This window comes from Stegodyphus dumicola, chromosome 3 (genome assembly GCF_044657685.1).
Source record: "Stegodyphus dumicola isolate Sdum_Otavi_A_Nest chromosome 3, ASM4465768v1".
Taxonomy (NCBI): domain Eukaryota; kingdom Metazoa; phylum Arthropoda; class Arachnida; order Araneae; family Eresidae; genus Stegodyphus; species Stegodyphus dumicola.
In genome coordinates, this window is record NC_140770.1 from 116,001,937 (window position 1) to 116,115,418 (window position 113,482).

General features: G+C 34.5%; 3 protein-coding genes across 3 annotated transcripts; 2 read left to right on the top strand and 1 right to left on the bottom strand.

The window, feature by feature from the left end:
- Positions 1-6,069: 6,069 nt before the first annotated feature.
- On the bottom strand, positions 6,070-67,217 carry LOC118185780 (sn-1-specific diacylglycerol lipase ABHD11-like). The gene is made up of 6 exons (XM_085812359.1): positions 66,778-67,217; positions 64,920-65,070; positions 58,792-58,965; positions 55,117-55,308; positions 54,791-54,993; positions 6,070-6,339 (listed from the first exon to the last, which is right to left on the bottom strand). Exons 1-6 carry the CDS (start codon positions 66,783-66,785, stop codon positions 6,177-6,179), a joined length of 891 nt encoding a protein of 296 aa, XP_085668485.1. The 5' UTR covers positions 66,786-67,217; the 3' UTR covers positions 6,070-6,176.
- A 2,905-nt stretch (positions 67,218-70,122) lies between these two features.
- Positions 70,123-82,192, top strand: LOC118185776 (sn-1-specific diacylglycerol lipase ABHD11-like). The gene is made up of 6 exons (XM_035355683.2): positions 70,123-70,277; positions 72,571-72,721; positions 73,489-73,662; positions 77,116-77,307; positions 77,410-77,612; positions 81,858-82,192. The coding sequence occupies exons 1-6, from the start codon at positions 70,270-70,272 to the stop codon at positions 81,994-81,996; spliced, it is 867 nt and encodes a 288-aa protein (XP_035211574.1). The 5' UTR covers positions 70,123-70,269; the 3' UTR covers positions 81,997-82,192.
- Positions 82,193-86,403: 4,211 nt separating this feature from the next.
- Positions 86,404-95,523, top strand: LOC118185777 (sn-1-specific diacylglycerol lipase ABHD11-like). The gene is made up of 6 exons (XM_035355684.2): positions 86,404-86,560; positions 88,977-89,127; positions 89,881-90,054; positions 92,904-93,095; positions 93,191-93,393; positions 95,235-95,523. Exons 1-6 carry the CDS (start codon positions 86,553-86,555, stop codon positions 95,371-95,373), a joined length of 867 nt encoding a protein of 288 aa, XP_035211575.1. The 5' UTR covers positions 86,404-86,552; the 3' UTR covers positions 95,374-95,523.
- The last annotated feature ends 17,959 nt before the right edge of the window (positions 95,524-113,482 follow it).

Sequence of the window (113,482 nt, forward strand, 5' to 3'; positions counted from 1 at the left end):
TGAAAGTTCTTGAAGAATTTCTTGGCAGTTTTAACCATGAAAGTTTTGAGTTGCATGATTTTAAATTCCTCGTGCATTGCAAAATTTCTGATGAACCACCTACATATTAAGATTTGCATGAGAGTTGTGTTTTGGAGAATTTGTAACTTATTCATATGAACCTTACTAGCAAAGTTGCATACAGGACAGCCATATGTTATTATGGATCGAAACATGATCTTATAAAGGAGTAGCTTATTATATATAGATAAAACGGATAAAGGGGTTGAGTTTGTTTCTAGCAGTTCGAAACTTATTAATTGTGTCGTGTGAGGCTTCCGTATTAACCTTTTATCTAACGTTACTCCTATGTACTACATGACTTGCTTAGCCCACGGGATAATAGTGCCATTCTTGATATTTTGGTCAATTTTCAACCTTCTTGTGAAAATGATGGCTTCAGACTTGTCAACATTGAAGCAGATCGGGCCAACTAACGAACCCTGAGGGACGCCAGAATAAATGCGTCTCTGTGTAGAATATGTGCTTTCTAGCGAACGACAAAGTTTCTGTCAAAAAAATAAGATTTTTTAATGTTTATGATGTATCCTGAGAATCCGACAGAGATAAGTCTATGGAGTAGCACGTCTAGTCAGACCTTATCGAACGCCTTCGATATATCGAGAAAAAGAGCTCCTGTACGTTTTCACGATATATCGCTTATTGGCGTTAACACGCTGCATAATTCTGTCGTATATCACTGCTTTTACTGAGCGTAGACAGAAGGCTCACAGTTCTGCAGGATGTTCGGTCATTTGCAGGCTTGGCAGGGTTTTGTATTGGTATAATCGCTGCAGTTTCCCATTTTTTTAAAAAGTAGTTAAGAGTGAGAATATGGTTTATGATATTGATGAACTTGAATATCATCACGTGATGCGTTTGACGAATCATTTTTTTACTCACTCCATCAATTTCAGGACTTTTCTTGATTTTCCTTTTCTCGATATATAGAATAACTTCAGACGGCTTAGCTGTGTCTTTGTTGTCTGTGTGTGGCTGTGAAAAGTATAGATTGTTTGTGAACATAACTGTGCGTTCAGTGTCTGAGTTAAAAATGTCGTTTGTCCAAAATAGAATAGCGTAGTTATCAGCTAGTGACTCAGCTTTCTCAGTTTCGGTGTAGGCGATCCGTTAGGGCCGTTAAGGACGGAATGTTGGTGTAGCAGTGTTATACTTGGAAACTGCTTTCCAAATAGATTAATCCTTACTGGAGAGAGATTCCAAATGTGTGGATCAGTTTCGTTGTGCTTGTAGACAAGACACGTAGCTGATAAGGACATTAAGTCGACATGACACTTAACCGACAGGGCATTTTAACCACAAAAGTAGAACGTTTAGCCAACAGGACACTTACCCGACTGAATATTCAGGGAACAGGGACAATAGCCTACAGGATAGTTAGCTTACAAGACAATTAGTCATTACGGCATTTAACTGACAACTCTTACATGTAAACAAAAAATCGTGTGATAATGTTTTAGTAAAATTTGTGCATATTTATACGATAACTGTTTTCAGAGGTATAGAACGAGAAGGTTTATGGACAACTACCCCACTTTTGCCTTTGTTTTATGCTAAAAAGACTGTAAAAGTTGAAACTGGACAGAAAAGCAACTTTATTTTGGCAAAGATTTCGAAATCAATTTCGAGAGCAATCAGACGTAGTAGGAGCCTGTAGATTTTATGTGAAAGAAATAGGGAGAGCCAAGTGAAAACCAATGTAACTTGATCTGTCGAGTAAAATAATAAAGAAATTTATGTGTATATAGAGGATATTAGAATTTTGAAAGTGAAAAACTAATGTAATTAACTAACGTAGAAAATGTTTTGTTAATGTGAAAGGGTTCAAAGAAAGCCAGTTTACTAACTGAAGAAGCTCTTCGGATAATTTTTGTAGACCGAAAACCAAAACTATGATTAAGTGTCCGATTGTGAGTAGCTATCAAAAATTTATTTATTTCTCCTCCCAAAAGTAAGATTCATGTTCTTCGCCGAGAAATTTCAACGCTGTTTCAGTTTGGGAGAAATATGTCAAATCAATTGATACGATAGATTGAAATTCAGCAAGAAATAAATCAAAGATGGGATCAAGAAATAAACAACGAATTTAACTGATAATAAGTGAGAAAATGACTTCAAAGCTAATGTCGAAATGATGAAGAGGAGTGCATTTTTAGTTGCTAATATGTACTGTTACACGCTATAATATTTTTCATTTTTTGTTATTTGTGATGCATTTTTAGTATAAATAACTCTCAATACGCATAATAAAACTTTGTTGTTTGCTAGATTCGTAATTATACATGCAAGTTTAGAATTTAAATTAATGTAATATTTATCATAACTGACCATTTCGAACAGATAAATCTAAAACTATGTAAATGCTTAATTTCTTTTTAATCAAGCTTTATTTTAAGAAAAAATGCATTAATCAAATTTGTTAAATTTATTACAAAAAGAATAAAATAAATTTATTAAAATTCTTGTAAAACCTGTAGGTTTTTTTAATTAATATACACTGCTGGCCATTAAAATTGAAACACTATGAAGAAAAGCATATGCAAAAAAGATATTTGTTGCATGTAAACAGTATGGCATGAAAACAAAATGATTAATTTTGTAAGCATTTTGGAGGTTTACAGGGGTGCGAAATTAGTAGAAACAGCTGCCACCTCTGGCAACTAAAACGGCACTTACCTCATTAGGCATGGAGTTAAACTGGGCTTGGATACCAGAAATTGGCAACTCATTCTACGCTGCTTCAAATCTATGCTGCAGTTCTTCAACCGTATTAGCTGGAGAGCGGTGGCGGGCCAATCTCTCTGCAACCCGTGACCAGATTTTTTAATTGGTGACAGATCTAGAGATCACACAGGACAGAGCCGCAGTCGAATACCCTGTATATAGAGGAAGGTCAGGACACGACGTGCAACATGTGGTCTTGCATTATCTTGTTGAAACATAACGTTTGGCAGGCCTCGAAGATGGGGCACAGCCACTGAACGTAAAATGTCAGAAATGTACCCATCTGCGTTCAAATTACCGGCGATCCGAACTAGAGATGTGCGTGTCGTGTACCCAATGTCTGCCCAAACCATCACACCAGGTGTAGAGCCCCTATGCCGATATCAAATGCAAGCAAACGACGTGCGGTCTACTCGGACACTCCAGACATTTATACGGCCATCAGAACTGGCACGTAGAGCCGAGATTCGTTTAAAAAGGCGTCATTGTGCCACTCCTGTACCCAGCTTTGTAATCTGGGCCCCAGGGTTGCCGTCTCTCTTCTTACTGCATTGTCAAGGGAAGCCGAAGTAATGGTCACCCTGGTGAAAGTCCAAGCTGCTGCAAACGTCGACGCACCTTACGAGCTGATACGGAGCTTGCTGCAAACATGCCCATTTCCTGACTAATGGTCCATGACGTGGTGGTACGGTTTTTCAGGGATGACCTCACAATATGTCTGTCCTCTCTGGCATTAGTGATGGAAGGGCATTGAGATCCTGCATGCCGTTCCGTATGACTCTCAGCAATCCATTGATTCCTTATTAGCATGACAATGGTTGGATGTCGACCAGTGCGACCGGCGATATCACGGAACGATAATCTGCACTTTCGATAGACAACGATCCTGCCTCTATCGAATTACGAAACTTGCTGGTAAGCATTTCCTCTTTTTGTTCGAGGCATAACACGATATTCTGAGCAAACTCCAACCTTATAAAGCATTTTGCGAATGAGAAATCCACTACACAACTTTTCCTTTATGCAGTGCATCAGGTGACGTTTCTCTCTCATGCGTCGTCTAAATGCGCTAAAATACTAATCATTCGCATATCCCAATTTCTTCTTCCTTTCATGTGACTTTGACATTCGTCAGATCATACTTTCCTGGTGTTGCAATTTTAAAGGCCAGCAATGTATTTCCGGTTTATTAGAGGGTTAGTAGCTGCAAAATGGAATTTTAGTTTAACGCGGTTTGTCCTGTCATTGTGATTTGACATTGACATAATCAAAAGAGAGTTGAAACTCTTCAGGGAACATCAAACGTATGTACAAAAAGCGGAAATAAACAAAATATTTTTAGCAAATCCAATTGGGCACTTAATCATTATTTTGACTTTCGGTCTACAAAAATAATCCGTACAGCTTCTTCAGTTAGTAAATTAGATTTATTTGAACCTTTCCACATTAACAAATTTTTTTTTTTAGTTGATGTCATTAATTTTCCAACCCTTTCAAATTTCTAATGTCTTAGCTTTTTTTTTACGCTTCATTGCTATTTTCCTCCTCAAATTGCATTTGCTTTGCTCAACTCATTTCTTTCCATATAAAATTGTTTCGTTCCTAAGTTTAACTGCTTTCGCGATTGATTTCAAAATCTTCTCCAAAATAAGGTTGCTTTTCTTCCCAGTTTAAAAATCTGCAGACTCTTTAGCATTAAATAAAGACCAAAATGTGTAACTTGCCCATAAATATTATCGTTGTGTACTCTGGAAATAGCTTTTTTTCAGATAAATATCGACTAATTTTACTAAAAGATTGTCGCATGTTTTTTATCTACACGTACGCGTTGTTAGCTAAACCTACTGTACGTTAAACGTGCTGTCGGCGAATTTAAAGTCGATTAAATATCCTATAGGTAGTAATAGAAGGTGAGTGGGGCACCAGAAACTTCTCCATGGATCACACAGGTAGAGTCCCTGCACACTAAATATCTTTAGAATTAACTTAACCATGGGGCCATTAGTTCACTGCTGAGTTAAATGAAAGAAGTGATGGACTATCCGATTAGTTTATGTAGTCGCCCTTGTGTCCGGACCCACTCTCACCTGTCACGTGTTGGTGTAGAGAATCCTTTGATATCACAGTTGGGTACTTGCTGTACGATGTGTTCAGTAGTACATATTTATCTGCACAAATTGTTAATTTATTTAAACGTACAGTTGTACAGTTTATCATATTGTTCAGTACATTGCGGATGCTGATTATATTCGGCTTTTCTTGCGTTATTCTGCCAGGCAGATTGCAAACCGATACTGGCTGAGTTTTTCCGTATTATTTAATTCATTAGAATGTGTCGCTGTGTTATTAACAGACGTCTAAATGGTATGCCAATGCTGGGGGGGGGAGTGCTTTTAAGAGCGGACATTTGGAAACTTAAATGTCCTATCTGCTAAATGTCTGTGTTAGCTAACTATCCTGTCGGGTAAATGTACCTGTTAACTAACTGTCCTTGTCGGCCAAAGGTCCTATCGGTCAAGTGTCTCGCCAACTAAATGGTCGTCAGTTAAGTATCCGTTACCGATTTGGGTTATTACATGATTCAAAAAAGAGGCAGCTGTTAGGCCGAATCATAGAGCTGCTATGAAATTCCCGTAAGCAGTTCTATATTTTATTATGAATTTGAAAACTAGATAAGAATATTTCTCGTCATTCCACTTCTTTTAAAATACACTATTTAATATACTGGTTTCTACAGCGACCTAGTTTAATGATACCATAGTAGTTCATGTGTTTCACCTATACTGATTTTTATGAGAATTTTGGCTACTTGATACTCAATCTCTTGCTTGTGAATTTGTAGGAGAATTTGGCATACTGGTTTATGAATTACGTCTACTGGGTTTCATGGGAATTTGGATTTTGATACCCGTATAGCTCTAATGGCATTATGAGCAGTTCTCCGCCTAACCGAATTATTGATCTGTAAGGGTCATTTTTAGTAAAACAGTTAGAAAAATTTTTAAACTTATTTCATCTGATGCCAAACTTAGTTTATTTTAGTATGCAGGCAGTAAACCAAGATATAAACATAAAAACGTCAGGTACAAAAGCAATAGAAAGAAAGTGTAGAAATGCAGAGAATGAAGATCTTATGAAACTCAAGGAACGGTGCACTTAACTGTCACTTGGTAGTGAATACTCCATATTTCATGCCTTATAATTTTCAACAAGTGTTGTAAATGAAAGACTTCCCTAAAAAAGGAAAGCTGCTTATATTTTTAAATTATATTAAAGAATTTAACGTCACATTAGAACATATTTATTGCATAAAGAAATCGGCTATACAAACTTCTACAAGGCAGTTCTGGGCACAGAAGCACAAGATAATGTTTCCTTTGTACAACAAAAGTTCAGCTTTCGATTCTTATTCCACTTTGAGTTCGGGAAAGGAATTTCAAAACAGCTTCTGTGAATTCCCGAGAACAATCTATATGTACACTATGAGCTGCGTCTTTGATCCCCTCGAATTCAGCATTTGGAAAAAACTGCCTTATATATGGTTCATCGGCTCCTCTGAAAAAGATAAAAAGTTATGTATTTGTATAATTTATTTGGCAAAACATTTACTTTCTAATTTACTTATTCTTAGTATCTTTTATAACCAAAGATTTGTTGGCTTCCTTAAAAGATAAATGAACTGTACTCAGGAGCTGGTTGACTTTGTATTTAATAACAAAGATTATCATCACAAAGATATTTACTTTATTATGTATCTATTAATCACTAGCAGCTTCGCTGCCAGCCTTCGTCTGGCTTTTAAATGTACCGGAAAAATGGCTGAAGAGAACACCAAACGTTAAATTTAAAAACTGCGTAGAATTTTACTCTGCAAAACAATTTCATAAAAAAAGTTATTACGTATAACAAAATTACAATGAAATAAGCAATATCCCTTAATACAAATATTCATTATCCTGATAAATAAATTAACCAACTTCCCTTTGCAAAGTCTTAAGAACTCAAATGGTATAAAGGAGGTTATAAACTTTGCTTCCTAAAGAAATCACTCAAAACTTTTCAATATCTTAAAAACAGTGAAATGAGCAATAAATAACATAAAAGAATAAAAAAAAAAATAATTCTGAAAAGCAAAATATAATTAATGATATTTTATCTTATATTTTCAAGAGAAAAAAATTACAATGAAATAAGCTATATCTCTTAATACAAATATTAATTATCCTAATAAAAAAATTAACCAACTTTCCATTGAAGATAAAAAATCATTCAAAACTTTTCAGTATTTTACAAACAGTGAAATAAGCAAAAAATAACATAAAAGAAACTCAAAAAAACTAAAATTTCCGCGCACAATTTTACTCTACAGAACAACTTTATAAAAAAAATCAACAAAAATGTATTATATATATAAAAAAATGACAATGAAATATGCCAATCTCTTAAAAACAGTGATATAAGAAATACGATGAAAAATTGTTGCCAAACCCATATTTCTAAAAGAATGAAACTATTCAAAATGATGCGATTTCATCAAAAATCTATCAACCACAATAAGAAAGGAAAATTGTTGCCAAAATCACATTTGTAAAGATGTGAGATGTGATAAGTGTACTCGGAAGCTTCATTTCAAAAATTTTTTTAAAATGCAAAATATTATCATTTTTCCAAAATTCTTTTTGTATAAGCAGTCGCAAGGATAAAAGTTTAACGTGTCCAAAAATCAAAGAAAAATAAAATGTACATTTTTAAACATAAACGGGATTTTTAGAAAAAATCCCGTTGAAAAGGTGTTAAGCTCCCTTTGTTAAATAAATTCGTATTTAATCGATTTATTGAAACACGAAATTTATTTTAAGTTCGTAAAATAGCTAAGTGCCTACGTTTCATGACGATGTGAAAATGGAGTGTGTAGAGTAAAATCTGGCTTTCCTATAGCCCATTATGTCTCAAAATGACGCGATTTCTTCACAAAACATAAAATAAAAAAAAATTGGAATTGGAATTTCGAAAAAATCGCTTCGAGGTGCATTGGCTCTTGTCTAGATGCATCTATTTACCAAATTTCGTAGCCGTGGGTCAATTAGCTTACGCACACCGCGAACGAAAGACACACACAAACACAGACATACTCTTTCTTTTATTACATGTAGAGCCCACCAGCGGCCGAGCGGTAAAGTCGCTGAACACTGGTAGTTTGGTCCGAGGTTCGAATCCCGCGAACGGGCTGGCTGCATGGTGTTTTCGTGGTTTTCCCCATGTGTAACGTGTATACGAGCCAGTTTCCCTTAGAAAGTCCTCCACGAAGGCATCCCTCCTCTTAGGCAGATAGCCCTCGAGGCTTTGCCGTAATTACATAACCTAACCTTTATTATATGTAGAGATAGAGATTTTGTTGTTGTAAAAGAGCGATCTGGCTACAAAACATTTTAAATTCTTAATCACAAATGTATAAGATCTGTTACAGCAAGTACACAAAAGGAAAGAATACTCAATTACGTAGGTCGAGAGTATAACGCGCTCGCAGCGCCTCCTGTCAGCACTCTTAATCACTACTGAACATACACCCGACCTTGAAACCTTACGGGTTTCAAAATAATATTACAATTAGTATAAACTGTTTTAAAGCACAATATAATATCAAACAATTGTAAGCAATAGCAATACAATGGTTAAATTTTAAAATACAACATTTAATAATAAATGCAATGTAAACACTATAAAGAAGCACATTACAATACATAAATCTAATTAAAATTCACAGGAAGAACACAAATGTCTCGGACATTTCTTTTTAACATTTTACAACCTGGTAATACTGTGTTAATCACTCGAACCTTTTTATCTTTTCCAAGAATTATTTCTGCAATTCTACCTGTTAACCGTTTTGTACTGGGCATATGCTCATCCTTAACTACGAGTAATACAAGCGAACCCACCTTAACATTATCTTTAGCAAATATCCATTTACTACGTTGTTGAAGGTTATTTAAATAGTCTCTCTTCCAAATTTGTTGACTATATTTTGTTATTTTTTGCCATTTTGAGAGCCTAGTTTCTAGTATCTCAATAAGTTGCGGTTCAGCTATTGAAGTTAAAGGCCTCCCTATGAGAAAATGTCCAGGGGACAAGGTTTCAAAATTATCAAACTATGATGATAAGGGAGTAAGGGGTCTAGAATTTAATACGCTTTCAATTTCTAGAATTACAGTGAGAAATTCTTCAAGAAACAGCTGAGCATTACAAATAATTCGTTTCAAATGAAACTTAAAAGATTTCACCCCGGCTTCCCAAAGGCCGCCGAAGTTTGGTGATTTAAGAGGGATAAACCTCCACTCAATGTTTTCACTTAGCAGGTATTTAGTCAGTGTTTCATCTGGGTGTTTAACCAATTTATGCAGTTTTTTGAGCTCAATGCTTGCACCCACATAATTCTTTGCATTGACTGAATAATTTTGCACATTTACCCCTGTGACTAAAAAATCGCTTCAAACAAGCTATAAAGGCATCTGAAGTAAGATCAGAGATAAAATCTAAATGGATGGCTTTGGTGCTTAAGCATACAAATATGCACACATACACTTTGTTCAGTTTTCCCTTACGCTGAGTTTTAAATTTAATGTGGAATGGTCCACAAAAATCAGTTCCAAGATTACTAAATGGGTAAGAAGGTGTTACTCGTTCTTTGGGCAGATCAACCATTATCTGGCTCTCAAAAACAGGTTTAATTTTAAAACAAGTTATACATTGAAAACCAACTTTACGACAAACATTTATGCCATTTAAGACCCAAAATTTACGTCGAACATGATGCAATAATGCATTTGAACCAACATGAAAATACTTTAAATGATAATATCTCATAATTATTAAAGTTAATGGATGCTTATCTAGCAGAAAAATTGGATTTTTTTCATATGTACAGAGGTCAGAATGTTTCAGTCTACCTCCAACCCTTAGAACATTGTCTTTATCTAAATAACAGTTTAAAGATTTTACTTTGCTGTTGCTGGGCACTGAGGCACTTATCTCAAGATGTTTTATTTCATCCACAAACTCACCTTGTTGGATTGACCTAAATAAATAGAGTTCCGCTCTTCTCAACTCGCTAAATGTAAGGTGACCTGGAAGCTTTTCATTTCTAACATTATTGATAAATCTAAATACATAGCACATAACATGAACAATAGTTAAATAACTATTACTCAAGGAAAGAATATCATCAACTATAGAACTATGATTTAAAACAGTAAAGGCAATAGGAGAATGATCATTAGAGTCATCAGTTTTCTTTAGTTCATCAGAAAAGCCATCTAATGAAATTAGAATGTCATTATTGTCTACCGAAACATCAGTCTTTTCTTTCAAAAATTGGGGTCCATACCACCAAACGTCACTGTTCAATAAACTGTCGGCACTGACTTCCCTGCTGAGGAGGTCAGCTGCATTTTCTTCCCAGGGCAGTGTGCCCAGGCAGTGGTATCACTTAAACTCTGTATTTCGTTAACTCTATTGCCAACAATGATTTCCATCATTTCATAGATCCTCTAATCCAATAGAGAGTTATTTTTGAATCCGTTTAAAAAAAGAACACTAAGGAGGGCTTTTTTAAATCCACTGTTTTCTTGACTTTACTCGCTAGTCGGGCGACAAGCAAAGCACCGAGTAATTCTAGTCTCGGAAGAGTGATTTTCCTTAGTGGCGTCACTCGACTCTTGCTAACCAATAAATTCACTTTGATGTTATTATCCTTCACAACTTTTGCATAAATAGCAGTACCGTAAAGTTTTTGGCTAGCATCGCAGAAGCAGTGTAGTTCTAAGATATCGGTTGGCTCTTGTGTATTTAAATTGAGCACGTTTCTAGGAACTCGTAACTCTGAATGTTCAAGAATCTCGGAGCACCAGTGAAGCCATATTTTTTTGTAGATCTACAGTTATTTTTTCATCTCAAGAAATTTTCTTCATCCATAAGACTTGTAGAATGAACTTTGCCCGAACAGTAAACGGTGAAAGCAACCCAAGCGGATCAAAAATTTTTCCAATTGTACTTAGCAGGAATTGTTTGGTACTTTCGTTTCTGCCTTCCCAATATCAGACAATCTTCAGCAGGATTCAACGACAGTCCCAAATCTTTAATAGCGTTGACTTGTGGCTGCGTATCGAAACCTTCACGTGTCCAAAACTGCATCAATGTATTGTCATTCGTAGTCCATTTTCGTAGCACCATCCTAGCTTGGCTCATAATTGATTTAGCTTGTGTGGAGGTCTCAAAAGCATCCGACAGCTCCAGAAATAAAATCATTCACATACAAACAGCGGTCTAAGCATTCTGTTGTAGTCGGGAATTCCCCAGAGTGCTTTCTCAGGTGAGTTTTTAAAGTAGCAGTCAAAAGAAATGGACTGCTCGTAACCACCAAAAAGAACACGATTAAATCTGTAAACTTTAATATTACCATTTTTTTCCCATAGAAAACGAACTGCATCTCTTCTTTTCGGCTTGTAATGTCGTGTGGCCCCAACTTGTCAGCAATTGTGGTAGTGACTGCTAGGAAGTTTGAATTTACACAGACACGTAAGAAGGGTTTAAATCCCTTTTTATTCAACTTTTAAAACAACAGCTGCGTCCACTTGACGCTCACAAACTACGCCGACCCGGCGGTTTAACTGAAACAGAATGTAAAACTAAAAAATAATGACTAGATGAATAAATAACGAGATCACTATCCACGAAGCTCTGAGATCTTAACACGTAACCGCGTTCTACAATACCGCTGAGATTCAGCGAGCTTACTAATTAAGCAGTTGAGAGATCCAACAAAAACTGCCGAGATAGGCACAAACGCCGACACGCGCGGTTCTAAAATTTCTACCTAGCAATTACCTCGGACATTTCTTTTTAACATTTTACAACCTGGTAATACTGTGTTAATCACTCGAACCTTTTTATCTTTTCCAAGAATTATTTCTGCAATTCTACCTGTTAACCGTTTTGTACTGGGCATATGCTCATCCTTAACTACGAGTAATACAAGCGAACCCACCTTAACATTATCTTTAGCAAATATCCATTTACTACGTTGTTGAAGGTTATTTAAATAGTCTCTCTTCCAAATTTGTTGACTATATTTTGTTATTTTTTGCCATTTTGAGAGCCTAGTTTCTAGTATCTCAATAAGTTGCGGTTCAGCTATTGAAGTTAAAGGCCTCCCTATGAGAAAATGTCCAGGGGACAAGGTTTCAAAATTATCAAACTATGATGATAAGGGAGTAAGGGGTCTAGAATTTAATACGCTTTCAATTTCTAGAATTACAGTGAGAAATTCTTCAAGAAACAGCTGAGCATTACAAATAATTCGTTTCAAATGAAACTTAAAAGATTTCACCCCGGCTTCCCAAAGGCCGCCGAAGTTTGGTGATTTAAGAGGGATAAACCTCCACTCAATGTTTTCACTTAGCAGGTATTTAGTCAGTGTTTCATCTGGGTGTTTAACCAATTTATGCAGTTTTTTGAGCTCAATGCTTGCACCCACATAATTCTTTGCATTGACTGAATAATTTTGCACATTTACCCCTGTGACTAAAAAATCGCTTCAAACAAGCTATAAAGGCATCTGAAGTAAGATCAGAGATAAAATCTAAATGGATGGCTTTGGTGCTTAAGCATACAAATATGCACACATACACTTTGTTCAGTTTTCCCTTACGCTGAGTTTTAAATTTAATGTGGAATGGTCCACAAAAATCAGTTCCAAGATTACTAAATGGGTAAGAAGGTGTTACTCGTTCTTTGGGCAGATCAACCATTATCTGGCTCTCAAAAACAGGTTTAATTTTAAAACAAGTTATACATTGAAAACCAACTTTACGACAAACATTTATGCCATTTAAGACCCAAAATTTACGTCGAACATGATGCAATAATGCATTTGAACCAACATGAAAATACTTTAAATGATAATATCTCATAATTATTAAAGTTAATGGATGCTTATCTAGCAGAAAAATTGGATTTTTTTCATATGTACAGAGGTCAGAATGTTTCAGTCTACCTCCAACCCTTAGAACATTGTCTTTATCTAAATAACAGTTTAAAGATTTTACTTTGCTGTTGCTGGGCACTGAGGCACTTATCTCAAGATGTTTTATTTCATCCACAAACTCACCTTGTTGGATTGACCTAAATAAATAGAGTTCCGCTCTTCTCAACTCGCTAAATGTAAGGTGACCTGGAAGCTTTTCATTTCTAACATTATTGATAAATCTAAATACATAGCACATAACATGAACAATAGTTAAATAACTATTACTCAAGGAAAGAATATCATCAACTATAGAACTATGATTTAAAACAGTAAAGGCAATAGGAGAATGATCATTAGAGTCATCAGTTTTCTTTAGTTCATCAGAAAAGCCATCTAATGAAATTAGAATGTCATTATTGTCTACCGAAACATCAGTCTTTTCTTTCAAAAATTGGGGTCCATACCACCAAACGTCACTGTTCAATAAACTGTCGGCACTGACTTCCCTGCTGAGGAGGTCAGCTGCATTTTCTTCCCAGGGCAGTGTGCCCAGGCAGTGGTATCACTTAAACTCTGTATTTCGTTAACTCTATTGCCAACAATGATTTCCATCATTTCATAGATCCTCTAATCCAATAGAGAGTTATTTTTGAATCCGTTTAAAAAAAGAACACTAAGGAGGGCTTTTTTAAATCCACTGTTTTCTTGACTTTACTCGCTAGTCGGGCGACAAGCAAAGCACCGAGTAATTCTAGTCTCGGAAGAGTGATTTTCCTTAGTGGCGTCACTCGACTCTTGCTAACCAATAAATTCACTTTGATGTTATTATCCTTCACAACTTTTGCATAAATAGCAGTACCGTAAAGTTTTTGGCTAGCATCGCAGAAGCAGTGTAGTTCTAAGATATCGGTTGGCTCTTGTGTATTTAAATTGAGCACGTTTCTAGGAACTCGTAACTCTGAATGTTCAAGAATCTCGGAGCACCAGTGAAGCCATATTTTTTTGTAGATCTACAGTTATTTTTTCATCTCAAGAAATTTTCTTCATCCATAAGACTTGTAGAATGAACTTTGCCCGAACAGTAAACGGTGAAAGCAACCCAAGCGGATCAAAAATTTTTCCAATTGTACTTAGCAGGAATTGTTTGGTACTTTCGTTTCTGCCTTCCCAATATCAGACAATCTTCAGCAGGATTCAACGACAGTCCCAAATCTTTAATAGCGTTGACTTGTGGCTGCGTATCGAAACCTTCACGTGTCCAAAACTGCATCAATGTATTGTCATTCGTAGTCCATTTTCGTAGCACCATCCTAGCTTGGCTCATAATTGATTTAGCTTGTGTGGAGGTCTCAAAAGCATCCGACAGCTCCAGAAATAAAATCATTCACATACAAACAGCGGTCTAAGCATTCTGTTGTAGTCGGGAATTCCCCAGAGTGCTTTCTCAGGTGAGTTTTTAAAGTAGCAGTCAAAAGAAATGGACTGCTCGTAACCACCAAAAAGAACACGATTAAATCTGTAAACTTTAATATTACCATTTTTTTCCCATAGAAAACGAACTGCATCTCTTCTTTTCGGCTTGTAATGTCGTGTGGCCCCAACTTGTCAGCAATTGTGGTAGTGACTGCTAGGAAGTTTGAATTTACACAGACACGTAAGAAGGGTTTAAATCCCTTTTTATTCAACTTTTAAAACAACAGCTGCGTCCACTTGACGCTCACAAACTACGCCGACCCGGCGGTTTAACTGAAACAGAATGTAAAACTAAAAAATAATGACTAGATGAATAAATAACGAGATCACTATCCACGAAGCTCTGAGATCTTAACACGTAACCGCGTTCTACAATACCGCTGAGATTCAGCGAGCTTACTAATTAAGCAGTTGAGAGATCCAACAAAAACTGCCGAGATAGGCACAAACGCCGACACGCGCGGTTCTAAAATTTCTACCTAGCAACCTTCACGTTCGAGATTCAAGAAGCACACTTACAATCTCGTTTCCCTTCTATTTAAACTCAACTTCCGCTAAATTTGAATATACTGCGCGCTCTACTAAAGTTTACATACTCTAGCATTGGCAATTCTAGGGGAAAGTAAAGGCTTGACAGGAAAGATAACTTAAAATAAATGTTAGTTAAAATAAATATAAACCCTACATTTGCCTCTGCCAGAATTTGGCAAACTTGGAAGCAGGTCCTAGAAACGACCTGTTGAAAAGTTTTCATATTCTAACCTAAGACTCAAGAGCCCCGTTTACGTAAAACAAACGTTTGTCTAACAAAATTTTACAATAGTTTTTGTAGACGATTAGAATACAATATCTTCTTTCAGGATCCTCTCTGCTGTTGCTCTTCATCAATCAATCTTTTTCTCTTCCTTCCAGCATCTGGAAGGAATCAGTATATTCCAAATACATTATGATTTACACTTTTTCTTAATACTCGGTAGTATTTTCGTTTTCGATCATTTTCTTTTCCTTATTTAACTGCTTAAATTCACATTCATTCAAATATTCAAACATGAATTTAACTTTACCCTGGTTCTCCACCATGTGTGGTTTCAAACGGGAATCTTCATGTTTTTGTATTTCAACACTTCCCCTAACCACAATGGTTTGTTAGACTTCATTCGACCAATTATGACACACCCTATTCAAAATTACTGAAACTCGATGAGCTATGTTTAACATTCTTAAATTCAAGTGTGGGTGGAGAAAACTACAAAAAAACTACATTCACTCTAATTTACCCCTCATTCATCTTTTCACAAGCAAGCTTTCGCTTGCATGTGAGCATGATTTTATCTACTGTTTAACACTTAGGTTTTAACTCGTTTGTTTTGAGCATTTACTTTTAGCCTCTAAAATTTTATGCTTCTAGACTAAATTCTACTTTTATATAACTTTCAAGTATTTAACTATATTTACAAAATTCTAATACATATGATTTTTACAATTTACAATAAGATGAATAAGAGAAAATAAAATTTTACTTCACACTTTCTTCGCCAAGCTGGCGGCACTGAAACTAAATCTTCCATTAATACAACAATACGAAGCTATTTTACCTTCGGCCAAATTTTGGCTTTAACACAACAGAACCAGTCTTTCGACCAACATGAACTGCTTGTTCTTAGATATTACACTTGAAGAAAATAATGGTTTGCTTTAGCTAAATACAGTAAAACAAAACTAAGTCTCAACCGAGAGAAATTGACTTCCGTCAACAAATAGAACTTCGTATTTACACATAACATTTCAGAACAAAAGAAAAATTTATAGAAGATGTTAACTTATCTTTGACTTTTCGATGCTTGGAATTCCGACATCCTCTTCTGGCAGAATTGATCCCAAGTTACAGAATTCATGGAAGTTAACCTCCTTTTTTGATTTCTTCCAATTTCCTCCATGGTCACTCTCCTCTTTCGCCCTCTGTACGCCGGCCCTTTGAGGAGGTTGTCTTCGGGTTCCTGTCTTTTCCGCTTGGCCCCTGGACGGCTGGTCTTGGCGGCGTCCGGTCTGGATTCTTGCTTGAATTTTTCTGCTGGTCCCAATCTTTTTGTTCCTCTTGCCGTCTCTTTCTTCTCATGAACGGCTGCCTTGTTTGTTTCTTACTATCTGGCCCTGGAAGTCGTTTCCTCGACGTAGATTTTCTGCTGTGGGATGTTGTACCTAGTCTTTTCCTGTTGTTGTCTACCAAAGATTCTTTAAGAGGCGGCGTTGATTTCCTGCACTTTTAAGGATTTCGAAATCATTTTGATTATAATATTTTTTCACCTGGTCGGGACTTGCTTTACAGGTTTCCCCTCTCTAGTTCTTAAGGTACAATACGGCTCCCTTGATTTCCTGTATTACATAGGTGCCTTCAAATTTCGGAACCAATTTTGCAGTGAAATTGTCTGGGGCACTTGATAAAGAAAATTTCCGCTTTAAGACTTTATCCCTTACTTTAAAATCTGCTTCACGGCGTTTTCGATCATAGTAAAGTTTCTGTCTATTTCTTGCCGTATCCGAGCTTTTAACCGCCTGATCAATAAGTTTCTGTACATCTTTTTGTTTGAATTCTTGTTCCCTTTTTTGCACAAAGAATAATTAATCTAATGGCGTAATTAACATACGTCCTAAAAATAATTCTGCTGGAGTATCACAATTTGCTGTTTTTAAAGCATAAGCTAACTCATTTATGTAGCCATCCTAGCGCTTGTGATGTGTGCTAACATAGCTTCGAATTATTTTTACAATATTTTTATTAACTCTTTCTGCGATGTTTGCCTGTGGTCTATACGGAACCATTTTGATATGGCGTATGCCAAGTCCAGAGCAAATGTTTTCAAAAATTTGGCTAACGAATTGTGTACCGTTATCGCTAATGACTTTTATCGGTGCACCGTATTTTAAAATGTACCTGTGTAAGAATGCATCTGCAACTGTTTTGGCTGACGCGCGTTTAAGTGCAACAATTTCTGTCCACTTTGAAAAATGATCTACAATTACTAAAAGAAAACGATTTTTATTTAACTCACTCTGGGGAAAAGGACCAAGAAGATCTATGCCTAAAATTTCATTCGGAAATGTTGCGCGACTGCCCAACTTGTCAGCAATTGTGGTAGTGACTGCTACGAAGTTTGAATTTACACAGACACGTAAGAAGGGTTTAAATCCCTTTTTATTCAACTTTTAAAACAACAGCTGCAACCAATTGACGCTTACAAACTAACCCGAACCGGCGGTTTAACTGAAACAGAATGTAAAACTAAAAAATAATGACTAGATGAATAAATAACGAGATCACTATCCACGAGGCTCTGAGATCTTAACTAACCTAACCGCGTTCTACAATACCGCTGAGATTCAGCGAGCTTATTAATTAAGCAGTTGAGAGATCCAACAAAAACTGCCGAGATAGGCACACAGGCCGACATGCGCGATTCTAAAATTTCTACCTAGCAACCTTCACGTTCGCGATTCAAGAAGCACACTTACAAACTCGTTTCCCTTCTATTTAAACGCAACTTACTTCCGCGAAATTTGAATATACTGCGCGCTCTACTACAATTTACATACTCTAGCATTGGCAATTCTAGGGGAAAGTAAAGGCTTGACAGGAAAGGTAACTTAAACTTAAAATAATTGTTAGTTAAAATAAATATAAACCCTACAGGCTAATAAAATTTGTAGGAACGCTTTCTCTATGTCTGAAGTAAAGGCGACTTTGTTTAATCTGAAATTAACAAGAATGTCGTATATGTTCGAATTTAGGCTTGGACCTGACCACAAGCAATCATTTAGACTTAAATGCTTAATGTTATGGCTGGAACTTGCATCAAATACTATTCTCATTTTTGTAGTTGCACTTTCCTCTCCAAAAACTGGTTGATGTGGCAAATAGAACACAGACTTATCAACAGGTTCCTTAGGACATCTAACTTTTTCTATAATTTCATAGTTCTTTAAAGTTTCAATATACTCCAAATAAAGATTTGAATCTTTTTGAAGTCTATGCATAAGTAAATTAAGTCGCTTTTTTGCAACGATGAAGTTATTATTGAGCTCTCCCTAATCTCTTTTCCATGGTAATTGAACCTCATACCGTTTATCTTTAAAACGAACAGTTTTTTCATATGTTTCTAAAGATTGATCTATCTCATTTTCACTGGGATCATCTTTAATTCCTATAGACTCAAGTTGCCAAAATTTCTTAATTTCATTTTCTATATCACTATAATTATTAATTAATCCACAGTGAACTGCTCGCGTATTTTCAGTCTCTGAACCTAAAATGCTTCCAGAGGCTATAAAGTCAAAAACATAATTTTGAAATCTTAGCTCTGAATTGGGTACTTCAACTTGAACGAATTTTAAGATCTGATAAAACACCTCTGCGCCTAATAATGCTTCAATTTTTCCTCTTTTATAAAAGTTTGGATGAGCATTTATTTAATGTTTGGAGGAAAATGTTCAGTCGGAACTTCTATATTATTTATTGGCATGGAGTCCGAGATTTTAGGCACTCACAAAAATTCTAAACTCATTTCAAAGTCAATACCGTTTGAAATAGAAGCACATACTTTAGAATTAATATTTATTCTCGTGTTATTTAATCCAGAAACCGTAACAGATATTTTTTCTCTTTTAATCCCTAACGAATTAGCACATTCAATCGTTAAGAATGACGTCATCGAACCTACATCACACAAAGCGCTGTAATTTATTTTGCAGTAATTTACAAAACAGACAATCTTCTTAGTAGAACATAAATTTTATTTTTATTTTACGGAAATAGATAATTTAAAGAAAATTCTTAAGTGGCAAAATTTCATACTACTCCTAGCTGCAAAATCTTCAGAATACTAATCTTTTTAAACAATATCTCTCGTTGCTGAGTAACGGTTTGATACAAATATGTCGTTACCACTTCAACAATAATTATACTTATTTATTAAATAACAAGATATTACAACCTCTTCCACCTCCAGATAAACTTTAATTTATATTTTTATAAATTAAAGTTTACGTTTTTTTTTAGTCCAAAGGGATTTGAATCCCGAAGGACTATTAGTTTGGTTTTGGCATTTTGCGTCGGACTCATAAATGTCGGTTCACTTTTCAAACTGTTGCCACAAAATGTTAGAGTCCTGCATTATATTTGAAGAAATTAAATAATGAAAAATCTGCATAAATGTATGTACATTTGTCGTATTGTGATAAAATAACGGTACATAGAGTCATCGAATTTTGAATAACGTAATCCTCCAACGAATATGAGCATGTGGAAGACCAAATTTGAAATTTGAAATTTGTTTTATGATCGATTTCCTATTTTTTAAAACTTTGACGAATTTTTGATTAACAAACTCAAGGATTTCAAAGCGAGCAATGGCAACGTTGTGCAGAAAAAACATTTTTATCTCCAGCGCGTGAGTCTCTGTATCGGAAATTCTAAAGATATGCTCGTTTTAAAATTTCGGTTTTATTGTTTTTCTCACATCTTCAAAATCTTCAATTTTTCTTAACTATTTCAGTAGGTGAAATGATGGTTGTCCATTGATCCATAAAATGTTCTTTGAAATCAGGAGAGGTACGCTTTTTTATTTGATCAACCAGCATGAGATCTTTTAGCTGTTCAAAAGTTTTAATGTTTAATCCGTTAAGCCATCCTTCTAAATAATTCTTTAATTCATAGTAGAAATCATACCAAGTACTTTCAGTAGATTTTTGGTGTTTATTAAATAGTTGTTGAAATTTTTCCCCACTTAATTTAAATCGTAATAGTAAAGGTTTTGCATATTCATACTTTTTCGGGTCCTCTTCTGGTTCTCTAGCAATAAGCTGAACAATGTCGGGAGGCAGCAATGAAATAAGTTGAGTCACTTGATTTTCAGCAGGTATATTCATTATTTTAGCTCGACGCTCAAATAACACCAGAAATAAACTTATTTCATCTTCTTTAGGGTTGAAACGTGGCATGACATCGTGAATTCTGATTTTTAAAGGCTGCTCAGGTAACTGCGTAGTTTCTACTGGCTGTGCTGTTGCAGCCATTGCTTCCAACTGAAGTTTCTGTAGCTCAAAGGCTCTAATTCGCTCTTCTCTCTCACGCTCTTCTTTTCTTTCCCTTTCTTCTCTTTCGCGTTCTTCTCTTCTTTCTCTTTCTTCCCTTTCGCGTTCTTCTCTTCTTTCTCTTTCTTCTCTTTCGCGTTCCTTTTCTCTTTCTTCTCTTTCGGGTTCTTCTCTTCTTTCTCTTTCTTCTCTTTCGCGTTCTTCTCTTCTTTCTCTTTCTTCTCTTTCGCGTTCCTTTTCTCTTTCTCTTTCTTCTCTTTCGCATTCTTCTTTTCGTTCCCTTTCTTCTCTAATTGCAGCCAGTAGTTCTCGAGTAAACTCCTCATCATAATCGGGACTTTCAGTAATCAGTTTATGCAACTGAGCAATCTTAAATTCAGGTTTCACGGTTAAACCTAACTCTTCTGCTAGTACTTTTAAATCCTGTTTTTTACTTCTAGCTAAAAATGACATGTTGACACAAGTTACTACTTTTAATAGGCTTCCTTTTGAAATTCAATCTAAAAGCTCGTACTTGTGTTAAAAATATATAATTTCTGGCGAGATTTAATTTCTCGAATACGAAATTCACACTAACCAATTGGAGAGAATTATTTAAACAACTTTGCCAGGTTGGCACAAAATAATTTAATACTACGTCGGGTTGACGTTTTAACTCACTATTCACAAGCCTCGTTAGCTATAACTATATAAACACCTTTGCCAGTTAGGCAATACAATGAAATTTTCCCAACGTCAGTTTGACGATTTTACTATCTATCTCCACGCCTGGTTGGCGATAACAAAAACAATTTTTGCCAGTTTGGCAATACAACTTTTAGAATATGCAATCTGTAATACGTCGGGATGACGTTACTATCTATCACACGCCTGGATGGCGAGAACTAAGAAAACATCTTTGCCAATTCAGCAGTATAATCAAATCACACTACGTCAGTTAGACGTTATTACTTATCTTCACGCGCCTGCTTGGCAACAAATTCAAAAACTCAGCTAGCAGTTCTTTGTTTTCTATAAATGCCGGGATGGCTTACACATATCAATTATCAACATAAAAATTCAATACAAATAAAAGTAAAGCATAAATAATAATTTCAAAATACTTCTTTACCACAAATACCAATTATAAATTTAAGCTGAATATTTTTAGCGTCAGTTATTTTAAACAAAATCTTACACGATAAACTATAATTCTGAAACAAAGTATTAAAATTCAATAAAAGCTTTTTTAAGAAAAAGTTAATCTTATCTTCAGAGATCAGCAATATCCTATTTTTGACAGTTTTTGCTCGGACTCAAGTTACAGAAGCACAGAAGATAACCTTTGAATGATCCGCTTCAAATCTGGCTTTAAAACGGCAAACTTCTTACATCCATTTCTCCTTGAAATAAACAAACTCGGCAATTGGCATTAGCAAACTTGTTCTAAAAAATTCAGCAAATTTCTGGGATTAGGAGACCAGCACCATCAAAATTGATAATTGCACTCCTAATTTCCAGTATCTCGGTGGAACCTCCAATTTATTATGACTGTAATGTATTTTGCAGTAATTTACAAAACAGACAATCTTCTTAGTAGAACATTAATTTTATTTTTATTTTACGGAGATAGATAATTTAATGAAAATTCTTAAGTGGCAAAATTTCATACTACTCCTAGCTGCAAAATCTTCAGAATACTAGTCTTTTTAAACAATATCTCTCGTTGCTGAGTAACGGTTTGATACAAATATGTCGTTGCCACTTCAACAATAATTATACTTATTGATTAAATAACAAGATATTACAGCACGAACTAATTTAATTCACCATAACTATCTCTGATTAAAATATTCGCAGTAGAAAGTAAAACATTTTTGGTCTGACGCATTCCGTTTATAGCTGTGCCGGCGAAAATAGTTTCGTTATTGGTAGAAGAAGAGTCATAAACAAATTTTTCAGTATTCAGATTAAGACTGACTGTCGTCTTCTCCCACCTACATCCGGCTTTGAAATATGAGCCCTTTCGGATTTATTTTGTTTTGCATTTTCGAAATGTAACAGCGTTGAACGCTTTTGTGAGCATTTTTGACATCGATAATTAGACGAACACGTTCGAACGGAATGGTTTTTCAAACAATTAAAGCAAAGCTTATTTCCTTTCACTAATTCACACCTGTCATTGACAGAAATATTTATAAATTCCGGACACTTATACAATGAATGCAATTCTTCACCACAGCACTTTATGCACTTGTAATTTATGTTTTTCGTATTAGAAGTGGATATCATACTCGTAAGTTTATGTGGAGAATTATTAATCCTTTTTACCTCCTTTATTTTACCATATTGAAGCGTTCTCGCTTGGCTTTGTAAAAACGAAAGTAATTGTTCAATAGTACCTAATTCTTCAGAGTTTTTTTAATTCCTTTTCCCACCAGTATCGAGTCGATTTATCAAACTTATCCACTATTAAATATACTATCATTATTTCCGATAAGTTTTCTACTTTGTAGTTTAAAGTGTTTAAAGTTCGAATACATTCGTTCGTTACATCAATTAAATTTAGAACAGAACTAGATGTCTCTGTTACATCTAAACTCCGGACTATCAGCGCCACCACATCTAAACTCCGAACTATCAGTACCATTACATCTAAGCTCGAGAATAATCCTACGTTAGAACTCTGAATTCGAACTCGAATGACTGTTAGCTGGAGAGCGCATAAATTTCATGTAACGTAATAATTGTATGTAAAATGTATAAATGTATCTAAATATAATATCTTTATTTATACAGAAGTGTCAGTCTTTATGCAAAAGCTTGGAATTATTTAGATATTTCATCGAATAAGAATTTGGAATGGAACAAGCTCGGCTCCCGGGTGAAAGAGAAGGTAAGAGATCTTTTTTTACCTTTTAGAATTCTATTGAGAGATACAACATTTTTTAGCATCCCTGCCCGGACGCCCGAGCTAAGAATAAGAATTTAAATTAGACAATAAAGATTAAGAATACAATTATTGATTACTTTTTTAATTTTTGAACTGTTAAGAACATACCTGAAGAGATCTTAAGTTAAAAAAGAAGCGCGCAGCTCTCCGAACATCAGTAACGAAATCGCTGAAAGATTTGGAATCGCAGCTTTCGGAAATTGATCCGAAAATTCATGATTTGGAAGAAAATTTAGAAATATTAAAGAATAATTTCGAATCGCTTAAAAGTGTCGTTACAGAATTAGAACCTCTTTTTAAAGTCGAAGAATTTGATGATGAATTCCAAAAATCTGAAGAATATCGTCAAAAGGTCGTTAAATGCAGTTTCCGTACCTCCAAAAGAATCGACGAATTAAAATGCAAATTTTCTGAAACGGTAGTAAATAACCAGTTCAGTACTGACAGTCAAAACGAAACAAAACATAACGAGTCTGTTCGAATTAAATTACCTAAGTTAACTTTAACGAAATTCTACGGAGATATAAACAACTGGCTAACCTTTTGGAACAGTTTCGAGTCTGCAATTCATAATAAAATGGCTCATTACATAAAATAGACAAATTTAATTATTTGAAAGCTCATTTAGGTGGTTCTGCTTTAAATACAGTCGAAGGATTACCGAGTACTGCTGCTAATTACGATTCCGCAATTGATCTTCTAAAAGAAAGATTTGCGAAAACAGATGTGCTCATTTACAATCACACAAATAACATTTTGAACACTAAACCGTTGAAAATCTCGAATGATGTTCGCGCGTTTAGAAAATTTTATGATAATATTTCTATCGAATTAAGATGTTTAGAAAATTTGGTTCAGTCTCTTGAGAATTTATCAAGTGTGTTATGTCCAATAATACTGAAATCACTTCCCCAAGATATTTTGCTTGAGATTAACAGAATGAGTAATGGAAGTGCGTATTGTAATATTATCAGCCTGTGCTTGATTATAGCTCAATGTTTAGATTCACACGAAAGGGCGGAAGTCATAAATAAGAATTTAGAGCGTACTACAGCGAATAGTGGGCGCCGTCAGTCTGCGTATGCAGTCCAGAAAGTAAACACTCGTCATTTCAGCAATGGAAAGAGCAATAAATTAGAAACGAAAGCTTCTTCTGCTTCTGATTTAGTGGCCACGGGTGTTAAAGATAATTGACTAAGGCATGCGTTTTTTGCGGAGATTTTTCCCATTCAAGCCATAAATGTCCTATTGCCCAGAAACTAACGAATGACGAAAAGGTTGAAATACTACGCAAAAATGGCACTTGTTTTAAGTGTTTACAAAATAAGGGTCACATCAGCAAATTTTGTGATTCTAACATTTTTTGCTCCCATTGTCACTCTAAGCATTCTACGATTATGTGTAATAGAATTAATTCCGAGAGTAAAAAGGGAACGATCAAAACTGTCCAGGAAGTTGAAAATAAAGTACTTTCGAATCAAAGTGACCGTTCTGAAGTTTATTTACAAACTTTGGTCGTAGGGGTAGCTGGGAAAACCTTAAAGGGTTATTTAAGACTGCTAATAGACACCGGAAGTCAGAACACATACATTAGTCAATATGCTGCTAAAACGTTGAAATTAGAAAAGATAGGAACTGAAAGAATTAAACATGGGTTATTTGGGGGTGTAGAAGTTTTGGAAGATTATAATCGTTATCAAATCGATTTAACTAATTTAGATGGAAAATACAGGTGTAAAATCGAAGCACTAGACCAGAATAAAATTTGTTCGTCACTACCTAAGATCAAAGACGAAGAGTTGATTAAAGTAATGGGTAAAAGGGGAATCCTTATCAACGACAATCATGAGAATGGAAATCTCTGTCTGTTTCAAGAAAATCCGGAAGAGATTCATATGCTGTTAGGAGCGGACACCGTAGCACATTTGTTCACTGAAAGAATTGAACATTTTGCGGGGAATTACGTAGCTTTTGAGACCAAGTTAGGCTGGACTGTAATGGGCAAGATTAAAGAGAATGCGAATACGTCGAGTCCCTTGTCCATTCTTTCTTTATCCTTACATGTTTCCGATACAAATTTGTCCAATCTTTGGCGTTTAGACACTTTGGGGATTTCAAGCGAGAAAAACAAAACGAAAAGTGTCTTGGAAGAAGAAAGCGGAAAACATTTCTTAAAAAGTGTAAAACGAGATAGCTCAGGGAGATATGAAGTAACCTTACCCTTTATTTTAGATAAATCCGTCTTATCCAGTAACCGTACTATGGCAGAAAGACACCTCGTCAAAACCGAAAGTAAACTAATTAGCACACGCAGAAGAAAAGATTACGAAGAAATATTTGATGAGTGGGAAGCGAAGAACATTATTGAGGTAGTAACTGAGGAAAAGGAGGAAGGAGTGCACTACTTTTCACACAGACCTGTAATAAAAGAGTCTAGTGAAACTACAAAGATACGGCCTGTTTTCAATTCATCTGCACGTTCTAAGAATTCACCCTCTCTCAATGATTGTTTGAGTAAAGGACCAAATTTAATAAAAATTATTTCACGTACGAGGGTTGGAACTTTAATAGTGGCAACACAGCTGAAAAAACGCTACGCAACAAAAATAAACCAAAGAATATCGCGTATACCACACGTAAACTACATACCTACCTTACCTCTCAGCAAAAAGAATCGTCCTGCCTACGTCACGCGCATGCGGAGTGACGCGAAGAACGGATCCTTGTATTAGCTCGCGGTCTAAAGTAAGTGTTGTCAGGATGTTTTCAAAACAAGAACAACGATAGACTAGAAGAGAAACACGCTAATGTGACAATCAAAACCGTAAAAAACAACCTTATATTTAGCGTAGGTATAATGAAACACTCAATCGATTTCGAGGGCAGCTAAAGGTCCCTCCTCATCAGGAGAAAGAAATACATAGAAAGAAGAAAATAGGAATCACAGAAACACGTGGTGCTTATCAGCACTGCACGCCGTTATAACTAGATTTTTAATCAGAGTTGCACTGGCCGCCTACTTTTACTGAGCCAGGCTGTCTGATCAAGCATAAAGAAATATTAGCGAAGTTAAAATAGGAAGCGAGGGGCAAATGCACATTACGCTCAAAATCTGAACTTCAAATAAAAAAAAAAATTTCAGATTTTGAGCGTAATGTGCATTTGCCCCTCGCTTCCTATTTTAACTTCGCTAATATTTCTTTATGCTTGATCAGACAGCCTGGCTCAGTAAAAGTAGGCGGCCAGTGCAACTCTGATTAAAAATCTAGTTATAACGGCGTGCAGTGCTGATAAGCACCACGTGTTTCTGTGATTCCTATTTTCTTCTTTCTATGTATTTCTTTCTCCTGATGAGGAGGGACCTTTAGCTGCCCTCGAAATCGATTGAGTGTTTCATTATACCTACGCTAAATATAAGGTTGTTTTTTACGGTTTTGATTAAGAACAACGATGTTGGATAAAAATTGAATGTGCCAGAGGTCGTACAGCACGACAGTGTCATCAAGGGCTTCAAGAGGCTTGTGGGGAATCTGCATTGCCTTACAGAACCGTAGCAAGATGGGTGAAATCATTCAATGAAGGACGCCAAAACGTGGCAGACATGCTGCGGCCAGGTCGTCCGAGTGTCAGTGATGCAGACGTGCAAGCTCTTGCCGCCCTAATGGACAGTGATCGCCACCAAACGATTCGTCAGCTGGCCGGACAAACAGGATTAGCGCATACGACTGTGCTGCACATTCTGAAGGAACACCTGTCCAGGAGAAAAATTGCTTCACCGATGGCTTCCCCATCATTTGACGGAAATGCAGAAATGGCTACGATACGATGATGCCCGAACCCACCTGGAGCGCTATGAGCGCGAAGGAGATGCTTTTTTACGCCGTATCATTACGCTGGATGAGACTTGGGCCCGATCGTACCAGCCAGAACTGAAACGCCAATCAAACGAATGGCGTCATCACGGGTCACCACGACGTTCGAAATTTCGTCAGAACTCCAGCAATGTGAAAGTTATGGTGATTCTCGTGTACGACTGTGATGATGTCATCCTAACGCATACCGTTCCCCCACAGCAGACCGTCACTGCGCAGTATTACTGCTCATTTTTGGAGCACAATCTCCGACCAGCTTTGAGAAAAAACGGCGACACTTTCTGCAGAACGCTCCTCTCATTTTGCATGACAATGCTCGGCCGCATGCAGCGCAAGCGGTGACTGATTTGTTCAAGCGATGAGGCTGGGAAGTGCTTTGCCATCCACCATACTCCCCAGATCTAAGCCCTTGTGACTATGACTTAATTCCTAAGATGAAGGAACAACTTCGTGGCACTCGCTTCCAAACTGTTCCTGAGATTCTTGCGGCAGTAGATCGGTCCATTCAAACTATCAACAAAACAGGCGCTGCTACAGGTATTCTGCGAATTTCACATCGTTGGAAACGAGTTGTACACAATGCTGGCGACTATATTGAAGGACTGTAAAACATGGTGACATGAATCACTTTTGTATTCCTTGTAAATAAATAGTTGCCACTATTAAAGTTCCAACCCTCGTATATTGAATCGTTTTCGAGAATATCGCATAGGAGTGTCATCTGACATCGAAAAGGCCTTTTGTCAAATCAAAATAGCAGAAAAGGATAGAGATTTTTTAAGGTTTCTATGGTTCGATAATCAACATAAGTTTAAAATTTACAGACATTACCGAGTTGTTTTTGGACTCACATCAAGTCCGTTTCTGCTAGCCGCTACACTTAGTCACCTTTAGACTACGGTCCCAGCAAAGTTTGTAGAAACTTCTAATATTTTGAAGGATTCATTTTTACCTCGATAATTCGTTAATTAGCTTAAATCACGTAGATGAAGCCGAAAATTTCGTTCAAGAAGCGAGATTGATTTTGGCTTCAGGGCATTTCAATTTGAGATGTTGGCGATCAAATTTTCGCATTGACATGATCGATGAGATAGAGGACAAAACGAAAGTTGTCCCAGTATTAGGCTTAGTATGGGATTTAGAAAAAGATAGTTTGAGTTGCCAGATCGAAGAAACATTTAACTTGAGGGAACCTATTACCAAAAGAAAAGTTTTGTCAATTACCCAGAAAATTTTTGATCCCATTGACTTTACTGCACCGATAACTGTAATTCCTAAACTAATTTTGCAAGAAACCTGAAACCAGAAGATTAAGTGGGATGAAGGTCTTCCTCTTCCCCTCAGTCAGCAGTTTGGAACTTGGTTGAACCAATTGACTCTGCTATCTCAGATTGAAATTCCTCGTTGGTTAAATATTGATTACGAAAACGAAGATACCGTAGTGCTCCACGTTTTTTCGGATGCTAGTAAAAGAGCCTATGCCACATGTACATTTTTAAGAGCTGAAACCATCGAAGGTGTAAAGGTTCAGTTAGTAAGCGCAAGAAGTCGAATAGCCCCTATTAAGGAACTTACGATTCCACGTCTTGAACTTCTCTTCTGTCTGATAGGTGCCAGGCTTGCCAAAACAATTCTGTCAGATTTGAAACTTGAGAACTGTAGAACAGTGTTCTGGAGTGATTCTTCTACAGCTTCGGGGTGGATAAGAAGAGATCAAGCATGGGGTACGTTTGTTCATAATCGAGTACAAGAAATAAGATCGCTTACCAGAATATCCGACTGGAGGCATGTACCTGGATGTTTAAATCTAGTGGATCTCCCATCCAGTGGATGTACTATTGAGCAATTACAGAAATCGGCATGGTGGGAGGGCCCATCGTGGCTTTACTTACCAGAAGACGATTGGCCCCATGTAGAAGAAAAGCTTGATGAAGAACTTATAAACAAAGAAAAAAGGAAAACGATTCTGACTCTTCTAGATTATGAAGACAATTTGGACTGGTACTACAAATACTTCTCTTCATATAGAAAAACCGTGAAAATGATCGCTTGGATTTTCAGGTTTTATCACAATTTAAAGAACAAAGATAAAAACCTCACTCCTGATGTCTCAGTTGATGAATTGGAGAATGCTGAAAAGGCACTTTGTAGATTGGTACAGAAAGAATCATTTACAGGCATAAAAGATCCCGCCATTCGTGCGCTGAGACAAATCGTAGACCGAAATGGAATTTTAAGAGCCAATACGAACGTCCTACAGCGTCAAGATAATGAAAATTTCCGCTATCCTATCATTTTACCTTCAAAACATATTCTTGTTGAGAGACTAATTTACGAGAAACATCTAGAACTCCAGCATGCTGGTGTCAGCACTTTAATGACAAATCTTAGAGAAAACTTTTGGATATTAAAATCCAGGAAAAGTATTCGAAATATTCTAAGAAAATGTGCAAGATGTAAAAGATTTGTTACACAAAGAGTGGAAGTCGAGCCAGGATTTCCACCCGAAGATCGAGTCAGAGAAGGGGCGACTTATGAAGTCGTCGGTGTAGATCTAGCAGGTCCCCTCTATCTCCGTGAGGGGTCTAAAGCGTAGATAGTCTTGTATACGTGTGCCATTTATAGAGCCGTTCACCCCGAACTAGTTACTTCTCTGTCTACAGAAACGTTCATCCAATCTTTACGCAGATTCATTGCCAGAAGAGGTAGACCTTATGTGATATATTCCGACAACGTAACTAATTTTTTAGGGACTAACAGTGTTCTTAAGAAAGTTAATTGGAACGCCATATGTTCAGCTGCTTCTATCCAAAGGATACGATGGAAGTTCAACCCTCCGACCGCCGCCTGGTGGGGAGGTTGGTGGGAGAGGCTTGTGCGAATGGTGAAAGAAAATTTAAGAAGAGTATTAGGTCGAACGTCCTTAAATTATGAAGAATTATATACTATATTATGTGACTGTGAAAAAGTGATTAATTCGCGACCTATCACATACGTATCAGAGGATAATCAAGATCCATCACCACTGACCCCTATAATGTTCCTGCAAGAATTGCCGACATCATGCGTTTCTGATATGGACTACGTAGATTCCAAAGAACTAAACCGCCGAGCCAAATACCGACAGAGAATAAGACATGATTTACGAAATAGATTTCGTAATGAATATCTTGGTCAGTTGAGACGGCAATAAAAAGGGAAAATTTCAACGGTTGCAAGTAGGCGATGTCGTTCTGTTGGAAGACAGCCAGAGACGACGCATACATTGGCCTTTAGCCAAGATAGTCGAGCTTTTCCCCAGTAAAGACGTGATAGTTAGACTAGCGAGGGTCAAGACAAGAAATGGAACTCTGCTTCGTCCAGTGCCCCGGCTTTTCCCGTTGGAGATCTCTACTTCCGAATCCGTTGGCCCTACGTTCCCCGACAGAGCACCTCGAGATAGAAACGACCATGCAACTGGCCAGGCTGATCAGGCTGCTAGTATTCCAGAATCTACTTCAAGTCCTCGAGTGATGACCAGAGCTGGACGAGTTGTTCGGCCTTCTCCTCGACTGAACCTATGTGTATTGAGTTCCTCCGCATCGTCGGATCTCAATGGTGGGAGGTGATGTTACATTTTAACTCCGGACTATCAGCGCCACCACATCTAAACTCCGAACTATCAGTACCTTTACATCTAAACTCGAGAATAATCCTATGTAAAACGTAGTTAGAACTCTGAATCCGAACTCGAATGACTGTTAGCTGAAGAGCGCGTAAATTTCATGTAACGTAATAATTGTATATAAAATGTATAAATGTATTTAAATATAATATCTTTATTTATACAGAAGTGTCAATCTTTATGCAAAATCTTGGAATTATTTAGATATTTCATCGAATAAGAATTTGGAATGGAACAAGCTCGGCTCCCGGGTGAAAGAAAAGGTAAGAGATCTTTTTTACCTTTTAGAATTCTATTGAGAGATACAACAGTCTCGCTAATATTCGGCTGATTCAAAAGCTTTTTATTATAGCATTTAAAAGCTCACGTTTATTCGAATACCTGTCTTCTAAAAGTTTCCATGCTATATCGAAATTGGTATCCGAAATAGAAATAGATTGTATTACTCTCAGAGCTTCGTCCTTACAACTAGCTTTTAAATATTGCAATCTCATTGCATTACTCGAAATAGATTTATTTTCTATTACACTAGCTTTAAACATATCTTTAAACATTATCCAATTCTCTATTTTACCATTGAATGTCGCTGCCGATAGCGTCGGTAACTTAACATCCGAAAACACATTTGAATTATTATTACTCGGCACAGAAGAAACAGAATGTTCAGAGTTCATCTTATATTTTACTACTATTAATTTACGTTTAATCATCAATAGAAACTCATCAGCGATATCATCTGTATCTTCTTTATCCTTAATAAAGTTATCCAATTCGTCGGGTTTACATGTTTCGAAAATTGAATAAAATACAGATTTAAGTTCGTTCGAATTTTCATTAGTTTTGGTTTCAAATAGCTGCAACGCAACTAAATCTGAAACATCTAATGACGAAACAACTTTATTTTATGCCGCGTCAGTGAACTTTTTAACACTCTTTTTCTAGTTTTTAGAACTTCCATATTTATTACAGTTATACTCTTCAAATTTAATAGAGATTAAAATGGGAGAGCTCACCTGCGATTCTCAACGGACCACTTGAACTGTACTCAGAAGCTGGTTGACTTTGTATTTAATAACAAAGATTATCTTCACAAAGATGTTTACTTTATTAAGTATTTATTAATCATTTTGTTGTTGTAGAGGAGCAATCTGACTCCAAAACATTTTAAATTCTCAATCACAAAGCTGTAAGTTCAGTTACAGCACGTACACAAAAGGAAAGAATACTCAATTCAAATTACGTAGGTCGAGAGTATAACGCGCTCGCAGCGCCTCCTGTCGGCAACTCTTAATCACTACTGAACAATAAGAGAGTAAATGTTTTAATAATTTATTAGGCGGAAAAAATATTTTTTAAAACTATTACTTAGCTTATCATTTTATAATTAAGAACTCAATACTTCGCTGTCAAGCATCTAAGAACATTCCCAGAAATCTTAATAAAATGATTAAATAATAATACTCGCAAATAAAAAAATATGATTTTCTAAAGGCAAAGAATGAAAAACATGGAATTAAAAAATTCTTTAAGATTTCAAAATATTATATAATTATGTGCAGTTTAAGAGAACCTGCACTTATTTCAATAACGCCGAAATTCTTTGAAGATTAAGGATAGGGCTCAGCACAGGTACCTAACAAAGATGAGATTAGTAGGGTTCAGCCGAATTGTATAGGGAAAACGTTTTATTCTGTAAGTTGTAGGGAATTTTATGTTAATTAAACAATTTTTATGATTTCATCTTTTAGTATAACTTCTTTCTGTATTCCTTACCAGAACTGGTAGTCAGTATTTAAGATGTCTTTTTACTGGTAGTCAGTATTTAAGATGACGTTTTTGAATTTTCAGACAGTGAGTGTTTCTGGCATTACGTACGAACCACATGGTTAGTTTTCTGACAGTTCGTTTCAACCTGCCATCAGGAACTTCATTGGAAGGCCTGGGGTTCATCTTACATATAATAGGAGTGTCGATGAAACCAGCAAATATTTTCGATGGTAGAAGTTCGGAAGTAATCTCCTTAGAACGCACTTTACTCGGTTGCAAAATTACAGAAAGTCACCACCCCGCTTCTAGGCACTGAGTTGGTACAAAGGCATTGGCAAAATTTTGTTGGCTGAATCAGGCAGTGAGAGTTACAGTTCAAAGAGTTTCACAAAACCGCCCTTGTGAAAACATTTCCAGTGGTGACAGATAGGGCGAAATTAGAAGCGGAATTGTTTAGTATATATTAAACTATGGCTGAAGGGTTGACTAAGTTTATACTGAGGAATTTACAAGTTGAGGACTTATTGTGCGGGATAAAACCCGATACGGAGGTTATTCAAATAATATTACTGAGCCTGTCGAATCAAATTCATATTCGCAAAACCGGATATTTTAGTAAATCCGTGGCGTTAATAAGCCCAAAGTTTGATTCATAACCGGAAGAATTTCTTCTTCTTAATAGTGGCCGCCAAAATAAATCCCAAAAGAGGAAACTGGAGAAAGACTTTAAACCTTTAAACTAGTCAGGGATATTAAAATATAGAGGATACAGTCAGCCCGGAGAGAAAGAATCCTTCTCAAATTCAATTAATATGGAGTTGATAAAACATTAGTCCTTCCAGAGATTCAAATTATGTTAAATAGCGTAACATCAGAAGTATTACCGAACACGGGCGCAAAGCAGTGGTTTTTTTTTTTTTTTCTTCAAAAATATAATTTAAGAGGAGTTTTACACTGTATACAGTGTAAGTTGTAGCAGGAAAAGAGTGGTAGTTGCCCAAGGTAAATAATGTGAATGGGTGGGGAAAGTAACTTTGTAGAGTCATTAGGTTAATTGGGAGCAAGACAGAGATGAAAAATGAACAAGGCCTGCTAAGAAGGCGGGAGAAATAATTTATATACTTCGCTTTTAAAGGGCGAGGGGAGCCACTCGCCAAATCCTGGGTGTGGAGAATCATCATCCACCAATTTTAATTCGGGCGCCACTATAGAGACATTAGGTATTTTTTGGAATGCAGGAAAGATGAAAAATGAGCAACGCCCTCGCCGGAAATTGAACCACGCACATCTGAAATACGCGCCTAGCGTGCTGCTCACTAAACTACGAAAGCCTGCTAAAAAGGCGGGAGAAATACCTTGTAACCTTAAATGTGAACGCGAAAATTAAAGATCAGGCGGTTGTTATCCTTGTAGAGAAAAGTCTACAGGCTAATTTTAGGATGAAAGACTGCGGGAATGAAAACTAATTATTAAAAAGGTATTGTAAAGTTGAAAATGAATAACCTGATGGAAATAGATGTCGTAGCCAACATAGCGTTGGATTTGAAAAAATTGGACACGGATGAGAGAGCGAGCTGAATCAGTTGGTAAGAAAAGTTTCAGATTTATTTGACGATGACCCAGGGTCAACTCAGGTGGTAAATCACATAATAAAAATTGGAAATATTACCCTCATGCCTAGCAAAGCCTACTACTATGATATGGTCAAGGAAGAAATAATCGAACAGCATATTCCATAAAGGCAAATGAATAAATTTAAATCCCCACAAGTAGCCTTGTAGTATTGTGGCAAAAGAAATTTAATCTCCTACCTACTGATTTTAAAGCATGCCGTTTTGCTATTAACTATAGAAAATGAAATAACATAATAAAATATCCTCCTTGCTAATCATAGAGGAAATCATTTGGAAAACACATCTACAAAATACATGAGAGCGCTAGACTGTCATGTCTAGATACTTTCAGATAATTGTGAAATTAGATAATGGGCCAAAAAGCTCATTTATTACCAAATCAGGCGTTTATGCCTTTCTTAGAATGCCGCTTGGCTTATGCGGAAGAGCCGACACGTTTCAAAGAGCTATGGATTATAATACTAAGACCTGTTCTGGGAAAAGACAAGACGAACAACCGAGTAAATATCTTATCAAAACTATTAACACAACTCAAAGGAATAACACCGCTACCAAAAGGAACATATTAGCAGTTATTTTGCGGTGCAGAAATTTCGAATGAATATTGGGAAGATCCCGTCTAGTATGTATACTTATCATGCAGCCGTCGTTCGTTTGTATGCCGGGAAAACTTTATCATCCACACTCAGACGATAGACTCTTAAATTGTAAGAATACAATTTAATATTTAAATATACTTCTGGGAAAGAAAATGTGGTAGCCGATGGATGCTCTAACAAGAATTAAATAAGATGGTGAGGGGAAAGAAGTGAAACGTGTAATGTCAGCTTCAAAAATCTTAGATTCTCGCGAAACAAATATCGCAAAACTTCCAACCAGACCAGAAATTAAAAAATATTTACATTATAAAGATCCCTACCACTTAGAGCATCATGTTATGAGGCTTACTAGAAACAGATTATCACATCATTGACAAGCTCTTGTTCTACTCCAAACAAATACTTATAAAGATTTAAGACCGGTTATCCCAGTTAATTTAAGATAAAATATTTAGCAGAAATTGCATGAAGCGCTAATTTCAGCTATTCACTTTTCACAGCTATGAAAATTTGTACCTGAATATGTTACGCCCTTTAATATTAGCTATAGCCCGGCCAGGTACCTAAATGGCATAAAAGCTACTTTTCCTCACGAAATCAGAAACTGACCTATTAGATCCCTTTCCACATAGTAAAATAAGAAAAATTTGTATTTGCTCGTAATCCGTGATCATTTCTCGAAGAGGTTAGAAATAATGCCCTCAAAAGAGCTTCCATTAAAATTGTCGTAGATACATTTTTAAATAAATTTATATTAAAGTATGGAGCTCTACTTGAAATAATACCCCCTCCCCCCTCCCGAAAAAAAAAAAAAAAAAAAAAGGAAAGCAATTCGTTAGCCATTTGTTTGAGGGTATATACTCAGGGCTTGGAATGCATTTTAAAATGGTTTCTTATTGACCACTGTCGATTACTGCAGAGCGAATGAACAGAAAAATAGTTCGAATTATCCGTAGCTGTATAAAACAATACCACAGACGTTGGGATTACTATGTCAATAAACTTGCATTTGCTTTGAGGACGGCTAAGCGACGTACATTTGAAAATACATTGGCTAAATTATTTCTTGGCAGAAAGTTAATTACCCCAATCGATATTTTTGTTGTTGTTGTTTTAAGAAGGTCTGCGGAATTTAAGATCGCAGATATTTAGAATTTAATGGCTGAGGCAATTAGAAATTCGTGTATAGTTCGGGCGAAACAAACGTTTAATCAAGACAATTTTAAGATGGAAGGTAAAGGCTTGCAAATTAAACACGCTCTTTCATGTGCATCAGAAGCAAAGGCTGGGAAGTTTTGTAATACGTTGAAAGGTCTATTTTGGATTGAAACAATAAGGAAAGCAGGAGCATTTCTGAAACGTAGAAATGATAAAATTGTCAGATTTCCCGTAGACCAGATAAAGTGCTATAATGAGCGCACTGATATGCTATTGCAATGAGGTGTTTTTCGGAAATCACCAAGTGTAAGTAACGAAGGGCCATACAGAAATTCGGCAAATACAGCGTCAACATTCGGAATACAAAGTCTGAAAAGAAAAAGAGAGAAGGCCGGAAATGGCGAAAACGAAAAGCTACGGAGAAAGAAAGGCCAGTAAAAAAATGAAAAGAAATTTAACCAGATGGCAAAGAGGAGTACAAAGATCTCTTAGATTCAGCGACTAGTCGAGTGATAAACAAAGAGTGTTGAGAAGACAAAGAATGAGTCTTAAGTCGAGCTAGGAACAGGCTTACATAGACGAAAAAAGATCAGGGCAACCAAGCATGAATTTACTCTACAAACGACCAAAGAAAACATCAGCATTCCTTTACATGTTTTGGAATGATTAGCAACATTAAGGAAAGGTGTCTTTTGGCACATATAGCCCGAGAGTTTGGAACTGATAAAAGTGTTGTTTCATGAGCTTAGGAAAACCTTGACAAGTACAGCTGTAAGAACGGTTGTTAGTAGTCGGCCGAGGAAAACAGTGGTGACTGATGACCGATATATCGTCCTGCAGGCGAAAAGCTCTGCAGTTGCGCACGGCAACTGGACGACTAAAAGGCATTCACACCTAAAAGGCATTCTTCATTGTGAAGTATTAATCCTCTGGTAGCAAGAATAGAATAACAGCAACACGGGATGTCGCACTTATTCCTTCATTCCAAAACGTGTCAACTGATCGCCACATTTCCATCCCTCAGCTCATGCGTTTTATCACCGCCATGGTTCTTTGCCGATTTATTTCAAAAGGCATAATATCGCCAATACTAGTGTAACGCTGATTTTTGTTGTTTGACTTCTGAATTAGTATTTATTCGGCGTGTTATTGTGTCTTAACATTGTGGAATGTTCATTCACGATCTTAATTCGTTCTCGCAGATAGTCATCTGAAATATTCGTAACCCAAAACAACTTTCCCCCTAGGAATTAATATTACATGCAGTTAATTCATTTCCGAATCCCAAATGATAGCTTAGAAAAGAATTCTTTGTATGCAAGTTGGAAATACAAAACCAATGGAATTTATTTAACCTAACACACATATAATATTAATATACACAATATTTAACACAATTCTAAACATATAAAAAATAGGAAAACCTCAATTGAATTTTACCGTATCACTTCGAAAGAAACTACTGACGGTGTAACTAGGAAAAGGTGAAGAAACCAAATGGTGTAAAATGTTATTGTTTGTAAGAAAAACTCAGTCTCGTAAAATTATTAATTAGCTGCTGGTTTTTTGAATGTTTTCTTTAATTTCTTAAAAATCGCTGAGTTTTGTCCCATTAAATGTTTATCCACTGAGATTTGTTTCTATCTATGTTTTATAAAATGTTCCTAAAGCAAGACATGATATAGTCATTGCATAAAATTTGTTCGTTCAACCGATTTGCCCGTGATCCAAGACGTTGTGAAACAAGGTTTTACTGTAGTGTTACAGAAATAATAAATAAAATTTGAAGTTGTATTGTCAATTAAAAAATGTAGTTCGTAAAATAAACAAGTCTTATTTAAAATGTTCTTATTTATAAATTTGTTTGCTTTTCATCTAACAGTATTTTAAACAGTTCCATGCAAACCACGAAAAGGAAGTTTCAGATTACAATATGTAAACTTATTTTTAGTATTAAATGTTATTTTTCTATTCTTAAACCAAAAAACATTTCTAAAACCAATTTTTCCAAGTTTGTAATAGTTTCTGACAGTAAATTAAAGCAGTCAATCTATTATTACGGATTTCGTATTTAACCCATCAACGAGCCCGCCTCTCGGAACGAAATGCTTCGAAAACGGTCGCGTTGTCACACAACAAACCCCTCCAAAAAAAATCGCTTTCGTTTTCTGAAATCTCTCTAAGATGGCCCAGCCTAAGGCAGTATGTTTGCTTCCCCTTAGTGTGATGGATAAGCCATAAAATTGCCTCCCCGCTATTGAATGCCAAGAAGAAGTTGTTCCGTTTAGTTTCGTCTCCCTCCTCTTTCTTTGTACTAGTAGCCTGTAGACTTGTTTCTTTTAACATGTGACTGCCGAATTTTCCGAAATCTTTTTAGAATTTTAGCTTCCAAGCTTGTGAACATTCAATTATTCGACATGTTTTATTGGGCAGTATTTTAAGAAAGATCATTATTTATTTTGTTACACAATTTTTTTACTATTTACTTATCTATTTTATTTAGTTTTAGTAAACCAATTTATTTTGGGAAATTAAATTTTAATCCATTCTTTTACCGACTCAGTTTTCATCACATTATAAGTACATACATATTTACGATGAGAGTACAATATTTATCAGAAATTTTTGGAAAATTTCGCATATGCATTTATATTTTAGCGTTGAATTTTTTCCACAGGTTGTTCGTTTACCGTCGAGCTCATCTTCGTCTTTTCAGCGTGGAATTGGCAAGCATAATCTTCCTAATATTTTTCGGGATTTTATAGCAATTTCTAGAATTTTGGCGGTTTTCTACAAATATTTTGGTAAGTTTAGCTATTATACAGTTGCTACTAATGTAGAATTTAAAGCCAAAAATGTATTCCTTCGTTGATTTGAGAGATCGCATTTCGAATTTAAACGGAAGTTTAAATGAATTTGATACAATCTTACCACAGACTAGAAAGAATTATTTCTCTGTGTTGGATGGATTTTTCTCACTTTTCTGCATTTGATACATTAAATGCATAAAGCAGACACTCACAAATAGAATTTACATAAATTTATTTAAATAAATTTCTATTTTCATTTAAAATTTGTCATTATTAGCACCTCCCGCAGTTTTATGCAATCATAGGATTTTCCGAATTCTATTAGGTCGTTAACGTAATTTCAAGGCCTAATAGAAAAGTGATAATATGGAAAGACTATGTCTTGAGTACCAATAGCCAAGTATTTGTAATTAAATAAAATAATATTGAATACCAGCCGCTTTTTTATTTATTTTTAGTCATATAACAAAAGATAAACAAGAATACTATTACATCTAAGAATTATTTAGTAAATTATTTTGCTAATGTTTTATGAATGAGGAAACACGGTAAAAATGTTAATGATTGAATTCACCGTTAAAAATCAAACAAACCCCAAAATTCCTCTTTCCCATAACTTCGTAAAATGTTTTGATTAAATATGATTTGAATGAGTTTTCCAATTCTGTTTCGAGTGATATAAATATTATTAAATTAGGATATAAATTATTATTAGTAATAATTTTTGTATTATAACTTAGCAGAATATCGTTTATCGTTAAAAATTATATCTAAAAGAATTAAATTTTGAAAAAGAATAAAAAATATAATTAACTTTTCCATTTTCTCCTCTATGCATCTATCTATATAAAAAAGGAATCTGGCTAGGGAATTTACGACTTGTATATGAACTAAAAATTGGTATCTTGACAAAACTTGTCAGAGCATAAAAAGCTTACATTCTGTGATATTAGTGTATTAATCATACTTCTGTATCCGTAAATGCAGTTTATAATTACCAGCATAAGTATCATAATGGATTTTATTAAACCGACGAAAACTGAATGCATGATCCTAGCATTATCAAAGTACGGCTTTTTATCCCGTTAAGAATTGCTTGGTTCGTAACCAACACGAGTTTTATTTTTGAAATGTTATTCCAAATAAAACAGGAAGCGTTAAACTATATGCATTTTAAACAGTTTTACTTTTTTTTTTGGAAGGGAACCTGACCTCCGCAGGCTAACTGACACTAAGGTCTCGAAAGACTATTTCTAGTCAATAGAGTTTTTTCATTCTAGAAATACTCATTATCTAGAGCTATCTTTTTTTCTAGCCATTGTAAACTACAGATATAGTGGGAAAAAATTCTCATTTTACATAATTTTCGGATAATTACATTTTACGTTAAATAATTTTAGATTTTGATTAACGCAATCGATGAATATGGCAGAATAATAGTTTGTTGTAAACATTGTAAATTTCAACGTTTTTTAAGTAAAGTTTTAAAGTAAACCAAACCAAAGATTATTAAATTAGTCTTATAATGTTTACTGTTTGGTTTTCAGTGGTCTGAATTTGCATTTTAAAAAACATAATTTAAATAATCTTTCTTTACGCTAGTCGCTTTTAAAATGTTGACCTATGTAAACACTTACTAATGTTTAATGTACAAACTTTGTATGTACTTAACGAAAGACTTAGAAGAATTTATAAAGAAAACTAGTTCACATGGAAAAAATCACGAAATCTTCCCTTACCTGGTTTTGGTTTCTGGTCAATACAGCCAACGTATTGACCAGAAACCAAAACCAGGTCAAAAAATACTTATGATCATCTCTTTTATCCAAATAGCCATTGGTAAACTTTTCAAACTTATACTTGTTCTTATTGCAGTTATAAACAGAAATGTGAACACTCAGATACTGCGCTTGTTAAAGTTAGTACAGTCTGCGGCTGATTCTGTATCTGCCGAGGTGTTTTCGAAAAAAACTTGAAAGATTATGTTACCTGCTGAGTCATCGAAATATTATATATTTGTTTATTGAAACTGAAAATTTTATAATTTTCTATAAAACTGCAATGGAATTATTGCATTGAGTAATCTTCAGTGTGATGTAATTAGTGTCCTAAATATAAAAGTATGCAAAAATCAAACTGGAAATTACAGCAAATCAATCAAATTACAGTCCCTAGAAATATGCTATGCCTGTATTAATCTAGTAGCAATCAATTATTCATGAACATTATAGTATGCATGCCATATAACAATTTGTCAGCAGTACAGGAAACAATTTCGATATGCGTGCCTTTTCTTTTAACATAGTTTTTCTCTCGTTACTTTTAAGATAAACATATAACTTGAAATAGTTTTTCTTCCTCCAGCTTTCACTTATTTATTTCTTAAAATATCTCCACTAAAATCAGAGTGATATTATTAACGATTTTTCTTTATTATATAAATATAAAATTTATCCTTTATTATATAAATAATTGAAATGCTTAAATTTGACATTCTAATAAATATTTTATAGTAACTCTCTGAAAAATTTAACTTCTTTTAAAATGTATGAAAATGAATTAAATCGTGTATTTTTTCCAGTCTTAATGATAATAGAATTTTAGAATCATCAGTTATATATCCGTAATGATTATGAGAAATTATCTCATTCTTCTTTGAGCTGGAAATTGCTCAATGGAGCTTCTTCCAGCTAGAATTTGAACTCGGGTTGTAAGTGATAGTAGATCGGACTATCAGTCGGAATGCCTGTGGTTCGTATTCCGCTGATAGGATAACGGATTTTTCGTGTTTTTTTCTTTTTTTTCTCATAAAAACGCTATGTCTCTTCAATGGCACCCCAACGAAAACATGTCAGACGATAATTCGTTAACACATGAATTATTCCGACAGTGCCTCGTGCTTCTTCTCTCTAGCCCTTTAAATGAAAACAAATAATAAGGAATTATGTCATTCTCACTATCTTGTTATAAATGGAAGTCCTTCCAGCTAGAATTCGGAAGACCTCCTTATTAGAAGCACAAAGAGGGCACTGCTGAATTTTCGCATTTCTTGCTTCGAAAAAAATCCAATGTATCTGCATGGTATCTTTCTATTTGTGCAGCATTCGAAATTATTCCGCTTTCGAAAATTTTTCAAATTTACTTTTTCTTGTATCGTCATTCCATTTGTCGTATATTGATAGGTGAAACAATGCAGATTTTCTTAAGTTTTCGTATCGGCAGGAAAATATACTGTCACACTTAAAATTGGTTTTAATGCTGAAAATGATTTGATTGTTTGGTTCTATTTTTCCTTTTTCTTCCTTTAAAGATTTATTTTTCTTCCATATACTTATTTATTTATTACATTTTAATCTAATAGTCTCCCAAAAACTAAAGCGATACAAAAGTTCTTTGATTCCAAGATAAAAGAAACTTTCATTATGCTTTTAATTTCTTCAGCAATCTTTCACCAGTAGGATTTATTTTCTTCTTTCACCTACTGATACTTTGTGATTCTATATATGTAATATATCTGATTATGTATGTGTGTGAGTGTGTCTAAAAGTTTAATTGATATATATATGTCATCAATGATATATATATATATATATAATCAATGATATATATCTATGCATTCATATTTTAGCATATATATATATATATATATTATAATGCATATATATATATATATATATATATATATATATATATATATATTGCATTTTATAATTTCATTACACAAAAATTTTATACCTTAGGGAGTATATCTTTTATAGTAGAGTTTGGGAATGCTTGAATTTTGAGTGAAAAGGAAAGTCAAGATTTCTACTACTTTACCCCGTTCAGTGCTTTCCCTTTTACTGAGAAATTAACATCATAGGAGGGCTGTTTTTGCCCAAAGGTTCGGCCTTTGTGGGAACGGTTAGGGGGAACCGGAAAAGCAAGAAATAATTTTTCATTCATGAATTGACATCTTCAAGAAGCATTGACTCTCAGTGAGTAAAAGACAAACATCTGGAAAGATATATTTAAGCATAAAATGGTTTTCGAATCCAAATAACATTAATTTAGAGAACTTTTTGTGGATGCAATATATAATATTGAGATAAAAGTATAAAAGTAAGTAAAAGAGGGCGATGTAGGGTGATTTCATTGTTCGACTGTTCGATACACTATTCGACTATGTTAGAGAAAGGCCTCAAACATAGTACTGTCGGCCCTGTGTTTAGATTTGCTAAATTTACTAAAGCACACGATATCTATCTACCAAGATAAAGGTATTCTACTTCCGACGAGCTTTCTAAGAAACACTTACACGCATTTAGTTTACATGTTGAGAAAAATCATAAAAATTCCATGCAGTTGATCTATTTCGTCGCTGAAAATAGAAGCCAAGAAGAATCGATAGTGTTCTCTGGCTTCAGGCACCTAGATTTCTCACTTTGAATTTGGAACTAGAAATATAATTACAAATGTCTCTACTAGGGAAGATCAAAATTCATTATTTTTTCACACATGTAAAATCTGAATAAATACGCTTTCTCGTTTATAAATTACAGAAGATTTTTCAATAATTCCTGATATTTTAAAGGAAACTTTTGATGTATTTTTTTCCTGTAACAGGTCTAAATAATCATTCATTAAAGCCACACTAATTTTAACGATCTGAAAATTAACAAATGAGTTGAACTCTTTCATAATTATAATAAAAAACTTAATTTGGGTTTAAGATTACCTCAGAAGTGATTTTTTTTTTATTTCTTAATTTAGATGCCTTACAATCCAACAGTTATTTCCCCTATTCAACTACGGCCATATTAGTGGCCGGTAAATACTGGTAGTTCGATTTACACCCTGAAGAACGAATACGATGGCTGAATGGTATTTTTCCATATATATAACATGAATATGAGACTTTTCTCGTTAAAAAGTCCTCTACGAAGGCATCTCTTTCCTTAAAAGCAGATAGTCCTCGTGTGTTTTGCTGTATTCAAGTAATCCTTACCTTCAAACTACGGCACCTGTCACACTAAATCAAGATTAAAGGTTTCTAAACAAGATTTTTAATCGGCCTGCGGTGGCCAAGCGCTAAAACCGCTGAGTACTGGTAATCCTACATAAGTTCAAATCCTGGTGAACACGCTTGTTCGGTGAAAGTTTTCTACGTTCAATGTGAAGGAAATCTAGTTTTCCTTAGAAAGTCCTCCCTGATAGTTTCCGTCCTCTTGCGCAGATGCCAATTCCATTAAATTTTCTGCATTAAACACAATTGTAATTCTTTCTTTTTAAAGAAATCTCAGGGGAAATAATTGTAAACATCAGATTCAGTGCGATTATGAATTATTATTTTAAAGTAGTTAAAATTTTGAGTGGGAAAAGCATTTTTAATACGCTCATAAACAACCCCTCCTCTAAACTGGCATCAAACTGTGTCGATTTCTAAAACAATCTATATAAATACGTTTCCAAAAAATTCTGCTAAAATATTAAAAGTTGTATTTGTAGAACATTTATTAGTTAGATTTGTGACTACCTACTCAACTTTTGGTTTTCGTAACCTATAAGGTATTTTCTCCCGCCTTCTTAGCATACCTTCGTGGTGTAATGGTCAGCACGCACGGCGTGTATTCGAGAGGTTGGTGGTTCGAGTGCCGGCGAAGGCATTGCTCCTATTTCACATGTCCTGCTTCGAAATAACCTAGTGTTTCTATAGTGGCACCCAAACCAAAAAAAGGTGGTGGATGATGATTCTCTGCCGCAAGGATTTGGCGATTCGGTCCCCTAATTCCCAGTCGCCCTTTAAAAGGGGGAGTATATACGGTATTTCCTCCCGCCCTTTTAGCATGCATTCGTGGTCTCAGTACGCTCGGCGCGCATTCGAGAAGTCCGTGGTTCGCGTCCCGGGTAAGGCATTGCTCATTTTTCATGTCTCTTGCTGTTAAAAAAAAAATGTAATGTCTCTAAAAACCTTTCATTCATCAGAATAGTAATAAAGTCATGAAGCATAGGGGGTAGGGGGAAAAAGGAATTTTAAAGAAAAGATTATTTTTACAAAATGACTCAAAATTTCTTGAGACAGTATAAGTAGTTATATAACTCAAAGAATTAAATATTTGACCTCTTAATTTTACCAGTATTTCTGTATAGAAATAAAACATTATTAAATATCTTTAATGAGTATCATAGATAGTGGAGCACATCGAGTGAGCTTCACAATATTTTCAAAAGCAGCCACTTTGAAAAATGAACAGAACTGTCGGGAATCGCTTATGAATGTCACTTACACGTTTCATAATGCCAAGAATGTTATAAAAATAACGGTTATGCTATATCAACAACTTACCGATCTTTCCAAAGTGCTTAAAAATAGAGCTGTTCCAAAAATTGTATTCAGTTCATTCACGGTGTTTAATCAAAAGCTCGTCGTCGATTTTTGAACTGCTTATCGATAAGCTATTGAATTCAGATTTTGTACAATTACGTTTACGGATGATAATAATTCGATTTAGAGTTTTTAAAATTTAATGTCGAAGAAATTTTTTGCGCATATTTCCTTTTATGAATAAACTAAAAATCTTAAATTTTTAAGTTTGCGTCATTTTACAAAGCGTAAAATAGCTTTTGAAATAAAATTTGCATGAAATTTGTAACCTAATTTCTGATTTGGGGGCGAATTTTGTTTTAAATTTATATATTTTTTCGATTATTTGAGGTAAAAGGATACTTGGAAGTAAAAGACTGAACCAAAAGTAATAATAATAATAATAATAATAATTTATCGCATAGATTAATGGTAATAAGAGATTACTTAATAGCTTCTTTGCTAAATTCCTGTACAGTTTTATAAGAAGAATCATAGGCTCTTAAATTACGAAATCAAATAATTGAATCGCATTGTCAGATGTATAATATTTATAAATTTATCAAGACAACCTCACGTTTTTATTATTCGTGATATAAATTTGTAGAAGAATTTTTTAAAGAGAATTATTTAATCTCGTATTCCCATTAAATTACACGATACATTATTTTTAAAACAAAGGGCGTTAGCCGAGAAGGTCTATTAACTTCATTTTTTCATTTTCCGTTGAAAACTATGTCAGTTCACTTTTCAAACTGTTGCTACCACATATTACAGCCTTGTATTATATTTAAAGAAATTAAATAATGGTTTTGGTTTATTAGATTACGGCAGAGCACTCGAGGGCTGTCTGCCTTGAAATTAAATAATGAATAATCTGCATAAATATATGTATGTTTCTCGCATTGTGATAAAACAACGGCACCTAGACCCATACAATTTTGAATAATGTACATTTCCACCCGAATATGGGCATCTCGAAGCCGAGATTTGGAATTTGTTTTATTATATTTCCTATTTCTATGTTCCTATTTCGTAAAACTTCAATGAATTTTTTATTAAGAAACTCAACGATTTTAAAGCGAGCAAAGACAACACTATATGAAAATAATAATATAAAAAATTATCTTCAACGGGCGAGACTGTGTATCGGAAATTCTAAAGATATGCTCATTTAAAATTTATTTTGCGGTATTGATGTTTAACTGAAGTTTTATGGTTTAAGTGCGAAGAACATGATATTTAAAAATAAAGGTAACCCACAAACCGTTAAAAAACGCCCTTTGGGCGTAATGTAAAATCTGAAAGATTTGCATTCTCAGATTTTTATGTTTGCATTTATTACTTTTATTTTTCTCGTTTTAATTCATTAATGCTCTTATAGGTAAACGTTCATTTTGTAAAAAATTCTATTTTTTATTCAATAACTGCTCTAAAACGGAAATTCTTAAATCCCTTTATATATGCATCCACTTTGTAACTGGTAATAAATTTGTTTCTTTAGAGTCAGTGTAAGGCCTTTATCCCAAAACATCAAGGAGATTTCTCCCCACGCTAATGACAGCCATTACCCATTGTCGTCAGGATTGCATGGACCCTTGTCCCCTTAGGCATTGGGGGTTGGAAGACATACAAAAATACGGGCTAGTCCTTTTTGGCGTGTTTTTTCGATAATACAAAAACACGGGACTGTCCGTTTTTGAGGGTACATTTAAACTAACAATAATCCGTAACGAACCGTTAAGAGACCTGCATAAAAGAACGAGAAAATCCGGGTGAAACCGTTAATGGGTTAAATAGTTTATGTTAGTTGAATTGTAAATTAAATGGTTTTATTTCCCGCGCAGTGCAGCGCGTGACGAATATTAAAAGAAAGCTAAGACGGAAAATTGAAAAAAAAAAAAAAAAAAAAAAGAGCGCGTGCATGTAACATTTAATAAATATCTCTTTTTGATTTCGAGAAAGTACTGGAAAATTCTCGCGCGCGATTTTAAAATCTTATAAAAAGAGGAAAACCTCTCAGTTCGTTTTAGTTACTTAGTTTGTTGTTGTTTAGAAAACTGCTCTTGTTGACCGTAGCGAATTCGCGGATTAGCTTTCTCTAGCTGTTTTGAATTAAGTTCTCTTGAACGTTTGAGTAGTTTAAAGATAACTACTGTGAGATATTGTAATACTGCAAGAATATTTTAGGAAATTTAAGCATTTTTGTTGTGATAATAATAAATTTTGTTGATTTTACATAAGAATTGTGCATTCATTTCGTAACGAACCCGTACGCACGCAACAATTTTTGGTGTCAGGAGTGGGGTTTGAATGCTAATAACAAGAGCGACGGAAGAACAGTTCAGGCAGTTGATATCAGGCTTTGCCTCGTTTAAGGAAGAAATGAAATCGCGACAGGAAGAAATGAAAGCGGGACAAGAAGAAATGAAAGCCATCAGGAAAAGATAAAGGAATCTGTTAAAAACGAGATGAAAGCAGTTAACGAGGAGATGAAAGAATCTGTTAAAAAGGAGATGAAAGTAGTTCAAGAAATGATTGATGCAGGTCAAGAGGAAATGAAAAGAGAAATAACCTGCGTAATAGAAAATAAATTTGAGGCTATGGAAAACAGAATAGGAACTGTCCAAAGTAAAGTCGGACAAATTGAAGAAAAGGTTTCTTCGGTCAAAGATCAAATAGAAGACAGAGTATCGTCTGGGGAGCAACGAGTCGAAGGAAGAGTTTCGGCCGTCCAGCAACAAATCGAACAACAAATTGAGGAAAGGGTTTCTGCAGCAGTTGCCAAAGAAGAGGATACTTTAAAGAAATTCGTTGCGACGGCAGGGAGCAATAGGGATGGTCTTAAATTCTTACCGATGCCTGCTCCTCCATCTCTGAAGCTATCTACATATGATGGAAAGACATCCTGGCAAGTACATAAGGCCCAATTTTCTATAATTGCGGTTGCGAATGGATGGAATTACCAAGTTAAGGCCCGTCATCTCGCCGCTTCTCTGAGAGCAGACGCAGCGCATATCCTGCAGACTCTTCCCGAAAACCAGAGATTAGACCTTGAAGCTCTATCCGGTGCACTGGAGCTGCGCTTTGGGGAGAAGTGTTTAAAAGACTACAGCTGGCTTCAACTAAAATCCCGTCAGCAGAAGCCAACCGAAACACTTCAGGAGCTCGCCACGGAGGTTGAAAGGCTGTCACATCACGCCTTTTCGGAGTGCCTGACAGAAACAAGAGAAATCCTGTCGCTGCAATATTTCATCGATGACATCCGGGACCCTGAAATACAGAAAGAACTGCGAATGGCGGATGTTAAAGATTTGAAAAGCGCTTTAGTGTACGCCATGAATTTTGAGGCAGCCCAGCAAGCCACCCGTCGAGACCGCCACCCAGTCAGAGCTGCTCAAGTCCAGGAGCCAGGGGATCAATTCACTGCTCGTCTAGACGATTTAACTAGACAATTGAATGCCTTGAGACGGAATATTGGTGACAAGAAACCGAACATAAAATGCTGGAACTGCGGTGTCGAAGGGCACATACGACGAAACTGCAGAACACCCCAGGGCACGGATGTTAAGAACGCTCCTAGCAAGCAGCAGGGAAACTAATTAGTGGCCATCTCGTGGGGCGGAGGTTGCCAAATAATGAAAAGCCATAGTTTAAATTTCAAATTTCTGCAGTGACAGGCGGCACTTTTCGTAATAGGACATATTAATGGAGTTCCCTGCAATATGACGATAGATACAGGAGCCAACGTTACCATCATCCGAAAATATTTGGCTCAACAACTAGGAAGCAAACTTATTTGGACACCGCCCTGTAGCAGAGATCACGGATTCTTGCATGCTCGGATTGGACTTTCTAAGGAAATACAATTTTTCCTTAGATTTTAAAAATAACGAATTGCACTCTACATCTGAGGACATAGCCCTATTCGGAACTAATGATGGATTGAAATCTATCAGCAAAATTATAGCTCAAGACAATATCACAATACCTGCAAGGACCGAGTTTTTACTTCCTGGATCCATAGCCGTAAATAGAAATTTCCGCTACGGCATCATAGAATATTCCAATAAATGAAATAGCCCGAAAGGAGTACTAGTAGCCTCAACACTCGTCGACCTATCCAGAATGGTTATCCAGGTGAGAGTCGCCCATTTAACTGAGAAGGCGAGAGTTATTAAGAAATGTGAAGTGGTTGCAGCGTGTACTCCAGTAACTAGCGTTAAAAGAAAGAGTAACATCCTAGAATCCGTGTCCTCAGAGAGCATTACATCTGGAGTTATTGCAGAATGCGCAATTAAACGATGAAGAGAGGAATGCTGCCGATCGCGTCATTAAAGATCTTCAAGTTGTTTTCTCCCGCTCGTCTTCTGACGTGGGTCGAAGCCGCTTGACACAACATGGAATCGATACCGGCGATCATCCTCCGATCAAGCAACATCCAAGACGTCTACCGATTTCTAAACAGGAAGAGGTACGAACACTTTTAAAGGATATGGAAGAAGACAATGTCATCGAGCATTCAGCAAGTCCATGGGCATCTCCCATCGTTCTTGTCAGAAAGAAAGACGGCTCAACAAGATTTTGCGTTGACTATCGCCGGTTGAATGAGGTTACGAAGAAAGATAGTTACCCTCTTCCTAGAATTGACGACATTCTAGACACTCTTTCTGGAAGCAAGTGGTTCTCAACACTTGATTTAAAGAGTGGGTATTGGCAGGTGGAAATACATCCTGATGACCGAGAAAAGACGGCATTTACTACGGGACAAGGTCTTTGGCAATTCAAGGTGATGGCGTTTGGACTGTGTAATGCGCCGGCAACATTCGAACGCCTCATGGAGACAGTTTTGGAAGGTCTTTCCTACGAAGCCTGTCTGATATACCTGGACGACATCATCATCGTCGGAAATAGTTTTGAAGAACATCTAGAAAATCTTAGAAAGGTGCTTCAGAAACTGAAAGAAGCCAATCTGAAGCTGAGTCCCGCTAAATGCAAATTGTTCCGAAAGGAAGTGACTTACTTGGGACATGTCATCTCTGCAAAAGGTGTGTGCGTGGATCCTGAAAAGGTATCAGCGATTAAATTCTGATAACGTCCCGAAAATGTCCATCAGCTGAGAAGCTTCCTAGGGCTTTGCACCTACTATAGCAGATTCGTGAAGTACTTTTCTTCAATCGTAAGACCTCTTCACAAGCTGACAGAGAGCAAGCAAAAGTTCTTGTGGACAAACGAATGAGAGGATGCATTTAACAACTTAAAGGAGGCTTTAACATCTGCTCCAATCTGACGTATCCTCAGCTCGACAGACCATTTATTCTCCACACGGACGCGAGCAGTGAAAGTGTCGGTGCTGTTTTTTCCCAAGAAATAGACGACCAAGAACGAGTAGTAGCTTACTGGAGCAAGTGTCTGTCTAAACCGGAGAGGAATTACTGTGTCACTAAGAAAGAGTTGCTCACCATAGGTAAAGCCGTAGAGCATTTCCATCATTATCTATAAGGCAGAAAATTCCTTATAGATACCAAGCCTCATTGGCCTGGCTTTTAAATTTCAAGAATCCTGAGAGTCAAATAGCCAGGTGGATACAGAGACTCCAAGAATATAACACTATCTGTCATCGTAAGGGATCTTCACACGGGAACGCCGACGCCCTGTCTAGAAGACCTTGCCCAGAAATCTGCCGATATTGTTCCAGGGTGGAAGCGAAATACGAGCTGCTGAGTCCGGTCGCAAGACAAATTACAACATCAACATCGGCTGATCGAGAGTGATGATGAAGTCAGGAAAGACCAGCTGGATGGCTGCGACATTAAACGCATAATTGATTTAATGGAGTCATCAAACAGAAAACCTACTTAAAAGAAAACCTTCCTGGCAGGACATTTCTATCTGTAGTCCTACAATACTGGGCACTCTGGGATTCACTTCACATTCGAAACGGCCTCTTATACCGGAAATTCGAATCGGATGATGGGAAGATGTTCCGATGGCAACTGCTACTTCCAAGATCCCGGATTCCTGATGTCCTTATAAAACTACATAACAGCCCTACAGAAGTCACTTTGGAATAAGACCTTGCAGAGAGTTCGTGAGAGCTTTTACTGGAATAATGCAAAGGATGACGTGCAAAAGTGGTGCCAATTTTGCGATGCCTGTGCAGGTCGGAAAGGACCGAGGAAACGCAGCCGAGGCAAGCTGCAACGTTACAACGTAGGAGCGCCGTTTGGACGTATCGCCTTTGACATCTTGGGACCTCTGCCACGAACTGCAGATGCCAAAAAATACATACTCGTTGTCATTGATTACTTCACCAAGTGGCCTGAAGCGTATCCTAGTCCTGATCAAGAGGCTGTCACAGTAGCTGAGGTGTTGATACAGCAATGGATTTCCAGGTTCGGAGTGCCTCTTCAGTTACATTCAGATCAGGGAAGGAATTTTACCTTGGCAGTAGTTAAAGAACTATGTAAACTACTCGGCATTGACAAAACCCAAACGACTCCATTACATCCCCAGTCGGACGGCATGGTAGAGAGGTTCAATCGAACCATCCTTAATAACTTCTCATTAGTGGTTTCCAGAAACCAGCAGGACTGGGACAAGAAATTATCACTGTTTTTATTGGCTTAACGCAGTGCTGTCCACGAGACTACCGGCTACTCCCCATCACAGATGCTCTTCGGTCGTGACCTTCGTCTGCCTTGTGATCTGTTGTTTGTTCGCCCTCCGGATGCTCCTTCATCGCCTGAGGAATATATTCAAGATTTCCAGACCCGGTTTGAAGTGATGCACAACTTTGCACGAGAGCGACTCAACTTGGCGACGGAGAAGATGAAGACACGATACGACACAAAGAGCTACTGAACATCAATTCCACGAAGGAGACAAGGTGTGGTTGTGGAATGCGACTCGACGGAAAGGACATTGTCCGAAATTACAGTCACCTTGGGATGATCCGTACACGGTCCTAAACAGGCTGAATGACGTCGTGGTTCGTTCGGATTCGTAAGTCTTCGAACTCTAAACCTAATGTCGTTCATTACGACAGGTTAGCTCATTACTATGGCCATAGTACGTAATTTAAATAATTGTAAATAGGGTAAGACCATGGTCATTTTTGTTTCTAAATGTGTATTTAGTATTTGATTTCAATTTCGTATTTGATTTGTTTTATTTATTGCATTTATTGTTCATGTTGTTTATTATTGTAATGTAATAATTATTATTGCATTTATGCCACAATTGTAAGTTTGGCTTCCTGTCCAGGGATTGTACTGCACGGGACGTGCAGTCCTTGGGAAGGGGACAGTGTTACGGATTTGGTATTTAAATAGCTTATGTTAGTTGAATTGTAAATTAAATGGTTTTATTTCCCGCGCAGTGCAGCGCGTGACGAATATTAAAAGAAAGCTAAGCCGGAAAATTGAAAATACAAGAGCGCGTGCATGTAACATTTAATAAATATCTCTTTTTGATTTCGAGAAAGTACTGGAAAATTCTCGCGCGCGATTTTAAAATCTTATAAAAGGAGATAAACCTCTCAGTTCGTTGTAGTTACTTAGTTTGTTGTTGTTTAGAAAACTGCTCTTGTTGACCGTAGCGAATTCTATACCTGTTTTGAATTAAGTTCTCTTGAACGCTTGAGTAGTTAAAAGATAACTACTGTGAGATATTGTAATACTGCACGAATATTTTAGGAAATTAAAACATTTTTGTTGTAATAATAATAAATTTTGTTGATTTTACATCGGACTTGTGCATTTATTCCGTAACGAACCCGTACGCACGCAACACTATTAAATTTTTACGACTTTGCTTAAGATTTGTAAACATTTGTTAATTAATCGTTTTTTTCTCCCTGGTTAAGAACTCTCAAGAGACTTAATGGATCATTTTCAGACTAAGTCCTGTATAATTCTAGGTCTGCTGTTCCTACAGCTCCTAATCTGCAACCAGAGGCTCCAAAACTACACAGTTTTTATTGTTCATGAATTGATATTAATCATGAATGAATTTACAAGAAAGGCGAAACTTCGATTGAGAAAAATTTTCAAACTTATGAAAGAAATTATCAGAAAATATATGTAAATCATCATTTTACCATTGCTGAACCAGCGTATATCTGACGGTCGCACAATGTATATCAAGAACCACTTGATTCTCGCAAGCCACAGATTTTTATTTTTTCAATTCTCTTTAAGTACTTTTCTTCCTCATTTCTTCCTCATGTAAATTTCTTCCTCATTTGTAATATCTGCAACCACTTTCTTATTGATGGATGATTCAGAAAACCATCAGTTTGTTGTGTCGAGATCCAGATTTTGAGTAATTAAGCAATCAGATCAGCTTTTTGTATGAGGATTGGGTTTAACGGTACTGAACGAAAAATCATTTATTGAATGAATGGTGAATAAGCTGGTGACTCGAAGCAATATTTAATTTCTGCTCGTTTAAGATACTTTAAGATATGAGAACAGTTCGAAGGCTTCGAAGGCAGCATAAAATAAAATAATCTATTTCATCGCATTATAAAAACTACATTAAATGAAATGAGTGAAATATGAATCACCTAAGAGCGAAAATTTGAGCAAAAATCATCCGATCAAACTTGTTATAGGAACAGCAATTCGATATTATTATTAACGTCTAATGAAATAAATTTTTTTGTGTCACGTTACAGATTATATATTTTAAAACATCCTGAAAATTAATGCATTCAAGTTTCGTTACAAAATGCAGAAAAGTTTCCTAGGCATTAAATATTTGCATAAATTTCATTTAGAATTACATCTATATAATACTGATTCATACGTAATTTGCCTCTCGCTATAATAAATGAAACAGCAGATCACAGAACCCATCAGCAACAAGAGCGGTAAAAGCCGCTGAACATTGGTAGTTCAGTCCGGGACCCAAGTTCTGGCAAACGGTCTCGGTGTATAGGTGTTTTCGTAGTTTTCGCCATATGTAACGTGGATACGAGCCAGTTTCTTTGAGAAAGTCCTCTACAAGGCCTCCTTTCCTTTCCGTGAAGCGCGTACTAATCCGTGAAGCTCTCGCGTAGTAATGGAGTAGTGCGTAATAAATAATAATAATAAAGCAAGTCACTGAAAATGCAATTATGTTCACCCTAGATTACCCTGTTATATATCTTTTCAAACAGAATTTAGTCAATGAAATAATCTAATAATAGTAAATTTTTTATTTACTAGTATAAATGCATTAGTTTGTCCTTTAACTAATTTACCTAAAGAAATGGACTAGTTCACAGCAACCTGATTCAGATTTCTTTCTTTTAAGTGAAAGTTCTCTTTATTTGAGTTACAAAAACAGCTTATAAAAAAACTATGCAGTTTTTTTAATATTGTAAAATAGTTCCATCTTTCTATCTTTGCATATTTTATTAACGAAAATATGAAACAAATTATGAAAAAAACGACGACTCAAAATGCGTCGAGAAATTGCGAGAAAGCAAACTTATATTCAGAATATTTTATTCTGTTAACTTCTTGTAATGACAGCTACTAATTTATAAGAACTTCGTTAGGTAAATTTCTAAACTTTCTTAAGTGATTTTCAATAATTAAAAGATTTAAAAAATTGTCAGATTTGCTTTTACTGATAGCGGAAATAATATACTTACACTAAGAAAGGAGAAAGCTTTCCATAGATGAAGTAAGCTGGACCATCATAAACACCAGTTGGTTCAGTCATTAAAGTCTTTACATTTTTTATTGCATCCAATATAACTTTAAAGTTGGCTTTAAAACCATAGCGACCGTCTGGATTACGCTTTAATGAAATAAGTTGATGGGCATCGCTGCCACGTCCTTTCATCAAATCTTTCTATTACAAAAATGCATGATTATTTAATTCATATAATTATAAATTAAGCAACTTAAAATTTAATCCTAATTGAAGAAGTAGAATAAACAGTTTAAGTAATTATAAAATAAAGGAGTTACTTACAGCTTCCTCAGGTAAGTGATTATAAAGGTATCCAAGGATGAATTTCCTAGCACCTTCCTCATCTACATCTGTTGGCATTTGATCAGTAGCTTGTTGTCCCAGTGATACATACGTAATTACTGAGTCCAGTATAGGTTTTGGTATTTTTCTTGCTGTCATATCTTCTACAATGATCATCTCAACTCGCTCTTTCTGAAATTGGTGTTGCAAAAATTATGGCAACAAAATTAAGACATATAAATATAAAAACATCTAAAAGCTTTCAGATTTTATATTACACCCAAAGGGGCGTGTTTTCATTTACACATAAATAAAAATGTTTAAAAACAGCATATCTTTAGAATTTCCGATAGACAGTCTCGCGCGCTGGAGATAATAATATTTTATTCCGTGCTGTATGTTGCCAATGGTCGCTTTTGAAATCGTTGAGTTTCTTAGTCAAAAATTCGTTAAAGTTTAAAAATAATATGAAATAGCTAATAAAACAAATACGTAGTTCAAGATTCGGGTTTGTTTCCAGGTGCCCATATTTGGGTGGAGGACTACGTCATACAGAATTTGGTAGCTCGAGGTATCGTTGTTTTTTCACAATGCGAGGAACATGCTTACATACATGCAGATTCTTCATTATTTAATTTCTTTAAATATAACACAGGGCGATAATATAAGGTGGTGAAACAAACTTCATAATTAATGTAATACACATAGTCAACTCTCGATTAACCGGATCGGATTTAACTTAAAAGTGTTTAAGTTCGTGTATTGAGAAACGCTGAAGAATTAAAAAACTTTTTTAAATTGTTGTAAAATAAACACCAAGAACGTATCGGGAACAGTTAATTAATTAACGACAAGAATTTGATTGGCAAAAGGGCATAATTTTTAAATGACTGAGAAATGAAAGTATCTAATATCCAAACAGATATCATATAGCAGACTTTAATATGCGATCATAAAGGTTTAAGGAAGCAATGAAACATTTGCAGTATAATTGCATTTGAAAGAACACGTAAGCAACAATCCTGTACTTTCGATGTTGTGAATATAATCGCACACTCAGTATTTTCTACTCAAATAGTATTACTTCATGTTTAAAGTTGTATTTAACGCGTGTATACCTCACCTCCATGTCCGTGAAATTAACCAGTACTGCTTGGCGGATTCAGTAAGCTAAGCATGTATAAGTAAAGATGCAGTTAGTCTTTGTTTAGAGGTTTTTATAGAGGGTCTGGCTATAGTGTAATTTTTTTTCACATTTATACACTGCTCTGATATGTGAACTGTGTTGTTGTTGTTACTTTTGCTCACTTGTCTGAAAATATCAGCCCAAGCCCACAAAATTCATCGTGGTAAGGAGCGCAAGATTACACCTATCATTGGCAAAACCTTGAGCACCTTACAGAAGATAGTACGACTTAACTCAGTTCCGTCCCAATTTTGATGGAGAGCACCCCCGTGAGGAGGGGGAGGAGGAGGGTCTCCCACCCCTCTTCCCTCACCAAACAACACGAGAGTAGTATCGGCTCGCCGCATATTTAGAGTGCCGCTATGCTGCACCGACACTATACCTTTACAAACATTCATGCCTTCTCTAGCATTCGAACCCGGGGCCTTCGGCACGGCAGTCAGTGACGCTAAACACTAAACCTGTTGGCGACTTTCTGAACTGTAACTAACTGTTAAGCTATCAGGTGAATTTTTGTCCCCTATTAATTTCTCTTTATACAGTTTGCAGAATAAGGAGAAATAGCAGTGAATAGCGAGTTAAAAATATTGCGATTCGATACATTTTAATTTTATCTGTTATTGATATGATAACTAAATGATGTAGATTAACCACCATTAATCTGATCTCCATTTCTTTATTTGTTAGTTGGATGCATGCAATTTAATGATATTTTGAAAAGCATAGCTTCCAGAAGTTTATTTTTCCCTTGTGCAAAGTACAGGAAGTATTGTCATCACAAAAAATATACGAGTATCATATTTCAACGAAAATATTCATTTTGACCGCTCTCGAATCAACTTAAATGACGTTTTTCGCGACATCTGTACGTATGGACAGAATAAATGATTCTTTTTGTCCAAAATGTATTATAAAATGTATTTAAAATAAACTGAGAAGAGATTTTTTATGACGTCTGTACACATGTACGTATCTCATCTAACACAAAAACGAATAGCCTCACAATGTTGAAATTTTTGTATATGGGACTGCCATAAGATGTAATTTTGCGCCTTTCCTTTTGATTGTAATCCGCCTCACCAAATATATATTTATATATGTATATAATGAAAGTAAAATTTAGAAGTACTGAAGTAGGTACACTGAAACGTAGCACTGTTGTTTGGTAAATACTTGATGCTTAGAGCATCAACCCACAGAGAAGGATTGAAGAGGAAGAAATCGAACCGGATTAAATTCTATTTTTATTTAAATTCACATTTGTGGCCATAATTCATTTGGCACTCTAATCAGGCCTATTGAAGAACATTTTCATTTTTTAATACTATTGCAATAGTGAAGAGAGCACAGCGGCGTCCAAGCAGCGCAGAGGGTGAAGCCAAAAGGTAGTCTGTTAAGATTTTAGAAGTTCGAAAATATCGTTATTTTTAGAATAGAGAAAAAAATACCTAAATTAAAAATGAGAAATTAAGACGCTATTAATAAATTAAATTACAAAGCTGATTTACACATTTCTTTTATCGTACATATACCCGCCTTATGGAGCTGAGTATTTTATTCTTATATGTTGGTAAACTGTGCATTTTTTGCTTTAAAAGTGATTGAATTATGTTGTTCTTATGCTCCGGTTAGGGTTCTTGTGCCTTTAGGTATTCAGCATGCAGTAGCTGTAAAATTATCAACAATTTAAAAGTTGTTTAAGTAGTGCCATTTGTTTACATTTGGAATTCAGTGAATTAAGTCAGTTCAGTGTCTTTTTTCCCAGTGGGATCAAAAGTAAACTTTCAGTTTTGTGCATCGAAAGGTTTGTTTTTGCTTCGAGTTGCTTCGTTTTGGCTTCGAGTTTGTGCATCGAGTTTTGTGCTTCCAGCCTGCTGGCCGAATTGCATGTTTTTGCATAGAATATCTAACTTTAATTGTAAAAAAATTTTTTAACTGTATTTGGTGTTTTTTTTAATGTATTTTACAATTTTTAATGAAGATGTTTTGAGTTTTTATGTATTTTTGCCTTGTTGCGAAGTGAAAACTGAATTAATTAAATGAAAAATATATCTCTAATGAAATTCAAGGAAAAAAGTTTAAATGAAATGCAGCAAAAAAATGTGCGTAATTTAATAGGCCGCATAAGGAAGTCATAATTGAGGATAGATAAAGAATCATGGTTGAAAGTTATCAAAGAGAAATCTAGATTATGAATGGCCTTGAATTCAATTCAGAATTAAAATTATTATATAAATTAAGGACAGATAAGTGGAATGATAATAGTCAAATTAAGAAAAGTAAACGGAGTGATGTACGCATAAGTTAGAGAAAAATTAATTTTACATTAAAAATTTGTTCTTAGATCTGAATTATCGTATCCTATATTCTCTCAAAATACTCTTCACTTAAAAATATTAATTCCGCTTTTTTTGTTTACTTAGTGAAAATTCCATTCCTTTTTAAAAATTAAATATTTTAAATTTTAAAATCTTATGAAAAAAATTTACCTTTGTAAGAGCAGTCCTCATGGCTGTTATTCCGCCCATGCTATGTCCCAGCAAAACAGCTTTGGTAATGTTCATTGTGTCCATGAAGTGTACCAAGTCGTTGAAATTGACATCGAAGTTGAAAATGTCTGACCATTCACTGTCACCGTGATTTCTCGCATCTAACAGGTACACCTGAAAAGAAAATGCGTTAATATTCAAATGAGCTATATAATAATCTGTATATGCGTTGTTTACATACTGGAGCTTAACTTGAGATAGCATAACATTCACTAAAATAACTACTACATAAATTAAAATTACATTTACATTATAATTTAAATTTATGTAGTAGTAACTTTTCTTAATGCTACTTATAATAAACTTTACCTTTGGAATGCGTAAACACGTTTTTGACTTACGTAATTAGAGGAGTAACCTGTGAAAGCAAAGTTATAATTATCCAGTAGAAAATTTAGGAACAGAAGAGTAAATAGAAAACGTTACTAGTAATAGTTTTGGAAATAAAATGTACTTCTAAAATTCTCTAATAAGTTTCTAAATTAATTTAAATTTTGTATAGGCTCTAAATGATTAAACCATGAAAATACACAATTTTATTACGATTTCTATGAAACAAAATTACCCATAGTTGTACAAAATATAGTTGTTTGCAATCTCCTCATTCTATCAACAAAGTAATTTTAAATTAGAAGCATTCATTTCGAAAGTCATCACTACCTGTAGTTTTTCTCAGAAATATGGTTGGCGAAAGTTATATTGCTGAAGAGAGATGATTGTTTTTTCATTCTGCGAAGAATTAATAAATATATTTAATGCGAATTTAAAAAGCAAACATACTGTAGTAAAACAGAAAAAGTCTATTGGAAGGATTATGGTTCCCTGCATATCAAGCCAATTTGTAGTCAAAATTAATTGGAGTATTAACAACAGATTTCTTTCATTAATTTTAAGATTTAAATCCAATATTTAATGACACTTAATGTATTTTGTTAATCATTATTTAATAAAACTTTAATAATATTTTCTAGTCTTAGTTGTATGTGTAAATATGTCTGGATGTTTGCCTGAGAAAGCATAAGTAGCGAAAATGAAACACTTCATTTATATTTATAAGTTGAAAAAAAATTGTATTTGTAACACTACGGAGTTTAAAAGTTCTGTTAAAGGATAATCATGCTGAAATAGCTTATGTCAATTAAGATAATGCAGCCGTTCTTAATTTGCTTCTTTTTAATAAGTAAACAATTAAACTAAAGAAAGATATTAATTATGGTAAAACTTTATATGCAATATTATGGTAAAACTTTATATGCAACCTTGTAAAGGCATTAGGCTATTTGGAAGCAAGAGACTTGAGAAATAAGCAGCGCCCTCACCTGGAATCGAACCACGGACATCTGGAATGCGCGCCCACCATGTAGACCACTGCATCACGAAGTCACGCTAAGAAGGCGAGAGAAATACCTTATATACTTCTCCTTTTAAAGGGCGACAGTGGTTTTTTGCGGACCTAATCGCCAAATCCTAGGTGTAGAGAATCATCATCTACCACCCTTTTAGTTCGGGCTCCACTGTGATGAAATGAAAAATTAGCAACGCCTTCCCCGGGAATCGAACTGCGGACCTCTGGAATAAGCGCCCAGCGTGCAGACCACCACACCATGAAGGCACGCTAAGACGGCGGGAGAAATACGTTATAACCTTATTGTCTATAGTGATCATTCAAAAGAATTTTAGACTAGAGTAAACTGATTTTAATTTCTCATAAAAACGTTGCATAAAGTACTGTAAATGATGTTCACTGTACGTAGCGAGATTCATTAATCGTTAATCCAAAATTTACAAAACGCATATATATTTTTGAATGCGTTTATTCTGTAGAATTATGCTTTTTGACAAGTATTTCAGTAATTTCGTTTAAGAAGTTTGATTTCCTTTCAAAGCCTATAAAGAAAATTTTAGAGTAGTTAAAAAGGGTGACAGGAATGAGACAGAATATGTTCAATAGTAGATTTCTTGTTATTTGGAAATGAATTAAATTTTTCTTAGGGAGAGGGAAAAAGAAAGAGATAATTAAGTTTAGTTCTTTTTTTTTTTTTACCTTTTTTTTTAATCTTCTTCTCCTAAAGCACTGTAGAAACGTATAGGGTAATACTTTTTCGCTAACTGATTTCTCATAAGTAGAAAAAATTAATTATTTTTAAATTATGAACTGAGCGGACACGCGAAGCAATTCACAAAGAGTTCTATGATTTTGACTGAGAAATAATGGTCTACAGCCTTACTAAGCTCTAACGAAAATATTATCGATAGCCCTCAATTACTTAAAGGTACGATAAGTGTCTCTTGGCTTGAAAAATGATTCTATGACTTGTGCTTCAGAAGATGCTATAATTCATTTTTCTTCTTTTCAATATCATTATTATCTTTAGTTATCAAGCCTAAGGGTGATTTTTAAATATATGAAGAGAATTTAAATGGCGTTTGCATCGATAATTCTGTTATTTCTTTTATAAAGGATGAATAGTAAATTTTAATAAAAATACATTAATAAATGCGAATGCTTCTGATACATAAGAATGCGCCTGCATGCATGCTTTTTAAATTATCATTGTTTGTAGAACTTTCATTGACTGCGTAACTATTTTATAATTTTGTTTGGATGTTAACTTCTAATTTCGTCGACTCTCACCAGGATGAATTCGAGAAAGGCCTCCAACAGCTATAGCTGATCATTATTCTAATTATTTCTCCCTGCCTGCGAATGAATTAATTAAATGGGATTAGCTAGTCGTAATTCCTTTGTAAAGACTGAGTCTTAATCCAAAACATAGAAGGCTAATTTTACTTTGCATTTAATATTTAAATTTTACCTAAGCATATGTTCTGAATTTTTTGCAGGACGCACAGATTTGGTTTTCTGTTTATAAATAGCAGTCTTATTGTTCAAGTTGATGACTAAATGAATAGGTTTAATTTATATCTTCATCTGAGTTTAGTTTACTGCGTTTTAGACGTAAGTCATTTGTCGATCTTTAGCATTCTAGTAGTTAGTACTTGGAGAACCGTACACGTTTGCGAGACACTCGAAAAAGTGGCTAAAGCATGAATTCTTTTTAATTTGAATACAGGCATAAGCTTCCTTTATAAACTTTCTTAAAATAACTTGGAGAATTTTACAAAAACATTTATGACAGGAAAGCTTCTTAGGAAAATCATACGAAGGTTATTCTAAAAATCTAAAATTTTATATGAGCCACGGAAGAAGAACTTATAATTAATAAAATAATCTCTACTTTTAAGCTAAATGCAAGATGTTTCCGTGGCTTCATAAGTAGATTTCGCAAAATGTAGTAACTGATAATTTCAAAGAGCCCTCTACAAATTTAATAATTAATTCTGTTAATGTTGTAAGAAACCATTAATCGCGAAACAAATCATGAGTTAAATTCTAGAATCATATATAAATGAGTTAAAATCTAGAATCAAATTTTGATAAATTTGTATTTTACTGTTATTGCATAGCTAACGTGTTTTTATTTTCAGTGTTATTAAAAAGTGCTCAAAAGATAGAAATTTCGTTTGGTACAAGGCGTTGAAAAGTTATTTGATTTAATAAGTTAGTTCTCGAATACATCAAAGAATTTTGTTGGTAAAGGTATAGAATCTTTCATATTTACCAACTTAATTTGTATTTTATGGTTGAAAATGTGTTCTACCGAAACCGTACACATTTCTTCCAAAACAGAGTTGAAGTTATTTTCATAAAATTTACTAAATAATCACAACTAAACTGTAGTTTGGTATTATTTCTAGAGCAGATAATGAGATATTGTTTGCTGTAGATTGTACGTAACTGACAAAATTTCGCATGAAATGTTGGTTTTACGGAATAGCTTCCAATTTCAAAAATCCATCATATGTAAAATTATCTCATCTCAACACTTAAAAACAAAATTCTTAAAAAAATCTGAAAGTTTTCAAATTTTATATTACATCCACAGGTTTTTTTTTTAACATTTTGTCTGTTACCTTTGTTTATTAAATATCACGTTCTTCGCACTTAAACCCTAAAATTCAGTTCAAGAGCAATATTGCAAAATAGTTTTAAATTTAGCATATCTTTAGAATTTCCGATACAGAGTCTTGCGCGCTGGAGATAAAAATGTTTTTTCTGTACAACTTTGCCATTGCTCGCTTTGAAATCCTTGAGATTCTTAATCAAAAATTCGTTAAAGTTTTACAAAACATGAAATCGATAATAAAACAAATTCCGAATTTCAAATTTGGGCTTTCACATGCCCATATTCCCAGTAGGATTACATCATTCAAAATTCGATGGCTCTGTGTACCGTTGTTTTATCACAATCCGAGAAATATATATACATTAATGCAGATTTTTTATTATTTAATTTCTTCAAATATAATGCAGGACTCTAACATTTGGTGGCAACAGTTTGAAACCTGAAACGGACGTTTATAGTGAAACAACGCAAAATCGCAAAACGAAAACAATAGTCCTTCAGGAACAAAGACCCTTTGGATTAAAAAGGAATTATATATGCTGCAGAAACATTGAAGTAAGTATCATCTTTAATGAATTCGTAATACAAACTAATCATGATTAGTTTATTACAATGCAGAAAAGCACCTGAAAATTACCAGCCTACAAGGAAAGATACTATCATGGAGGGCTTTCTAAGGGTAACTAGATCATATTCATGTTTCGAATGAAAATTATTCATGAATTCCTACATGTAATATAATTAATATATGTAATACTGCTCTAGTTTACATAATTTTTATTCCGATTAAAATGTTTCAGGGATAAAATTTAGTATTATTTTAAAAATTTTACTGTACCATGGAATTTCAATTATCATTAAAATGTGTGAATCGTGTTATGATTTACAATTTTATGTGTAACATAAAACTAAATTCACAGCATTTTAATAAAAATACTACTTCAATATCAGGGAATATTTTTATGTGTAACATAAAACTAAATTTGCAACATTTCAATACAAATATCACTTCATTATCAAGAAATATTAAAATATATAAATATTTCTATGAAAAGAGTATAACAGTAGAAGAAGTAAGTGCTTTTTATCAAAACTTGGCAAATGCAAGCTTTTACATTTCACTTGATTGACAGGAAGAAGATTAAATGATGAAGTGTAACTTCATATCAAAGTGCAAAATGAAATCCTTTTCATGTATTTGATAAAAGCGTTACGACTAAAGTTCTAATAATAACATTCCGGAGATGGTTGCATTTCGTCACTAGATGTATTATGAGATTTCACAAGTTAACTATTTCGGCCCATTTCGCTGAATCATTTCCCGTTTCAAAGACAGCGAACTATGATTTCATCACCTTAACAAAAATTAACAAATTACATATAAATTACATAATAGTGAAGTAGTTATTTTGTATTTTGTTCATAAATATTCACGCTTTATTCATATTGACTGAGTATTATTTTAGTCATTTTTGCTAGATATAAAAAAGGGAAAACCAATCATAACCAATAAATGATACAAATGACGCAGATTTCATTCCGATATATTTAATATAAATTAAATATGTTAAATGTATCTGCATGAATTTTAAATTTATTTAAATTAAAAATAAGTTTGTGATATTTCAGGATAAATTTCAGTATCGATGTAGGAATGTACATTCATAAAAATATGAATGTAAGCTAACGAACTGTGCATATATTCACATAAAATCGTACGAACTACAAATGGCGATATAAAATTACGAAATATATGCATGAAATATATGAATGTGTATTCAGTATGAATTTCAAAATATTCATCACAAATTTCTTAAATAAATGTAATTCATAATGATCTATTTTTCTCCAACTTCAAGTTTCTAATTTGGAAACATGGCAGATAAACCATTGCATTTGTGTGAGAGGAAAGAATGAATATTTGAGTAACAAAGTGCGAAGCGTATTAACAAGCTACAGAAAACTCCCTAATTCTGGAGAACACTGACAATGCTGAAATTACTAACCACATAAATGCCATTACTATTTTCTCTAAAAGAATAACGAATAAAGTAATTAAAATGATCCTTACAATTCACAAACTTAAAACAATTTTCTCACCTTTCTTTTCGTTTTGTTGGCAAGTGTCTGCGGGATATCACTCCAGTAGTCGCTAGAAGCCGTACAACCATGTAAGAAAATAATGGGTGATTTATCTGCAGCATCACTTGCAGGTTCAACAGTTTTATATGCCAGTTTCACGGGAACGTAGCTGAAAATAAATTACACTTTTTCAAAGTAATATAACTGTAAAGCAATTTTCATAAATAAATTGTTAAGAATACTTTTAACAGTATCTGTGCTTCACTGTATTAGTTTCAGTTAATAAGATTTCACGTATGTATGTTTCCAATAAAATACACGAAGTGTTTATCTGAGTTAAATTTTTATTAAATTAATTCTTTTAAATTTAAATAGATTCAGAAAACTGGCTGTGCTGTTCGCAGAGCACTAAAAAAACGGAACTATGATCTCAAGACAGCGCCATCTGGTATCTAAACGGTGTTTAGATATCAGATGGCATCATAATACCAGACGGCACCAAATTAATCTTAGGTAAAATACCGAAGTACGTTAAGTTTTTCAAAGAGAAATAATAACGAAGACGAGCTTAGAATTCGTAATATCCAATTTTTATCATTCTGTGAAATTTTTTATCGAGTATAAGAAAATAAATGTTGATATTAAGATATAAAGTGATCCAGAAGTTCCATTATTCTAGAAGTTTATATGGAATGTTACTTTAGTTTTAAACTAACTAAAGTATAGTTCAGTAACTTAGCTTTTCTATTTTTTCTCAGTTCCATTTCCTGCCACAATGATATTACAGTTTTTCGTTGATATGTAAACTAGTGTAGAAAGATACTATTTAAGCTGGTGTCTGAGTTATTTCAGACAGAGCATGTTCTGCTGTTCGGCCACGTTTTTTCGCTGATATTTAAGCTTGCTATTTTACGAACGTGCATTTTAATTGCCGGGTTGTGTACGTCGGTGGTAGGGCTAAGAGCCAACTCGAGTTAATTATCTCTGTGCGGCTTCGGCTGATTATTAAATATAGTTTTAATTTTATACTTCTATCTTGAATTGCAGTCAAAAGTATTTGCTGGATTTGTCATCTGTAAATCATTTCTTGAGTTGAATATAAGGGTCTTTTCATCCTTCGTATGCCTTGTCATTAATACAGTTTGAACTTAACGAACAGACGGTTCACAGTTCAAGTAAAGATATAGCCAGCAAATTAAAGTTTATTTATGTAAAATCTTGCAAGTTTATAATTTTTTTCTGAATTTATTCAATTAAATCGACAAACTGAGAACAGACGTCTTTCTTGGGCTATTTTATACGAACATCTGAATCATACTCAATATATAATTCAAATTAATTACAAAAAAAATTCGTTTTTAATGTATTTAAATGCATTAAGGTATGATTGGTCTCGGAAAATTATTGATTCATTTTAAAACAGAGACTAAAGAGCCCAATTGAGACGGAGCAGACGGAGCATTTTCTTAATTTATGAAAGGGCTCACCAGCGGCCGAGCGGTAAAGTCGCTGAACACTGGTACTTCGGTCCGAGGTTCAAATCCCGCGAACGCGCTGGCTGCATGGGCGTTTTCGTGGTTTTCCCCATGCGTAACGTGTATACGAGCCAGTTTCACTTAGAAAGTCCTCCACGAAGGCATCACTCCCCTTAGGCAGATAGCCCTCGAGGCTTTGCCATAATCACACACACACATACATAATTTATGAAAACATAAAATTTTCATGTCAGAAACACTTTATGCGAGGAATATTTATACGTATACGTAAAAATACGGAAATATTGTATTTAACAACATCCTTCGTATTAACTGATTTTATGTTTCGTGAACGGCTAAAGGGTTGCAGTATAATCATGCTAATAACCATATAAACTTACCTCGACATATTTTCAGCAAGAATAATGAACCAATTGTACAACTAAAGCGCTACAAACTGAAGAGTAATTTCAAATATTTAGAAAATATTAAACAAGAGTTTTTTTTTCCCTAGATATGCTGCTATCTGCAATAAATACGTCAGCGGAGCAGAAAAAAAGCATATACGATACTCTTCTTCTCAATCAATTATCCACTGATAGCGATAAGAATTACACTCTTTCAAGAAGCACACTGAAGCTTTTCTCTTGTGAATATTACTCTTCTCAAAAGCAAACTTTGCGGTTAGAAAATTAATATCAAATGAAATTAGCTCAGCTTATAATATACTCCTCTGCGTAATCTAGTGACAGTCCGGATAATGCACTAACGTATAAGCACTAACGCACAGTCAGTGCATCATCCCAAAAGTCAACACTTGCATGTCAAACGAGCATTCTCCTCGGATGCGTTTCGAGATTAGACAGATTTTTGCAGTTCAAACTGGTTTTACTCCCACCCAACATTTTGCGTATTCATTCTTTCCTAAACAATCATGTTTAATTGACGCGTCCTTGGATGGATGGATACTTTCGCACATGTACCGTTCATCTATTCAGTGCGAGCTCTTTTTATTTATTTATTTATTTTTTGGTTCGTATATATATTTTTTCTTTTTTTAAAATACGAGGAAGTTTTAAATAAAATCGAAAACTGTCTCTTTTTATATGATAAAACAATAAAGGAGAAACATGCATTGTTGAAGTTAAACAGGGATATGGACACTTGAGATTTATTCACCAGTTTTCATATTCTTCAAAATACTAAATCTCTTACCAGATAATCACCACCAAAACATAAAAGTAAAAGAAAAATCATCATCTTCATTATGATTCGCACAAGTTATAGAGCATTTTTTAATATGGGGTAGTTTCCTGAATGTCACTAAAGATAAATACATAGATAAATAAAATATACAGTATGAAAACTTCAGATAACGGTCTTACCTCTCGAAGTGTTTACAAATGCATCGTAAAATTTAATGCAAGATAAAATTAATATCTTGTAAGATTCTGTACTGTGTACTTATAAATTACAGTTGAATTTGAAGAATCTTAACAACTTTTAAGCAAATAATCGCTTGAGTTCGTGATATAGAAATCAACAAGTGAGAAGGGTGAAATAACCCTTTATTATTCCAATAATGTGTAACAGAACTCCGTCTTGGAGTTGTACAATAAAACCGACACTCGGGCTTGAACTTAAGAGACTAAGAACTAAACTAATCTTAACTAAAAACGATGTAGCCGAAGCTATCAAACTTCTAACAAAGTTGGCCCCTTAACGCTAATTACTGCGAAGCTATTGAGGGTCTAAAGTACGGCTGAGCGTAATAATAGCTTAAGAGAAAGTAGCCTAAAAAGGCTCACGCGTGCTAGCCAGAATCACTGGTTCTCTCTAATTAAATCTTCGCGGTTAAATACTACTCCTTAAATTTGCATTAACAACATGATTCTAAAAATACGTTCTGGTCCGAAATTGTAAGTTGAAATTAAGAAGCTATAGGAAAGGACTTTAAATCAAAGTTTAACTGTTAGATAAATAAACATAATCCTTACAGACTTTATGAGCATATAGTTAAAAATACTTAAAAATTTTAAAATATAAAATGTTACAAAACTAAAAAACTATTACAATCTGATTTTAGTAATTTTAGTAATTCTAGTAATGTTGATTTTAGTAAAATCTTCTATTAAAAATAAGCTGCTGATAATGGAACAGCTAGATAATAGAAAAGAATATTTGATGTGATATTTTTTTTATCTGAAGTTAGAGCCACGTGGAGACACTTGCTCTTATGTAATACAAAAACGATTGAATTACTGAAGCCGTAGCTATGCATATATTTCCCTTGATCCCTCACAGCGAGGCTTGCAACCAGTGTAGAATTTATGTATAAGCTACACAAGCTATAGCTTAGGGCCCCCACTTTCTTGGGGGGCCACAAAAAATTAAAATATAGTATAAATATGATATTAAAATATAGTATAACTTACTTATAAAGGCCCCTATATTTCAAATATCTTAGGGCATTATCAAATCTAAATCCGGCTCTGTTTACAACACATATTTCTTCTCAAATAGCAATCCATTGTATTTTGTCAGGACACAAAATTGACGAAATGAAAATAAATAAATAAATAAATAAATATGTCGAAAAGGTTGTTTCCGTTATTAAGAAGTAATTAAGAAAGATAATTACTTTTGCAAAAACTTAGCTTTAAGATATGGTCATCCAACGGGAAATTCACTTCCTTTCTTTCGGCCACCACTTCCGGCCTTAGGAGTGACGAATTTCGAAAAAAGACAAAAAATGTACCCACCGTTCGGGGAAAAAATGCTGTTATTCATGCCATTCGTAATTTTTAGACAGCTTTTGTTACTGTGGTATTTTTGCCCTTGAAACATTCTGAACTTGCTACATAGACTCGATGTGTTCTGAACTCGACAAGAGAAAATACTTTTCTAATTAAAAGATATTTCTCCTTTTGGTATTGCTGTTCATTTTGTGTCAGAATTTGTCAATAATTGTGAAGCAACGTAATATTATGCTAGAAATAAGAGACTAATAGGATTGAAAACATGATTAAACGAAAATATCTTTCCAGTATAGTTCTTAAAATTAAATTTTTTTCCACTTTTTTGCCCACCAGCGGCCGAGCGGTAAAGCTGCTGAACACTGGTAGTTCGGTCCGAGGTTCGAATCCCGCGAACGGGCTGGCTGCATGGGCGGTTTCGTGGTTTTCCCTATATGTAACGTGTATACGAGCCAGTTTCCCTTAGAAAGTCCTCCACGAAGGCATCCCTCCCCTTAGGCAGATAGCCCTCGGGGCTTTGTCCTCATCACACACACACACACACTTTTTCCTCTTTTAGTTTTATTAATTGAAAGTATGGAACATATAATGTTTATTTTTATATGTAAAGAATTCAGAACCTTAATAACTCGAGAAGAAACACTGATTATTTCAAATCCATAAATCTTCTGACTTTTTCCCTTAAATTAAGAAGCAAAATTCTACTATCCTTTTAAAGTGGAATTTCTTACGGTAGTTTGCATCCTCGGCGTCGCGCGACTTAAAACACCGTTTGTGTCCTTATACGTATTACTTTCATTCAAATCATTTTCCAGTTTCCTTTAATTTCAATCATAATTTTCTAAATTTAAAGCTTTAATCTATCTCTTGAAAAGAATAGTATTCAGAAGGCGGAAAAAAGCATCAATGAGTTCCGTGATAGCTAACTTTTATCGCTATGAGTGAATAATCAGTTGAGGCGATTGTGTATGCTTTTCTATTTGATTTTTATTTGTTTCTCTTCCTGTGACGTATACTCATTGTAGATAGCAGCGTCTGTATAAGCGAGAACCTGTTCTAGCTTCTCAGTTTTTGTTGAATATATTCTGCAGCTTCCAGTGCTTCCGTGTGTATCTGGTTCCTTTTCCTGCTCAAAATATGTCGAAGTAAGTTATCCATAGTTTATTTACCATCATTGCAATAAAGCATTTCGGCAAGGGATTCAAAATATAGCATCAATGAATGCAAAAGTGTTATCAAACATAATACTTGCATTTTTATAAATATTGATTTACTTCCATAACGTATTTTTGACTTTGAAATCTTGTGTCTTTAGGCCTTAAGTTAAATGCTTTCACAAGTTAAAAAATACGTGTATTCTGTCTCTTTTTCTAAGTTTGGTTCGTTTAATTAGTTCAATAGCTTAGAGAGTTAGCTTGAAAGCTAGCATTGAAACAACTGAGTATGTTTTCAAAACAGATTAGCATTCGAACTGACAGAAAAATATCAAACGAAAATTCATTTTGTAATTTATTTAAAGTGTTATCTTAAATAAGGGCCGGTTTTCACTGGAAAGTTATGTTATAAAAGCTTTTTCTCTCATTTTATTGCTTCAGTCCGATAAATTTATCATAAAATTCAATCAAGTTCTGGAAGAATGAAAATGACTACGATACTACTTGCTGAGCGAGGAAACAGCTCTGTGTAAAAGATTAAAAAAAGCTTTGACCGTAACAGTTTTTGTTATAAAATAAAAATATTTTCATGTGTAATACATTGATTAGTTTATGCTAACATTGGATATAAAGTGCAGAGTCATTAGGTTTACCAAAGCAGAAAATATGAAAAATATGCAGTGTCCTCGCGGAGGTTTAAGCTACGTACCTAGCCGGGTGTGCTTATAATTGTACCAATAGGGCACGTTGTAAGAAGGGACTAATATTGTATTTATACATTATATATAGAAATATATATTATATTAAAATGTATTATGTACAATATGTACAATATATTATATGCAATATGTACAATATATACATTATACTATATGCGATATTATATTAAAAATATATTATTTATGCAAGAACACCACTATCTTCTTTTCCTCTCTTGTGAGACTTAAGCGAATTTTAAATAATGGTAAAAATTATAATGGTACGAATTAATTGCGCTGGTTTTTTTCTGCTTTGGCTTTTTTAATTAAATTAACGCACTTGATTATTGTATGTAAGGTGAACTTATATATCATTACTATGCTTCTATTTTCTTTCATACAACATTTAGTTTATGAGATGATGCTATCTTCAGATTGCGTTATGCAGTTCAGCAAGTTTACCAAGTATATGTAAATAAAATGTATTTTATTAGTAATAAAGTAACTTAAATTAGCATGTTTTATACTTTATTTGAAATAAAATTACTTGAAATCTTCTTATCTTAAATCCCATAAGGTGTACATACCGGGTGATCCAAAAGTCCGTTAACATTTGAAAATACCATAATTCACGGAATAATGTAGGTAAAGTGGTAAAAATTGATGCAAACGCTTGAAATGACATGGGATTTTATTAAAAAAATGCAAAAAAAAAAAAAGATCAACCTATGGAGCTGGGAAGCAATAAGTCAGTGATGCCGAATGAGAATCGTGTATGAAATGAGTTAGAGTGAAAGAGGGAATCAGCCCCTTCATAACATTATCACTTTTCTATCCTCACCTACGGCTTTAGGTCGATCGAACTCATTTTCTTCGAGGAAATGCGTGGTTTTCCGGTACGCGGATATGTTACAGAATCACACCATCCTAGTCTGGGTGATAAACACCTGTTAGAAGGAATGACTTTTATGCAAATTGGAGCTCCACCCCACATTGCTACACGTATGAAAGACTTCTTGCCCACATTGTTTGGGGACGATCTGGTGCTGAGCCGTCACTTCAGTCATGCTTGGCCTCTCAGGTCGCCAGATCTCAATCCGTGTGATTATCGGTTGTGGGGTTATTTGAAATCACAAGTCTACCGCGATCGTCCGATCTCATTAGGGATGCTCCAATAGCAATTTCTCACCGTACCTACGTATGCTGTACAGTGCTGTTCACAACATTTTCTCTCGACTACAGGTACTGTCGATGAATGACGGCCGACAGGTTGAACATTTGTTATAAAAGAGTCTTTGCTAAAAATCAATTGTTATGCTACTGACCGTTTTAAGCACTTTTTTTTTCTTACAATAAAACCCCATGATATTTCAAACATGGGTGTCGGTTTTTACCTCTCTACTTACATTATTCAGTAAATTATTGACTTTTCAAATGTTAACGGACTTCTAGGCCACCCGGTACTTTTAAAATATCGATGGTGTTTGTACTTTACTTACGATGCTTTTACGATGCTTTTAAAAGCATCGTTTACAGTTTGATACTTTGCAGCTATATTAAATTAAAAGCGTTCAATTTATTTACAGCTATACTCCCGTAAGACTGGCATATAAAACTGTGGAACCTGTAAGTGGTGCCGAATATAAAGCGCCAATTATCTTTTTACATGGTTTAACAGCTTCCGCCGATTACTGGTTTGATATTTCCCGAACAATTGCAAATGAAACGAAACGAAAGGTGAGAAAAATTATTTCCCTATCTATTGTTGTGAATATTTCTAGATTTCACTTTCAGTTATATTTCAGTTCATTCTAGATAATAAGTCTGTAACACTAGATTGTCAGTATATTGTCAATAAGTCCGTATTTTTCAGAATATGCACGTTTCGTTACACTTGCAAGGTCTCTTCTTATTACAGTTTTTAATTCTTTTATAGCTATTTTAGTTATCCATTTGCAATAACAAAATTTCTCTATATAAACTAGAAAGTTCTATGAAACAAGTTTCAGGACTGAAAACAGAATTTTTTCGTTATTAAGATCTTTTAAGCTTTTATAGGGTCACCTTAAAAAGTAAAATGTAGGTTTGGCACAGCTAGGTACGAAATTGGTAAACATATTTTAGATTAACAATTTTATGAGATCATCTATCTTGAAATTTTCAGTATTTTTAGCAAGCATGTACGATGTGACGCTTTCTACTGTTATTTTTCTTTCTGGATAATTATTATTTTTCTTACCTATGTTTTCCCCTGTGTGCTTAATTTTGAGAGTCAAAATAATTTGCGTATTTCATGGCTGAAAATAGGCTGTTAAATAATGTTTAATTTTATACATCAGTTGCTTTGCGTAATGCTATATTATCCTTTATGTTAAACTCATGCATATAAACAGCCACGATTATACTTATTATCAAGCTGATTACAAGCATAGTAAGCATATTACGCATTATAAACATATTACGTTTTAACCAAACGTACTAACCAAAAATGCATTTGTTTTCAGATATACCTGTTGGATGCGAGAAATCATGGTGACAGCGAATGGTCGGATGAGTTCGATTTCGATATAAATTCTTATGATTTAATGCATTTTATGGACACAATGAACATTCATAAAGCTGTTTTACTCGGACACAGCATGGGTGGAATAACAGCCATAAGGACAGCTCTTAGAAAGGTAAATGTTTTTTAGAAAATCCTGGAGTTTTACAAATGACATGGCATTTAAAACAAGACATTCTGTACCTAAATACAAACAGCAGCATTAGAAGCATTAGCAGATTTGAATGTGAAACGCTTGAAAAGAATGCAAGAATTAAAGCAACAAAACTGACTAACTCTGTGAATAGGATTTGGAATGTAGAATTTGTCTATAATTTATTTTTAAATCATTCCATTAAGCTTTGTATATCTTAATTCTAAACCCCAAAAAGCACATAAAAATATCCTTTAAAGTCATCATTAAAATGCATACATACAACTGGCAATTAAAACGTGAAGATCAGATTAAATAGTAGTTAAACGTTATTATCTCTTTGTTTTTGGAAAGTTAAAAATATCTTTATCTATATTTGATTTAAAAGTGAAATATTTAAGAAAAATCTACATTAATATTAAAACCCTAAATATGACAAGTCATTAAAATCTGACAAGTCTTCAAGTCATTAAAATTGTTTATCTCGAAGTTATGGCTTGAAAAGTAAACCATCAAACTAATAAAGTTTCCTTAAGATAAAGTTTTAAAATATGACATATCTATCAAACATTAACAATTAAATGAAACAACTTTTTAAACCTTTCGAAAATCTGAAACATATTTCTTTGAAAACAGATGACAGTGATATTGTTAGGTATCATTGTCGTGATATTGTTAGGTATCATTGTCGCGATATTGTTATATCATTGTCCAATGATATACCGTATACAGTCGTAACGTATATCGTTGTCGTATATGATTGTCGTAAGCTTTCACTGTCATTGTTTTTTCATAGTTTATAAGGACTACTATTTCTTCTAATCATTTTGGCAAACATGTTAGAGTCCTGAGTAAGAACAGGGAGTTTACGAAAACCTATGTCCTAAAAGTGTAGAAGAAACAACACAAGTGGGAAGGGTTTAATTACCTTTTGTTCTTCATAGTTTACAGCTGCTCCCGCACTTCGGGATACAAAGATCAGCACTTGTGGTCTGAACGTAAAAAATTAAGAACTACAAACTAACTAAATTAAGTAAGAGCTAAACTGAAATGTTTACAAAAATTATAAACGCAAGAATTGGCCTTTTAATCTTTACGTATGTAGTACGCAGAATGCCGGAAAACTACAATATGTCTTCAATATCAAGAGAACTGAATTTCTTGCCTTAAAAGGTGGACAGCAACTGACTGAAAAGCGCGCGTGAAAAAAGGTAGCCAGAAGTCTCTTTATTGGCTAAAAGCCACAACTTAAATATTTATCAGTTTGCAAGCTCAATTTGCATACTAAAACTAACCGCGTTTTGTCTGGCCGGAAGTGGAAAATAAGAGGGTACATGAAAGTTTTAAAATAAAATAAACGTTATTAAAACTTAAAATACTTATAAGTTAATTTCTTGAATTAACCCAATGCTTCAGTTTTTCATAAATATTTTAATTGCCTCAAGGTGTTAGTATACCTCAGATTCAGAATAATTGTATGTAAGAACACATACGGATCAATAATTAACATATAACACAGTTAAACTGTTAAAGAACAATCCCTTTAATTTTATGCATTCAATGATACTTAGTCATCTTTCCATCATAGGCACTTTATTAGGGACTAACTTTTGTTAAGGAAATTTGTATCTCTAATTCAAACATTGTTCTTAGATTGTGTCAATTATATTCCATCAATACAGTATGATCGATAAGTCAATCAAAAGTTTCATTTTATATTTATGAGAAAGAGTTTATGTTCCATTTTCGTCTGGTATTTGCAGTGTATTTTTAATTATACTGAAGACCTTTGAATTTGAAAAGGATATCTTTTCTTAAAAAGGATTTTTAAAATGTTTCTCTACAGTTTTCTCTTAAACAGAGTTTATTATTAAATTTAGCAATTTTGTTTATTCAAAATACTTATACTTATTTATGTCTTGCTAGTAAACATCAGAAAATTGGAAGCGATTAGAGAAATTAAAATATAATAGCTTAAAAATTATTACAGTTTGGGGCACTAAAACTTAACGTGCATTCATTACTTCAATTTTCCACTTACGATGTTATTTCGGCTATTTTCATAAACTTTTTTCAAAGATAAATAAACTTTGTTTCAGGGTTAAAGATTCATTTTAAAAGTTTTAAACTTAAAACCAATATCTGATTTGAAATTTTTATTAGAAAGACACTAAAATCTAGAAGTTATTCAAATAAATCTACAGAAATGCTATCCCAGTAACAAAATACCTTTCATTAATTGTTTTTGTGCCATATTAAATTTTACAATAATCTAATCATAAAATATTTCTCCCCACAGTTATTCAAACAACTTTAGGAAATGAAGTTTCATTTCCATATTTGACATTTTCATGTACCACAGTCGTAGTGGAGATAAAATACAGAAAAATAGTCCAATTGGTGTTTCGAGTTGCTTTACTTACATTTTGGGAAGAGTATAGTCTGTTTCGTGGAAGATTTGACGTGCATTATCTCAGTGCCTTTCCATAAGGCAGTAACAAAAGGCACAAGAAATATACTGATTGTTTATTACATGTCTATTTAATGCTATTCAAGAAACTAAACTCTCATCTGTAATATGGTCTTTGATAGAAGGAGACAGAGTTGTGAATATTTTTAAGAGAATCCAGTGTCAGACATTTTTCAGTCAATCCTAGTTTCAAGGAACTCATCCAAATATGCACGTATAGAGTGGGCTGTCTCCTGGTGGAGTTTGTATGCACACTGGCTCGTATCCACGTTACACATGAGGAAAACAACGAAACTGCCCATGCAGCCAGCCCGTTCATCGGACCTCGAACCCCGAGCTGAACTACTAGTATTCAGCGGATTTTACCACTCGGCCGCTGGTAGGCCAACCACATCATATTATAGCTGCAATAAAAATTATCAAAAGCCAAACAACTGTAATGGACAGTTATAAATTTAAAAACCTATTTTGAAGCGAGACATTTAAGAAAACATATCATTCTACTTCAAGACATATAGATTTCATCTTCAGTGAGGCAAAGAAAATGTAACCCTCATTTTTTAAAAAAAATTATTATTAATTTTCTTTCTGTTGGGAGATGACTAAAATAAAAGTAGCAGTACACGCAAAATAGTAAGATAAATGTTAATACAGATAAAACTCTAAACAGTCGTATAAAACTTAGACAATTATTACAAATTTTATCTTTAATTAACTGAGGTTTACCGACACATGCTTAGTTGGTAGCCTAAATCAGTTTACGTGCTTCATTGAAATTTATTTCAGTTATTTTCCGTAGCAATTTAATATAATGAAATATGAAATTTTAGAAGTATTTATATGATACTGATTTTTAAAGTTCTTAAAAACAGGAGAAGTAAATGAAGTAAATCATATTTCTGTCAGAATTTCTATTTACTCATCTTCAATTTTTATTATTCTGATATTTGCAACATTCATTTCAGAAAGAGAGAGTCGAGATGATCATTGTAGAAGATATGTCAGTGAGAAAAGTACCGAAAGCTATGTCGGACATAATAACTACGTCTATAACATTGGCACAAGAAGCAGCTGAGCAAATGCCAACAGATGTAGACGAAAATGGTGCTAAGAAATTCATCTTTGAGTACATTCTCGATCACTTGCCTGCGGAAGCTGTGAGTAATTCGTTTATTTTGCAAATAGTTATTTAAAATTTTCGAAAACCAAATTATAAATTGCACAATTTACAATTAGATAATGCATTTTTTTTATTGTAGAAAGAATTGATGAAAAGACGTAGTAACGATGATTATAGAGCTCTTTCCCTGAAACGCAACACAGACGGCCGGTATACCTTTAGTGCCAACATCAATGTTTTAAAGAACGCTGTAAAGAATGCAGAGACTTTAATGTCTGAACCAACGGGAGTTTATGACGGTCCAGCCTGTTTCATTTACGGAAAAGATTCTCCTTTCCAGGTGTAAGTGCTTTTTTCACTCAGTCAGTTCGAAAGACAGCAAATTTAAAACCACCGCTAACCATTTATAAACATTAAAAAGTTTACTTTTGTTTTCTTCGACTCTTTGAAAATTTAAAGATGTTATCATAAATAATTAAATTACAGAACAAGAGAATTGAAATAAAAATGTATGTAGATAAAAGAGAGATTTCATAAATATTTTGCAGTTACATTAATAAATTATGTAAAAAAGACAACACTTCCAATTTTTAAAAAAGTATTATAGTTTCTTATTTGTTACTCAAATAAATAATTTTCTGCACACTTTTTTAAAATTTGTAAGCAAAAATTGAGGCGGATAAATAATTTGAAATATTTCCTTAGGTAATTTAAAGAAACAACATGAACAAACAATATACTACTATATATTTACAGTAGGAAAATCTGTATTTTCATAAATGATTTTAGATTGTCTGAAAAAGTCTCAACGCATTCTTTCTATTTTCTTCAAAGGTCCTTTATTTATATAAAGAACATTGAGCAATCAATAGTATATTGCCTGCTTTGTAATAACGTTTTACTTTCTTTGAATGAACTTCGTATTTCCTCGTTCACGAAACAGCCTAGCTTTATCATTGAACAAGGTTCTGATTTACAGTCTCATCTAAATTGAATGTTATACCACGAAAGACATTTTGAAGCGAGGGAAACAAGTGAAAAATTGAGGGCGCAAGATCAGACGGGTATTATAGGCGTGGCAACACTTTTATCCAAATTCCAGTAACTTTTATCAGGTGATCAAACTTGTCTATGATCGTATTTACAAACTCCTACCAACGAGTCTACAAATTATTTCGAATGCTGTCGCCAACATGACAGTTTCAACGAATCTATGTTCCATAAACTTCCAGAGCTCATTAATCGTATAGGAACTGCATTCCATTCGAATAAAGAGAAACCATACACATATTTGATCACCTGACAAAAGTTATTGGAGTGTAGAGAAAAGTATTGGCACGTGTATCATACTTGCCTGATCTTGTGGCCTCAAATTTTCACTTGTTTCGTTGTCTTCAAAATTTTTTTCATGGTTTAATATTCAATTCAGATGAGGCCGCAAATCAGCACCTTGTTCAGCTTTTCTCTCATAGAGCTAGGTTCGTTTGTGAATGAGGAATTACGAAGCTCATTAAAATAAAGTAAAAATTTATCAAACAGAGTGGGCAATATACTATTGACTGTTAATGTTTCTTTTATAAATGGAAATGGTATGGCTTTTGTAGAACATACAAAAAATGCGTTATGACTTTTCAGAAAACTAGACGTTTATACCAGTAAATAAAAAACTTACTCATGCAAAATCTTTTTATTTAAATGTTTTTGCTTTGAAATGCACATTCGTGAGGAAAAAACAGAAAAAAGAGAGTTATATTCTGCCTAATTATCACAGTTACAGACAATTTGCATTTGGGGTATTAATGCTTAAGTAGTAAATAGTGTTATATATCGAAGTACTAATATACAACAAAGATTTTTATATTGGCAGTAGAACTGCATCATTTTAACGAAGTATCTAAAGTATATAATAAGAAGTGTTATAGGAATAAATAAATATTTTATTATTTGAGTATAGAAACAAACTGGTTTCGATATTTTTGAAGCAAGTATGGTCTGACTTTTTTTATGTGAAATTTTTTTCCCTTACTCGATACAATAAAGGATTAATGATTTTTATTTAAGTTGTTGTATTATTTCATAATAAAATAATATATGAGGACCATAAGCCTTTTATTTTATGCTACATTCGAAGCAATTAACAGAGTCTAAACCTGATATAAATTGGTTCCTCGAGTTGATATTAAGGTATGTGTATGCTCAATTATTTTTTATTTCACCAATTATCCAGTAAATTATTAAAACAATTAGTTAACTGTTATGAAATTCTTTTATATAAAAGCTCATATGAATAACTCTTATTAAAATATTAGTTTACTTACTATATGTACTGAACTGCATCTACTGTTTTTCATTCAGTTAAACTTAATTTCCATAAACATTGCTTGAAGTTTTCTGTTAAATAATCGGAATTCAAATTAATCATTTCTTTTCAGTTATAAATTAGCAAACGATTTAAACAATAATTTTTAGTTGAATTAATGAGATCTCAAAAATCGTGAGTCATTATTTCAAAATTTTACGAGAAGGAAAAAATAACTTTTAAATGTAACTAAGCGTTGAATGATATTCCATAAGCATCTGTATTGAGACATTTGAATTAGTGTATGCCGCGTGAAGTGTTGACTAAAGCTTCATCGTGATTTGACCAATAAGTACACGAAACTGATACCCGCCCGCTTGCTGGGCACACTATCTAGTATTTGAATGTGAACTTAGATTTCTTATATGGACGAAATGTCTAATTTCAAATTGATAATTAATGTAAATTTTTTTAAATTTAAAGCCAGGAAATATAGTGCCAGTCAGTGAAGCTGTCATACACAGATTTCCACATCAGCCATGAGATACTGTGTATCGGGAATGCGTCCCCATTATTTAACGTGGCGGGATCCCCAGTAGGCCTACACCACGAAAAATTGCCAATACAAAACTAAGGTTTATATGTATTTAACTGTTATCATAAATCTCGTGAAAATTAATTTTATTATCTCTGTTATAAAATTTTTTAATTAATTATAATTATTTGTCCTTGATTTTTATGCATGGCAATTTTTATAAATAGCAACAACATTTTTATTTTTCATCACAATAAATTATTTTTCTAAATAATGACATTTATTTTCGTGAAACTTATGATATTATTAACCTTATAATTTAAATGCAGTTTGTATTCATTGGATATATGCAAGTTATTTACCAATTTAATAATTTTAAAGGAAAATGCCTTCATTGGCAATACTTTATTTCATATCTAGTTTTGGCAACAATAAAAGAAAATTCTGAACTTGGATTTGAAAACCCAATGTATTAGAAACTTCTGCTGTATAAAAAAAATCCATTATGGACAGGATTTACGTAAAATCCGATCTTAGTGCGCGTCCGCGTCGTGAAATGAGTAACTATGCAAAATTTCAAGTCAATCGGATGTATGGTTTCGGAGATCTCGTGGAGGTATTTCTCTTCTATTTAAAAATGGGAGAATAGCCTCTGTAAAACCCAGAAAGCAGAACATTATTGTGGGGAAAAAGATTACGCTTGCAAAATCCTGTTAGTTCTTGAAACATATGTGCGTCTTGCAGAAACATGTCATCATTCTGATAAATGCAAAGGAATGCGTTATTAGAATTGTCGGCTTGAAGCTAATCTTCACTATTCAGTATGGCGTACCACCAACAATTTCAGTTATTTCTTGTGAGAGTTCAGAGATAGCACCAGTTATTCCTAGCGACAATTCACCAGCACCCGACCACTAGCTCAGGGAATCATGAAGCGCAGTACCAGCTTTAGTCAGAGCTAATCCTCGTTTACTTACCGTATGGGGGGATTATGGCGGTTTCCTCCAAATTGGACTTTTTCAGCTATTATTTACTTTCCAGCTGTTTATTCAACTATATTGGATATACCTTGAAACTGTAACAGTATTTATAACTCATTAATAGCGTAGTCTCGTTCGCTGGCTTGCAGAGCATGATTTTTGTAACCTGTTTTTGTTGAATTTAAAATCTGTTATATTGTGAAGATGACGAGTGATTTAATTCATAAAGCAGATTAGTTCTCTTCCAGCATAATGATGTGTGTAGTGATCTAGTAGACTATAGTGTTGTACAGGACATAGCACACACTGATTTGGGAATCCGAAGCACAATATAACTAGAAGACATACTACGGTCGATGTGATGTTATCAAATGGAAGCTTGTGTATATGAACACGTATAGTTACCAGTTTTCATTGTATGCGAGAAAAGAATAGTAAAAACGAGTAGTATTTATAATTAAGATTTAACCATAAGGTTTGTAAACATATTACATTTTATTTACAAATTATCAACCAATTCCATGTCTTAAATAACGACGAACTCTAAGTAAAGGATCACCGGATTTTCTACGTAAAGCTCGTTGTTATTTAAAACATGGAATAGGCTGGTGGTTCATGTGGGCTGTCCACATTAGATTTTTTAAAATCTATTTTTAATAGAAGTAATATCATTTATTAACTTTATTAAGATATTCTCGAGAATGAAGTGATAATTTAAAAAATACGTTTCTTTGCCAGATAACATTTACAAATATTTTTTTTTCCTTTTTCAGGGGAGCCGATGAACCTTACATAAAGCAATTTTTTCCAAATGCTGAATTTGTCGCAATCGAAAATGCAGCCCATAGCGTACATATGGATTGTCCTCATGAATTTACAGAAGCTGTTTTGAAATTTCTTTCCAGAGTGTAGTATGAAGAGACTTTCCAGAGTGTAGTAATTAAGAGTGTAGTATGAAGCTGTATAAGAATCGAATGCTGAATTTGTGTTGCACAAAGAAAACATGAACTCGTGTTACCGCATTTTCCCATTCAAAACTTAAAACTAATTTGTAGAATATTGTGTAACTGATTCTTAATGCACTAAATATGATCTAATATAATATAAATTTTTAATTTCCTTTAATCTCTTTCGCACAGTTTAAAACCACATTACTTTTATGTGCAGAAATTATCAGTTATTTCTAGTTAAATTGACTGACTAGGAAAAATTAAAGCCTACAATGCTAAAATCTAGCACACCAAGGACCAAATGTAAGTCAAAGGGCCAATCGGCCCGGAAGGAAACATTTGTCCTTTAAAGAAAAAAATGCATAGGCATCAGCAATACGCCAAATTAGAATTTCAAAATACAGCAAATAACAACACTTACTGTAAAACTTACCAGTATTAAAGGAATATATAGCACCAGCATACAAGCAAAATTAGAATAGAAAATTTATGATAAAAATGGATAATATTGAAACAATACCTTGTAAGCCACAACATTTTATAAAACACTGTTCACACAGATAAAGATCAGGAGTTAATACCCCTCAACATTGCTAACAAAATAAACTGCCATAGAACAAATGTTAAAGTTACAACAAGCAATAAGAAGAAGCATAAATTTGCAGAACTAGTTTTGAAGATTAAAAAGAACTTTTTTCAGCTACAAAAGTAAATATGGAGACCTATGGGCGCAAGCGGTAACAATGGGCACAAAATTAGGGAAAGTTCCAGTTGGGAGAGGAAAAAAGATATCTGCGCCATTGATTGAAAACAGTTATGAAATAATTTCTTTAAAAGCTAAAAGTAAAGCGAACTTAAAATCATTCAGAGAAGCAGAATTGTGATGTCTTGATAAGCAAGATTAAGCAGGAGTAGAGGATTTATATGGTTCTTTTTTGTTTTTGTTTTTTGAGTACATATATTATTCTCTTTAGTGAGGAATTTCAAGGCCTTTTTAATTGTCTATGCATGTTTAAGCCACACTGGAGAGAATTATTCGACATAACCGAAGAGTTCATATCCAGTATGGGGTCTTTAAATGTGGAGCTGTGAACTGTATTGGTAGGAGAAGAAAACGACCAAAAAAATTCAATTTCTGTAAAATAAGTGCATTTTTATAGCTAATCGATAGGTAAGAAAGAAATGACAACCCACATTTTATGTGCATAATTAAAAAATATTGATTAAAAAAATGCATCAGAAGCTGCCTGAAGCTATCTGAACACGCGACGTAATGGGGTTTTCACCTATTTTTCAAAAATGATTAATGTCTCTACAGTACTTTTTACCTTTACATGTAACTTTTCTACCAGTTTGTTTTCCACCAAGACAATGTCATGAAGCGCCAAAATGCTGATTTAATTTTGAGCAACATTAATCGTACAATTAGACAAGACATTGACATAAACGCTGTCAACATGCTCATCTGGCTGCTGGTACCTTAAGATGATGATAGACACCAATTATGGCAATGCTTTAAAATTCGGCTAGAGCCCGTAGGAATTCGGGTTCCCTGAACGAAATCATATTTTCAGCATGGGCGCATGGGAGAGTTAAATAATTTAAAATTTCCTAACTTTCTGCTGTGATATTAACTTACAACATTAGCAGAAAATTCTATTTTTCATACAATATTTCTTTTAACATTAATTAAGAGTGTAGTTAAGTTAGTTACATAATATATATTTCCCTTTCTTCGGGAATGTATAGATCGGTTTGCAGGGTGAAGAACGCAAAAACGGAGAAATGTTTTATACAGTAAGCTGCTGATAGTATATAGAAATATGGCAAAAGATAAAATTTTAGATTATACGTTGTTGTAGAATGTAACTTTAGAAAGCAATTTCGAATCAAATTTTACAGATCAAAATGTAGCTGATGAGAAAATCCTTCACCGTAAATATTTTCTTTTATAAATATATTGTTACAAATTTTGTACATTTGTAAATAATTTTAATGAAATTATATGTAAAATTGTAATATTTTTGTATAATATAAAATAAATTGCTTGGAAGAGACGAAGCTCTTCCAAGCAATTTAAAGTAAGATTACAAGGGGTAAATCTATCTAACAATGAGTAAATGGCTATCTCGCTCAATTGGCGAGATATTGCCAAGCTGGCGATGGTTTTGGCGACTAATTGTTGTGTCCAAATTTGGCAGAAACCGCTAACTGTCGACAAACTTCATAACCATTTGGCGACTTTTTAGTCTAGTGTTTGTATAACTATAATTGGTATAGTAATTCATCTTTATGTGCAACTGTAACCTTATCTGCCCCCTATACGTAACTTTAACATATGATTTCCAGTAATTTCGAGAAATGGAAGGCAGCAGAGATTTCTCGGCGACCAAGACCGGAGAGAGCGCCAGTTTCTTAGTTTTTTCATGCAACTTGAGTTCGGAGTGAAGAGATATCTCCGTAGGAGCTTTGCCATTTTAGATGCGCTATGCACTGCGATGTATTGAATGTTCTTATTAGCTTGAAGTGTAAATATTGATTGTACTCTGTGACACTGAGTAGAGGTATACGAGTATTTTTGTGGAAATTCCCAGAACTCCAAAGTGTTTCTTTTGGTAAAACTAAATTTTATCAAGCTATCATCGGTTCTATGTTCATTCAATCTATTACGAACCCGTACGCACGCAACAATGATTTTTCAGGAAATATTTGCATAAAATTATACTTTAGACTAAGAAGAGGTGACAGCGAAAACGTTTTAAAGTGCCCACCGTTCAAACATCTTAATTCTAAATATTTGGGTATCAGTAAAAAAAAAATTATTATATTTTCGAGATTTTAACTATTGTACTAAATGCAAAATTCAACTTTTGACAAAATCTGCATCTTTGCCACATCTGGATAATACTGCGTGGTAGACACGAAACAATTTTCAACAGCTAGAAGCACTTGATTCTGCATGAGTAATCGATTTTCTATCCCCCCTATCCTGGTACATTTTGTACAGCTACGGTGTGCTAAGCTTTACATTCAGAAATTCTGCTCATGCACACCCTTGCCATTTAATGAATATGTGTTTTGAGAAGTAAGCATAGTATGCATTCTTCACTTTAACTTAAAATATAAAAAATTTTGCGTTTGCAACGGTAGCTTCTAAGAAAATAATTTCATTTCACATTATTGTAATGTGTAAACAACTTATTTAAGTTGCAAGACAAGAACACTGAACAACATTTGAGCTATTTGGGGCTTTCTAAAAATACTTGTAATTTGAACTGTAGAATAATTAGGATTTTTTTGAAGCCGGAGTCATGGAAAATGAGCAATGCCCTCATTGGGACTGAACAACGGACTTCTGGGAATACGCGCCTAATGTGCTCATTACTACACCACGAAGGAATGCTGAGAAAGCGGAAGAAATACCGTATTCACTCCCCATTTTAAAGGGCTACTGGGGATTAGGAAAACAAGTCGCCAAATCCTCATGATGGAGAATCATCATCCACCACCTTTTATAGTTTGGGCGCCTCTGTAGAGTCATTAGTTTTTTTTTTTTTTTTTTTTTTTTTTTTTTTTTTTTTTTTTGAGCAGGAATCATGAAAAATAACCAATGCCCGGGTCGGGAATCGAACCACGGACTCCTCGAAATACGCAGCGAGTGTGCTGACCACTACACCAGGAAGGCATGCTAAAAGGGCCGGAGAAATATTCATACTATGAGATCGAAATTAAAATAGCATGCAAGAAAATATCGAAATTTTGTGATAAAAATGTTCATGGAGAGGAACTTAATTTGGAATATCAGCATTTCAAGTCATATCTAATGACTGATGACGAAAAAATAAATACACTGTACACATACAAGTATAATTAAAAACTATTCACAGTGCTCCCAAATATTGAAAATAGTAATGAAATTTTTCTTGTCGATGATGATTACAAACGCGAGTGGTGGGCGTTCATTTTCAAAACTCAGGCTGGTCACAAATGAATTGAGAAAACGTATGACTCAGTTTCATTTGAATAATTTAAGTGGGATAAGTATTGGAAATGAAATATTATTAACAATTGATTTTGAAAAGATAATTAATGATTTTGGGAATTTAAAATGTAGAAAACGAATTTTTTAATAAAACTTCTTTTATTATGGATTGCTTTTATTAAACCTTATATTTAATTAAATAAATGGAACGCATGTGGGGTCTACTTTTGCATAGGGGCTCAAGGCCTGAAGAAGTCTTATGACGTCCCTGGGTCCAGTTATTTCGACTCGCAATTAAGATCTTGTCATATGACGGGAAGTCATCATGGAACATCGCTGTCAATGAGTAATCCAGTTGAGGCGATAGTATATGCTTTTTTATTTGATTGTTATTTTTCCTCTTCCTGTGACTCGTATTCATTGTAGATAACAGCGTCTTTATAAGCCACAATCAGTTCTAGCTTCGGGTTTGTTGAAGGCATTCGCCAGTTTCTAGGGCTTCCGTGTATATTTGGTTCATCTTTCCTGCTAAAAATATGACGAAGTAAGTTATTTATGATTATTTTCCATCATTTCAATAAGACGTTTCGGCAACTGATGCAAAATATAGAATCAATAAATACAAAAGTATTATCAAATATACTATTTCACATTTTTATAAATATTGATTTACTAGTATAACGCATTTTTCACTTTGAAATCTTGTGCCTTTGGTTCATGAGTTAAATGTTTTCATAAGTTTAAAAATATATCTCTTCCTAAATTTGGTTCGTTTAATTAGTACAGTAGCTTAGAAAGTTAGCTTAGGAGCTACCTTAGAAACAATTCAGTAAGTTCTCAGCTACCTTAGAAACAAACAAATTACCATACTGATAAAAAAATATCAAAAGAAAATTCATTTTGTAATTTATTTAAAGTGTATCTTAAATATGAGCAGGTTATTACTAGAAAGTTACGCTATAAAAGTTTTTTGTCTCATTTTACTGCCTCAACCAAATAAATTTATCAGAAAACTTAATAAAGTTCTGTAAGAATGAAAGTGACCACTTGTTGTGCGAAGAAACAGTTCTGTGTAAAAGATAAAAAAAGCTTTGATCGTACAATATTATAAAATCAAAAGTATTTTCATGTGTATTAGTTTGTGATAACCCTGAGTATCAAGGTGCAGAGTTATTAGATTTACCGAAGCAGGAAATATGAAAAATCTGCGCTGACCTCGCGTACGTTCAAGCTACTTACTAGCTTTGTTACTAGCTGAGTGTGCTTAGAATTGCATAACGAGGGCATGTGGTAAGAAGGGACAAATGTAGTATTTATATATTATATATACAAATAAATATATTATACTACAATGTATTATGTACAATATATTATATACAGTATTATAGTACAATATAGTATTTATACATTACCATCGCTGTTTTCTTTTTTCCTTTCCTCTCTTGTGAGAGTTAAGCAAATTTTAAATAATGGTAAAAATACAGTGGAACGAATTTTTACGCTCTTTTTGTATTGTTTTTATAAAACAATTAACGCACGATTATTGTAATTAAGGTAAATTTATATATCATTACTATACTTCTATTTTTCTTTGATACAACATTTAGTACACGACATAATGACTTCAGACTGCGTTATGCAGTTCAGCAATCATTGTACAGCAAGTTTTCTAAGTATATTCAATTAAAAAGTGTTTTATGAATAAAGTAACTCAAATGAACATTTTTTTTATTTTATTTGAAATAAAATTGCACGAAATCTTCTTATCTTAAATCCCATAAGATGTACACACTGGGTGACCCAAACGTCAGCTAACATTTGAAAATTCAATAATTCACGGGAAAACATACGTAAAGTGGTAAAAATTGGCACACACGTTTAATATGGCATGGGCTTTTGGTAAAGAAAAAATACACACACACACACACACACAAAAAAAAAAAAAAAAAAAAAAAAAAAAAAAAATCATGTGGAGCTGGGCAGCAATAAGTCAGTGATGCCGCATGAGCATTGTGTATGAAATTACTTGTAGTGAGAGAATGCATCAGTCCCTTCACGACTTTATTACATTTCTATTCTCGCCTTTGGCTGTTGGTCACGATCTGATGTATCACATCAATCGTGATCGGACCCTTTTTGTCGAGGAAATGTGTGGTTCTGCTATTCAAACTGTCAGTGTGCCGGGTGCGAGGTACGTGGATGTGTAACAGAATCGCATCATCCTAGTCTGGCTGATAAGCGCCCGTTCTAGAGCACGACTTTTATACAAAATGGAGTTCTAATTGATATTGCTATACGCATGAAAGACTCTTGCACACATCGTTTGTAAGGATCGCGTGCTGAGCCGCCACTTCAGATATATTTAGCCTTTAAGGTCCTCAGACCTCATTCCGTGTAATTATTTGTTATCGGATTACTTGAAATCGCGTCTACCGCAATAATCCGACCTCATTAGTAATGCTAAAAGACAATACCCGACAGCAATTTCTCACCGTACTTATATATATGCAATACATTGCTTTCTTAACATTGTACCTACAGATATGGTTGATGAATGATGGTCGACTACAGATATCGTTGATGAATGATGGTCGATATGTTGAACATTTGTTATAAAATAGTCTTTGCTAAGAATCAATTTTTATGCTAATTATTGCCTTTGTTATCATATGATGTGCCATCTGTTGACCGTTTTAAGCACTTTTTATGCTTTCAATAAAATCCCATGACATTTCAAGCAAGTGTGTCAGTTTTTACCTCTCTACCTATATTAGTCAGTGAATTATTGAATTTTTAAATGTTAACGGACTTCTGGGTCACCCGCGACTTCGATGTTTATGATGATGACCCGACAAAATATCGATGGTGTTTGTACTTTACTTACGATACTTCTAAAAGTATCGTTTACAATTTGATGCTTTGCAGCTATATTACACTAAAAGCGTGCAATTTGTTTACAGCTATACTCCCGTAAGACTGGCATATAAAACTGTGGAACCTGTAAGTGGTGCCGAAGATAAAGCGCCAATTATCTTTTTACATGGTTTAACAGCTTCTACCGATTACTGGTTTGATAGTCCCCGAATAATTGCAAATGAAACGAAACGAAAGGTGAGAAAAATTATTTTCCTCTCTATTTTTGTATTTCTAGATTTCACTGTCCATTGCATTTTATTTTATTCGTTTAAGAAAATTATAGCAATATTTACATAATGAGTAATTCTGTAACACTAGATTATCAGTATACTGTGTCTGTGTTTTTCAGAATATGCATGTTTCTTTACGCTTGCTGAGACGTATCTGAGCCAAAATCATATGTACACTAGAAGCGACTTCTAAACTGTAACACTAACATTTTTTAAGTATATTTTCCGACAGTTGATAGACAAATTAGGTACTGGTAAGAAACAGTTTTTGTAAATTCAGAGCTTTTAAGCTTTTATAAGATCTCCTTAAAGTAAAATGGTGAATTTATAAATTGCTCATGGTTAATTAATAACACAAAAGCTTCGTACAATTAGGTATCAAATTTACAAAGATATTTGAGATTAATAATTTTATAAGAGCACCTATCTTGAAATTATGCCGTAGTTTTAGCGAAAGTGTACGATGTGAACTTTTCCACTGATATTTTCTTCTTGGATAATTGTTAGTTTTCCTTCGCGTGCTTTCTTGACTGCCAAAACGGTTGCATATTACAAGGCTGAAAATATGCCGTTAAATGATGTTTAAATTTATATACCAGTGATACTATACAGTCCTTTACGTTAAACTCATACATGTAAACAGCCATAATTATACTCACTATTATGCTAATTTAATGTTTTTACTAAACATACTTACCATAAATGCATTTGCTTTTAGATATACCTACTGGATGCGAGAAATCATGGTGACAGCGAATGGTCGGATGAGTTCGACTTCGATATGAATTCTAATGATTTAATGCACTTTATGGACACAATGAACATCCCTAAAGCTGTTTTACTCGGACACAGTATGGGTGGAATAACAGCCATGAGCACAGCTCTTAAAAAGGTACATTTTTTATAAAACCTTGGAATTTACAAAATGACATTGAATTTAAAACAAAAAATAAATCGATACCTAAATACAGACAGCAGTATTAGAAGCATTAGCCGATTTGAATGAGAAACGCTTGAAAAGAATATCAGTTAAGCAGCAAAACTGACTAATTCTGAGAACAGGATTTTTAATTTAGAATTTAATTGTTTATAATTTATTTTTTATCATTCCACTTATCTTTATATGTCTTAATTCTAAACACAAAAAAGTACATGGAAAAGTCTATCTTGGAGTCATCATTAAATTTCAATTAAACCGTGAAGATCAGATTAACTAGTGGTTAAATGATATTATCTCGTTGTTACTGGGAAGTTAAAAATATCTTAACCTATATTTGATTTAAAAGTGAAGCACTTTAAAAAAACCTATAATAATACGAAGTCTTAAATCTAACAAGGTCATTAAAATTGTTCTCCTAGAATTTATGCGTTAGGAAGCAAACAATCAAATTGCTGAAGTTTTGTGAAGAAAAAGCCTTAAAACACGTTATTTCTGTTAAATATTAGTAATGAAATGTGATGTTTCTTTACATTCTTTTGTTGAGTGCGTACGGGTTCGTATTAAATTGAATGCACACTGGTCCGATGACAGGTTGATAACATTTATTTCATCATAAGAAACACTTCAGAGTTCGAACTTTCTACAAAAGTAGTAGTACAACTCTTCACAGTATCACTGGGTACAATCAGTAGTCATATTTCGAACTATTAAGAATGTTAAACAGAACGAAATGCAAAGTGCGTGTAAAGGAAGAAGCTAACCCTGAGATATCTTACTACTCCGAATTTAACTAAACTAATAGCTGAGAGCAGATTCTCTCTTCGATCTTATACAGATTTCATCCGGCCGCCGAGATATTTCTAGCACTTTCAGCTTCTCGAAATTACTGCAAGGCATACGAGGACTGAATACGGTTACAGTTACGTAGAACATCAATAACAGTTATATCCGTTACAGTTAGGGCGGAACAAAACGTCGCCAAATGGTCGCCTAATTTGACGAGTTTTCGAGATATCTCGCCAAATCTGGTGACAAAAATTAGTCGCCAAATCCACTTCCAACTTGCCGATGTCTCTACAAATAGGGGAGATAGGCATTTACTCAATGTTATTGCCCTGTAATCTTACTTTTCCGGTACAGCATCGACTCTCTAGATTTTCGTGTTACATCATTAAGAAAAATACAACAATTTCATATATAAATGCGCTAAAATCATCTATCTATGTTCAAAATTCATAACATTTTGAAGAATCTGAAACGTATTTCTTTGAAAATCGATGACAGCTATTTAACACTCTTATATCACAGCCGGAAGGTTTCGCTGCCATCTCTATTTTCATGACAGTTAATTTCTTGAATTAATCCGTTGCGGTATTTTTCATAAATATTTTAATTGTGTCAAGGTATTTACATACCTCATCTTCAGGACAACTATATGTAGGAACACACAGATCATTAATTAACATGTAACACAGCTAAACCGTTACAGAACAATTTATTGAATTTCATGCATTCGCTTTTGGATTTTTATGCGTTCAATAATATTCAATCATAGAAAATTTATCAGCATATAGTTGTGATAATTTTAAAGAAATTTTTATCTCTAATCCAAACATTGTTATTATCTTGTGTCAGTTACATCCATCAATACAGTATGATCGATCAATCAACCAAAAATTCCATTTCATATCTAAGAGTTTAATGTCCGAAGCTTTATTCTCATCTAATTTTTGCAATGTACTTCTGAATATCCCTTATCATTCTGAAAACCTTTAAATTTGAAATAGAGAGCTTTTCTTAAAAATATTTTCAAGCGTCTCTTTATAATTTTTCAACTCGTTAGCATTCATTCACATAAATCAATAGAAATGCTATCCCAATAACAAAGTATCTTTTATTATTTCTTTAGCATCTCATGTTAAATTTTACATTTATTCCATAATAAAATATTTCTCCTCACAGTTATTTAAGCAACTTTATGAAATAAAGTTCCATTTTCATATCTGACATTTTCATGTCTTTGTAGGGTAAAAATATAGAAAAGCAGCCGCATTGGTCTTTCAAATAGATTTACTTATATTTTGCGGAGTTCTTGAGCAAATGAACAGTGTAAAAGTTCGATAGAAGTGAATTAAAAATGAACTGGAACTATGAACAAAAAAGAGAACTTATCAGATACCAGTCGTTGAAAGCGACATAATGCATGACCACATCATAGCTGCAATGAAAATCACCAAAGGCGAAACAACAGCAACTCCATGGACAGTTAGGAATTTTAAAATAAATTTTGAAGCAGGACATTTAGAAAGACATATCATCCTTCTTCAAAACACATACATTTCATCTTCAGTGAGGCAAAGAAAATATAACACCTATTTTCTAAAAAAATATATTATTAAATTATTATTAACGTTCTGTTGGGAGATGACAAAAATAGAAGTAGCAGTACACGCGAAATAGTAAGATAAGAGTTTATAAACATAAAACTAAAACAGTCGCATAAAACTTAGGCAATTAAAACATACGAAATTTTATCTTTAATTAACTGAGGTTTCCCGACATATTCTTCGTGTTTGTTTCTTGGCAGCCCAAATCAGTTTATGTGCTCCATTGAAATTTATTCCAGTTATTTTCAGTAGCAATTTTATATAATGAAATATGCAATTGTAGAAATATTTATGTTCATTTGCAAAGTTCTTAGAAACAGATTAAGCAAATGAAGCAAATCATATTTCTGAGAGAATTTTATATTTATTCATCTTGATATTTTATTATTCTAATATGTGCAACATTGATTTCAGAAAGAGAGAGTCGAGATGATCATTGTTGAAGATATGTCAGTGAGAAAAGTACCGAAAGCTATGTTGGACATAATAACTACGTCTATAACATTGGCACAAGAAGCAGCTGAGAAAATGCTAACAGATGTAGACGAAAATGGTGCTAAGAAATTTATCTTTGAGTACATTCTCGATCACTTGCCTGCGGAAGCTGTGAGTAATTCGTTTATTTAGCAAGTTTTTGCCTAATGTTCAAAAATCAAATTATTTTTTTGCATAATTTGCAATTAGAGTATGCATTTTTGTAGAAAGGATTGCTAAAAAGACGTAGTAGTGATGAACATAAAGCTCTTTCCCTGAAACGCAACCCGGATGGCCGGTATACTTTTAGTGCCAACATCAAAGTGTTAAAGAACGCAGTACAGAATGCAGAGACTTTAATGTCTGAACCAACCGGAGTTTATGAAGGTCCAGCCTGTTTCATTTATGGAAAAGATTCTCCTTTCCATGTGTAAGTATTTGTTTCGCTCAATCATTTAAAAGAAAGAGAAAAATATTAAAATCACTGCCAACCATTTAAAAAACTTTATTAAATTTACTCTCAAGGTTTTTCTTTGGCTCTTCAAATTTTAGAACAAGAGAGTGAAAATAAAAATTTTTAAAGACAAAAGAGAGAGGTTTCATAAATATTTTGCATTTAAATAATATAATATGTAAAAAAGACAAAGCTACCTTCCAATATTAAAAAAAGGGATTATAGTTTCTAATTATTCCCTTTTGTTACTTAATAACTTTCTACGCTTTTTTTTAATTGGAAAATAAAAATTCAGGCGGATAAATAATTTTAATTATTTCTTTAGGTAATTTAATCAATTAACGTGAACAAACTATAAACTATAATATACTGTAAGGATTCTGTTAATTTTATTACCAGTTAAATTTTAAGTTCCTTTCCTGTCAAATTCTTAACTTCAATTTATTACTTCCGGCCAGAACGTAGTTTTGGAATCATTTTGAATACTTAATGAGGAGGAGCGGTATTTAAACCGCGAAGTCTACTTGCAGAGTTAGAGAGAATCAGAGTTTCTGATTTGTGCGCGTCTGTTTTTTGGCTACTCTCACTCTCAAAGCTATTATTACGCTCGGCCGTACTCAGACCCTTGATAAGCTTAGTAATCAAATAGATTTAAGGGGCCAACTCGATTAGAATTTTGATAGCTTCGGCTATATCTCTTTAGTTAATCTTAGTTTTAGTTTATTTTTTAGTCTCTTAAATTCAATCCCAAGTGTCGGCTTTGATTGTACACTCCAAGACGGAGTTTTATTAAATCTTATTGGAATAATAAAGGATTAGTTACCCTTCTATCTTGTTGTTTCTTGTTACACGAACTTAAGCGATTATTCGCTAATTAGTTCTTAACAATCGTCACTTTTTACAGTAACGGAGAAATACACTAGTGAGAATCTTACAATATATAGTATAGTAGGAAAAAAAACTGTATTTTTATAGATGATTTTAGGTTGTCTGAAAAGGCTTGACGCATTTTTATATATTCTTCAAAGGTCCTTTCTTTAAGCCGGGTGCCCACTAAAGTCCGGTAACACTCGTTTAACTGCCGAACGTCTGCAGCTGTGGTCATAAACGGGGTGTTTACGTATAGTAAAGTGGCTATTCGCTACTAGATGAGATAGCGTACAGTGCCACCTGGTGGAAAACGGCGGAGTTAGTGTCTCTATCTCGAAAATGATACGATATATGCAGAAAAAGTGAATTACAAAGTTGTAGAGCATCGTCGATCTAGTACGAAACGCACCTTATATAACGCTAAAAACAGAACTCTGAAAAGCATGTTTGTTTCTTGCATCCTTGTACTGATTGTCCTTACAAAGGGAGCAGACAATATGCAGATAGTGCACAGTCGTGTCACAAAACATATCAATTCAACGGAACTTGAGCTTGGCGTGCGAATTAATGCATTATGCATGTAATATATGAAATCTCACACCGTTCACCTGATACAGTTATAAAAGAGATATCTCCTCGAAGTTGTATGTTGAAGCTCATAGTTATGGGATGATTTTCAGAAAATGATTATTGTGAAATGGTTCTGCTTTACGATGAATGTGAGCACTAGGTACGCTCGGCAGCACGATTATATCTTCTACATAAAGCCCGTTGTTATTTCAAACAAGGATTACGCTGAAGGACATATGCGGGCCACATCAGATTTTTTTAACCTTTTTTTAATAGAAGTAATATCATATTAAGAAATTCTTAAGTATAAAATAATAATTTTGAAATAAGATTCCTTGCCAGATAAAATTTACAAATACTCCTTTTTTCTTTTTCAGGGGAGCCGATGAACTTTACATAAGGCAATTTTTTCCAAACGCTGAATTTGTGGCAATCGAAAAAGCAGCTCACAGCGTGCATATGGATTGCCCTAGTGAATTTATAGATGCTGTTTTAAAATTTCTGTCCCAATCATGAAGCTGTATAAGAATCGAATGTTGAACTTTTGTTGCACAAAGAAAGCAGGAACTCGTGTTACCTATTTCTCTCATTCAAAACTTAAAACTGATTGTAGAATATTGTATAACTGATTCTTAATGCAATAAATATGATCTAATATAATATAAATTTTTAACTCCCTTTAATCTCTTACGAACTATTTAAATCTGCATTACTTTCATGTGCAGAAATTATTATTTATTTCTAGTAAAATTAACTGTCGAAGAAAATTAAAGCATGCTCAGCTAAAATCTAGCACACCAAGGCCCAAAAGCAACTCAAAAAGCAAACTGGCCGAGAAGGAAAACTTTCTCCAATGTGCATAGGCATCACCAAAATGCCGAATTAGAATTTTGAAATAAAGCAAACAACAATATTTAGTATAAATCTTACCAGTATTAAAAGAACACATAGCATCAACATACAAGCAAAAATAGAGAAGAAAACTTACATAAACTTATATAAAAATGAGTAACATAAAACCAATACCTTGTATTACAGCATTCTGTAAAACAATGTTTGCACAGTAAAACATCAAAAGTTAATTCCCCTCAACATTGTTAACAAAAGAAAGTGCCGAAGAGCAAATGTTGAAGTTACAAAATAAAAAGCAGCGTAAGTTACATAAATTTGCAGAACAAGTTTGTAAGATTAAATAGAAACGTTTTTCTTCAGCTACAAGAGTAAAAATGGCGATGGAGAATCATGTACGCACGCGGTAGCAATAGGAAAAAATTCAAGAAAGTTTTCCAGCTGGGCAAAGGAACAAAGAAGTATATTGGCGCTGTCTATTGACAAAATTGAGAAAAAACTACGAAAAAATTTCTTTCAAAGCTCAAGGTATAGAAAAATTACAATTGGAATCATTCACTAACTAGTGCTAAAAGGTTTTTATGAATGTAAATGGGAGATTTTTTTTGAATAACTTCAGTTACGGAGAAGCAGAAATGCGATTTTTTGATCAGCAAAATCAAGCAGTAGAAGATTTATAAGTTTCTTTTTCTGAGCATATGTATTATTCTCATTAGTTAGGAATTTCAAGGCCCTATTAGACTGTCCATGTATATTTAAGCCACACTGGCGAGAGTTACTCGATTTAAGTTCATATATATGCAATTTGGGGTTTTAAACATGGAGCTGTGGTCTTTCCTGGTACACGAAAAAGACGACTCAAAAGTATAGCATTTTGTATAAACGTAAGCATTTTGTATAAAATAAGCTCAATTTTATATCTAATCGATAGGTTTATAAGGTTTATATTTATTTTAACTAACATTTATTTTAAGTTTAAACTATCTTTCCTGTCAAGCCTTACTTTCCCCTGGAATTGCCAATGCCAGAGTATGTAAATTTTAGTAGAACGCGCAAGGATTCAAATAATCAGCGGAAGTATTCTGAGTTAAATAGAAAGGAAACGAGTTCGAAAGGGTGCTTTCTTGCTTCACGACTGTAGAGGTGGCTAGTTAGAAATTGAAGAACCACGCGTTTCGGCTTGTGTACTTGTCTCGGCAAATTGTTAATCTCTCAACGTAATATTCAGAGTTTGCTGAATTATCAGCGGTATTTTAGAACGCGGTGAGGTTAGTTACGTTTAGAGAGCCTCGTAGTTAGTCACTTGTTATTATCTCTTTTTAGTTAATTATTTTTATTTTTACCGCCGGGTCGGCGTAGTTTGTGAGCGTCAAGAGCACGCATTTGTAACTTCTAAAGTTGAATAAAAGGGATTTAAACCCTTCTCAAGACATTGGTCTATTTCCAGTTTTCAGCAGTCACCACTTTGTTGCGTGCAGGTTGGAAGCGCACAACTTTACATTGGCGCCCGAACACTTGTCGAACTGAAATGGCCGAAAATTGGATGGAAGCTACGGGACAACAACAAGAAATGCCAAGCCGATTGGAAGGATTTGGATACCTGGTCCAGACGTTGAGAGCGTCAATCAAGCCAAACGTCAATTTCGACGGAAAAAATTCGGTGGCGATATTTCTAGAAACCCTCGACAGTCACTTTCAGCTCTACCCTGTGCCTGAAAGACAAAAAGTTGCCATCGCCACATCTGCACTAAGAGGACAGGCCGCGCTATGGTGGAAGAATATAGGCAAATTTTTATTAGGGGAATTCGGAGGCCAGACATATACATTTGAAAATTTCAAAAAATCGTTATTAAAGGCCTTCTCCATAGTGAAAGATCGAGCAAGGCTAGAAGCCGAACTATATAGTTTTTATCAACGGGATATAGACGAGTTGATGAACTTTTTTCTGCGAAAAATTAAACTGACGGATATGCTGTATGGGAAGAAACCCGACGCGGAGATTATTGAAATAATTTTACCAAGATTGTTACCTGCTGTTCAAGATTACTTTGAAATTAGAAACCCAAGCACATTGCAGGAGCTCTTCGAATTGGCGGTCAAATTTCAAAATCGCTAGAGGGACATCGTATTCTCAAAGTATCCGAAGGCAATCTTCAAATGAGCAGACCAGAAATGCAAACCGCTCTTATGGGGGAATGAGCTATCAAGCTAACTCATCGAACCTCGAAGGTCAAGGCCCAAAAAGGAAATTTGAGAACAAACGTCCGCGTACCCAGAAGGCAGAAGTTGAAAGGAAAGCTTTAAACGAGTAGATGGGCCTGTGAAAGCGAGGGTCCTGACCTCGGAAGTTTTAAAAAAACCCTCAGAAAGACACTTAAATACGGTCATCGTAAAGAACTCACATCTACCAATTATACAAGTCCTGGTTTGCGATGTACAAGTAGAAGCCCTCATCGATACAGGAGCAGAAGGTAATTTTATGAGTGATACATTTTTTAAGAAGAATTTTAATAGGTTACGATTATTTAGAAACAAAAACACAGAAATTATAGCGGCGCAAGGAAAAACCTGTCAATGCATCGGGAAATTATCATTAAACATACAGGTAAAAGATGAAAGCCTCAAAGTATTAATTTTTGTAGTAAAAAAACTGCAAAATTCACTTATTTTAGGTATGGAGTTTTTATGGGCCGCGAGGGCCAAACTGAATTTTCAAGACAGTTCTATTGCGCTGGAGATGGACCGCAGGGTGGTGGAACCAGTGGAACAACCGCAAGTTGACCTTAGCCATTTCAATGACCATGAAAGTCAAGCCATCCAGCAAGTGGTGAGTACTTTTTCAAACTTGTTTTCAGAAAGGCCTGGTAGCTGTCAAATAGTTACGCATCAGATACAGTTAACTGCCGACAAACCCTGTAGGACTAAACCTTATCGCTATGATAAACAGAAAGACCTAATTATAGAAGAACATATTCAGGAAATGTTAAAGAACAAAATAATAACGCCCATAAATAGTGAGTACGCGAGTCCAGTCGTACTATGTAGGAAAAAGAACGAATTTCCTCCTTCGGATAAAAGGGTTTGGAGGTTTGCTATCGATTACAGAAAACTGAATAGTATTACTAAATTCCCAGTTTACCCTTTGCCGGTTATAGAGGAAATTATTAGAAAGATTAAATCTACTAGATACATGACTACTTTGGACTTAACGTCTGTCTACTATCAAATAGCTATGAGACCCGAAGACATACATAAAACCGCGTTTATAACAAAATCGGGCACTTATGCATTTTTACGCATGCCCTTTGGGTTGTGTTGGGCCCCGTCAAAATTCCAGAGAGCTATGGACATTGTTCTAAAGCCTGTCCTAGGAAAATTGACTTTAATCTATCTAGATGATATAATTATAACGAGTAGTACGTTGGAACAACATATTAAAGATCTAGAAGAAGTTTTTAAAGTATTAAAAGAGGCCGGTCTTACAATTAACGCCTCAAAATGCAAGTTCGCAACTAAAGAACTTAAATATCTGGGTTATAAAATTTCGCAAAAGGGTATAAAAACTCAAGATTCAAAAATAAAAGCAATCAAGAATTTCCCACCTGCCAACACCGCCAAGAAACTTTCTTCTTTCCTTGGGTTATGTTCTTACTATCGGTCTTTCATAAAAGATTTCGCTAATATTGTTGAACCACTCTTAGTAATCAAAAGAAAAAGGGCTAAGTTCACGTGGACAGCGGAAGCTAACACAGCTTTTGAAAGATTAAAAGAAGCGCTTATTAATGCCCCTGTTTTAAAATTCCCTGAGGGGGACGAAAACCTGGAAATTGCAGCAGATGCGTCAGACTATGCTGTGGGTGCGGTTCTTATGCAAAATAGCCATCCTTTGGCATTTTTTAGTAAAACATTGAATCATACACAAAGGAATTATACAGCTACAGAGAGAGAAATATTAGCCGTATTAATGGCTGTACACAAATTTCAAGTTTATTTCGGCAAAGCGCCAGTAACAGTGTTTTCGGATCTTGCGGCTGTTGGTAGACTTTACTCGGGGAAAAACCTAACACCCAGGTTCATAAGATGGGCTTTAAAACTCCAAGAATATAATCTAATAATAAAATATAAATCGGGTAAGGAAAACAATGTAGATTACGCACTTTCTCGTATAAAACTGGACGACGAAGGCAATGAACTTAAATGCGCTGCGTGGACTTCAAAAATTTTAGATTCTAGAGATACGGTTATTACTGAACTGAAAGCTGATCCTGAATTTGGAAATATCTATGCTTATTTGAAAGAACCCGAAAGCTTTGAGCATACAGATATCGATGCGATAAGAAATAGAGCAAAAAACTATGAAATAATAGATAATTTATTATTCTATACGAAAACAACAAACGAAAATCTTGAGTATAAGCCAGTCATCCCAGCCTCGCTTCGATTAAGCATTTTGAAGGAGTTGCACGAAAAAAAAAAAAAAAAACAGCGGGCCACCTCGGGGTCAGAAAGACTTTAAAAAGGGTACGCGAGGCGGTATATTCCCCGCAATTATACAAAATAGTAACGGCGTATGTCAGGTCCTGCAATCAATGTCAGTTAATAAATGATATTAATTACAGCCCGGCCGGGTACTTAAATAGCATTCGCGCTACATTTCCGAATGAAATTTTAGGCATAGATCTTCTTGGTCCTTTCCCCCAGAGTGAGTTAAATAAAAACCGTTTTCTTTTAGTAATTGTAGATCATTTTTCAAAATGGTCAGAAATTGTTCCACTTAAACGCGCGTCAGCCAAAACAGTGGCAGATGCATTCTTACACAGATACATTTTAAAATACGGTGCACCGATAAAAGTCATTAGCGATAACGGTAAACAATTCATTAGTCAAATATTTGAAAACATATGCACTGGACTTGGCATACGCCATATCAGAATAGTTCCGTATAGACCACAGGCAAACATAGCAGAAAGAGTTAATAAAAACATTGTAAAAATAATTCGCAGTAACGTTAGCACACATCACAAGCGCTGGGATGGCTACATAAATGAGTTAGTTTATGCTTTTAGAGCGGCTAATCACGATACTACGGGAAAAACGCCAGCAGAATTATTTTTAGGACGAAAGTTAATTACGCCTTTAGATAAATTATTCTTTGTGCAACAAAGAGAGCAAGAATTTAAACAGAAAGACGGCAAACGCTTATTGACCAGGAGGTTAAAAGCTCGGATACGGCAAGAAATAGGCAAAAAGTATATTATGATAGAAAACGCCGTGAAGCAGATTTTAAAGTTGGGGATAAAGTGTTGAAGCGGAAATTTTCTTTATCAACTGCCACAGACAATTTTACTGCAAAGTTAGCTCCAAAATTTGAAGGCCCCTATGTAATTCAGGAAATCAAAGGAGTCGTATTGTACCTTAAGAACGAGAGAGGGGAAATCTGTAAAGCAAGTCCCGACCAGGTGAAAAAATACTATAATCAAAATGATTTTGAAATCCTTAAAAGTTTCTTGCAGGACTCAAGCGTAAAAGAAGTAGAAGGTCCAGAAGTAACGTCACCCGTTCCACCACCCAAGAAGCAGAGAGCTAAACAGAAACCTAGCACTTCTACAACCCATGCGACGGTACCGAAAAGAAGAAACGAAAACTTTCAGACTCCAGCATTAAAGAAAAACAAGAAAGCAAAGCCGCCGCGTAAAGAAACCTTGGTAAAGAGGAAAACACTACTTACAACGTATCGCAGTAGAAATTCTACATCAAGGAGAACGCTCCCAGGGCCAGAGAGTTAGGTGCAAACAAGGCCGCCGTTCCCGAAGATGAAAAGACAGCAGGAGGAACGAAAAGACCACCACCAACAGAAGAAATTCAAGAATGACTCCAGACCGGAGGACGCCAAGACCAGCCGTCCACTGGAAAAACGGAAAAGACAGCAACCCGACGACTACCACTCCAAGAGGCCAGCATGCAGAGGGCGAAAAAGAAAAATTAACGTGGACGACACTCGGTGGACTTGAAGGAGAAGACTGACGTCCATGAAACCTATAACCTGTTAGCAGTTCTGCCAGAAAAGAATGTCGGGGTTCCATCCATCGAAAACTCAAAGATAATTTAAAATCTTCTATAAAATTTTTTCCTTTTGTTCCGAAATGTTATGCGTAAATACGAAGTTCTATGTTTTGACGGAAGTCAATGTGTCTCGGTTGAGGCTTAGTTTTGTTTTACTTTATTTAGCTAAGGCAAAAGTATAATTTTATTTTTGTATAAAATCTAAGAACAAGCAGTTTCTGTTGGTCGAAAGACTAATTTTGTTATGTTAAAGCCAAAATTTGGCCGAAGATAAAAGTAACTTCGTATTCCTGTATTAATAAGAACTTTAGTTTCAGTGCCGCCAGCTTGGCGAAGAATGAGTAAAGTAAAAATTTATTTTTCTCTTATTCATTTTATGGTAAATTGTAAAAATCATATGTATTAGAATTTTGTAAATATACGTAAATACTTGAAAGTTATGTAAAAGTAGAATTTAGTGTAGAAGCATAAAATTTTAGATGCTAAAATTAAATGGTTAAAAGCAATGAATTTAAATTTAAGTATTAAACTGTAGATAAAATCATGCTTTAGAGCGAAAGCTTGCATGTCTGAAGATGAATGAGGGGGAAGTTAGAATGAATGTGTTTTGTAGGGTTCTCCACCTAAACTTGAATTTTAAGAATGTTAAAGTAGCTCATCGAGTTGTAGAATGTCGAGTAAGGTGTGTCTATTTGGTCGTTGAATTCTAACATTCTAACAAATCATGGTGGTTAGGGGAAGTGTTGCAATACTAAAACACGAATATTCCCGTTTGACACCACACATGGTGGAGAGCGAGGGTAAAGTTAAATTCATGTTTGAATACTTGAATGAATGTGAATTAAGCAGTAACTAAGGAAAACGAATCGTTTAAAAACAAAAACTTATTCAGTGTGAAGAAAGTGTAAATTATAATGTATTTAGAAAGATACTGATACTTATTCCTTCCAGATGCTGGAAGGAAAAGAACAAGATTGATTGCTGAAGTCCAGGAAAAGTTGCTGTAAGAAGAGCGATTTAAATAAGTATACACAGAAATTTATTATACCTTTTGTGAGATAAGATTTTTTTATGTAAACGAGGTTCTTAAAATTTAGTTCAGAATTGTAGAAACTTGTAGAAAAATAATAAATTTATAGAAACTTGTTGTAACAGGTCGTTTGTAGGACCTGCTTCCAAGGTTTCCAAATTCTGGCAGCGGCAAATGTAGGGTTTATATTTATTTTAACTAACATTTATTTTACGTTTAAACTATCTTTCCTGTCAAGCCTTACTTTTCCCTGGAATTGCCAATGCCAGAATATGTAAATTTTAGTAGAACGCGCAAGGATTGAAATTATCAGCGGAAGTATTCTGAGTTAAATAGAAAGGAAACGAGTTCGAAAGGGTGCTTTCTTGCTTCACGACTGTGGAGGTGGCTAGTTAGAAATTGAAGAACCACGCGTTTCGGCCTGTGTATTTGTCTCGGCAAATTGTTAATCTTTCAACGTAATATTCAGAGTTTGCTGAATTATCAGCGGTAGTTTAGAACGCGGTGAGGTTAGTTTCGTTTAGAGAGCCTCGTAGTTAGTCACTTGTTATTATCTCTTTTTAGTTAATTATTTTTATTTTTACCGCCGGGTGGGCGTAGTTTGTGAGCGTCAAGAGCACGCAGTTGTAACTTCTAAAGTTGAATAAAAGGGATTTAAACCCTTCTCAAGATATTTTCCACGTCTATTTCCAGTTTTCAGCAGTCACCACTTTGTTGCGTGCAGGTTGGAAGCGCGCAACTTTACAGGTTAAAAAATGATTACCAATATTTATAGCGCATATTTAGAAAAAAATATTTAACAAATGCATAAGAAGCTGTATGTAGCTATTTGAAGTTGCTGAAAGTAGAAGCTGTCTGAAGCTAGTTGAAGACGCAATGTAATCCTGTTTTAACCCGTTTTAAAAATAGTAATATTATTGAAAGAAATCTATGCTTAAATAAATAGAAGTGTGTGAGTGATTATGGCAAAGCCTCGAGGGCTATCTGCTTAAATGGAGGGATGCCTTTCGTGGAGGACTTTCTGAGGGAAACTGGCTCGTATATACGTTACACATGGGGAAATCCACGAAAGCGCCCATGCAGCCAGCCCGTTCGCAGGATTCGAGCCTCGGACCGAACTACCAGTGTTCAGCTACTTTACCGCTCGGCCGCTGGTGGGCCCCCTAAATAAATAGAAGAAGAACGCTCCTAGGTAACATCTAAAAATGAAGCAAAAGAATAAAGAAAACTCGTTTGGCGTAAATTTTGAATAAAACTTTCGATTTCAGGGCCCCGATCAGACATATTTTCCTCTTCTTCGGCGGGCAAAAAGAGGAAACGCTCCTCTCATTTCGGTGAAAACAGCGCGATTACCATATATATATTTAATATAATGGATGCAGCAAAGCGAACAAGAATGTGCCGTCATCTGTAGACAGAAATAGTGACGAAATGGCAAAAATTGGGATAAGAATTTTAAAAGGTATTGGTAATTAATATCATTAATTAAAGAAGGAAAAATTTGCGAATGTGAAAATCTTCAACGAAATCCAGTTAATTAAGTAAATATTTATGCATATTTTTTGCAGAATTCGAGTCAAAATTGTGATTAATTGTTCAGCTATCTTAACTAAAAAAAAGATTTGTTTATTTCTCCTTTCAGAACATAAGATTTTTCAGTCTTGATTGAAATTTTAATGCTCCATTAGCTTGTCCCCGAAGTATGAAAAACCACGGTGACAACATATGCTAGAACAGTCTCCAGATTTAAAATCGGAAATAGGATCTTAAAGAATCATACAACGGATATCACAGTTAAGTAGGAAAATTCACCTCGAAATTCCACTCGTTTCAGAACTCAAAATCGCTTGGAGAATCCGAGCAATTTTGCTAATGATAGAAAGGTAAAATAATAACAAAAATATTGCTATAATTATTTCTCAAGTGGAATTCGTTTTTTCATGGCAAAATAAATTTTTTTAAATTAATGTGGGAGAAGCTTATCTGTAAATGGTGGGGGTGGTGTAGGTGTATTTAATTATGGCAAAGCACACTAGGGCTATCTGTCTAAGAGGAGGGATGCCTTCGTGGAGGACTTTCTAAGGGAAACTGGCTCTATCTGTAAATGGAGACCGAATCCAAGTAACAGAGTTCATGAGAAAGCAAACATTCCGAAGGACACAAACTTTAAGTGCACTGTATTTATAAGAGTGAAAAATAAAGCATTTTTTTTGTTTTGTTTTGTTTTGTAGAGTGACAATTCAGCATGCGGAGTGACAAACAGAGAGAACATTTTGTACAAAAAATACCAGTGCTGAATTCAAATTCATCGCAGATAATTAGAACATAAAGGAAAGGAATTGTTAGATTTACTTTCAAAAGTGAATTGGATGGCTGGATCATTCCAATGCATAACTTTATTAAATCTTTTTTATTACCGTTAACAAACGCAAATGAGTCATCATAGTGAATCCAGAAATGCTACTTTCTGGATTCACTATGATGCTAATTTCTAAATACTAATTTTTCTATTAAATTGACTTAATTGTGTGTAAATAGTGTCAAGTACTTAAAGGATTACTATGTAGCTAGACTTTCAGTTTAGCTACATGGTAAGGCATCTATAAGTTTTGATTAGAAATAGATCAACTTAAGGAACGTGGTCGAAATCTCAAGCAGGAAGCAAAGACAATCTAGGTAAAATAGATTAAAGAAGTAAATTTTATGTTAATCAAATATCACAAGCGCATTGAAAGTTATATTTCAGTGTGTTACTGGCAGGATCTTTAAACACGCATTAATATTTCTTTGTACTATCAAAATATAATGAAAGGAATTGCACTACCTTGTTTATACACTATGTGAGGCCATCATTCTTTACAATTATTAGGAAGGGAAAATACTGGTAGCTTTCTCCTGTCCGTAGTCCGTCATATGGATCGAGTGGCTAAGACGACTGAATACTGGTACTTCGATCTAAATTCGAATTTGAAGGGATGTTTTGTCTGTACGGGTGGTTTCGAGCGGGTATTTCCAAGAAGCTCCATTCATTATACGAGCAAGTTTTCCTTCTAAAATTTACTTTCTTTAGGTACACAGCCTTCGAATGCATCGCTGTAAACTAATTATTCTTCTATTCGGTTGTAATATAAGATGTTTCTTCCGCTTTCTTAGCATGATTTCGTGGTGTACTGGTCAGAACACTTGGCGCGTACTTTAGAGGCCCGAGGTTCGAGTCGCGGCGAAGGCATTGCTCATTTCTTGTGTCTCGAGCTTTCAAATAAAGTAAGAAATCTACAGTGGCGCCCGAACTAAATAAGGGGTGGATTATAATTATCCACCTGGATTTGGCGATTGGGTCACCTAATTCCCCTAGCATGCCTTCGTGAGGTAGCGGTCAGCACAGACAGCGCGTACTCGAGAGGCCCGAGGTTCGAGTCTCGGCGAGGGCATTGCACATTTTTCACTTCTTCATGCTTTAAATTAACCCAATGTCTCTACAGAACTTATTATCATTACACGTATTTAACAACAGCTAACTCAAGCGAACTCTAGAGACGAATTGGAGAATTTCACAGTGACTCTACAAAAGTGTATACAGCAAGCGTGTGATGACATATTGCCACAGCGTAGTACTAAAAAACTGACTACGATCAATTGGTGGAGTAGTGAACTTCGTATTCAGCAGAGGCAATGTCGCGCATTACGTCGAAGGTTAAAGACTGAGCGTAGACTAAACCTCCCAGCTAAGTCCCTCCCAATTTATCAACAGGCAAGAGCGAAGTACAGAGGTTCAATTCTGCAGGCTAAAATCAATTCATGGCATGCTTTTTGTACAGAGTCACAAAACATCTATGGTATTCATCATAAGATTATGACTGGAAAGCTGTTTAGGCCTGCCCAGTTACACATCCCTACACGAATAAATGTTACTCAGGACTACACAAGGGAAACATTAATACAGATCCTGGATTCCATCTTCAGTCAGGATGACCCAACCGAAGATTCTAAGCAACAAGCAACTACACGTACAGAACAGATGTCTACCAACGTGCCACCGTATAGGGATATTACATTGAAAGAACTAAAACATATATTAGCGCATTTGCCAAAGAAAAAGGCCCATGGCCCTGATGGCATTGATTATGCAATCGTTAAAACAGTCGTTTTGGAAAAGCCAACAATCTTTGTTAGCTTTTTCAATAAATTGCTAGCTACGGGTACATTCCCGAAATCGTTTAAAATCGGACAAGTGGTGTTGTTTTGGAAAAAAGATCGCAATCCAGAGGAACCCACATCTTTCCGACCAATCTGTTTACTTCCGGCTCTTGGTAAACTGTTTGAAAAACTCCTTATGACCAGACTACACTATTATCTACACGTTAATAATATCCTCAGTCCCAGGCAATATGGATTTAGGCCAGGAACTTCCACTTTACACGCTTTGCATGATATCAAAGAGGCTATCATGGACAACAAATATCACGGTCTCCATACAGCACTCATCAGCTTGGACCTGAAGAGCGCATTTGACAACTTATGGTGGCCAGCGATCTTGCAGGCTCTAAGAAGTTCTGGCTGCCCAAGCAATATCTTTAATACTATAAATCATTATCTACAGGATCGAAGAATAATGATTATACATTCAGCGGGAATTATTGAAAAGTCACAGACGAGAGGATGCCCGCAGGGTTCCTGCGCAGGTCCTCAACTCTGGAATTTAACCTTCAATAAGCTACTCAATGCTTCCTGGCCTGCGCATACGAACATTTTTGCCTATGCCGATGACGCGGCCTTGGTTGTCAAGGGACATTCTCGTGAAGAATTGCAAAAGAACTGCAATGAGGCCTGTCAAATTTTCCAGCGAAATTCTGACGAACTGAAATTAGTCATAGCAGAAAATAAGTGTCAAATTTTACTGGTGCCTAAGAAGGGAGGCTCTTTGGCAAGGAGACCGCGTATTGTACTCAATGGTCAGAGGCTCAAAATTGTAAAAGAATTAAAATATCTTGGTGTTACCTTTGATGAAAAACTTACGTGGATTCCTCATGTTCTCTCTATTAAAAAGCGTACCCTGGCCATCGTCAAACAACTAAGACAATTTTATGGATACAAGTGGGGTTTGAACCACCATATTCAAAAGATCTTATACACAACGGTTGTAGAAAAGTTAGTAACTTATGCAGCAGCAATTTGGGCTCTCCCTATGCAGAGGAGAAAAATCAAGCATCTCTCTACTATTCAGCGCCCTTTTGCCTTAGGAATAACTCGGGCATATATTACTACTTCCACTGATGCAATAAATGTCTTGGCTGGTTTGCTCCCACTGCATATTAGAACTGAGGAGGAAGCAGCACGACAAATGTTAATACAGCTACACAAGCCAATAGCATTTGATGAAGAAAATTTTACTTCGGATGAATATGAAACCAAACTAACATCTGACAGCATTCACCCTGCGGATTATGGTGTTGGCATTAGACTACATGTCCCGCCTACAGAATACCGTAGCCCCTGGAGTATAGTAATTTATACGGATGGATCTAAAATTGAAGGAAATGTGGGGAGCGCATTTGCTGTCTTACAAAAAAATAGTGTCATTGCACAATGGAAGGGCCATTTGGCTAACAATAACAGTGTCTTTCAAGGGGAAGCAGTAGCAATAGCGCAAGCTATTCGCTACTTGCTAACCCACCAAATCCTAAAGGCTACTATAAAGTCTGATAGCCTTTCAGCTATTTATGCGATTAGTAATCCAGAACACCCATCCAAAATCATTAGAGATATTCAACAAGACCTTAGAAAACATCAACGCCATGACATCCACTTAGCTTGGATAAAGGCACATATGGGTGAATATGGAAACGAAGTTGCAGATACTCTCGCCAAGGAGGCCGCTTTTGGAATTGCTGCTGAACAAATTCACATACCTTGGCCGCATTCACATTTGAAATCTGCATTACGTCTCAAAGCAATCAGTAAGTGGCAAGAAGAATGGGATTATAGTACCACTGGTCGTCGTACTTATTACCATATTTCTTACGTTACACAAGATAGATGCTGTGGAAATCCCCATCTGACACGTTATATTTCAGGGCATGGCCCTTTTCCTCTTTATTTTGAGAGATTTAAAATAAGCGATTCCAGCTTTTGCACCTGCGGAGAGTTAGGCTCTCCGGAGCATTACCTTGAAAAATGCCCTCTTACAGAAGGCTTACATATCAGATTCCCTTCGCAAAATCGTCAAGCCTTTTGCAAATTTCTAATCAAGCAGAGGCACTTGATTAATAAAATTAACAAGGTTATGGAAAAGGTGAAAGGTCTTGGAATAGACCTGTGCCAGGTGTAGCATTCATAGGCATAATGCATTGATGCAAAGTACATAATCTTCGTGGTAAACTCTGGTTTAATGCTACATTTATAAATTTTAGTGATATTCTTATAACGGACTGATCTAATGAAATGATCATTGTACTGTATCTTATGCACCTCCTATGAAAAACAATATGTTTACTTTGCTTATTAGTTACCACAGTCTTAACGTACCCTTTCAAATAGTCAACTCAGTACAAATTCTAACAAATTTTGTGTCTCTGAAATGTAAAAGTAAAATATTTCATAAGAAATTACTGTACCAGTGTAGTGTATCGTAGCAAATATGAGGGTACACCATTATTGGTTTTTGTTGTTCCAGAATGCTTACATTTGTATGAATGATACTTATGGCTGAATTTGTGAAGCACATTAAGTATGTACTTTTCAATGATCCTCACGACTTGATCCTGTATTTGTATGATCCTATATTCCACATTCTGCTCCTAATGTGTATGTGTATTATTTTGTATGGCATATTCTATGTATATATATATATATATATACAGTGCATTATTTATTTACTTATTTTTATTTATTCATTTATTTATTTTATTTATTTATTTTATTTATTTTTTGAATGTTTTTATGTATGAATAATATAATAATATTTAATCATATAATTAATTGATACTTAGTATTTTGCATTTTAACCTTTTGCATTTTAACTGTACACGCACCAGCATTATGTTTTAATAATCCTGTTTGATTATATACTGTATCATGCATATGTAAGATATTGTATTTTTTCTTTTTTTCTTTTCTTTTTTTTTTATTTTTTTTTATTTTTTTAAGGTTTTTATGCATGAATAATATAATATTATTTAGTCATATAACTTAAATCGATACTTAGTATTTTACATCTTAACTTTTGCATTTTAACTGTATACGAACCAGCATTATGCTTTAATAATCCTGTTTGATTATATACTGTATCATGCATATGTAGGAAATTGTATGGTTTATTTATACTGTACGATATCGTAAGTACTGTAAAGTATGACCTGTAGTCCCACTAGTCTCTAGATAAGGGTGGACGTGGTGCTATTACCAATTAACCATAACGGTAAAGGGATGGTGCCCACGTCCTCCGTCACTAAACTAAACTATCATTACACGTAACTTTACTACCAGTTTGTTTTTTAGCAAGACAGTGTGATGAAGCAACACGCTGATTTAATTTTGAGCAACATTAATCGTACAAGTGGAGAAGGTAGAAGGTGTTGATATAAACGCTATCAGCATGCTCATCTGGCTGTTGGTACCTTGAGATGATAATAGACACCAGCTATGGCAATGCTTAAAATTTAGCTAGAGCCCGCAGGAATTCGGGTTCGCTGAACAAAATCGTATTTCCAATATGGACAATCTAGGTAAAATAGATTAAAGAAGTAAATTTTATGTTAATCAAATATCACAAGCGCATTGAAAGTTATATTTCAGTGTGTTACTGGCAGGATCTTTAAACACGCATTAATATTTCTTTGTACTATCAAAATATAATGAAAGGAATTGCACTACCTTGTTTATACACTATGTGAGGCCATCATTCTTTACAATTATTAGGAAGGGAAAATACTGGTAGCTTTCTCCTGTCCGTAGTCCGTCATATGGATCGAGTGGCTAACACCAAATTCTAAACTTACGGCTGTGATATTAACTTGGCAACATAAGCAGAAAATTCCGTTATTCATATAATATTTCTTTTAACATCAATTAGGAGTGAGTTAAGTTAGTTACATAATATAGATTTCGCTTTCTTTTGGAATATATAGATCGCTTTGCAGGGTGAAGGACGCAAGAAACGGAGAAATGCTTTATACAGTAAGATGCTGATAATATATAGAAACATGGCAAAAGATAAAATTTTGAATTATACGTTGCCATAGAATGTGACTATAGAAAAAACACTTTCGAATCAAATTTTGCAGATCAAAATATAGCTAATGTGAAAATCCTTCACGGTAAGTATGTTCTTATATAGATATATTGCTACAAATTTTGTGCATGTTTGAATAATTTTAATGAAATTATATGTAAAATTGTACTATTCTTTGTATACTGTAAAATAAAATGTTTGAAAGAGACGAAGCTCTGGCGGAAAAGTAAAATCTATTTAACATTGAGTTAAATGGCTTTCTCACTCAGTTGGCGATATATTGCTAAGCTGGCGATGGTTTTGGTGTAATTTGTGTGTCCAAATTTGGCTAAAGCCGCTGAAAGTTGACAAAAAGTGGTGACCATTTGGCGACATTTTGGTCTAGTGTTTGTATAACTGTAAATGGTACAGTAACTGATTTTGATGTCCAATTGTAACCATATCCGGCCCCTATAGGTAACTTTAACGTATATGCCTTCTGGTAATTTCGAGAAATAGAAGGTACCGGAGTTTTCTTTAAATGCCCGTCGTTCAAACATCTACATTCTAAATACTTGGATAACAAACGGTAAAATTTCTTACTACATCTTCTCGATTTTACCTATTGTACGAAATGTAATATTAAACTTTTGGCAAAATTTGAACATTATCAACATCTGGATAACACTGCATGGCTAGATGAATCAATTTTCAAGTGCGGAATCTACCAGAAGTAATCGATTTTATACCCCCTATCCTCGTAGATTTTTTACAACTACGGTGTGCTAAGCTTTACAAGTTTTGTTCAAATATACACTTGTCTTTTAATAAACATGCATTTGGGCATGTAAGCAGAGTATACATTCTTCACTTCAAATTAAAAACTAACGAAAAGATAAGAGAGTTTCGCTTTTGCAATGATAGGTACTAAGAAAATAATTTCATTTCAGCTGATTGTAATGTGTAAACTACTTATTTCAGTTTCAGGACAACAACAATTTGCAGTTTTTTTGCTTAGGTAGGAGTATTTATGAACAATGTAGTATAAAAGCAATTTTTAATGAATGTTTCTGAAATAACTAAACGAAGTGTTAGAACATTATAAATTTTATGATATGCCCATGTATTATTCTTAAAGAATTAATATAATGAATTTAAAAATATCTATTACAGCCCTTAACACTCTAACAGGAATTCTAAAAATGAGCTGTTTTTAAACATTTTGTGACTTGCCTGTTGGATTTTATGTGGCGCTAGGGCAAAGGAAGTGATGTCTAATAAATATGAAAGTCCATTAAGTTTTGTGAAGCAGAAGAGATGAAAAATCGACAACTTCCAGCCGAGAACCGTACACTGGACTCCCTACTGCCAGATGAATATGCTATCCAGTTACACCACGAAGTCAAACAGTAAGGAGGCTGAAAATACCTTATAAAAAATTTTAAAAATTAAAAAATAAAAACAAAAGGATAAAAAAAAGTGTAAGTCATCTTAGTAAGTAAACTAAACATTGATATTCCTGCAAATAGTTGTAAATATTTTATTAATTTTTATTGTATTTCTGATCTTTTGTGTTGTTTAATATTTTGTAAGGCCTTTAATTATTTGTTTTATTTATTTACGTTTTTATAGCAGCGATTTTATGATTTATTTGGTGTTTAATTTAATTTGTGGCCACATAACTTTTATGTAAGTGTTTCCTGCAAAAAATTACAGATCTTTTAATTCTGAGAACAATGGTTTTAGAATTATAAAAATAGACCATGTAACAGACCTATTTAAGTGTAATTGAACTATTTTATTCACGCCATGAACTCATGAACTGTAACCGAACTATTTTATTTAAACGCCATCTCGTGGCGATATGAAAAAACGTCAGTCGACCTCCAGCCGCCATGATGATAGCTTACTATGTTATGTTATTCTCAATGTTTGATGTTCCATTTGGTATATGTTTCATTTTTATGTATATTTCTTTTGTTTGTAACCGTTCCTGTGTGCTCTGTTAATAAATCCTTTTAAAGCTAGCCGGCATTAGTGTCTATTGAGGAACGGCTACATCACAACCAATTAAAACTAGAGATATAGGCAATTTTATTATAGAAGGGCTTTTCCGATATTTAGCGATTTCTTGCCAACTTGGTGACTTTCAAGAGAATTCGGGAAAACACATTTAAAAAAACCTACGTCCGATCCTACTAGATCCTGTTGTCCTCACAGGGATGCAATGAGCAGAGAAAACAGAGAAGCTTTCAGATACCCCGCTGAAAAATACGGTTTGGTGTGCTAGGGAGTTCAGTTGTGAAACAGTTGCGAATCGGCTGTGAGTCCAAAGATTTATATCTTTGGACTAACATATAAGAGTGTTGAACGCGTAAGTGGTGCCTGTGACAAACCATCGATAATGTTTTTGCATGCTTAACAGCTTCTAGCGATTGCTGGTTGGATATCCTTTTAAACTATTCCAAATGAAA

Coding starts and splice junctions, on each gene's coding strand:
- LOC118185780 (XM_085812359.1), bottom strand. Junction 58,966..64,919: donor CCAACAAAACGAAAAGAAAG/GTGAGAAAATTG, acceptor TTTTCTTTTCAG/GTGTACCTGTTAGATGCGAG. Junction 54,994..55,116: donor ATCACTTACCTGAGGAAGCT/GTAAGTAACTCC, acceptor TTTTTGTAATAG/AAAGATTTGATGAAAGGACG.
- LOC118185777 (XM_035355684.2), top strand. Junction 90,055..92,903: donor TGAGCACAGCTCTTAAAAAG/GTACATTTTTTA, acceptor CATTGATTTCAG/AAAGAGAGAGTCGAGATGAT. Junction 93,096..93,190: donor ATCACTTGCCTGCGGAAGCT/GTGAGTAATTCG, acceptor GCATTTTTGTAG/AAAGGATTGCTAAAAAGACG.
- LOC118185776 (XM_035355683.2), top strand. Junction 72,722..73,488: donor CAAATGAAACGAAACGAAAG/GTGAGAAAAATT, acceptor ATTTGTTTTCAG/ATATACCTGTTGGATGCGAG. Junction 73,663..77,115: donor TAAGGACAGCTCTTAGAAAG/GTAAATGTTTTT, acceptor CATTCATTTCAG/AAAGAGAGAGTCGAGATGAT.